The sequence below is a fragment of the Podarcis tiliguerta genome (assembly GCF_965153285.1).
Source record: "Podarcis tiliguerta genome assembly, chromosome: 10".
NCBI classification, from domain to species: Eukaryota; Metazoa; Chordata; class Lepidosauria; order Squamata; family Lacertidae; genus Podarcis; species Podarcis tiliguerta.
The window spans coordinates 10,362,515-10,506,693 of NC_139543.1; the positions used below are offsets into that span (position 1 = coordinate 10,362,515).

At 44.7% G+C, this 144,179-nt stretch overlaps 1 protein-coding gene across 8 annotated transcripts; it reads left to right on the forward strand.

Annotated features, from left to right (window-relative positions):
* Positions 1–2,987: 2,987 nt before the first annotated feature.
* On the forward strand, positions 2,988–114,462 carry GRAMD4 (GRAM domain containing 4). Of its 8 annotated transcripts, none has more exons than XM_083399748.1 (20): positions 2,988–3,045; positions 34,630–34,840; positions 45,374–45,494; positions 66,940–67,060; positions 78,526–78,587; positions 83,983–84,115; positions 85,528–85,553; positions 87,512–87,603; positions 88,958–89,049; positions 90,217–90,265; positions 91,083–91,154; positions 93,211–93,254; positions 93,356–93,465; positions 95,144–95,298; positions 98,028–98,045; positions 102,719–102,866; positions 104,133–104,226; positions 108,160–108,244; positions 109,218–109,286; positions 110,821–114,462. In XM_083399748.1, exons 1-20 carry the CDS (start codon positions 3,041–3,043, stop codon positions 110,920–110,922), a joined length of 1,809 nt encoding a protein of 602 aa, XP_083255874.1. In that variant the 5' UTR covers positions 2,988–3,040; the 3' UTR covers positions 110,923–114,462. The 8 variants fall into 8 exon arrangements, with proteins under 8 accessions (XP_083255874.1, XP_083255875.1, XP_083255870.1 ...); XM_083399744.1 differs by lacking the exon at positions 2,988–3,045 and adding an exon at positions 3,860–4,003; XM_083399750.1 differs by lacking the exon at positions 2,988–3,045 and adding an exon at positions 3,951–4,176.
* The last annotated feature ends 29,717 nt before the right edge of the window (positions 114,463–144,179 follow it).

Here is a 144,179-nt window from a genome sequence, read left to right on the forward strand (position 1 = left end):
TCCGTTCAAACCCTGAGAATGTATTAGCAAATAATATATCTGTCATTGAGAATATCAGAAGGACTCTTGATGCAAAGAACCAATGCAGTATTTTTATGGCTGTGGAAAGCAAAAATGAGGTTTATGCAAAAGCTGATCTCTCTATATTTCATGAAGTGCGCTGTGATAATGACATAGCATATCACAATTCATCACAGCAGGATCCTTCCTCCCAACCCCCGGTAACTACATAGGTTTTCCAGAAAGAAAAAGAAAAATATGGGATCAGTTTTCTGAGCACAATACTATATTATTATGGATCTTTATTAATATCTTTAATCTTGACTCAGCTAAGTGGTGAGACGAGTATCTTGAACAATGTAATATGGTCGGAGTCCTTCTGTGCTTGAGTAACAAATCCTGACCTTTAACCCTAGGGTAGCCCTGACACTCCAGGTGTTGCTGCGCTCCAGCCACAGCCAATGGTCAGAGACGATGGGAGTTGTACTCTGAGAACCTTTGGAGGTCTTCAGGTTCCTTCTCAGAGAAAATACCTTGTTTCAACCCCCCCAGATTTGGGATAAGAAAGGATTAATTCCTGGGGTTCCACCATTAGCTTTACTTCTGTATGGTAGAATCTTTCAATTGGTTGGCATACTCAACAAATTTGAGATATGCAAACAGATATGTGATATGCCTCTTCCAAAGATAGGGGATTTAAATAGCAACTTATCTAGTTGCTAATCGGCTAATGCAAAATATAGATCAATTTTTTTCAGATAAAGCACTTGCACAATACGCTAAATTCTAATAAGTCAGTTGGCTAAATCTGACATACTGCTAAAATTATGTAGTGATACTCTCTGTCACTTGGTCACGTCTCTATCTGGCTGGCCTGCTACAAAAACAAGAAGACTGTTTTCTGTGGCTTGATTGATGACAATTCTTAGAACGTGATAAGATCCAGAGAAATTCATTCAGTGTGTGAGTCAGCTCACACATACACCCTGCCCTCTCCCCACCCCCGTAAATGGGATGTGGTAAGTCCCATTTATAGTGCACCTCAGTCTTGTTGCTAAAGAACCATTTCTGTGCTGCTTTTTACTGTTTTTGTTCTATGTTAAGAGTTTGTGGGTGCCAGACCCCTCTAATTCCTGGATCCAGCAAGTGTTAAAAGCTCACCAAGCCAGGCTAACTTCCCGAAGCCCTGGATCCAGCAAGTGTTAACATATAAACCAAGCTAGCTTCCTGTTGAGATGATCACCTGGGTGATGGGCCATGAAAAGAACAAAGGGTGTGGGAATGTTATGGGAGGCAGGAGAGGATATATTGTTTAATGATATCCTTCCTAACTCGTGTTAGCAAGTTCTATGTCTTAGCAGAGTTTAAAGATTCCCCTTTAAACGCACAGTGGTTTGCTTGTTGCAGGTTTGTCTGAAGCTCTCTATTTAAGATTCCTGGCAAGATCCCTTCTTGTCCCTCTTAAAAAGAATATACACAACAATCTTATTAAAGTGAATATAAAAGTAGTTTACTCACATTCATTCAGTTCACAGCTAGATCCCTGAAGGCAGACTTATGTTACAAAAGTATATACACATGTGGAACTATCCCAGAAGGGAGTTAGTTCCTAAGTGACTGTGAACAAGCAGTCACTTCTCCTCACACTTAGAAAAACAAAATGGAGAAGAGCCGAAAGAGAGAGGTGTGTTCCCTGTCTTGCTCTTGTTCCCGGGCAGAGAGAGGGCCAGATTAGACCACATCCTCCTCTAGTCACATGCAGAGGAAGTTTGTCCCAGCTCAGGAGGAAACAGGAAGTTTCCTCCTGGCTAGTACGAAGCATCTCCTAGCATGTTCACTCTAGGAATGTTGTACTTGACTGCTATGTGTTCCACATCTCACAAAGGGAAGGGGAGGATCTGCCAGATGCGAAATGGGTGGGGCCCCTCCTTCAACTCTTTATTAGAAGGACAAAGTTTTAGGCCAGAGTTTGCTGTGGCACAACCTAGAAGCAAAGCAGCAAGCAGAAAGCAATGTTGAATTCCTGTTTGAACCCAAGGTTGCGGCTATGGGAAAAGCAATATCTTTTTGGGGTGTTGATGCTGTGAACCCCTCCATCGTAGGTTCAGGTTGTACGTGCATGTGTGCAAATAAACCATCTATCATAAAGACGCCACTGTCTCCACTGTGCCTCATTCAAAAAGGAAGCATGAACCCCAGGTGAGCACTTGGAACCCCAAAATAGCACGCTGCTCGGAGATTGTGGCAATGTGCAACAATACTTAGTATTGTATTTTATTATTTGACATTTCCGGGAGTCACGTGGACGGCTTATGCTGCTGGGCAGCCAGAAATGCAGAGTTAAATGAATGAATGAATAAGGAGGAAAGGAAGAAAGCTCTGTTATATAAAAAATAGATGTAATGCGCTGTTAGGCAAATAAGCTGTCATTTCTCTGCATGTCAGACCCTGGGAACAAAGGGAAAGGGTGTGGGAAATGCAGAAGGGACATTAGCAAGCTCTTTCTACAAGGTGGAAAGCTTCTGTGACATATGAGAAGCAAATCAGAGGGAGGAAAACAGCCGCTAAAACATTGGAGTGAAGATCCAGGCAGTCCAGATAAGCTGATTTGCCAGTTTAAGAAACGTGAGCTTTACTAACAGCAAATGGAGACCGAAGGAAAACATATTTGTAAGTGACAGGTGGTGTTCCCAACGTTCCCTTTCTGTGTTTGTTCTCCCCCAGTTGAGTAGCTCAGAGCCTGCTTGCTCTCACTCTCTTACTGCCGCTTAATTCATAACTGCCTTATGAAGTTACTACGCAAGGATTTTATGTGAGCAGAGGACACAATGTGTTATGAAAGCCACCAGCGTTCCCGAGGACGGGAACATTTTGAGTCAGCGTCACGGTGGAGGTGGGTGGGTGGGGACGGGAAATCCCGTGGGGACGGGAAATCCCCACTGCCACGAGAAAGCAGAAATATAAAGATGACAGGGCCACTTCCAGAAGGATACATCACTCCAGATAACAAGCAGGACCAGAGGCTAAATCTAACCCAATAATGAGGTATGGCTTATTGTTTACTCAAATTCAGGCTGCAATCAAAGTAAGCTGGGAGTCAGCCCCGCAGAACTCATTGCTTCTGAGTAGGCATGTGTGGGACTTAACTGTTAGCTAAACATTTTGCAGGTGAAAACGATGAAATATATTGCCTATGCCTAAGCAGCGTGTGCTAGAGAGGGGCCGGAGAAATGCAGCGTATTTTAACAAGCGGCAAACATTGCATGGCAAATGCGCGACCGGGATTTAGATTGAATTGAGCTTGTCTGTGTATGATCAGTCGAACACTGTGTCATCCAATGCAATATAGAACATCAAATAAATATGCAGTATAGAACGCAGGGCCCTGGATCCAGTTACAGTTAGTCTCATTAACAGGGCAAGCTTATGTCCACTCAGAAGTAAGTACAAGCTTGTAGATTTGTTCAGAAAGAGTCGGAGAAGACTAAACGACGACAAACTTGAGCTGGACTGGGGCATTTCTAGTTGGCAACTCATTTTTTTTGGGGGGGGGCATATACAGCATTTAAAAACAACATTTGGAACAGCTTTGGCTCCCCTGCCAACTCATTCTCATTTATTTATTTAGCATGTTTTATGCCGCTTTCCAGACAATTATTGTTCACATCTATTATAGATGCATTTATATACGATATAAATAAAAGAGAGAGAGAGAATAAGACTGAAAGAGACAAAAGCAGAAAGGGGTAGAAGGGAAAGGCAGACGGGGGGGAATTAGTTCTTTAAGCTGGTGTGAAGTCTTGATCTATATATATTGGCCTCTACTCCTGGGTGATCTCCCCTTTCTGGTGCCTTTTTCTCCTTTGGCTGGTGGGATGGGGCCAGATTATCTCTCTCCCTGCCTCCTGCTTCTGGCAGGGACAACTGACAGTTGGAGCCGAGTGTTCTTTCTGGCACGGGAAGCGAAGCCGTTGCTCCTCGCGTGGCCGATGGATGGGGCCAGGTTGGTCTTCCCCTTGCCGTGATGCTATTTCTGGGAGGTAGGAGGTGCCATCTCTGGCTGACCCTTGGTCCTCGGGTCAGTGGCAAAGGTCACAGTGTGCTTCCCTCCATCTCTGAAGATGTTGGGCAGTTCCCATAGGAGCCAAGATGCAAGCAAAGGGAGAACAGCAACAGGTGCGCTCTTCCCCCCAAAATTATCTATTTGACGGGCTCATTCCCTTCTGTTTGTGTCTTGACTTCAGGCACAAGAGGGGATTAATAAGAGGAGAATCTTGGCTGAGTAGCGGAGGCGGGAAATAGTTCTTTGGTGGTGGGGTGGGAGTTTCAGGAGCTATGTTGGGAGCCCAGTGGGAAGCCTTTTTGGGGGATGATGGTTTTATGCAGTTAGCTTTCCAGTTCTCCGTTGCTAGCGGGGACAGCACGTTCCCTCTCAGTGGGACCAGCAAGATGGTTAGATGTTGTTAGCACATACCTGTAGGCAACCCCAGAATAAAAGATAAAGGACAATGGGTTTTGAATTCACATAAAAGCACAGCGCAGCATATATATTTCATACGACTTCCTTTGTCATCTGAAAGCAAGGGCAGATAAGTTGCTTGAGGGAACAGAATTCATCCTAAGAGTTGATGGCTGCTTTGGGCGATATCTGGTTTTCATCATCATGCTATATCACCAGCTAAACATTGTGATATATCACGATGTCTGATATAAGGATGGAGCTACGTAGAGGCATCGGCTGGCTTCACGGTTTCTCCCGCAACGTGATTTTTGCCGGCGCCTGCTCTTGGAATGCTGGCTGGGGCTGATGGGAGTTGGGAACCAACAACTTCTGTCAGCCATAGGTTCCACACTCCTGCATTAGATAAAATAAACACATTTATCCTGGAGTCACTGTGACTAAGCAGGAATCGGGGCTAATCTAGATTGCTTGGGAAAGAGACATGGGAAAATAGGATAGCTAGCTTTCTCAAAGAACACATGCCCTCCCTATCCATAAATCATTTATTTTTCACATCCAGAAAATGCAAATGATGTATCATGTGGTTGTGCTGCTCTTTCATGACTAAGCAAAATAATCTGTATTTAGAGGTCACACACCTGGAAGACTTTATGCCTCTCCAGGGCAGAATAGGAAAACATAATCGCTGGTTTCTGCAAACCTCGACATGCCAGCACCCCCTGCCTGTTAATAATTTTCATTCTCCACACTTGGACTAATAAAATGATTTATCGTTTGCTTGCTGTTGCCCTTTTTCTGGTAAGCAGAACTTTTTGGTAGTTCACTTTCACATACCTGGACCTCTGAGATGGCTTTGAAAGAAAGCGATGGCTAGGATCTACAAATGGAGGTATTCTCCATCTTCCTCATTTCCCCCCCAGAAATAACACTCTCCATCAATCATGCTTAAGGACTATGGCTCTAGGGCAGCTGCAAGTCTAATAAGTGCATTAATGGCTAAAGCCCTTCTGCTGAATTTGGAAGATGCACTTCCCATTTAATCGGACAGCAAACCTTTGAAAAGCTCATGTACTTTGGGCACAAGTTCATGTGGTCCCCTGCAGAAAGATTTCTTCTAAGATGATACCTACTGCCACCCGAAACTGAAGGGCTGCCCCACCCACTTGAGATATGCACACCGATATACTCACAGTGCTTGGCATCCGTCTGTCTTGAGAGACAATGGAGTGCGCCTTCTGGGATGAAGTCAAACCAGAACTTGAGTGACCTTGTATGGAGCTCCTGGGCTGCCCAGACAACAAGACCCCTCTCTTGGCCTCACTAGTGTGGTCCGAAGAAAGCAGTACAGTGGTGCCTCGCAAGACGAAAAGAATCCGTTCCGCGAGTCTCTTCGTCTAGCAGTTTTTCGTCTTGCGAAGCAACCCTATTAGCGGATTAGCGCTATTAGCGGTTTAGCGGCTATTAAAGGCTTAAGGGATTAGCGGATTAGCTGCTAAAAGGCTATTAGCAGCTTAGTGCCTTAGAAAAAGGGGGTGGGGAGCGGAAAAAAATCGCAGGAACTCGCAAGACATTTTCGTCTTGCGAAGCAAGCCCATAGCAAATTCGTTTTACGAAGCACCTCCAAAACGGAAAACCCTTTCGTCTAGCGGCTTTTCCGTCTTGCGAGGCATTCGTCTTGCGGGGCACCACTGTACGTTTGGCGCCAGCTTGGCTGCAGGAGTTGCCAGAATAGGGCCCACAAGGCACCACGCAACTGCCTTAGGGACTCCACTCTGGATTTGTGTAAGGTTTCCTCCTTAACCTTTCCTTCTCCCGAAGTTATTTCGCAAGGCAGTAGGTTCAGAGTTTTCCTTCCTTCAGATGGGCTACCTTCCCAGGTTGACGAGCCCCATTTGCAGAGACGTCCCTCTTGACCGTTGGACGCACTATTGGTCTTGTCCGCTCAATCCACCAGAGCCCATCTTTGCAGCCAGTTAAAACCATTCCCGGGATTGTGGTTGCTGCCGCATGCTGACAGCTTCTAGCAGCTGGTCCCTTACTTTTCTCGCCCTGATCTGGCCACAGTGATCCCTGCGATGGTCACCTCCAGGCTTGATTATTGCAACTCGCTCTACGCGGGGCTGCCCTTGAAGCTGACCCAGAAACTCCAGAGGGCGCAGAATGCCGCGGCAAGGCTCCTTATGGGGTCCTTGCCGCAGGATCACATTCATCCAGTGCTTTACCAACTGCGCTGGCTCCCGGTGGAGTACAAGGTCAGGTTTAAGGTGCTGGTTTTGACCTTTAAAACCCTATGCAGCCTAGGACCCACGTATCTATGGGACCGCCTCTCCTGGTAGGCCCAGCGGAGGACCTTAAGGTCCACAAATGACAACATTTTGGAGGTCCCAAATCACAAGGTAGTTAGATTGGTCTCAACTAGGGCCAGGGCCTTTTTAGTGCTGGCCCCGACTTGGTGGAACGCTCTGTCACAAGAAACTAGGGCCCTGCGGGGCTTGACATCTTTCCGCAGGGCCTGCAAGACAGAGCTGTTCCACCTGGCCTTTGATTTGGATTCAGTCTGACCCTTATGTTTCCCTCCCCTTATGGTTGATCTATGGGCTACTTTTAAAATGAGGCTACATTTTAACCTGTATTTTAACCCCCCCCCCCTTTATGTTTTTACTGTAATTTTACTGGTGTTAGCCGCCCTGAGCCAGTCTCTGGCAGGGGAGGGCGGCGTATAAATAAAATAATAATAATAATAATAATAATAATAATAATAATGAACCACAGGTGAGAGCTGAGTGTGCAGGGACCAAAGGAGGACAAACTACTCCAGAAGGAGCATGACATGTCCTACCCAGAGACAGTACCTGTCCCATAACACCCCATAGTAGGCTAGTTTCTACATTCACATTCGTGTCTTCCATCCAGACAAGAAGAGGCATTATTGGCAGAACCACTTACGGGCATGGCCTGGAGAGGATTCCAAGGGCTACATACAAAGGCTGGGAGAGCCACATGACCCTGGGACTGAGGCTGCAGGGGGACAGTTGGCTTGCATTTTTTTTTCTCTTGATACACCATGAGTACTTTTAGTTGGGTCGATACGGCGGCAAAATTAAAAGTCCTGTGCTGGCCTGCATTTTGCTCCAGGGTGAGCCCATTAGCAGGACGTGTCCCCCACCACAGGTACTACCCATGGGTGTAGCCAGAATTTAGGGGGGGGGGCAGGACACACACCTGTCTTCAGCCCTTTGTCTGGGGACTCAGCTACATTAGTAAAGAAACAGCAATTTGAATGCGCTATAAGCAGGCAACACCAGATGGCGCCAGAGAGCAGGAAATTTTGCAACGCAATTTTCCATGGGGATTTTTTCTCTTTTGTTATAAAATCTAATAATGTCTGACTTATTACATTTCCCCCGTGTGTAGATCCAGCCTGGCTCTGCCTAGCTGATTTGGAACAAACTATCTCAACAACAGCTATTTCAGATTACTTTCTTTTGACCTCAAGAGCTCAGAAAAATCGGTGAAAACATTTCAAATACAGCATTACGGTTATTTCTACTTTTTTATTTAGTCACTTGATTTACTTACTTATTTATTCATTTTTGCTAATTATTTTGTATCGATTTTTACAAATTACTGCAGATCAGACAGAATCAGTTACTTGATTTAGGGTGGGGCCTTGCCCACACTACCAGGGGTGCCAATTTGAATACAATATAATAATAATAATAATAATAATAATAATTTATTTATTATTTGTACCCCACCCATCTGGCTGGGTTTCCCCAGCCACTCTGGGCAGCTTCCAACAAAACACTAAAATACAATAATCTATTAAACATTAAAAGCTTCCCTAAACAGGGCTGCCTTTAGATGTCTTCCAAAAGTTTGGTAGTTATTTTTCTCTTTGACAGCTGGTGGGAGGGCGTTCCACAGGGCAGGTGCCACTACCGAGAAGGCCCTCTGCCTTGGTTCCCTGTAACTTGCCTTTTCGCAGGGAGGGAACCACCAGGAGGCCCTTGGCGCTGGACCTCAGTGTCCGGGCAGAACCATGTGGGTGGAGACGCTCCTTCAGGTGTACTGGACCGAGACCGTTTAGGGCTTTAAAGGTCAGCACCAGCACTTTGAATTGTGCTCGGATATGGGGGGCGGTGTCCAGGTAAATCCCGCCCTGCACAATGGCTCACGCGCCGCATTGCATGGCAACGCCCATCAAGTTTGGGGGAGGCAGCCACCTCAAATATTTTATGGGGGGACCGAAGACCCCTAGCTCCTATGCGTGGTACTACCCGTCCCTTAACAGCCGTTTAATTAAAGGATCAAGAACTCATGCAACTAACTAACCCCCGCCGCTCCCTTCCCGCCAAAGCCAGAGGTCCCTTGGAGCGCGCGCGCGCGGGCGCGCATTGGGCGAGCTCCTCCTCCCGGCGGCGCGCAGCGGAGGCGCGCGGCCTCGCCAATCACCCGAGAGGAGGCGGAGCGGCGCGCGGGCCGGCCGGCCCCCTTTGCGCGCCGAGGATGCTGCCGCTGCGAGCGCTGGAAGGAAGGGGGCGAGCGGTGACGGCAGCGGCGGCTGCGCAGGGCGCACGGCACGGCCTTGGCACGGCGGCGGCGGCGGGCCTGGCGGCCGGAGCAGGAGGCGAGGCGGGCGGGCACCTGCTGCTGCTGTCCCCGCCGAGGGGTCCCGTGGCGCAGCGGGAGCCGGAGAAGCGGAGCCGGAGCCGAGAGCGCGGACCTGGCCGGAGCGGCAGCGTGAATGAAAGTTTGGTCCGAATTGCGCGCCGGGTAAGGAACAAAGCGCTCCTGTTCCCCACTTTCGCCCGCCGATCCCACCCACGTCTCTCTGGGTTGTGTTTTATTTTGCCTCCTCCTGATGTGGGAAGGACCCTGCAGCCCCTTCCCCATCCATCCCATAATATTTCCCGACCCCAAAGGAGCCCCCTTTTTTGGTACCCCCTTTTGTTCCCTAAGCGCCAATGCGCACCGTGGCAGTTTTGGAGAGGCCCACATTTTAATGCCCCCCAAAACCGAGCCTGCTGGTGTGAGACCCCCCCTCCTTCCCCCTCCGACTGACTCTTATCCCCACATCTGTCTTGGGATCGCCCCACTCGCTCTGTGGGTCTCCCGAAGTTCCTTAGGTCGGCTCAAGGAAGCAATCCCCACCCCCTGCTTTTACGCACGGCTCTCGGCTAAGCCTTTCTAATCCGCTGCTACGCTCCCTTTTTCTTCCATTTCCTCCATTATTAAGGTTGGGGAGGGGAGACCCCATTCCTAACCATCTAAAAAAAAAAAGCCTCGGTTTTTCCAGAGGATTGAATCTTCTTTCTTTCTTTCTGTCGGAAGCAAGGAGCTTCATCGGTTTCCTGGGAACCGCTTTTCTGTTTTCCTTCTCCTTTGACCTCTTCTCAGCCATATAGTCTTCCTTTCCCCTTGTTACTATTGTCGCTTATGCCTTGCCTATGGCTGAGTTTCCGCCTCCCCACCATCCTCTTTAGAAATAATTACATTCCTGAACCCCTGTAGGAATGATGGACAATATCTTGGCCAGAGAGATGATACAGTTTTCAGGAGGGAATGCCATTTCTTCTCCTTTTAGTGGAGGCGCTGGTTTTTATGTGCTGTAAGCTGCCCTGAGTGGCTGGGGAAACCCAACCAGATAGGTGGGGTATTAATAATAATAATAATATTGCCTTTTGTCCATATTTTGTGCCTCTCAGTTGTCCCCCCCCCCTCTTCTGTGATATTGTTTTTCCTTGCTTTGCCATGTGGTTAATAAGGTTGTGCTCTTCTGGAATAGGAAGGGTTAAGTGTGTGTGTGTGTGTGTGTGTGTGTGTGTGTGTAAAGGGCTGGTGGTAGATGTGGGGTTATTTTGAATTTTGCTCCAGGGAATAAGATGAGGGAGGACACTCTTGTGGGTTGCATGGGAATTGTTTACTTGTTAGAGAGATTCAATCTGTGTCAGGGAAGGCATGCTGTGGTCAGTGGCGCTTTGGTTTATTTCGATTTCGCTCCTGGTCGAAGGGGTCTGATCCCTGCCTGCCTTCTCCTCCGCTCCCCATGCAACACGAAAGGCTGGCGTGCCCTTTCATTAAAAGTTGCATTTTGCTTTGCTTCGTTTCCCCATGGGGTGTGACATCGTCCCTCTCCGCATTAGTATCAAGGGGACTTTTTTTGCCACAGCTTGTACGTGATGGCAGAATCTTGCCTATGAGCCAGTGACTTAAGAGAACAGTGTCCTGTGAGCTGGATATCAAAGTTGTAAATGCCTTTTGTAGATAAGTGATCCCTCCTATTCTCCCTTGTATCCCCTGATAGCTGGACGGATTCTGGATGCACTCATGAATGGAGGCTGCTCATTGGCCTTGGGCAGAACCACTGCTGGTTTGCCTTCCCTACTTCACAAGGTTGTTGTGATCTTTCAGCCTTATTGGAGGAGGAGTGGAATACTAACGTCACACATAATTAACAGTTATTAGCAAGCTTGAGCTGCTTGATCCCTCTTGCCAGATGTAGTCACATGATTACAGACTGAACAATTTATTTGTGTGTGTGTGTGTGTGTGTGTGTGTACGCACACTAATGGAGAGGATTTTGCTTGAACCTTTGGTGGATGACGTTCTTTGTAATGCCCTTTTGCGGTTATTGGTGTGTTTTTTTTAAATGTCTTCTTATACAGTAGAGCACTCTTAACAGATCTCCATTAAGTTCACACAGTGGATAGGTTTTCCATCACAAACACTGTCTGCACAAAGTTCTTCTAAAACACAGTTCCATACTCTGCCTTGATCTAAAGAAAAAGTTCTGAGTGGATTGCTGATAGAGTTCCTAGCAGACTTGTTGGGTTGAAACTGAGTTCCTACATTCTTCAGCCTCATAGTTGGCATGTCTTTGTTGTATGTTTTGTTCCCATAAGAGTGAACAGACCTTCTGTCTACCAGTTAAAAGACAGGATAGACTCCTTTGCATTCGCACGGTCAATTTTAAATAGAGACTCCTCTGCTCTTGCCTGGTGGTCAAGCAAAGAACCACAGCAAGTGAGACGCAGGCCCTAGCAGCTAGATTAATCTAGAAGCTTTAAATAATTGTCTTACTTGCCCGGAGTCTTTTGCTCAATTAAAGTTGGTGGGACACATTTATTTTCCTGGTCAACTCCCAGCATGATGAGCAGATACACTCCTTGCAGCACCATGGGCTTGCCTAATTCAGCCTTTCTCAAACTTGGCTCTTCAGAGATTTTTTGGGACTACAACTCCCATCATCCATGAGCACTGGCCCTGGTAGCTGGGGATGATGGGAGTAGTAGTCCAACAACACCTGGGTACCCAAGTTTGAGAAAGGCTACTTAATCCTGCCCAGCCTGCCAGGGTTTAGGGCTGAAATGGTGCTTTCTACACATTGGCGACAATTCTTGGACCTGTGGCACTGTAGCGAGGGGCCGGGATGAGGAAGTTGTGTTCAGACCTTGTAGGATCACAGCTCTTTAACTTCTCTGACCATTGACCTTGCTGGCTGGGACTGATGGGAATTGGAATAGGAACGCATACAGAGGACTTGCAGCAGGGGTCAGCAACCTTTTGCAGCAAGGGGCCGGTCCACTGTCCCTCAGACCTTGTGGGGGGCCGGACTATATTTTGAAGGGGGGAAAGTGAACGAATTCCTGTGCCCCACAAATAACCCAGAGATGTATTTTAAATAAAAGCACACATTCTACTCATGTAAAAACACGCTGATTCCTGGACTGCCCATGGGCCGGATTGAGAAGGCGATTGGGCCGGATCCGGGCCCCCGGGCCTTAGTTTGCCTACCCATGACTTGCAGGTTCTCTACCCATGGTTAGTACAGTGTTAGTTTCAAAATTGCAGTGCTGTACAGAAAGCTGGGGAAAAAGTGTCCCTGATGGGGGGAAGCCGGTTTGGAAAGCTGCGTATTAAATCTTGCTGGTCTTGTTTTCCCTAATCCTTCCTTTTACACGTTGCGATCATGTGAGTCCCCTGCCGCTGCTGGATTCCTTTGAGCTTTTTCTTTGGAGCCTGTGTTCTTTTCTGGAGTCAAGGGGAAATGGACACTTATGTAATAGCTTGTGGAGATAAAATGTTGACTTAGTTGAACCAGGAGATAACACAATGTGACCGGGTGCAGCGGAAGAAGATGTCAACTTGGAGAAGAAGCATTTTAACACGTTGCATTGTCTTTGGAGGGAGATTTGCGCCCCACTCTTATTTAAGTGTTCACACAACCCTGCTCTGCTAGACAACCACCCCATAGGTTCTTTCTCTGAAGGGCCAAAGTGTGTGTTGCACGCATGTGTGTGTATGAAGTGGCACGTAATGGAGAAGAATCTCTGCCTGAGATTCTGGAGAGCTGGTTTTAGTCAGAGTAGACAGTGCTGTTCTCGAGGGATGAGTATAAAAACTGTCTTATTTATACCAGGTCATACTGTGCTCCTGCACCTGCAAAATAAAAACACAACGCAAAATCCCCCAGTGAGAATAAGAGCACAGTTTTGTGGGGTTCTGTCTGTTTCTCACAAAGGCTGCTTTGGTGCAGGGTTCTTAATATCTGTCAAATGGAGCATTCCCAAGAAGAAAATGCCTTTGGCTTCCCCAGTGATGTTGGTTTTCTGGAAATGAGGGCAGTTTGCATAGGATGTTGTTATGGTGCCTCGGAGAGCTCTATGACGTAGTTCGTTACGTTTTACTTGTACCGAGTAAGCAAAGCTAAAAATCTTTGCGACCACCAAGCTTGTCTAATACTGTATTTGCAGTCGACATCTGTTTGTTACCGATGAACTTAAGCAATGGAAAAATGTTCACGGGAAAAACACAGTGCTGGAAAATTTGCCGCCCACCCCCCACCATCACTAGACAGTTCTTTTGTACTGCTTTAAGGGATGCGGGTGGCGCTGTGGGTTAAACCACAGAGCCTAGGACTTGCCGATCAGAAGGTCGACGGTTCGAATCCCCGCGACAGGGTGAGCTCCCGTTGCTTGGTCCCTGCTCCTGCCCACCTAGCAGTTCAAAAGCACGTCAAAGTGCAAGTAGATAAATAGGTACCACTCCAGTGGGAAGGTAAAACGGTGTTTCTGTGCGCTGCTCTGGTTCGCCAGAAGCGGCTTAGTCATGCTGGCCACATGACCTGGAAGCTGTATGCTGGCTCCCTCGGCCAATAAAGCGAGAAGAGTGCTGCAACCCCAGAGTCAGCCACGACTGGACCTAATGGTCAGGGGTCCCTTTAATGAACCTAATGAACTGGGATTGAGAGTTTACGGCTAGCACAGGGCCAGGCAGGTGGATGGGAGAGGGAGGGATCAGGCCCTTTGCTTTTCCTTGTCATGCCGTAAGATCTTCAAGAGAGAATTAGCAATTGCTAATGCACTATATTGTACCACCACACTTCCATCTTGACATAATCTGAGGGTGGTGGCACATTCCAAGAATCTTCTCTTGTTGCAAATAATCTTGTGCCCAAAGCCTATGTGCTTTGCGAAGGATCAAGCCAAATCCAGCCCGCCAGCCATGTTTCCATGCCTTCCAGGTTCTTGACAATCCCCTTAGGCGTGTGATGAGATCGAAGGTTTATTTACAGGGGCTGTATTCAGCTTGATAAGACTGTACATTTTGCAGGCCTATGAGATGTGCCACACATTCTGTTACAATGTGGGAGTCCTTCAACTCTTTGGTTGAATCTTTATAGTAGGCAACCTGAAGCCCTTCAGATGCATTGGACTACAACACCCATTGGTCCACGCCAGCATGGCCAGTGGGTCAAGAGATGATGGAATTCAGGAGGCACCAGGTTGTGTGTCCCATAGAATAAACACACTCCTTCACTTGTGCCCTTTTGTCTCCTGAAAGAAGTAGCGGCGTTCTGAAAATGGCTTGTTCCCTGCAGCCTTTTCACGACTGCTTGTTGATATGGAAGGTTCACATGCAGCTCCTTTACACCTGCATGTCACTATTACTCAGTGCTTGGTGACTGATGGCTGACTGCAAACAAGCTGGCAAGGGTTGTTTGAGGTGAGATTGGGTGTGGCCGAGAGCTCCTTCTCTGATACTAAATCTGTGGAAGATTGGCCACACCAATCATCACATGAAGTATAGTAATTAAATGGTGTGTGTGTGTATGTGTCTATCTATCATCTATATCTATCTATATCTATCTATCTATCTATCTATCTATCATCTATCTCTATCTCTATCATCTATCTATCTATCATCTATCTATCATCTATCTATCATCTATCTATCATCTATCATCTATCATCTATCTATCTTTCTATCATCTATATCTATCATCTATCTATCTATCTATCTATCTATTTATCTATCTATATCTATCTATCATCTATCCATCTGTCTGTCTGTCTGTCTATCCATCCATCCATCCACTCTAGAGCAGCAGAACCAATATTTAGTCATAATAAATTCAAGTCATTGTCAATGTCATTGCCAACAGCTGGGACACAAGTGTCATGAGAATACTTAGGAATGATACCACTCAGTCCACTGGTTCTCTTCCAGAATCAATAAGAACGTGGCGTTTTTGAAAGCGGAGAGCCGGGAAATAGGGTCAATACCTTTTGTGCCAGAAACGTTTCAGAAATGAATGAAGCCATAGAAGCTACTCTATAGCTTAGCCAGCAGATCTGGAAGAGAGCGGAAAAGATCTGGGACAGGGGTCAGCAAACTTTTTCAGCAGGGGGCTGACTGTCCCTCAGACCTTGTGGGGGGCCGGACTATATTTTTTGGGGGAAAAGAAAAAAGAACAAATTCCTATGCCCCACAAATAACCCAGAGATGCATTTTGAATAAAAGGACACAGTCTACTCATGTAAAAACACACTGATTCCCGGACTGTCGGTGGGCCAGAATTAGAATGCGATTGGGCCGGATCCAGCCCCCGGGCCTTAGTTTGCCTACCCACGATCTAGGAGGTCCATGACTACAGGGTCCACGGTAAAGGTAAAGGGATCCCTGACAGCTAAGTCCAGTCGCAAGCGGCTCTGGGGTTGCGGCGCTCATCTCGCATTACAGGCTGAGGGAGTCGGTGTTTGTCCACTTCCGCAGACAGTTTTTCCGGGTCACGGGGCCAGCATGACTAAACCGCTTCTGGCGAAACCAGAGCAGCGCACGGAAACGCCTGTTTACCTTCCCGCTGGAGTGGTACCTATTTATCTACTCGCACTTTGACGTGCTTTCGAACTGCTAGGTTGGCAGGAGCTGGGGCCGGGCAACGGGAGCTCACCCCGTCGCGGGGATTCGAACCGCCGACCTTCCGATCGGCAAGCCCTAGGCTCAGTGGTTTAGACCACAGCGCCACCCGCGTCCCCTTAAGGTCCACTGCAGAAAGCAAGAATTGGGTGCAACGTGACACTTTTAAGTCTGAGATACAGTATGATTGGGGGATTAGAAATGGCATGCCGATCAAAGATTCCCTGGAACCATTCACAACTCTGTAAAAATGGCTGTCCATCTTTTCTGAAACTGTTTGCGTGTGGGGGTTATGGGGTTCTTTTGTTTCTGTTCTTGCTTAGCGCTTTAATTTTGCATTTTTAGACTGTCACCCACCCTGAGATCTTTGGGTGAAGGCCCGTATGCAAATTCGTTCATTAAATAACTAAAATCGCAGCACGGAGCCGTCTCCTAGCAATGGCAGGCGCAAGGGCCCTTTGCTTCCAGTTGTGAAGTGGGGGGGATTTCCAGGGTCTCTTCTCTGCCCTCCAGTCCCATGGCTATTTCTTCTGCTTCAACCACTAGCTGTTGCATCTCCTGAACAGATGTGTCATGCCAGGGGCCCAGCTTGTTGCAACTGGGTGTCACAGTGAAACTGGGCGTCACAGCTGCATTTGCATAGCTGAGCTGCTCCCTATATCTTTCCCCCTTAGATAAGAAGGCCGCAAAGGGCTCATGAGGCAAGACTGAATGCAGTTGTGTTGTTCTCGAATGCTGTGTGCAAGGTGGCCTGCCAGATGAGTAGAGCTTTTGCTACTAAGCTTCTGCCGCCTCAAGCCTTTGCTCACGTCACACAGACACTGTTGTAGGTGACTCTAGCCTCTGGGTTGAGGGGTGGAGCAGACATGTCAGTTAAACAAGTCTTCTTCTTCTTCTTCTTCTTCTTCTTCCTCTTCTTCTTCTTCTTCCTCTTCTTCTTCTTCTTCCTGATTAAAAGAGGAGAACTTTGGAAATAACTTGAAAAGGTATACTTTGAAGGTCTTACGGCCTACACAGTCATACCTCATGTTATGTTTGCTTCAGGTTGCGCGTTTTCAGGTTGCATCCCGCAGCGACCCAGAAGTACAGGAAAGGGTTGTTTCCGGGTTTCGCCGCTCACGCATGCGCAGACGCGCAAAACGACGTCACGCGCAGGCGCAGAAGCGGCAAATCACGACCCTGGCGTGCGCAGATGTGGGTTGCGTTCTTTTCAGGTTGCGAATGGGCCTCCGGAACGGATCCCTTTTGCAACCAGAGGTACCACTGTATTTCCATGTTTTGTGACTTCAAACCACCACCGCTCTGGTTCTCTCACCAGAGTACTTGCCCCAGACTTGGATCTTGGCATCCAGGAAATTCACGTGTGTGTTTTAGTCTGGAACCAGCGGCTTCAAGTTTCAAGAAAAGAGATTCCGACTAAACATAACGGAAAAACTGTCTGACAGTAAGAGCTGTTCAGCAGTGGAATGGTCTCCCCTGGAAGGTGGTGGGCTCTGCTTTCTTGGAGGTTTTTAAGCAGAGGTTGGATGGCCATCTGTCGTCAATAATCTAGTTGAGATTCTTTCATTGCAGGAGTTTGGACTAGATTACCCTCAGGGTCCTTCCTATATATATATACACACATAATCATTTTAACACTTGTGCATACAAGTGTTCAGATTCGGGGGATTCGTACAGTGGTACCTTAGTTCTCAAACTTAATCCGTTCTGGAAGTCTGTTCCCAAACCAAAGCGTTCCAAAACCAAGGCGCACTTTCCCATGGAAAGTAATGCAAAATGGTTATTTCCATTCCAGACTTTTAAAAGCAACCCTAAAACAGCAATCTAACATGAATTTTGCTATCTAACGAGGCCTTTGATCCATAAAACGAATCACAATAACAAATTGACAGGAAAAGCCTCAAAAACATAAAACAAATAGCAAAAAAAGTGCACCAAACTTAATCCGTTCCGGAAGTCTGTTTGACTTCCGAAATGTTTGAAAACCAAGGAGCAGCCTTTGATTGGTACAGGTGCCCCGGAAACAATTGCCATCAGCCGCATCGGACGTTCGGCTTCCGAAAAACGTTTGAAAACCGGAACACTTACTTCCTGGTTTTTGGCGCTTGGGAACCAAGGCATTTGAGAACCAAGGCATTTGAGAACCAAGGTGTTTGAGAACCAAGGTACCACTGCATTTGGGGGACTATTAGGGGGATTCTGCAGAAGAGGCTTCAGCACCAAAGCCGTGGATCGAAAGAGTAGCATTGGTCTGACCTTGCTTAATGTGCAGCCGCTGTCTCCTTCCTATGTAAGCTCTTCGGTTGCTCACTTTCGTTTTTTGTAGCCACAAGGTCTGAAACTCTGTGTGTGGAAGAACACAAAGAGCAGCTCATATAACTGAGCTTCAGGTCCCATAGCCACAAGAGCATCCATTTAGCATTTTTGTTTTATTTTTTCCCCTGTTGACTAATGATGGAGATTTTTCAATAGTCTAAAAGCGTGCTTTTAGTGCTGTTATGTACTGCCTGCAAATGAATGCTGCTAGATAAAATTCCTTTGGAAACGGTTCTGAATGGCACCAGTGAAGAAAGCTACTTGCATTCCATTACCCTGTGTTAATGCTGTAAGTGAGAAAGCGCATGCCAGAATTATGCGCAGGCAATTTAGGGGCAGAGCAATACTTGTATTTATGGATTCCATCTCTCTCTCCCACTCGCCCCCTTTTCATGCAGATTCAGAATGAATGACAACATGCATTTAAATGCCTGCAATTAAAATCCAGTGGATCAGAACAGTGATAAATGCAAACTAAAATGATTTAGAAAGTGTAACATAGATGTGCAGTGCAGTCCCAAAGAGGTTTAGTTGGGAGTGAGACCCTTTGATTTCCCTGGCATTTTTTTCTTTCTATAGACCAGTGATCATAGTCGTGCATCATGGAATCTGCCAGAGTTTGTGTTCTGCTTTCTTTAATTTTGTCCCGTGCAAAATTGCTTTTGCATGACCAGTCTGGCCAGAATTATTTTGTTCCTCTTATTGTCCCACCCCATTGTTTATAAGAGCCTCTTTCTTTTCATTTTCTAAACGCTCTTTTCATAGTGGGTTTGCACCCTGTGCTTTTAATCCATTAATTTTTTACACTGCCTGGAATAAATAACTGCTGTTTTACTATTTTATAGCTTAGCTGCCTTATGATCCATGCCGGTGACGTACCTCTTCTTTTGAGATCTGGGGGGGGGGGGTGGCGGGGGGAGGAACGACTGCATTGAATTTATTGGTGCTATATGTTTGTCTCTTGGTATGTAGGATCATTTGAGTGTATCTAGTACAGTGATACCTTGGTTCTTAAATGCCTTGGTGCTCAAACAACTTGGAACCGAAACACTGTAAACCTGGCAGTAAGTGTTCCGGTTTTTGAACGTTTTTCAGAAGCTGAACGTCTGATGCGGCCGACGGCTATTGTTTCCGGGGCGCCTGCGCCAATTGCAAACTACCCCATCGCAGGTATTTGAACCGCTGACCTTCCGATCGGCAAGCCCAGGAGGCTCAGTGGTTTAGACCACAGCGCCACCCACGTCCCTATTAGCAAAGACTGTAGGGTGACCTTATAGGACCAGTTGGATCAATGGATGGATAGCTGGTTGAACGCCAGAATATCTGGCACCAGAGGGACAGTATTGCCTGAACTGGTGTCTGGAGCTGCGTAATGACCACCTGCTTGAAAATCTTCCCCAGAAAAGAGAAATAGATTGATAACTGACGGGGGAATTGGCATCGAGTTTTGAGTAGGTTCCAAATGACTGCAGATTAGCATCCATCTGGCGTCCTGCCTTCCCTGAGGGGACACATCGATTACCTCAACTGGCGAAGGGCCCAGCTGATAGAAGTCAGCCTTGACCAGGCAGGAGGAGAATGGCACTAACTTGATTCTGGTTCATTTGCATGCTCCAAGCAGAGCTTGTCTACCTTCCTACAGGCAAGAGTGGGTAGCTGTCTCATCTTGAAGCTAACAAGCACCAGAGATTTTCCCCGCCCCACATGTAGATGCTAAACTCCATTTTCTGATACATTTCATAATAATAATAATAATAATTTATTATTTGTACCCCACCCATCTGGCTGGGTTTCCCCAGCCACTCTGGGAGGCTTCCAACAAAGATGAAAAATACACTAAAATGTCACATATTAAAAACTTCCCTGAACAGGGCTGCCTTCAGATGTCTTCTGAATGTCAGGTAGTTGTTTATCGCTTTGACATCTGATGGGAGGGCGTTCCACAGGGCGGGCGCCACTACCGAGAAGGCCCTCTGCCTGGTTCCCTGTAACTTGGCCTCTCGCAGTGAGGGAATGGCCAGAAGGCCCTCAGAGCTGGACCTCAGTGTCCGGGCAGAACGATGGAGGTGGAGACGCTCCTTCAGATATACTGGACCGAGGCCGTTTAGGGCTTTAAAGGTCAGCACCAACACTTTGAATTGTGCTCGGAAACGTACTGGGAGCCAATGTATGGTCTCGGCGGCCGCTCCCAGTCACCAGTCTAGCTGCCGCATTCTGGATTAGTTGTAGTTTCCGGGTCACCTTCAAAGCTAGCCCCCACGTAGAGCGCATTGCAGTAGTCCAAGCGGGAGACAACCAGAGCATGTACCATGCTGGCGAGGCAGTCCGCAGGCAGATAGGGTCTCAGCCCTATCTTCAATAGAAGAAAAACCCGAAAGTAATGGAAAATAGGAAAAGAGAGAGTTACATATCACATATTCTATTACATTCAAAATTACAGTCATTAAGAAGAGAAAGTCCCTGCCAGAGAGGAATGGTAAACCAAGCTGTTGGACTGCGCCAAAATGGCAAAACTGACCCAAAAGCTCAGGGACCAAGAACACAAAAACTTCAAGAAAGAATGGGGGGAAAATTATAATTTATTTTGGAGACCACTGTAAGCAGATGAAAACATTAGCAGTATTTTAACGTCACTTGTAATATAACAAATACTGTGGATAATATGGACAGATGTAAAATATAGAGTACAGTGGTAAGCACTTAATTCGTTCCGGAGGTCCGTAGTTAACCTGAAACTGTTCTTAACCTGAAGCATCACTTTAGCTAATGGGGCCTCCTGCTGCTGCCGCGCCACCGGAGCACGATTTCTGTTCTCATCCTGAAGCAAAGTTCTTAACCTGAAGCACTATTTCTGGGTTAGCGGAATCTGTAACCTGAAGCGTATGTAACCTGAAGCATATGTAACCCGAGGTACCACTGTATGAAATAATATGCAGTTGAAAACATTCGCAATAGGACCCATGGAGGGGATGAGGAGAAGTCTTGCGATTCAGAGAAATCTCTCCATATGGATATGTACTTGGTTTTGTTGCAAATTTATATTTGTAAAATCAAATAAAAACAAAACAAAAATACAATCATTGAGGGGGTTCCCTTCCTTGCCTTCCTTGGTTCGTTTTATATTCCACTTCCTCTCGCCTCTTCTTAGTTTCCCCAATCTTTCTCTGCTCCCCCCGTTAAATCTAGTTCTAACTTACGCTGCTGAAAATACTAACAGATGCCAAACTTTCTAGGATGGGCAGTAGACAGCAGCCTGGATGAATTAAGCCACAATATATAGGGCACCTAGACAGCATCTTAAAAAGTAGAGACATCACCTTACCAACAAAGGTACGTATAGTAGAAGCTATGGTTTTCCCAGTAGTGATGTATGGAAGGGAGAGCTGGACCATAAAGAAGGCTGATCGCCGAAGAATTGACGCTTTTGAATTATGGTGCTGGAGGAGACTCTTGAGAATCCCATGGACTGCAAGAAGATCAAACCGATCCATTCTGAAGGAAATCAGCCCTGAGTGCTCACTGGAAGGACAGATCCTGAAGCTGAGGCTCCAATACTTTGGCTACCTCCTGAGAAGAGAAGACTCCCTGGAAAAGACCCTGATGTTGGGAAGGATGGAGGGCACAAGGAGAAGGGGACGACAGAGGACGAGATGGTTGGACAGTGTCCTCGAAGCTACCAGCATGAGTTTGACCAAACTGCGGGAGGCAGTGGAAGACAGGAGTGCCTGGAGTCACGAAGAATCGGACACGACTAAACAACAACATATGGGGCACTTATCTGCCTCGTGGCACTTTGCAGGCGTGTTGGTTGCAAGGAAGAAAAACAGCAACACCCTAATATGTTTATTTTAAGACTTTCTGTGTGCAGCAGAGTTGGGTGGCAGGTGTATTCTAGTAACTTGCGTTTCTCTTCCATTTATTTTCCATCTGCTGAGCATATTTGACAAGCGACGTGTGTGGGAAGGAGGCAAAAAATTCAAGTTTTGCCAACTCTGGGCTGAATGAGGAAGGACAGAATGCCAGTCCCACCCAGAGTCAACGATGCACTCTGTAATATTTCTTTATCTTGCATATTTTCAGCATCAACGTTTATGAAGCCCGACATAACAATGTGATCTCAATGCGGATAATCATAGTCATAGTGGGCCCATTGAAATCAGCAAACCTGAGTAACTGAAATTTCTTTCACTGATTCTACTCTGAGTATTTGCCCAATATTCACAGTATTTGCACTGGTTAAGGGAGGAAAAAGCATTTTGTTGAAACTTAGGCTGCGTACGCACCAGACCTTTAAAGCACATTCAAAGCACCCTCCCCCAAAAAGGAGAATTATGGGAGCTGTAGTTTACCTGTCACAGAACTACAAGTCTAAGCACCCTTAAACTACAGGTCCCACAATTCTTTGCAGGCGGGGGATGTGCTTTGAATGTGTTTTAAAGGTCCAGGGTGTTTGCAGCCCTAGTTATAAGCACTTAGTTAGCATCCAGCCTTCTCCTTTTACATGATTTGTCTTGGGGCCAAACTATGTGTAAGATCTATAATACGATACCATGATAGCTTTTCTTTGCCTGAAAGCAGCTGCGAGGGTTTGTATTGGTGCTGAGTGTACACACTAACACCCCTCCCAAAAGCTGCTATTCAGCTGCTATATGATGAACGCAAGTAAAATAAAACACGATGTGGGAATCCCTTGTCAAAGTGGATGCACGTTTTGAAAATAAGCTAGGCCTTCACACCTTCAGATTTCTCTATCTCACGAACTCTCTTGAGAGCCTTCTGGCTGTTTTCCTAATGTGGTTTGCTCATAAAATTTGTCCGGAGAAAGGCCTGCAAGAACGTTGGTGCTTCTAAGAAGGCAGAAGAAGTGAAACACATATTCCTTTACTAAGAAAATGAGCTATGGGGTTTTGTGGGTAAGGAAGTGGCTAGGTACTTCTGCTAAGAAGACAAAGCTTCTCAAATTCCATGTCTGCCCTCGCATCGGCCAAGAAGAAAGTCTAAATGTCGTCGGTTGTGGAAAGAGTGGCCTAATTAGAAGTTGGTATGTGCAAACCTTATGCATGTCTACTTGCAAGTAAGCCTTGCTGACTGCAGTAGGACTTGCTTACAGGTGAGTTGTAACCTAGAGATTGCATTTGAAGATGGTATACTCGGAGCAGGTCTGTTGAAAACAGCTGGCTTAAGTTACGGCTAACTTAAATCTTCTGAGTGTGACTTGGTTGGGCACCAGCTTTAAACTGTGAGTGGTTGACTGGCTCTTGCCTTTTAAAGCTGAATTTTCTCAAAACCAGCGTACATTTATTTGGCCGCTTTGTTATCAAAGCGAGCAATTCATACATGAAAAGGTAAAAGGACCCCTGACTGTTAGGTCCAGTCGTAGATGACTCAGGAGTTGCGGCGTTCATTTCGCTTTACTGGCATTTGTCCACAGACAGCTTCTGGGTCATGTCGCCAGCACGATAAGCCGCTTCCGGCGAACCAGAACAGCGCATGGAAACGCCGTTTACTTTCCCGATGGAGTGGTACCTATTTATCTACTTGCGCTTTGATGTGCTTTTGAACTGCTAGGTTGGCAGGAGCTGGGACCGAGCAACGGGAGCTCACCCCGTCGCGGGGATTTGAACCACCAATCTTCTGATCGGCAAGCCCAAGAGGCTCAGTGGTTTGGACCACAGCACCACCTGCATCCCTCATACATGAAAGCCCAACGATCCCTCATACATGAAAGCCCAGAACGATGGGGGTGGAGACGCTCCTTCAGGTATACTGGACCGAGGCCATTTAGGGCTTTCAAGGTCAGCACCAACACTTTGAATTGTGCTCGGAAACGTACTGGCAGCCAATGTAGGTCTTTCAAGACCGGTGTTATATGGTATCGGCGGCCGCCCCCAGTCACCAGTCTAGCTGCCGCATTCTGGATTAGTTGTAGTTTCCGAGTCACCTTCAAAGGTAGCCCCACGTAGAGCGCATTGCAGTAGTCCAAGCGGGAGATAACCCACATTTATGTTAAGGTCCTCTTAAAAGGAAGAACTTTGACAGGAACTTGACATTGGAAGGTCGTAACGTGAGTACCATATTGGCCCGAATATAAGCCACACTCCCCCCCCCCCCGAATTCCGATCGTGAAAAAGTAAAGTGCGGCTTATATTCACGACCTTACGCTGCTGGCAAAGTGGCGTGGCTCCCCGCCCCTGGAAGCAGCCCAGGAGTGCCGGGTAACAGTGCCAGTCCCGTCCGTGGCTCCCAAGCCTCCTCCAAGCTGCCGAATTTTAAAGTTGTGGCTTATTTGTGGGTGTGGCTTATATTCGGGCCAATACGGTACATCTATTGAAAAGCTCACTGTGTGACCCTCGGCCCCAGTGTTCAAAACTAGCCAGGTGCCAGGTGCATTTTGCACCTGTCAGCCACTTGCGATCAAGTGAAGATCCTGGGTTCCAGGATGACTCCTGGCGTCTCCACCATCTGGGGACCATTGGATCTGGACTGATTTCTTTTTTTTTTTTAAATAATATTTATTAGGTTTTCCACAAATGCAAAAACAAAGTTACAAGAACAACAAAACCAAATACAACAAGATAGAAAAAGGAAAGAGAGGAAAAAAGAGAAAAAGCAAAAACCCCAAAATACCTAAAAAAACACCCTCCCTCCACCCCACCAACGCAAAAAGAGAACAAAAAACAAGAACATTCAAAAAGAAAAAATTTCAATTTTTCAAATTCCCTCTTTCAATAACTTATTTCCTCGGCCTCCTCCCACCTCCCTTTTTGTATTCCAGTTATTAATCAGATCAGCAGATTCTTCCCATCTTTCACTGCTTACTCACTTATTTACCTTAATCCATTTAAACCTTATTCTCCCATCAACATCACAAGGTAAGTAAGCATCTAAAAAAAGAAAAAATTATCCAAACTCCAATTCACTAAATGAAGAAAAAAGAAAGAAGATGTGAGGGCGATCTGGCTGCGACATCTGTCACCCCATTGATCGCCAGGGTTGATTCGGCGGATCTGGACTGATTTCACACACTAATCCCACATCCTGTAGAATTCTATCAGTTATGTTTTGTCTGCACAATCAGACTAAATTTGTGGAAGCAAAATGCCTTTTCTGTGCACCTTGAGCCAGGAGTGGTCACCATTCGGAGAAAGAGGCTGGAGTTGGTCAATATATATTGACTGCCCCAGGTTCCAGTGACCTTTCTTCTTTTAAGTGGTCTCACCTAGTTCAGTGTTGTCATCTGAACTAGCCAGATGTTTAACTGAGACTCAGTCACAGTCATCGTTTGAAAAATAAGACTTTACATCGGTACCTCAGGTTACATACGCTTCAGGTTACAGACTCCGCTAACCCAGAAATAGTACCTCGGGTTAAGAACTTTGCTTCAGGATGAGAACAGAAATTGTGCTCCGGCGATGCGGCGGCAGCAGGAGGCCCCATTAGCTAAAGTGGTGCTTCAGGTTAAGAACAGTTTCAGGTTAAGAACGGACCTCCGGAATGAATTAAGTACATAACCAGAGGTACCACTGTATAGCCGTCTTGCCCCAAAATAGCAACTAGATATTCCATTTTGGTGACTGCAACCTTTGGTTAAAGGAGCTATTTGTCACCTAGCTTATATATTGTGAGTTTCTAACACTGCTGGGCCTGTCTTTGTCTCTTAGCCAATCTTGCTTGTTGTGTGGATAGTATTGTGTTGCCCATTGCCTGTGCGCGCGCACGGCCTCTGTGTATTTCTTGGTTGACACGTCTGAGAGTTTTGGCATGTCTCGGTGCTGCACAGCAGTGGCAAAGCAGTGCTCAGGCATGTGACTCGAAGACTCCACTGCGAGTCTCTGCTTCCCGCTGTTAACACAACAGAGTGTGCTGCTGTTGCCAGAATGCAAGTGATTTGCCTTGGCATGGCTCAGCCGACAATGGCTTTGGCAGCTGCTGCCGAAATCCAAGAGCTGACTAGCACTGGTGCCCTTCTCATCCTGCAGTGACAACCAAACCTAGACTTCTACAGGTTGTACCACCAGGACCTTACCTTGGGGGAGCGAAAATTCCTTCTGTCTTCAGTACAGTGGTACCTCGGGTTAAGTACTTAATTCGTTCCAGAGGTCCGTACTTAACCTGAAACTGTTTTTAACCTGATGCACCACTTTAGCTAATGGGGCCTCCTGCCGCCGCCGCGCCGCCGGAGCACGATTTCTGTTCTCATCCTGATGCAAAGTTCTTAACCTGAAGCACTATTTCTGGGTTAGCAGAGTCTGTAAACTGAAGCGTATGTAACCTGAACCGTATGTAACCCGAGGTACCACTGTATTTCTTCTGAATATGATCTATGTGCTTCAAAATACATGAAACACATGTATCATTTTGTATTCGTGACAATGGGTGGAACTGGGCCGTATACAGCGGTACCTTGGTTTTCGAACTTAATCCATTCCGAAAGTCCATTCGACTCCAGAAACTGTTCGAAAACCAAGACGCAGCTTCCGATTGGCTGCAGGAGCTTCCTGCACTCAAGCGGAAGCCGCGTCGGACGTTCGGCTTCCAAAAAACATTCACAAACCAGAACACTTGCTTCCGGGTGTTCGGCGTTCGGGAGCCGATTTGTTCGACTGCTAAGCCATTTGAGAACCAAGGTACCACTGTACTGGTTTTCAGTCTAAAATTCAGCTCAGTCGTTGTGTCTGTTAGAGATTTGTGCTGTATTGTGCTTCTGGCAGAAACAAAAATCGTTTTAGGATCAGAACAGCAACGTCCGTATATAAAAACCTAGCAGTCCATACCCAAAGTGTAGAAGTCCTGATTATTATTATTTTGCTGTTATGATATGTGGAAATTTGAACTTTTCCTCCCCGCCCCCATTTCCTTTTGAGGCTGGAAATGGCTGAATTTCATCACTTATCCGGCTTGTCACTTGGGTGCTATTAAAAGGATAAAAGAGCCAAAGATGGGTTATTTAAACCACATGTCATCACATGAGTTCCGTAGGACAGTTTTAATGTTAAAAGGTCAACCGCCTTTTTTTTTTCAAAAAAAAAGCTATTTCAGAAGGTAAAGGGGAAATAGAGGGAGCAAATACGCCACCACGTACAGTAATAAGAAGAGGATATATCATTTAAAAGAAAAAATTGCTTGTCTAGTACAACCAGTGATTCAGTTGCATGGACATTGGACCAACTCTGTTATAGACGAGATGAATGGTGTTCTCAGATATCTGAATGGCTTCCTATGAATGTTTTATATAAGCTAGGATGACTCTTAATAATCTGTATAGGGAAAAGTTCTAGATTTTGAACACCGAAATAGACTGTGTGTAGGATGTTTGTGGGAAGACTTGAGAGATTTTATTTTTTTAAAAAAAAGCACTGAGACGCCACTGTTGCTATTGCTCTCCTGCTGTGCTAAATCGAGTTGAGTCACATCCTTTTGCAGCTTCCCTGAAGGGCTTTCTCTTAATTGTTGGGATCCCTTTGCACCCTAAAAATAGATCAGGGAACACTTTTACAGGACTCCTGACCTTGACCCTATAAAGGCTCCTTTGCACAAGAGGGTTTCCTGTTTTATTCCATTAAATATTTCTACCTTGCCTCGTGGCCCAGATGGATCTCCAAAGCAGCTTACATAAAATAATTAAATTTGGGACTGTACTGATATGTGTTTATTAAATCAGTATTTGTTGTTAATGAACGGTGAGAGAAACTCAGGTATATAGTCTAGTTGCCACAGATAACTTTCCGGGTCATGTGGCCAGAATGACTAAACTGCTTCTGGCGCAACAGGACACCGTGACGGAAACTGGAGCGCACGGAAACAGCATTTACCTTCCCACCACAGAGGTACCTATTTATCTACTTGCACTGATGTGCTTTCAAACTGCTAGGTTGGCAGGAGCTGGGACAAAACAATGGGAGCTCACCCCGTCGCGGGGATTTGAACCGCCGACCTTCCTATCGGCAGGCCCAAGAGGCTCAGTGGTTTTAGACCACAGCGCCACCTGCGTCCCTAGTTTGCCTTTAGCATTTAGGTAGGCAGACCAAGCAACAGGTGGGGCGGGTTTCTGAGGCGCTGGGCACATGCTACTCAGGAACCATGTCGATTGCAAAGGAGATGGGACTTGTGATCTGCAGAAGGCTGCAAGAGATGGAAAAGGAGTTGTTTATCTGAAAGTGAGACTTCTCTTATTCTGGGCTATCACAGAGGGTGAGAGATAAAGGTAAAGGGACCCCTGACCATTAGGTCCAGTCGTGGCCAACTCTGGGCTTGCAGCGCTCATCTCGCTTTACTGGCCGAGGGAGCCGGTGTACAGCTTCTGGGTCATGTGGCCAGCATGACTAAGCCGCTTTTGGTGAACCAGAGCAGCGCACGGAAATGCCGTTTACTTTCCCGCCGGAGTGGTACCTATTTATCTACTTGCACTTTGACGTGCTTTTGAACTGCTAGGCGGGCAGGAGCTGGGACCGAGCAACGGGAGCTGGGATCATCTTAATAGATGGTCCTGGTTGCGGGCAGGCTCTCAACCTGGTCCCCCCCACCCTGGCGTGGGTGGAGCTATCGCACGCACGCCGGGGTGGCACCACAATTACCCAGGGCTATTGCCCAGTCATGTCAAAGGGTGATAGTGGGGGAAAGTATAAAGCACGACATGTCACAAGGCTTTGGCCTTGCTTTGGACTTTGGTTGGTTGCCGGGGGCCGGGTAGGAATGTTTCCATTTGGCAAATTGGCACGGGCCACTTGGTTTTTGCCTCCCTCTTAGCAATCGTCACAACTTTGTAAGGTTTGGCGGTTAGGCATTGGCTTATGGTTGAATGGGGGAGGGGAGGTCGGCCATCATCTGCTCCTCCAGTGTCAAGGGTATTCCGTTAAAGGAATCCAGGGCCTGGTTCCTGTCCGAAGTCCGCTTAAGGGGCTAGGGCCATGCCAGGCCTCTGGGAACACCAGGGGAAATGCAGGCGGGTTCCTCCGAACCAATTTCCCTTTGGGTGGTTTACCCTTACAGACTTCCTGCAAAGGGGGCAGGAGTCAGATATAGCCTAAGCCAATACCGCTCTCATTTCTGTAATCAATAAAGTTGTGGCCAAATTTTTGCCCAGAAACCTTAAACAAAATATCCGTGTCCGTGTGAATTTATTTATCTTAATGGGGGGTCGGCTTGAGGGTCTTGCCACGCAACAGCTGTCCAATGTTCCGGAAGCCTAGTTCACATGTCATGGGTATAAGTCTCAGTTAACACACATCCACCATAATGGGCGGTTTGGCTCCTCCTTGCTGGCGGAACAAATTGTGGTTTTTTGGGGAGCGAGAACAAGCTACAAGCATTGACTTGGAGATAACAGCAAGCCAGGAATTGTGGGTTTGTTTCCTCCCGACATGAATCCATATATGTGTGAGACAGTTGTGACTCACTTGTTCACAGGAAGTCACGATTTTTAGCTGACATGTAAATATGATGGGAGTCCGGATGCGTGAATGTGACGGTTGATTAAAAAGAAATAACGAGAGACGGTTTTTCAGGTGTTTTTGTTTTTTATTTGAGGAATAAACCAAACGTGCAGTTACCTGCCCACATTTCTTATGCTGTTTTGTTTCTTAATTTCACGTCGGATGACGTTAGTAACGCACCACACTTCTCAGAGCACAGCGAATGTCACCTTGCATCTTTGCTCAGGGCTGATTCATATGTGTGTGTATAGATAATCTCATTACTCGCTGCCATATCACTTGGTGAGTCTTGGCTCAATGTCTTCAAAAACCGTGGCTTGAGGTGAGATGGATGTTCAAAGCTCTCTCTGTGTACAGTGTCTTATTTGTGATATCTGTTGATATTATAGTCATTGGATGCTCTTTGCATCTCCCGGGAGATCCAAAGAGCTCTCTCACACTCCTGAGGTTCAGTTGGCCTTCACTGTGGAGCAAGCCTTTGGTGTGACAAGCGCTGCCCTGTGGAACTCCCTGCCACTAGGGTTTCGGCAGGAACCACCCTTCTGAAAACTGCATTGCTTAGATAGGCCTTCACAACATACCGTATTTTCCGCTCTATAAGACGCACCAGACCATAAGACGCACCTAGTTTTTGGAGGAGGAAAACAAGAAAAAAAATATTCTGAATCTCAGAAGCCAGAACAGCAAGAGGGATCGCTGCGCAGTGAAAGCAGCAATCCCTCTTCTGTTCTGGCTTCTGTGATAGCTGCGCAGCCTGCATTCGTTCCATAAGACGCACACACATTTCCCCTTACTTTTTAGGAGGGAAAAAGTGAGTCTTATAGAGCAAAAAATACGGTAATTTTCTCTGTTTAACCAAGCAGTGCCTACTGACGTTCATAATGGCATTTTGTGGATATTTGCGGACCGTTTTTCCTTACCTTTCAAATGTTGTAAGCTGCCTTGATACACTTTACGAAGGTGCGGGTTGTAAATACATGAAGCAGATAAGATTGTGGCATGGACCTGTGGATGGGGTGGGGTCCAAACTATTTTAAGTGCCAAAAGGGCCATTGTGGGTGAGGGTCATAGAATCGTAGAATTGTAGAGTTGGAAGGGATCCCAAAGGTCATCTAGTCCAACCCAGCCTGCACTGCAGGAATCTCACCTAAAGCATCCATGACAGATGGCCGTCCAACCTCTGCTTAAAAGCCTCCAAGGAAGCAGAGTCCACAACCTCCAGAGGGAGATGGTTCCACTGTCAAACAGCTCCTACCGTCAGAAAGTGCTTCCTGATGTGTAGTCGGAATCTCCTTTCTTGGAGCTTGAAGCCATTGGTTCGAGTCCTACCTTCCAGAGCAGGAGAAAACAAGCTTGTTCCCTCTTCCATGTGTCAGCACTTGAGATATCCGAAGATGGCTCTCATATCTCTTCCTCTCTCAGGCTAAACATAGCCAGCTTCTTCAACCGTTCCTCATAAGGTCTTAAAATGTGGGTGCCAGGCGTAGAGCAAGGCTTCTCTCCCCATGGCATAACTCCTAGGATGCTTCTCTCCTCAGCATTTGTTTGATAAGTGTAGGCAACTCCACTGGGAGAAAACACTTCCAGGCTGAGGCTATGGGGTGGTCAGTAGCAGATGCTTCTTCTTCTTTGACGATCTCTCGTAGCCGAGTAAGATTGTCTTCCATGAACACAGTCTTAACAGTGAGTCCGAAAGTGACTGTGGAGGCCAGTTCTGGATCCACACATCCTTCCACAGTGGGGACATAGGTTGGGAGTGGGAGTTGACCACGGTGAGGGTTTGCCAAGCGTGCCTTCTTCTTAGCACGTTTCTCCCTTGCGTCCTGAGTTTGAGCATCTTCAAAACCCATGACACCTTTGGTAAAGGCTGTTCTCCAATTGGTGTGCTTGCAGGCCAGTGTTTCCCAGTTGTCGGTGTTTATACTACATCGGTTTAGATTTGCCTTGAGAGAGTCTTTAAACCCCTTTTGTTGACCACCAGCATTACACTTTCCATTTTTAAGTTCGGAATAGAGTAGTTGCTTTGGAAGATGATCATCAGGCATCTGAACAACATGACCAGTCCAACGAAGTTGATGTTGAAGAATCATTGCTTTGACACCGGTAGCAGATGCAGCCCCATTTATCAATATGCCTCATTTAATAGTCTAAATCATGGGTAGGCAAACTAAGGCCCGGGGGCTGGATCTGGCCCAATTGCCTTCTAAATCTGGCCCGTGGACGGTCCGGGAATCAGCGTGTTTTTACATGAGTAGAATGTGTGCTTTTATTTGAAATGCATCTCTGGGTTATTTGTGGGGCATAGAAATTCATTCATATATATTTTTTCTTCAAAATATAGTCTGGCCCAAAACAAAGGTCTGAGGAACAGTGGACCGGCCCCCTTGCTGACCCCTGGTCTAAATATTGGACCCTGCCTTCCTTTATACATATTGTGGCAGACCTGGTTTTAAGCAGAAGTTAGTTGCCAGAACGTGTAGTTTTTGAGCCACAATTTTAACTTTTATTTTTATTCCATTTCCTCTCAAATCAATTTTATCAGCTGTGGCTGTGGTGTTTCATGTTAGTGTCCGTGTTGCCTTCCTCGGTGCTCATGCTGCGACCTTTGGAACTTTTATGTTAACCAGCTAAAGCAGCGGTTTTCAACCAGTGTGCCGTGGTACCCTGGGGCACCTGAAATGATGGTCAGGGATGCCGCGGGCAACTCTGGACTCTGTCCCTCTTTCTTTCCTTCCTTCCCTCCTCTGATGCCCTCTCATGTCTCAACTCCCAATGACTTGCATATCTGTTTGTGCAAGCTCTCCAGGCAAATGGTGCCTCTGGGGCTGGCCAGGGGGTGCTGGTTGCCAGGAACTGAGGCGGCCTTGGAGTAAGCAATCAAGCGGGTCCCTGTCCCAGGTCCCTGTGGGGCAGTGTGAGGAGGCACCTTTCTTTGGGGTGGGGTGCATCTCAAAAACTAGGAGCAGTGGCAGCGGCTGCCCAGAGGACTCCAAGGAGAGGGGATTGGAGAGGAGGCTGAAGGAAAACTCCACATGGGAGTGTGTTCAAAAAAGCGTGAGAGGCTGCCAGCTCTGCAGGCAAGGGGTGACATAACTGGGCTCCTGAACCCCACAGAATATAGTTGCTCAAGGGACCCGTGGACTCAGAAAGGTTGAAAACCTCTGAGCTACACTGTGCACAGATTTCCTTTACACCAAAAGTGTTGTAATCTTGGTGTGGTTTCCGCTTCCAGAAGGAGAAGCGCAAATTTAGCCTGACGGAATTGGCTTGTAAGCTTCTCTCTGGTTATGTTGCAAGGCAGACTTTGCCATCTGTTGACTTCTGCATTGTTTCTTCGAATCTCAAATCTTCCCCTTCCAAGAATCTGTTAACACAGTTGGCAGACAGGATGAAGTCACCGTTTGGGGCTGCAGAACTTCTCTGTATGGTGTGGCCTTTGTTTCCCATCCCACCTTTTGCGAAATGCCTCGCTTTTCTCCCCACTTTTCATGCTGCCCAACTTTCAGTGCTGTCAGTGTTTACCCATTTAGGGCCTTGACACCACCTTCTCCTTCGCTTCTTCTATTTCTCCTAACCCAGTGCTTCCCAAACTTGTTTTTGGACTACAACTCCCATCTTCCCTAGCTCGCAAGACCGGTGGTCAGGGATGATGGGAATTGTAGTCCAACAACAGCTGGAGAACCATGTTTGTCCTAACCCATCCGGATTGCTGAAACAAAACAAAAAAAACACATCTGGCAACAAATGCGCCCCTTTGGTTTCAGATAGTACACGGGTAGAGGAATCCAAAAAGCCCGGGACACAAATTTTCATGGCCCTCTAGAGTTTATGGTGGCTCATTTACCAGCAGTAATGTATTTAGCATTAAACTCTGGAAATGTAGACTCGATTCTGATCAAACTAGGCCTTCTAGAGCAAAATATACACCAGAAGGCTTAGTTTGGTCAGAATCGAGAATATACACTTCCGGAGTTAACGCTAAATACATTACTGCCGGCAAATGAGCCACCATACAGACTTGTCTCCATTTGGGAACATTTTCACCTATGAGAATGCTGTGGTAACAGGAGTTTGCATGTGTGTGTTTATGTAAGTTGGGGAGTGGGGGAATTGCTCCCCAACGTGGGCACAGCAAAAACATTTGCGCAGATCTGTAAATGTGCAAGAGCCACTCCTGATTTGCGTTAATTTCCTTTCTTAACAATTTTAATATAAGAGGTTTCAATGGGTACTGGTGGGGACGCTTCTCACTGTATTTCCAACACATTAACTAGTTTCAAGGGGATATTACCGATCGAGTGCATCGCTAATTGTTAACGTCTCACTCTAGGTCATACCGGCTTAGTAATTCAGTGATACCTCTGAAATCGAACAGAATCCATTCCAGAAGTTCATTTGACTTCCAAAACGTTTGGAAACCAAGGCATGGCTTCCAATTGGCTGCAGAAAGCACCTGCAACCAATCGGAAGCCGTGTTGGACGTTTGTGTTCCAAAGAATGTTCACCATTGGAACACTCACTTCCGGGTTTGTGGCATTCAGGAGCCAAAACGTTTGACTTGCAAGGCATTTGGAATCCACGGAACGACTGTATTAGGATTCAATATGTGTCAGGGTTATTGCTTCCTAAGCTTTCCGGCTTTCTTGATGCCATTTTTGGGGGCAATGCAGTTTAAAAACGATATCTAGCTTGTTCAAGTCATCAAATAACTCCACATACATTATCCCAGTAATCTTTACCAAGTAGCCTGTAAGGCTACTTACATCTCTGTATTCAAAGTCCCCTTATTGAGTTCATTGTTGTGTTGAAATTTGAACCTGGTGTTTCCCAGCTGATTTGCACAGCTCTGTTTCCTAAATAACAATTTATTCTGTCAACCTCTCTGAAACATTGAATTGATAAGAGTTTTGCTCCGCGAGCAAATGACACAAAACTTTGTGATGTTCTATTCCTCAGTGCTCTCATACTGTCCGTCTGGCGGAAATGATTGTTCCACAAAATGCTTTCTCTATTAATAGTCACTTTTTTATTTTACAAAGGATTTTGAAATGTAAGCTAGAGTGTTTTTTCTTTCTTTCGGAAACGGGATTACTATTTCCGCCGCAAGCGTTCAATGCGTGATTATAAGAGCACTCTGTATAATTATAATGTTTATCATGCATGTCCCCCCAAAATAATCTTCCCCTTGTCTCTCCCGCTCCCCTTTGTGTTTTGCAGGGACTCCAACCGTCATGTTAAGATAAAGCAGAAAGGAGCAGTGCTGAACATGCTAAAGAGGTTAGACAAAATAAGGTTCAGAGGTCACAAGAGAGATGAGTTCCTCGATTTAGCAGAGTCTCCTAATGCTTCCGACACTGAATGTGGAGATGAAATTCCTATGAAAATACCTCGTACGACAGGCAAAGACAGCGATGAATTGAGAGACCCTGTAAGTATCTGTGCTATTGACATACTGTATTTTTCGCTCTATAAGACGCACCAGACCATAAGACGCACCTAGTTTTTGGAGAAGGAAAATAAGAAAAGAAATATTCTGAATCCCAGAAGCCAGAACAGCAAGAGGGATCGCTGCGCCTCGAAAGCAGTGATCCCTCTTGCTGTTCTGGCTTCTGGGATAGCTGTGCAGCCTGCATTCGCTCCATAAGACGCACACACATTTCCCCTTACTTTTTAGGAGGGAAAAAGTGAGTCTTACAGAGAAAAAAATATGGTACGTGCCAAATCCCTGGGTGCCTGAGCACCCACAAAATTCCCCATCGAGGGGCTGGGTACCCACAAAATCCTGTGCCAGGGCCATGCACGCTGCATGGCACCCACGCTCCGGAGCCAAGATGGCACTCCTGGCTGAATGAATGAATGAATCTTTATTGCTAAAAGCTATAAGCTGTCACAATTGGTCACAATTCGTAGGATACAGACAGTTGATTTAAAACTGAACAACAAGAACAGCAAAGCAAGCATACAAAAATGCAAAAATCACACCTGCATATGTTAAGCACTCCACGTCTCAACTCCCCCTTATGATACTTGTCTTGGGGCCTAGCTCTCAACTTACTTGCAGCCAAGGCAAATTTTGCCACCCGTGCAGTAATAAATACATTATTTCCAGCCAGCAAAATAGAGATTTGCTCAAGGGGAGTTCGGATGGAAAGAGAGCAAAGGATGTAATCAAGGAAATTTTGTCTAGGGCTAATGATGTGTGTCTCTGTGTGGTCACTTTCTTATTTTGAAAAACATTTTAAGTGCTTGTAACACGAAAATTATGCTCCATTTGGTTTTTCTGACTAGTCCAATGCGCACTTAATGCTTTAACTATGGTTTGTTTTCTGGAAGGATCATATCTAAACATCTAATCAGGATGTGAAATGTTTCAAGAGCTTTTTTGAGTTTTGTCAACCATTGTTCAGTAATACTTCTGGACCAAAGTGGAGTTAAATCTGATCCATTGTTTTCATTATCGCCATCATTTTATCATTTGCTGCCTTTCAATGAGTTAAAACCATGCTCAGGACTGCTTACATAAAAATATCTACAGTGGTACCTTGGTTTAAGAACAGCTTAGTTTATGAACAACTTGGACTAAGAGCGCTGCAAACCCGGAAGTAGGTGTTTTGGTTTGTGAACTTTGTCTTGGAAGCAGAACATGTTTCGTTTCCTGTTGAATGTGTTCCATTTGTAAATTGAGTCCCCTTCTGCTGTGGGAAAGCACACCTTGGTTTAAGAACGCTTTGGTTTAAGAATGGACTTCTGGAATGGATTAAGTTCAGGAACCAAGGTACCACTGTACATAATTACAAGCATAACAAAAGTACAGTGGTACCTCGGGTTACATACACTTCGGGTTACATACGCTTCAGGTTACAGACTCTGCTAACCAAGAAGTAGTACCTCGGGTTAAGAACTTTGCTTCAGGATGAGAACGGAAATCGTGCTCTGGCAGCGTGGCGGCAGCAGGAGGCCCCATTAGCTAAAGTGGTGCTTCAGGTTAAGAACAGTTTCAGGTTAAGAACGGACCTCCGGAACGAATTAAGTACTTAACCCAAGGTACCACTGTAGTTGCTTTTAAGTAGTAATGAAAACTTTGGAAAATCCAGCCAGGGATTGCCTAGGTCAGTGATGGCCAACAGGCAGATTGTGAGCTACTGGTAGATCAAGGGTTGCCTGTGGTAGATCGTTGGACCCCTCCCACTTTGGTCAATCCAGTGGGTAGATGATCACCACCAGTTTTTTTATGGTGGGAGTAGATGGCAGTCTCTTGGAAGTTGGGCAAGCCTGGCCAAGGTCTTTCTTATCTACTTCATTCCTCAGTGGGGAAAATGTGCTCTGCGGCCAATCAGGGTTATTTTTAATATACTCTTGGTATATTCCAGGGCTGTCCTGGTTCCCTGTGGCTTCTTCTGCATTGAACATTATTATTATTATTATTATTATTATTATTATTATTATTATTATTATTATTTCCTGTGAAGCATCTCAAAGCAATTTCATAATGCAACAGAAACGTATATAAAATAAAACAATTGCATCTTTAAAACCACTTAAAAGCAATTTCGAATCCATTACAGATACTTGAGTAGGATAAGAATCTCCATGGAGATGGCTTGTTGAAAGAGGAAAGTATTTTGACAGGCGCCGAAAGGACAGGGAAGATGGCGCCTGCTTGATCTGTAACACGAGACCAGTGTTCCATAGGATGGGTGCGGACACACTAATGGTCCGTCATGTGGAGCAGAACTCCAGGCAAGATGGCGCCTGAATGAAGCCCTCTCCTGCAGAGCAAAGTGTTTGGTTGGGGATATAAAGGAAGGAGACGAGCTTTCATTTATGCTGGTGCCGAGCTGAAGAGGGCTTTGTACATGAATCAATCCGTGTTGGGAAAGGGAACCTTGTCAGATCTTGGTGAGCTGTAGCAAGCAGGGTGGATTTGATTTAAGTCAAATCAATTTAAATCATGATTTAAATCACTAGTCAGTAAGATATGATTTAAATAATTTTTCCCTCCCAGGAAGACTCATTCTTGATGGTAGCCTCTTAATATTTGCAACCAGATGAAGGTTTCGTTTTTGGAATAATAAATTTTCAGAGCAGTTTTTACAGTTAGATCAAATATTACTGATTTTGTTATACTATTAGAAATACATAGACCGATAATTATGAAATGATGGTGAGGTCCAGTAAGTTAACTGTTGATATTTGGACAACTTTCCTGCTGTACTTTATTGGAAGGAGGAAAGTGATCATTTCCTTAATAACAATTTAATCAATTTATTTAACTAAAACAATAACATTATAGCTTATATATCCATATTTGTTAACTGATGTGGTTAAACATAAAAAAACAACAACAAACCAGGCTGAGTTTTAGCACACATGAAAAACTTAAACAAATCCTTATTTCCTGATGGACTATAATGTAACTTAAATAGAAAACTATCTTTAGAAAGATTTTTCCTCCAAAAGCATTTTATTTTAAAAATCCAATTTAAATTTTAAAAAGATTATTAAAATTATTACAATATGAATTTTTATTTTTTAAAAAATCCATTGATTTTTATCCAGCCCTGGTAGCGAGTCGGAGTAGGCAGCACACACCTAGGCCAACCAAAAAAGCTAGGCTTTTCCTCTCCCCCATCTTTCCGTCATTCTTTCCCCCTCTCTTTTCCCTCCTCCTCCAGAAGAGGATTACACAGCACCACTAGGATAAGCCACCTCAAATAAGGTCATGACACACTTGCCGTTGTCAAAATCTTGAAGGCTAAAGGCAACTAGGTTGGGCTCTGATCAACAGCACCCAAATTGATAGCCATTCATTCCCAATCTGTCGTCCTGCCGACACTGTCAGTCGCTGCCCAAATTAAAATGCCAACCTGCCCGTCTTAAAATACTGGGTTAGTTACAGGGTAGTCACATGGGTAGTCACATGGGTAGCAGGCTGTTTGCATAAGCTGAACACACAACACCCCAGCCCAAGGGATTAGATACCGGCAGGAGCATCTAAAACAAAAGCTGGTGCTGCGGAAGAAGCCAGAAGACCATCTTGGCTGCAAGACCTGCTCCCTGCCTTGCTCGGACTGACTCCAGCTACTCCAGTTTTTTGAATGGTATCAGAGCACATATGCACCGGGAGGGGGCAGATTTAACCCTCCTCCTTGCACCATTTTTCTGACATAAATCTCCCCTTAAAGTCTGCATGTTTTCTGTCTTGGAGGTCAGTACCTGGGGCTGGAGAGGCACTAGAGCTCAGGTTTGCCCTATGCCTACCTTTCCTATGATCAAACGGGAAGGTTTCTAGGGCAGCTTTCATGTCAAAAATGTTAGGCGATCCGGTTCTGGGTCTTTCACGTCTCCATTGTTTTGGCCACAGGTTAATACAGAGAGGCTCCACGCAGCCGAGTTTAGACCTCAAACTTCTGCGACTGGAAGCTTCTATAAATTCAGCTCTGTAGAAGGACAGATCTCAACAAACAGATGTAGTAAAGTGAAGGACAATGCATGGTAGATTAAAAGGGACCTTGTGTTGAAGGTGGGTCTTAAGTCTGGAATTGCTGGAGGCCGTTGAAGTTCACGAACGCAATCAAGTCAGCGACTTGCAACGTGGTGAAAGCAATGAGAAGATATTGGTGGCTGCTGATGGCCCCTTCTCAAGTGTTGTAGACTTGCTTGTTCCAGCCCTTGAGTTAAAAATAACCTGCTCTGTGCCATGCCACAAAAAAAAGAGTGGATTCTAGAGCTGTTATATTGACTCTGCTGCGTGACCTTGACGTGTGAATTAAAACGCAGCTCAAGGCAGCTGAGTCGCAACCATTTCAGTTCACCTGTAGTGCAAAGGAGCTCCTGAGGGGTTCAAACCAAGTTTGCTTTCCAAATATCGATTGCCCGTCCACTTATAAACTTATAGTCCTAGAGGTTTGATAATCTTATTTTTTCTCCCTGATCATTTAGTATAACCTACTTCATAGGCTCCCATTCCATAATTTTGATTTTACGATTGCTTCTGAGAAGGCCACCATGCCTAAGAGCTGCCAATTGACCTGTTTTTTAAGATGGTTTTTCTAATCCTTCTTAACAAGGCACGTTTCCTCCTCCTACCTTACTTACTGGTTATGTCCACAACTTTTTTTTACCTTTTTCATAATTTTTTTTATTCCGTTTTACGGATAATATCTACATTGATGAAATATCAATCATAATCTTAAACAAAATCCTTAGACTTTCCTCCCCCCCTTCATGGGTTCCATTATTAATCTTTTTCATTTGCATCTTATAACTTCTTCCATTTTTCCTTAAAACACTACTTTTACCATAGTTCTTGTTAAATTGCAAGTGTTAAAACAATCCTGCCAATGTTTTCAGTTGTTTGCAGTGTTCTCCAAGATAACTTATAGATTCCCCCCATTCCTTATTAAAGTTCTTATCTTCCTGGTTTCTGATCCTCCCGGTCATTTTTGTCATTTTGGAGTAGTCCATCATCTTCATTAACCCTTCATTTTTATTGGGAACTTTTCTTCTTTCCATCTCTGGCCTAGAAGGCTCCACGCCACTGTCATGAATAGTCTTTTCTGCTCCATTGGTATTTCTGCACCTATAAGACCTAATAAAAACACTTCTTCTTTTTTTTACGAACGTTATTCGAAACATTTTTTTTGTTTCATACCGTACTTTTCTGTGTATAAGACGATGTATTTTTCTTAAAGAATTACATTGAAAATTGGGGGTTGTCTTACACACGGGTAGCGCATTGAGGGGACATGGGATTGGCTGCTGCTGCAAGCTGGAGATTGTCAGCGACTATTGGGCGTGTTATTGGCGGCAAAGACTGTTCTTGATTGGTTGTTGCTGCGTCAATTGGGCGGGCGGTTGTTGGCTTCCGCCGACTTGGGCGTGTTATTGGCGGCAAAGACTGTTCTTGATTGGTTGTTGCTGCGTCAATTGGGCGGGCGGTTGTTGGCTTCCGCCGGCTTGGGGACAGACGATAGAGCCACTCTGCCATTTGGAGGAGGTGAAGTTGCGGGCTTCATGGCCCCAGCCCCCGCGCAATTGGGGGGGATTCCTGGCCGCGTCAACTCCTGGCCAGCTAACTGGCTGGCTCTGGGGGTGTGGCCTGCCTTATTTAAACCAGGACACGGCCGGGGATCTCCCTCTTTGCCGCCTGCCAGCTGTTCCTGCTTTTCCCACCCTCGCGCCCTATAAGGTTTCCGTTCCTTGACCTTGCTATGGACCTTGGTTGGTCGCCGTTGAGGGGCCTGGTAGGAATTTTCCCACTTGGCAAATTGGCACCAGCCACTTGGTTTTCGCCTACCTCACAGCAAATTGTCACAACTTTCTTGGTATTGGTGGTTAGGCATTGGTATTGCTCTGTAGATGGAAGAGGGGAGGTAGCGCCATCACCTGCCTTGCATATTGAAGGGTAGTCCGATAAAGGATTCCAGGGGGCGTGGCCCTGTTCGAAGCCTATGGAGGTGAAGGCCTAGGGCACGCCCCCTAGCGGTGACCCCGGGGGAGTTCCTAGTTGATGTGCATCAGCAGGACTCCCCCTACTGGTGGTTAACCCTTCCCGGACTTCAAGCAGACGGGCTGAAGTTGGATATAGTTGGTTAGGACCAATGCCTAAGCCAATACCGCTCATCACCTGTAACCAATAAAGTTGTGGCCTTATTTAGCCCATTAACCTTAATAATTGTGTCATGTGTCATTATTTCCCCTGGGGGGGGGGCGGGAAGTTGCCACGCAAGTGGCTTTTCCAACACGTGTGAGTGGCGAGCGAGCGATGTTCAGCAGTCCCCCTAAAAAAAGCTCAAGAACTATGGACATTCTCCCCCCATTTTCTTAATTTGGAGTCCCCAAAAATAGGGGGCATGTTATACACGGAAAAATATGGTATATCATTTCCCAAAACGCTTTTACTGCCTTGCACGTCCACCACATATGATAAAAGGTGCCTTCCTTCCCTTTACATTTCCAACATATATTTGTCGCAATTCTATACATTGTCCACAACTTTCACCGGTGTGGATGCTTATCATATGACATCCTGTGCCTACTTAAAGGTAAAGGGACCCCTGACCATTAGGTCCAGTCGTGGCCAACTCTGGGGTTGCGGCGCTCATCTCGCTTTATTGGCCGAGGGAGCCGGCGTACAGCTTCCGGGTCATGTGGCCAGCATGACTAAGCCGCTTCTGGCAAACCAGAGCAGCGGACGGAAACACCGTTTACCGTTCCGCTGGAACAGTACCTATTTATCTACTTGCACTTTGACGTGCTTTTGAACTGTTAGGTGGGCAGGATCAGGGACCGAGCAATGGGAGCTTACCCCGTCGTGGGGATTCGAACCGCCAACCTTCTGATCTGCAAGTCCTAGGCTCTGTGGTTTAACCCACAGTGCCACCTGCATCCCATGTGCCTACTTACCTGGGAGTAAATCCCATTGAACCCAAGGGGGCTGGCTTTTGTGTAGACACGTACAGGAACACACTGTTGGTGCGTCCCCCCCCCCCAAATTGTTGGGATCGTTTATAATTCAAAACAATTTTTGTTTCATCTGTTGCTGCATCTAGAAAACACGATACAAAGGGCCATGTTGTTGTTTGCATTACGTATGGAATGAAATGTTATTTCAGGTGCATAACTATGTACATTAGGTAAAGGTAAAGGTACCCCTGCCCGTACGGGCCAGTCTTGACAGACTCTAGGGTTGTGCGCTCATCTCACTCAAGAGGCCGAGGGCCAGCGCTGTCCGGAGACACTTCCGGGTCACGTGGCCAGCGTGACATCGCTGCTCTGGCGAGCCAGAGCCGCACACGGAAACGCCGTTTACCTTCCCGCTAGTAAGCAGTCCCTATTTATCTACTTGCACCCAGGAGTGCTTTCGAATTGCTAGGTTGGCAGGTGCTGGGACCGAACAACGGGAGCGCACCCCGCCGCGGGGATTCGAACCGCCAACCTTTCGATCGGCATGCCCTAGGCGCTGAGGCTTTTACCCACAGCACCACCAGTGTCCCTAACTATGTACATTACATGGATAGAAATAAAGGCCCAAATACCAGATGCAAGTTGTTCTCATCGTAGTTAATACATGTTGGAACCTGAGCAGGCTACCTGCATTGTATCCAGTTTCATGAGATTATATCTCATTATGCAGTTCTTTCTAGATTACTGTGTAGAGCACACAGTTTTCTAAAGGTGACTCTTCGACCCTTGCTGCTTTAAACACAGATTCCAGCAAAATAGGAATTTGCGGTTCCGGTTTTTCGGCCAAGTCTGTAGTTACAGCACCATCTTACACGGCCTTGTAAAGAAACTATTAGCCGACCTTGTCTGCTCACTGTTTCGTGTCAACCTTGTAAGACATTAGCATTATTCGCCACAGGTGAGCAGATGAACAGCTGCTTTTAGAAAACTGCTATAATTGGAAAGAGAAGAAAAGAAAAGAAAACTACTGTAGTTTATAGTTACTATATGCTTAGGTGATCCAGTTGAAAAGGCAATGAATATGTGAGCATGCTCAATGTTGCTTGTCGATGGAAAATATTGTAATCGCATTGGGTGTTACAAATTCCTATTCTAATACAGTGGTACCTCAGGTACTTAATTCGTTCCGGAGGTCTGTACTTAACCTGAAACTGTTCTTAACCTGAAGCACCACTTTAGCTAATGGGGCCTCCTGCTGCTGCCGCGCTGCCGGAGCACGATTTCTGTTCTCATCCTGAAGCAAAGTTCTTAACCTGAAGCACTATTTCTGGGTTAGCGGAGTGTGTAAACTGAAGCGTATGTAACCTGAAGCGTATGTAACCTGAGGTACCACTGTATTGGAAAATCGAGTACAATTTTTGTGAAGATTAAATGCCAAAGATAGGCACAACCAGTTTAGTGTGCACTGACAAAATGTGTCGCGATTAATGGAAAACCTTCTGTGGCTGAAGCCTTGCCACTTAGCTCTGGGTTCAGCTTGGCTATATTTAATTGCCATGTGACTTCCCCAGAGGAGCGTGCACATTTTAAGGGAGGTTTACAATATTTTGCAACACAGCTGGTGTTTAGCAATAAAAAGCCTGCCTTTTGTGCCCTGTGTAAATATTAGAAAGGAAAAAGTACGCAGGGAAATTCTGGTGACGTTGTCGGGATTTTTGCTTTTTTGGAAACTTTGCGATGGAACCCAAACATGGATGTGCTTTGAGACGTTGGAGCCAAGAATTTTAAGAGATAAAAGTTTGCATTCTTCTCCTTTCCCCCCTGATTTTTCATGAAAACTCTGATGGATGCGGATGAAACTTTTTCAGGGACTGTGTCATGGCAGAAAACCCTTTTAAAATTGTGGAACAAGCTCTTGAGGAGTGGCTCAGAAAGAAGCTATTGTAGTAATACCTGACGGAGAGCATTTTAGTCATGCCTGCCATGCTATTTAACTACATTTGGTTTAGCGTACGTTGGCATCGTTCCACAAGTAATACTGTTTGTCTTGTTCTGGGTTATTAAAGATTGCTGCTCAGATTTGCTCCATGCCCAGTGTATACCTTCCATTCTACTTGCCAGCAGCAGGGATTTTATAATTTTTGACACCTGCATTGTCTTGCAGTGCATAATTTACATCTGTAAATTTTGCATGTGACTCTGCCAAAGTTTTCAGAATCTATTATCGAGTGAAGGTGGCGAGCCGATCGTAGCTGCTATCGCACAAACTTGTGTTGGAAAGACAGATTAGAAATTGGCCTGGAGGAGAGCTATGTAGTTGACTGGCGACAAAATTGGCCAGTGAGCCATTTTAAAATTCCATTGATATCTCACCTTCCTCTCTTTCATGGAACTCAATGGGCAAAGCAATGGGTTTTCTGTCCCCTGACATGCTTAATTTCAGCATGTTGTTGCATCGCGTGTCTTCTGGCCGTGCCAAGTTAATTGGCCACTCTTTTTTTTAAAAATATTTTATTCTCACCTTGTTTACTTCCAAGCAATATGTGTTGACTGTGCGCATCCAGAAATGTCATTTGTTGCAGGGCAAACGATAACCAATATAAAAGCAGTCCTTAGTGGTACTCTTCATCCTGACATAGTTTGATAATTTTGACCCAGCGATGTGTTTATTAGCTCCCTGCGGACTCATTTCATGCGGTTTAGCAATCCACTTTGTCAAAGATATCTGCACACATACCTCTGGTTTTTGTGTGTATATATATTTTCCTTTGTTTACGCTTTATGTAGCTTCTCAGTTCCTTGAAATTAGCTCTCTTTTCTAGGGAGTTAATGCTGTCTGCCTCCTGAACTTTGCACTGCTGCATCTTTCCCCCTGTTTATTTTTGCACAGAAGGAATCTGTTTATGTCCAATGCGTGCTAGGTATTTAAACTTCCAAGGTTTTTCTCATATGCTCCGAACATGGGTGCTCCCCTCTTTTGTCTGCCTTGCACGAGGACTGCAGTCCCTTCTTTGTTACAGCTCGCTCCATCATATATTAGCATATACATGAGATGGGATTTATGCAGCGTCAGCCAGTGTTCAGCAAATGCTTTAATTTACATGGCTGATAATTGCTTAAATACTTCCTTTGAAGGAGGGGGGGGGGAACCCAGGTCTATTGACTTGGAATGCCCATAATTTGAAAAGTGCTTTCCACCCAATAGAAAAGAGTTCTGATGGTGATGATTTTTGCTGCAGAACTCAAATGCTTTCCCTTATGGCTCTCAGAGAGCCTGAGCATGCGCAGTGTCTGAAGACGGCTGACTGAAGGGGCACGGTTTCTTTCTTTAGCTCCCATTGATTTGTTTCAGAGAGCTAATGCTGAATAAGAGGTTTGTCGATCTGCTCTGCACTTTCCTTTTTTAAAAAAATAATGATACAATAATCCGCACCCACGTTTTATGAATCGCTTTGAGTTTTTTTCCCTTTTGGAGTGTGCAGACGACCCCCTTGAGAGAGGCTGCTTTCTTACCAACCAACGATTTTTCTCTCTCTGCCTTTCCCCTGTGTAGGCTGGTCCTGGGACCATCAACATGGCTTCGGGAGTCCAGGATTACAACAGAACGGAGTCGGATAGATTAAATGAGATCAAAGGCCATCTGGAAATTGCCTTACTGGAAAAACACTTTCTACGTAAGTACAGAGGAATGTTTTTATGGCATGATAGTGGCCCATGTAGCAATGATCTGGTGCATGGCCAGGAAGGGGGGGTGGGGGCGAAGGACTGTAGGAAACGTGGATTTTAAAATGTTGGCTAATCTTATGACAAGCTGTTAATGTAAAAGAACCACCCGGCGTGAATTCACTCGTTTCGATAGCTGCAAACTCTTTCAAAGTTCAGATTTATAAATGTGGAGCGATGAGGTGTTTAGGAACCGGCTAATTGTGGAGAGGGAGTGATGAAATGTCTTATCTAGGCAAAGGATGATGGCAAACAGTAAGCTTATTTTCAGCAAGTCAGGCGCCGTGCGGCTCGGAAGCTTCTAACTATTGATGGTGAGATGGAGGTGCGCTTTGCAGGGAGGGAAAAGAACGATTTCCTTTTCAGATGGAATCCTCAGTGTGGTTCTTTTCGGGATAGCAAGGTTTTTCTATCAAGTCCTATAAACACAGCAGCTGCCTGCTTTCAAATTCTATTGTGTGTGTTCATGTGCACATACTGAATTTCTACTCTGTCCCCTTTCCTTTCCTGCTACCTTCATCTACTCCAACGAGTCAGGGGACCTTCCCAGTGCAGATTTGGGTGACATGCGATCTTGCAGGAGGGGCGGGGAAGAATAGAAACTCCTTTGTGTGAATGGAAGACGGCAGTGTTAGGACACAGCCCTCTCCTTTGAGTATGTAAGCTGGATAACTATAATGCAAAACTGTTTATAAAGTGGTCAAACTGCTTCAGTTATATTACAATAACTAAAACCAAAGTATTTTGGTTTCAATCTGAAGTCACATTTGTATATGTGTTCAGAATAAGCAGCCTGTAGAACTGTGTCACATGTGAACAGATGTTTCTGTTGTTGTTGTTATTCTGCTGGGAGCAGCCCAGAGTGGCTGGGGAAACCCAGCCAGATGGGTGGGCTATTATTAATAATAATAATAATCTGTTCTCCCCAGTGTTAAAGACAGATGGGTATTGTGGGTGCTACTGTAGGTTTGAATTAATCAAGTAACATCTAAAAAATAGTTGCTCACCATTAGTTGTCTGATTGTGGAAACTGAAAACGGATACAGCTTTACACGCATGAGCAGAAAGGAGCTGCTATGACCCAGAATTTAGTTTGACTTTCCTAAAATGTTAGCTTGATGTCATTGGATCATAGCTTAAAAACAAACTGGCCATTTTCAAAAGAAGGAAACGTCAACCACGGTTTCTGAAGGCTGTTTTTTTTTAACCAACCAGAGTTCGTTTTAAAACATGATCCATGGCCCAGGTAGAAGGTAAAACTAAACTCCAGCAGAGTCCTCCTCCTTGCCAAAGAGTGCGGGGGAGAAGGGAAAATGCATGAGCCGTAAGACTACTTCCTGATGGTGCTTGTAACACTAAACCATGGTTTGGCTTTACACGTCTACGTAGCCATTGTTCAGCTCATTCTGAGCAAGGCACAATTAAGGTGAAAAGCAGCGACTATACATAAAAATAGATCCTCTGAGGGCTTGTTTACATGGCTAGGAGTACTAGGCAAGTTTTCTTTTTTTAACTGCCTCGGTTCAAGCCAAAGAAACAACCCACGGGCTCAGCATATCAAGGCAAATGCGAGGAAGCATCTCCAATTTCTGGCGGCAGAAAGCTAGCGCCTTCTTACATCAGCCTGTTCTGAATAGGGGAGACAAATTTCGATACTGAGCGATTAGAAGGAGAGCTTCCTTTCTGCTTGCCAGTCAATCAGGAAATGTTGGTTGGGGTGGGGCCTCTTCCCTGGAAGCATGGAGTGCTGTTTGTTGCAAGGCAAGATGATGATGATGATTCTCGAGGCTTGTGGCACTCTCTTCTCTGCTTAATAAACACAATCCTGGCACATGGCTAGGGCGGCGAGAGTCGCCTGTCAGGTGTGGGAACATGCCAGGGGGGTGAAAAGGTGCTTCCCCCGCCCTCTTGTGCACACATTGGGTGGCAACAGTTTGCACAGTGACTAAGCACGAGGTGAGGAGCAATTTGAAGAGGGTGTTTCTGATTTAACCCTGCTCGCTTTTGCTCCATGGTGCAGGATGAGCTTTTATGTTTCTGTGAATAATGCTGCTTTGTTTCCTTTGGTTTCTGTTTTAAGTGTGTGTGTGTGTGTGTGTGTGTGTGTGTGTGTTTTACAATTGCAGGCTGCTTGGAGGCATGCTACGCAGCAAGCAACTAATAAAACTACAGCAGCAGCAACAACAACAATAATAAAAAAAACCCTCTGGCTTGTCCCTTCTGGTCCTAAGACCTAAGGCAGTTATGATCTGGCTCCAATCCAGCAGAGGGTATGGCGTTTAGCAGGAGTGGCACACATACGGCTCTTCGTAGAATGACAAAATCCCACCGATTGTTGACTTGGCAAGGGGAGAGGAGCAGGGAAATTGAATCTGACCCCCATTTTAGGATTCGTAAGATTCCAGCTCTTTAAGTGCTAGAGAACCACAGAAAGCTTCCTTATACAGAGTCATACCATTGTTCCACCCAGTTTAGGATTGAGTTTCCCAAACTTGGGTCTCCAGCTGTTTTTTTGGACTACAACGCCCATCATCCCTTGCTAGCAGGACCAGTAGTCAGGGATGATGGGAACTGTAGTCCAAAAACAACTGGAGAGCCAAGTTTTGGAAACTCTGCTCTACACTGGTTGGCAGCGACCCCCTTAACTTTGAGACAGGGTTGCTGGTCGCTGCCAGGAGATTTCGGGGTTTGGACATGCGGCCATCTGCATGTATATGAGATCCTCTCCCACTGAGTTTCAGCCCTTTACCGACCTGGGGATTTGCATGTTCCAGTCTGCCAGCTGAACCATGCAAATTTTGCACACATGCTTCCTAATCCAACTGAGGATTTTGCATGCTGCCTCTAGCCAGGCTGGAAAGTTTGTACCTGTATCACATGGGCTTAGTTCAAACAAGTCTTTGTATTGTGCCTTCTGTCTGCTGCTGCCCTAGTGGCCTTGAGCTCAAGGCCTGCTTTTTCTTCCTTTTCAGCGGATAAACAAGCCAAAGCGTAGCTTGACAGTGTTGGTTTAGACTTGTGTGTGCTTTGAATTTTGTCACCTCGCTCGAAGTGATTCGCTTGGCCTTGAATTACAGCTCTTGTAATTGTAATACAGTGGTACCTCGGGTTACAGATGCTTCAGGTTACAGACGCTTCAGGTTACAGACTCCGCTAACCCAGAAATAGTACCTCGGGTTAAGAACTTTGCTTCAGGATGAAAGCAGAAATGGTGCAGAGGCGGCGCGGCAGCAGTGGGAGGCCCCATTAGCTAAAGTGGTACCTCAGGTTAAGAACGGTTTCAGGTTAAGAACGGACCTCCAGAACGAATTATGTTCTTAACTCGAGGTACCACTGTACTTTGCAAGGAGGAGAGTTTTTCACACCTCGTAAGCAGAGGCGTTTCTCGACAGCTGCTGGCCTGTGGATTTGTAGAGGCCTGTGGTGCCGAAGGAAAATCTAACCTCTGTGTTTCCTCAACCAGAGTTTGAAATTAGCCAAGCGCCAGGTGCGTTTCCCACCAAGTAAAGATGTCTGGGTGCCAAGCTGGTGCTTGTCATCACCACCTGGAAGCGCATGCCTGGGGATCATTGGATATGGACTGTTTCCACACATTAATACCCCAAACTGTAGAATTCCATCAGTGGTATTTTATCTGCACAATTGGATTGAATTTATGGAACCAAATTGCTTTTCCTGTGCAGCCTGAGCAGGAACAGACACCCTTCAGAAAAACAGGTTGGAATAAACCAATATAGTATGTGAACTGTCCCTGGATCAAAGTGACCTTTCTTCTTTAAGTTCTCGACGTTCTTCGCCTGAGGCGCAGGTCAATTCTGTGTCCAGGGCAGCTGTCTACCAGCTCCATCTGGTATGCAGGCTGAGACCTTACCTGCCTGTTGACTGAATCGCCAGAGTGGTGCATGCTCTGGTTGTCTCCTGCTTGGACTACTGCAATGCGCTCTACGTTGGGCTACCTTTGAAGGTGACTCAGAAACTACAACTAATCCAGAATGTGGCAGCTAGACTGGTGACTGGGAGCGGCCGCCGAGACCACATAACACCAGTCCTGAAGGACCTACATTGGCTCCCGGTACATTTCCAAGCACAATTCAAAGTGTTGGTGCTGACCTTCAAAGCCCTAAACGGCCTCGGCCCAATAAACATTGAAGGAGCATCTCCACCCCCATTGTTCAGCCTGGACACTGAGGTCCATCTCCAAGGGCCTTCTGGAGGTTCCCTTACTGCAAGATATGAGGTTACAGGGTACCAAGCAGAGGGCCTTCTCGGTGGTGGCGCCCGCCATGTGGAACGCCCTCCCATCAGATGTCAAGGAAATAAACAACTATCTGACTTTTAGAAGACGTCTGAAGGCAGCCCTGTTTAGGGAAGTTTTTAATGTTTGAAGTTTTATTCTGTTTTTAGTGTTCCGTTGGGAGCCGCCCAGAGTGGCTGGGAAAACCCAGCCAGATGGGCGTTGTATAAATAACAAAATTCTTACTAATATTACTAACTGAGAATCAAATCACAATCAGTCCATTGTTTGAAAAATAAGACTTTAGAGCCCCCCCCAAATAGCAACTGGACGTTTCGTTTCAGTGACTGTGACCTTGATTTAAGGAACCTAGCCTATATTTCTGAGTTTCTAGCCCTGGTTAGGCTACGACGTGATTCAGAAGCCTATAAATGATGTGCTTTAGGTCTGCCCCATTCCTTTCTGAGCCAGTAAATAGTGTGTATCTGCAGTTGTCTGCCTCTTGCTCTTCTCTGGACCTTTGGTGCTAGGCTAATGCTGTAACAAATGCCTGACAGATACCATCAGAGCACCTACGGGTCTAGATACCTGATCCATGCATGACCTAGTAATATATACAGTTGTTGAAGACAGCTTGACACAGCACTTTATCCGCCGCCGCCGTGTTAAAATAGCATTCTCGAAAAATCGTAGGCACCCTGCCTAAAGCCTTCTTAACAGAGAGGAGTAAAAGAGAGGCGATTCGCCTGCCTTGGGTATATTTGTTTTCCTTTTTCTCCCGCTTCAGTTGCCCGCTCACACTCACCCTTCTGCTTCCGGGTTGTCACTTTTCACTAGCAACCGTCACTTATCATCTGCCTGAGTTCTGAGATTTGGCAACCTGTAGCCGTTCAAATCCATTACTTCAGTTGTGGAACCGAAAGGGAAGCGAGCTAGAAAACAGAAGTAATTAGGATGCTAACAAAACACGATGCTTGAGACTGCAGCAAGGAGGGAAATTTCCCCCTGTTTCATGGTATAGTACTTACTTTATAATTTTATTTATAAGAGTGTTTCAAAACTGCTGCCTCGTGTTTTTTTTAAAAATGCCTATATTAAGGAACGTAAGGGATTATCTTCGACAGAAAAATGCTTTGTAGGATAATATAATGCAGCAAATTGGAAGTTTTTGTTTTGCATGTGTTTAAAGCTGTTGAGAAGTCTTGGAAATGTTTAGTCGAAAAGAATGTGTGAAGTGCTGTGTTGAGGGAGTCATGTGTGCTAATATTTCTCAGCCAGCATTAAAAACGAAAACAAAGAAAGCCTGTTAGTGCATTATTGGGGGGTGCAGGATTTGGTTGGTCTGGTTTTTGAGTATTTTCATGATAAAGAGGAAGTAAACAGCAAGGTCGTAAGACATGACTTCAGTGTGTTACTTTGAAGAGTTATGAGCCTCTTTTCAAAATTGGAATTTTTAGGTGTATTGCCACCTAAAAATGAGGTTGCATTTTGGGGGGAAATGCAACTAAATGTGGAACATGGAAAATGCATTTGTATCTCTGCAAATTCACCCTTAGGGCTTTTTTCTCTGAATATTTTTTCAGTCTTCTTCTTCTTCTTCATCATCATCATCATCATCCTACGTTTTCCCCAGGTGGCTTATAGATAAAATACACAGATAAAATAGAAAACACTACACCCTATGCAATCCTCTTTTGCATCGCTTTGCCATTTTGGCTGCACAAGAATTCACTCTTGAGAATGAGTTTGCGGGGTATGATTTTGCCTCTGGTGCTAATAGAAAACTGGAAGCCTTTAATGTTCAGAGAGAAAGACTGAGAGCTTTGTAGATCAAAGGACATACCAGCAGTCCTGGAACGGGCCAAATTTAGTCACATTCAGAAACATTTCTTGCATTAGAGCTGGGCTGGGGAATCTTTTTCTGTCTGAAGGCCATGTTCCTCTCTGTGCAATCTTTCAAGGGCCGCATGCCAGCGGTGGGTGGGGCCAGAGACAAAACTGGGTGGAGCAATGGATGTAAACACTACCTTTGCAGAATCGTAGCGTTGGAAGGGGCCACGAGGGTCATCCAGTCCAGCCCCCGTCATTCAGGGATCTTTCGCCTACCGTGGGTCTCGAACCCACGGCCCTGCAATTAAGAATCTCATGCTGTACCAACTGAGCTGTTTCTCACCTTTGTACAGTAAGGCTGGTTTCTGCAGACGCTCACACTGTCTCGCCTCCCTCCAGACAAGCGAGAGGGACCACTGAAGCCCAAGGACACATTGCAGTCAGGGGCAGGAAACGGGGCTGGTGAGGAGCGTGGTCTGGGGAGAGTTTTGGGGGCCAGATTTGCGGGGTCTGAAGGGCCGCATTGGGCCCTGGGCCTGAGGCTCCCCACCTATGTATTAAAATGAGGGTCAGGACCATTCATTTCCCACTGGTTCCCAGAATTAAATCAGCATCATTTTCATTCTGCATGTGTTCTTTCTTTGAGCTGCGCAGCCCATTAAGGATCCGAAACAGACATGCATTCTTCTTCTATTATTCCCCTTCAGTCCATCTAGTAGGGTTGCGAATGTGATCCGTGTGCAGAGTGCGATTTAGCACTTCTGCGCATGCGCGATCGCCGAAACCCGGAAGTAACCCGTTCCAGTACTTCCGGGTTTTGGCGGTCTGCAACCCGAAAAAATGCAACCTGAAGCGGCTGTAACCCGAGGTATGACTGTACTGAATGGGGCTGGGCGATAGCTGGTTTTCACCATCATGATATATCATGATGTCTGAAATGAGGATGGATCGTTGTAGAGGCATCCACTGGCTTCACAGTTTCCCCCACATCGTGATTTTTGCCGGCGCCTGCTCTCGTGATTCGCTGCCCCCGTGGGGGGGCGGGAGAACTGAGACGGCGAAGTTAACCAGGGCTGCAGGAATCAAGAGAGAAGCATTGGCTGGCTTCACATTGTGATTTTTGCCTAGCACGCACCCGCTCACACCATGATTCACAATCTGTTGCCTGGTCAAAAATGGTCAAACCGACCGGCTCTAACATATAGAATAAGAGAGGAAGAGAACAAGAAGAACATTCGTTTAAGGAAGATTGGGAAAATGTTTATTGATTATATGAGGGAAGATTGTGTACCTTTGAAAACGTTGGCAGCATTAAGGTAAATTCAACAGTGTAAATAAGTTTTGATGGAAGTGACAATGGAATACTGAATGGTTAGTTTACAGTCATACCTCATGTTGCGTTAGGTTCACGTTGCGTCTTTTTGGCTTGTGAACGCTGCAAACCTGGAAGTGTATACTTCTGGGTTTCGCCGCTTGCGCAGAAGTGTTCTCTGTGCTTTGTGTATGCGCAGAAGCACTCTATTGCACTCCGTGCTTGCGCAGAAGCGCTGCTCTAGTTGCGGACTTTTCGGGGTGCGAATGGCACCCCGGAACAGATCGTGTCCGCAACTAGAGGTACCACTGTGTATAAAATATGCTGGGATTTATGCTATGCAAAATGAACCATGGAAAGCGAAGAAGTCATTGATATTTTAAGGTTGTATTCTAAATTGTAAGACAATTTTTTTTATAAAAGTTAGAGAGAGAGAGAGAGAGAGAGAGAGAGGGAGGGAGGGAGAGAGAGTGTCAAACCGATATCACCATATATGGACTTCAAACTGGTTTTGGATGATATATTGCTATATTGCCCAGACCTAGTACTGAAGATGCTGTGTTAGTCGTTGCAAAATTAGCACCATAAGGGGAAATGTGGAGGGTTGTTCTGATATCCTCTTCCTTTTACACCTTTCCCACCTTGAGTCAGAGTGGGCTGAGTGTTCTGCCCGCCTGCTTCAGCCGCAACAGCAGACTGAAAGCTTTGCCATCAGCTCCACCCGGGTGCCAGAAACCTGCAAGCCAAAACCTCTGTTGGGGGCTGCCTTGCAGAAATCCATTTGGTGGTTCTGCAGAAAGCATGCGCTTAGAACGGAAGCTCCATAAAACGTGGGTCTCTTCTGATGCTGTTGTTTTAGGAGAAGCTAGCTGTACGCCTCCAACTAAGTCATTGTGAAGCAGAAAAAGCTCTCCTGATTCTGCCCTTAATAAACCATTTTTAAAAACCCAGGAATCTTGAAAGGAGACGTTTCACTGGGATAAACAATTGCAACTGTCAAGTGGTGTTGTTAGCAATGGTAAAATGTGAGATAGGGCGCTCTGCACCCTTTCAAACAGTTCTCTGTTAAAATAAACAAAATCTCCTGTTGCATTGAGAAGAACAATGCAATTAGCTGCTTGTTGAAACATCCAGCGCAAAACACTCCCATGTGGATTTCTGAGCATCACAGGCAGAACAGCCTGCCTTTATTTATCAAGACAGAAAGGATGCAATGCTAACAAGGCTTTGCTGTTGAGTTCACCTGCCACTTTTCCCAGTTACAGTGAGCTTTTCTGATGACTGAGCTATAAAAACTGGTCCCAGCCCCCTTGCAGAAGTCATTTCTCGCGTACTCAAGCCTAGATTGACAAATTTTTCACTCCTCTTTGGGAACAGCACGTCTTGGTTTTCTCAGAGGTTAGCCAGTCACCGCGAACTCTGTTAAACCCTTAACAGATGAGGGATTTGTGCGACATCTCTAGTGTATAAAAGATGCCAGACTTGCTGAAGTTCCGGGATAGATCTGTCATCATTCCTGTAATAGCCCATGAGTAAAATAGTATCAGTGAAACACCTTGTGAGGAAAATAAAAAAAATAAAAGTAATGCTTGGTGGTTTGTAAGCACGGGAATTTGAATAGCTTCTTATCAGCTACACCCGAATTCTATCACGACAGCTTATTTGTGGCATGACCAGTTTGGTTTTTATGACTGTGATCAGGATGGGTCCGGTAATCCCGTATAATTTTGCAAATTAATGGCAAAAGCCAGTAAGCCTTCCTTAACATTTCTCAGTACTGGAGAGAATAAGGCAGCGCTTGCCTGTGTGTAGCTACTTCATATAAATGCGTGCAGTTTGGGAATGTGGCCTGTAAATCGCTGCATCATTCACCAAGGGAACAGTGCTAAATTTGGGGAGCCAGCGTAATTTAAGGGCAGATGGGGCTTGTCAGCCTGGGAAGGTAGCCCATCGAGCTGAAGAAAAGCTCTGCTCCTAAACCTCTCCTGCCTTGCAGGGCATCTTCAGGAGAAGAAGAGGCTAAGGAGGACACCAGGCATCCCCAACCTGCGGCCCTCCAGATGTTTTGGCCTACAACTCCCATGATCCCTAGCTAACAGGACCAGTGGGCAGGGATGATGGGAACTGTAGTCCAAAACATCTGGAGGGCCGAAGGTTGGGGATGCCTGGAGTAAACCCTACACAAATCCAGAGTGGAGTCCCTAAGTGTGAGGAGCAGTTGCGTAACAGCTCTCAGCAACTCAGCATTTTGGCTAGTCTACTTTATTTACATATAAACACACACAGAGCACTGCAACGTGGCTCCCTCTCTCTCTAGCATCAGGCAGCAAAGAGAAAAAAGAACAAAGGACAATCGTCCCACTTCACGGAACACAGTAACACAAACATCCTGTCTCTGTCACATCCCACTTTGTGGAGTCAAAACATACACTGACATGTGATAGACAACAATCCCATGACTGCAGCCATGGAGCAGGAATTCTAACACTAAGATGGTTGGATGGCGCCCTGTATGGCTGCGTCGGCAACTCCTGCAAATAAGCTGGTGCCAAACATATCACGCTGCTTTCCTTTGGACCCCATGAATAAGCTCAGTTTGTGTGCTTTATTTTACTGTTTGGCATTTCTTCTAAACTAGAGAGCTTGTTTCCATTGGCAGGCGAAAGATTGCTAAACCGCCCCAGAGAACCTGTCAATCGTAAGTATCTCGCAGGCAGGAGGGGGCCAAATATCCACATATCTCTAGATATTAGATATTATCTAATATCTCATGACATCCCCAGAGACAATAAAAATGTATCCCTCTATGCAACAGCAGCAGCCAGGATATTGATTGCAAGGAATTGGAAGGGGGAGAAAATCCCATCAGTATTAGAATGGCAAAATAAACCCTGTGAGTTTGTAGAAATGGCAAAATTGACGGCAATTATTAGAGGCCACTCAATCAGAGAATAATTAAAGAGTGGAATGGAGTGAAGGAATACATAAAAAATATGGTTCCGGAATCAAAATATGAATAAATAATGTGAAAAACATGCAGGGCTAAGTAAGAAAATAACAACAGAATTAATTGAACGATTATCAAACTATAACAACACAAGATGGAAGAAGTAAAAAATTGAGATCACACATGGGTGAAGGCGAGTGGAGGGTATATTGGAATTTATAATATCACTTATAATATACATTTTCTAATCGTGTTATATTTATATACAGCAAAGGGAAGTTTAGAGTAATTAGGTATATTTTAATTCAGGTAATTTATGTAATAGGTTTATGTTAGAAAACGAATATGGATTCTGAATTGATTGTTTGTAATTCTCTTTGGTTTAGGAATAATAAAGAAATTTGGAAAAAAATAATAATCCACATATCTCAGCACCTTCCATTTTCTTAAGTGTTTGAGCCTTCCCATGAAAGAGGGAAATTGGCAATTTGTCTTGCCCTTTGTCCCTGCCCCCAAAGTCCACGTGATAAATGCAAGATTGCCACCCAGGCATCCCTCCCGTAGCTACAAAACCCAGTTCAAACTCCATTTCAGGCCTTGGCTTTCGGGAGACTGTGGTTAACGTTGGCACTGATGAGTTGGCAACTGCGGTCGAGGGAGGAGAATGGCAGGGAGTCTGCCCATGTAAACATTTTAGTGCTTCTCCGCCTGTCCATTTGCAGGTGAGCAGAATGACATGGGGAAGGCTCTGTGTCGAGAGCCTTGGATCGTTTTCGTTTGCCGTGACACTTTTGCTGCTGCTGTTTTTTGCGCGTGGTGGTCGTAATCTGTGTTATTCCTGGAGTGTGAAGAGGCAGCCTGCCAAAAAAAGCCACCGCTTTAAGTGGGATTGCCATTTGCGTATGTTATAAGAGCAGCAGCTGAGACAGGTTGCTGAAGAAATTTGTACTCTGACCTTGTAGGACAAGGGACATGGGATATGGGAGATATCCACATATCTTTCTGTGTCATTTAGGAGAGTCTGATCTGTTAGGGGGTCTTCAGTTGGCTCCGATTTGATCTTCTTGGGGAAATTCCCCAGTGCTGAAAGTGCAGTTCTCGTCGCCATCTTTCTAGAGGACATTCTCAGTGGCTCCACTGTCATTGAGTTTCCTGCCTAAGAAGGCCTGCTAAGCAATCTCTAGCATTAGTGGGGTTTTTTAGATCTCAACTAAAATGTAAATATTTCAATAATAATATTACCAAAATGTTGCCTTTTTATTACTAAAAAACCCCAGCATACTGGCTGTTCTGCTTTGGTGACTCTCAATTTAAGCTTATGGGTTCAACTCTCAATTAGTTTGTGGACAGCTAATTAACTGCCTCACCCACTTCCACTGCCTCACCCAGCCATGTTAATATTAGTAAAACACTTTTCCTTTATGCATTTATGCTGATTTTTACTGTAGGTCACTGTAGGTTTACACACACACACACACACACACACACACACACGCACAGTGGTACCTCGGGTTACATACACTTCAGGTTACAGACTCTGCTAACCCAGAAATATTACCTCGGGTTAAGAATTTTGCTTCAGGATGAGAACAGAAATTGTGCTCCGGCGGCGTGGCAGCAGTGGGAGGCCCCATTAGCTAAAGTGGTGCTTCAGGTTAAGAACAGTTTCAGGTTAAGAACAGACCTCCGGAACGAATTAAGTACTTAACCCGAGGTACCACTGTGTTGTGTGTTTGTGGTAAAGGACTCCTGGCAGTTAAGTCCAGTCGCGAACGACTCTGGGGTTGCGGCGCTCACCTCGCTTTACTGGCCGAGGGAGCCAGCGTTTGTCCGCAGACATTTTTTCCGGGTCATGTGGCCAGCATGACTAAGCCGCTTCTGGCGAAACCAGTGCAGCACATGGAAATGCCTGTTTACCTTCCCGCCGGAGCGGTACCTATTTATCTACTTGCACTTTGACGTGCTTTCGAACTGCTAGGTCGGCACGAGCTGGGACCGAACAATGGGAGCTCACCCCATCGCGGGGATCCAAACTGCTGACCTTCCGATCGGCAAGCCCTAGGCTCTCTGGTTTAACTCACAGCGCCACCTGCGTCACACACACACACACACACACACACACACAGAGTGGTACCTCGGGTTACAAACACTTCGGGTTACAGACTCCACTAACCCGGAAGTAGTACCTTGGGTTAAGAACTTTACCTCAGGATGGGAACAGAAATCGCGCAATGGCGGCAGCGGGAGTCCCCATTAGCGAAAGTGCGCTTCAGGTTAAGAACGGTTTCAGGTTAAGATACACACACACACACACACACACACACACACACACACACTATGTGAACTGCCACAACGTCTCCTTTTAAGCCAAAAGGAGGGGGTGTATCATCCTACAAACGAATAAATAACATAACCTTCTTTAATTTCCACCCTCCTTCATCATACAAATCTGATCTCCCCACAGCAACCCCCCAACCCTTGGTAAGCACGTTTTTTTCAGTCCTGTCCAATTACATTTTATTTGTTCAAAGTTCCCTTTGTTTCAGCTGACTCCTGGATGGCTTTGCTAACATCTACTGTGCTGCTCTCCAATGGATTGGTTAAACAGGCTAAGTGTCTCGAAGAGACCAATCATAATGATACAGGCTGTGCTGACCTACATTAACTTTTTTGGCTCTCTAATGCTTGGCACTTTGCCATACGGAGTCCTGTTAAACTCCCAGAGGATGCCTTGCTCTTTGCTTCATGGGAATTTTCACTTGAGGGCCGTAGAAAAGTTGGTGGTTCCTTTGATACCATTGTATTCCTCGGACCTAATGCAAAATTCAACCCAATAATGCATCACGACACATCCTGAAATAGGAGCAGAAATACTAAATAGGGAAGTTTTAGCATATTTAGGGAAGTTTTTAATGTTTGATTGTGTTTTTAATGTTCTGTTGGAAGCTGCCCAGAGTGGCTGGGGAGGCCCGGCCAGATGGGTGGGGTATAAGTAATAAATTATCATTATTATAATTATTATAAATAAAACTCTTCCCTGTACAGTGGTTGGCATAGTGGATTTTTCTCTGGGTATGCCCCAGTTCATCTCGAAGCATCACAGTAGCAGCAACTTTGTGCCCCATCCATTCTAAGCTTCTCCATTTCCATGGTGGCTGTCTTGCCTGTCCATTCACACCCTTCTCATTGCAAGGGTAATTTTTTGATATAGATATAAATTTTATTTTTGCGTTTCTATTTTACATAAACAAAGGAATTAAAAACAGAAACATATACAGTCGTACCTTAGATCTCAAACGCCTTGGCTCCCGAACAAATTGGCTCCCGAATGATCGAAAGCCGGAAGTGAGTGTTCCGGTTTTCGAATTATTTTTGGAAGCCGAATGTCCAGCGTGCTGGAAACTCCTGCAGCCAATCAGAAGCTGTGCTTTGGTTTCCGAACGTTTTGGGTCGAATGGATTTCCAGAATGGATTCTGTTCGACTTTCAAGGTACGACTATAACCCTTTCTGACACCCCTCCCAACTTCTCGTTGTAAGGCTAAGAACCTACATGATGGAAGGTCAAGATAATGGACTTTGCAGAAATGGCAAAATTAACGGCAAAGCTCAGAGACTATGATAATGAGAAATTTTAAAAAGAGTGGGAATCGTTTATTGTTTATGTGCAAAAATACTGTAAACTGTAATACTGTAAACACCTTGATACATTGGCAGGCTTTTAGGTATATGCTTGCAACTAGTAGAAAATTAGATAAAATTAAGGGAAATAATGGAAAAAGCTTAAGAATGGATATGTGGAAGAAATTGGTTAATATAAGGTTCCAGAAGAGGGTGTGGAGGGAAGTACAGAGATTTAAAGAAACTCAAAGAGAAGGTTTGTGAAAAGGTATTTGTTTTTATTTGTAAAGATGTAACTGTGAAAAACTAATAAAAATTTATTAACAAAAAAAGAAAAAGAAAAAAAAAGAACTGACACGGAACTGGAAATTAATTGCTCGTCACTACGAACAGGTTGACTATATTCACAGTTCCCTACCGTTGCAGTAAATCAGAGTTTAGCATTATGAGAATCTTAACCGTTGCTAGTGAAAACAAGCAAGCTTAATTAACTATGGTTTGTATATTGAGTCTTTTCATACACAAACCATAGTTTGTCTGCTGTTAATCTAAAAAGGAAGCAAGTCCTTGTGGGAATTACAGGGACAGAACTACCCAAACTCTATAGAAATTTATTCACGTATGCGACTACAGCGGCAAGAATGCTACTTGCCCAAAAATGGAAAGAAGAAGTAGACCCAGCAAAAGAAGAATGGATGCAAAAACTTATGGAATATGCAGAAATGGCAAAACTTACCAGAAAAATAAGAAATCAAGATAACAATTTTTTTTATATATGAAAGAATGGAAATGGTTTATTGAATATTTTCAAGTAAACTGTAAACAGATATTGGCAGGATTATTGTAATAACCTGCAGTTTTATAAGAGTATATATTTAAAGTGGGGTGGCACTGTGGTCTAAACCACAGAGCCTTGGGCTTGCTGATCGGAAAGTCGGCAGTTCGAATCCCCGTGAGCTCCCATTACTTGGTCCCTGCTCCTGCCAACCTAGCAGTTTGAAAGCACGTCAAAGTGCAAGTAGATAAACGGTCAGGGGTACCTTTACCCTTACCTATATTTAAAGTAGATGGATAACTCAGCAAACTATGTTAATTTGGATATGCAGAGATATTAAAAATAAATTTAAGGAACCACAGAAAGAGGGGGAAGGGGGCCAAGTTTTGAAATGTTAAAATGATTGTAAAATTATTGAATTGTATAAAATTGAGAATCATAAATAAAATTGTTTTTTAAGTGCTTCTGAGCTCCTTTTCATTGTCGTGCCAGATGAGGGGGGAAGGATAGGTTCATTTTTTTTGGTCATCTTATGTCCATTTGCTAGTTCTGAATGTAAATGGCATAACCAAAAGCAGCAAATGCCTCTTTGATTACAGGTGAAGGCTCTGCCCATGAGTCGGACAGTGTGTGAGGTTTGATCAGTCAGCTCAGTACCAATTATACAATACCCTTGATGCAAAATACTATTTTGGAAAGAGCCTCTAAAGAGATTTGCCATAATTAACACGGGCTTAGTAAAGCTATTTCTGCCTTGTGTTTACACAGGGAAATAGTAGCATTGATCCGCGCAGCCAGCTGACGGCATTAAACTTGCCAGTGGCCTCATTATTTAACTTGGCCTCTGCAAGCGTAGCATACCGGCAGTTCTGCTTTGGTGACTCTCAATTTAAGCTTATGGGTTTGACTCTCAATTAGTTTGTGGACAGCTAATTATCCTGTCATCTTTCATTCTGGTCAGAACATTGCACAGGTATGAAGTGCCTGCTCCAGCCTGTGAAGGACGCAATGTACAGCTGTTTCATTTGTTGTTGTTCAGTCGTTTAGTTGTGCCCGACTCTTCTTGACCCCATGGACCAGAGCACTCCAGGCACTCCTGTCTTCCACTGCCTCCCGCAGTTTGGTCAAACTCATGCTGGTAACTTCGAGAACACTATCCAACCATCTCTTCCTCTGTCGTTCCCTTCTCCTTGTGCCCTCCATCTTTCCCAGCATCAGGGTCTTTTCCAGGGAGTCTTCTCTTCTCATGAGGTGGCCAAAGTATTGGAGCCTCAGCTTCAGGATCTGTCCTTCCAGTGAGCACCCAGGGCTGATTTCCTTAAGAATGGATAGGTTTGAATGGATAAGCTCTGCTACATCAGGCCAATTGCCCAACGGTCCATCATTCTGTTCCCGGTGAAGGGCAACGAGATGCCTACTGTCAGCTCATAAGCAAAGCATGGTGATAATGGTCCTGTTTGTCTCCAATGTCTGGTCTTCCAGGGAGGCCTCCCACAACCAACTTGGTCAGGAATAAAGGAAGCCGTAGTCGAACAACATCTGGAAGGCATCTGGTTCGAGAAAGTTGATTTGCACAGTTCTGTGTTGATGTTGCTTGGGGGGAAAACAGATCATGCAAAGTGCTTCTGGTTGTCTTCCCTATCTGAAATGTAATACACTTCAGTACAGTGGTACCTCGGTTCTCAAATGCCTTGGTATTTGAACAACTTGGAACCCAAACAGTACAAACCTGGAAGTAAGTGTTCTGGTTTGTGAACTATTTTCGGAAGCGAAATGTGCTTCGTTTTGAGTGCTATGCTTCCAATTTGCGTGTTACTCTGAGGTCTGTCTGTTTTTGCTATTTATTTTGCGTTTTTGCAGCTTTTTGAGTGACTGTGGAACCCAGTTCAGCTACTGATTGATTGATTCATTCATTGTGTGACTTCAGTACATTGTTTATTGCTTCCATTTTATGGATCAGTGGTCTCGTTACATAGTACAATTCATGTTTTATGCTGTTATCAAAAGCCTGGAGCGGATTAATCCATTTTGCATTACTTTCTGTGGGAAAGCGTGCCTTGGTTTTGGAACGCTTTGGTTTTGGAACGGACTTCTGGAACGGATTAAGTTTGAGAACCAAGGTACCATTGTACTAGTTTAAAAAGGTCAGAAAATTAAAGGAATAAAGGGGCTTTTTACTGTTTCCTAAACACCTCTTACCTCACAGATTGCAAGAAGGGGAAGGCACATGTTTGGAGGAGTTGAAACACTGAGTTTTACTCATCACAGATACATTAAGAGCAAGAGACAAGTGTTTCCTCTCTTCCCATCATGTGGTTGCCTCTTTCTGAAATGTTGCCTTAAGTGTTTCAGAAAGAGCTCTGTATGTGTGCAACTGCTGTGCCCCTGCTAAGGTTTAAGGAAGAGCGAGCATGTGAAATTCTGTGGGCAACCAAAGGGGTTGCTGTTATTTTCAGTTTCAAGTATAACTCCAGATCCATTGGGGCAGAAAGTGGTGACCCGTTTGGGAGAGAAGAGATTGTGGACACCCCTTGACATTCAGATTAAATCTTATCGTCTGGAATACAGTACCGTATTTTTCGCCCTATAGGACACACTTTTCCCCATCCAAAAATGAAGGGGAAATGTGTGTGCGTCCTATGGGGCAAATGCAGGCTTCGCGCACCTCTCCGCAAGCAGCGGGAGCCCAGCGCTGGGATCCCGCTGCTTGCGGAGAGTTGCTTGCATGCTGAAGCCTGCCTGCGCTGAGCTCAGCGCGTCCAGGCTTCGCGGACCTCTCCGCAAGCAGCGGGAGCCAGCGCTGGGCTCCCATGGCTTGCAGAGAGCTGCCTGTTTGGGGGCTGGGGTCGGGGGAAGCTTGGGCTTCCCCCGCCCCAGCCCCGCGCCTGGGGGAAAAATAATTCCCCCCCTTTGTTCCCCCCCAAAAAAACTAGGTGCGCCTTATGGGACGGTGCGTCCTATAGGCTGAAAAATACGGTAGTTTTGACTGGGCATGAGCTGAAACCAGCCTCACACCTTGGACCATATGACTGCTGGATATTCTCTCTGTGTGTTTGAGAATCATTTGTTCCAGAAACAGAGAAGAACTGAGAAGAGGTCTCCAGAAGCAGCAGAAGGCTGAGATTGTGTTGTCTATGCAAGGACGTTTTCTGTGGGTACTGTTCTTTGGACATGCGCAGTGTGGCAGGACGTACAGTGGTACCTCAGGTTATGTACTTAATTCGTTCCGGAGGTCCGTTCTTAACCTGAAATTGTTCTTAACCTGAAGCACCACTTTAGCTAATGGGGCCTCCTGCTGCCGCCGCGCCACCGGAGCACGATTTCTGTTCTCACCCTGAAGCAAAGTTCTTAACCTGAAGCACTATTTCTGGGTTAGCAGAGTCTGTAACCTGAAGCGTATGTAACCTGAGGTACCACTGTATATAAGGCTATTATATTTAAGTACTGTATCGCAAATCTGCACATTGTTGTTGTTTAGTCGTTTAGTTGTGTCCGACGCTTCGTGACCCCATGGACCAGAGCACGCCACTCCTGTCTTCCACTGCTTCCCACAGTTTGGTCAAACTCATGTTGGTAGCTTCGAGAACACTGTCCAACCATCTCGTCCTCTGTCGTCCCCTTCTCCTTGTGCCCTCCATCCTTCCCAACATCAGGGTCTTTTCCAGGGAGTCTTCTCTTCTCATGAGGTGGCCAAAGTATTGGAGCCTCAGCTTCAGGATCTGTCCTTCCAGTGAGCGCTCAGGGCTGATTTCCTTAAGAATGGATAGGTTTTTTCTTCTTGCAGTCCGTGGGACTCTCAAGAGTCTCCTCCAGCACCATAATTCAAAAGCATCAATTCTTCAGCAATCAGCCTTCTTTATGGTCCAGCTCTCACTTCCATATATCACTACTGGGAAAACCATAGCTTTAACTATATCGACCTTTGTTGGCAAGGTGATGTCTCCAACACCTTGCTGTCACGCAAACCTAGCTTCGATGTATGATCTTCTGAAATTCAGGAGCAACAATGCAACATTTAAAGTAAAATACAGTACCAATGCAAGAAGAACCGGGGTGAAAACCATATTTGTAGGATATGTTCCAGTGTTATAAAGTATCTGGAACTAGAATGGTGGAGGAAAAGCTATCAAAGGTGTGGAAAATCTCCAGTTATCAGAAACCCAACAAGAATCCTATCCTGATGTGAAGCTTGAAGAAGTTCAAGTATTCAGTAGAATATCTCCTTTCCAGATCTCGCTGAAGAATTGAGATATAATCACCTGAGACCTTTCTTCAGGTGTTTCCTCCATGAACAGCCTGGAGGGCAGCAACAAGAGAGCGGGCCTTTTCTGCGATGCCTTCTAGAACTTTCTCCCCAAGGAGACTCACCTGGCACCTTCATTACATATCTTTAGGCACCAGGCACAAATATTCCTCTTCTCCCAGTCCTTTGGTTAATTAAACAATCTTTCAAACTGGGTGTGTGTATTGTTTTGGTTTCTTACTACGTTACACATTTTTGTGTTTTTATATTGTAAACCACCCTGTGGTTCTCAGATGAAGGGCAGTCTAGAAATTTAAAAAATAAAGTAGTTATAATAAACAAATTAGGTACACAGTATATGGTAGCATAAAAATCACCTGATGTTGCATCTTTCCTCTGGTGTTTTTTGTGGGTTTTTTTTTAAGAGCTTCCTCCATAGAACAATGAGGAAAGCTTTTGAGGCCAGCATGGTATCAGAATAATTACCTTAAAAACCAGAGTGTACAAACCCTTGGATGACTCAAAGTTATCCTCCATCCCCCCCCTGCCCGCTTTTTCATTTCCCACCCACCTGCATTAGTTTGAGTGACTGTGCAAACAATTCTTAAAAGGTCATTAAAAATAAAATGAAGGCAAATGGACAAAAGAAGCCTTTCATAAAGCTAGCATGAGCACTGCGCTATGTTAATCCGGTGGGCTAGACCTTTAAAAGCAATAATAGCTTGCATTATTAGTAAGCCAGTATTGTCAGAACCATTTTCCTTCCTAGAAAAAAGCAAAAAACAAAAAGAAATATCCTGTGAGTACGGCTTTAGAATGGCAAAAGCATTTACTGTAGAGTGAGCTTTGCATTACCAATCGTATTCTTCGCTGGGTGCATGCAAGCTATCTATGAGATGTGAAGGAATATTCACTTTGCAAGTATGACCCATATAATACTACAGCTGTACCTTGGTTCTCAAACGTTTTTTGATATAATTTTTATTATTTTCATTAATAAAACATATAACAACATTACAATAATCAATCAAATGCATTTGCTCCGCTGAGCTCATGACTTTCCTCCCTTCAACTGGTTTTCTGTTTCCTCAGAAGTTATGCATGCCTTTCTAATGTCAGTTTCTGTCCTTTAATACAAATCGAGCCCTTCTGTTGTTAATGGTCAGATACTAATTATTACCCTACGTTGCAGGATTTATGTCAGTCCTGCTAGTGTCTTCAGGTTTTTAGAATAATCTCTTAAATAATAATTTTACTCCACTCTCTCTGGAATTTCTGATCGCCTTGGTTCCGAATCCTCATAGTCATTTTGGCCAATTCTGCTTATTTCATCATCTTCATCTGCCACTTCACAATCATTGGTAATTCTTGTAATTTCCATCTTTGGGCCAAACCTTGTGTCTCAAATTTAATCCGTTTCGGAAGTCTGAATTTTACTATCTAACGAGACCATTGATCCATGTAATGAAAGCAATAATCAACGTACTGCACTATAAAATAAATAGGACAGTATTGTAGATGATAAAAATTTAAATTATTATTATTTCTTACCTGCACTGGTGATCCGTCATTGTTTGGATGGGAGGCTTTTCTCCATTTCCGCAGTCACACAATCAATCAGTAGCTGAACTGGGTTCCACACAGCCACAAAAACAAATGAACCGAAAAAGCCTCAAAAACAAAAACGCAGAATAAAGAGCAAAAACAAAAGCACCAAACTTAATCCGTTCCGGAAGTCCGTTTGACTTCTGAAATGTTCAAAAACCAGGGCACTGCTTCTGATTGGTTCAGGCACCCCAGAAACAATAGCCAACAGTCGCATCGGATGTTCGGCTTCCAAAAAACATTCGAAAACCGGAACACTTACTTCCGGGTTTTCGGCCTTTGGGAACCAAGGCATTTGAGAACCAAGGTACCACTGTATTTGCATACCCCGTCCAAGCCTATTCCTCTTCCTGAGTACAGCCCTGGGGAACATGAACAACCCATTCAGCCTTTTAAGTTCCTAGGTTTGGTGCTTGATTTTAGTCTGGCTGTCAAGGACGCGGGTGGCACTGTGGGTTAAACCACAGAACCTAGGGCTTGCTGATCAGAAGGTTGGTGGTTCGAATCCCCGCGATGGGGTGAGCTCCCGTTGCTCGGTCCCTGCTCCTGCCAACCTAGCAGTTCGAAAGCACGTCAAAGTGCAAGTAGATAAATAGGTACCACTCTGGCGGGAAGGTAAACGGCGCTTCCATGCGCTGCTCTGGTTCGCCAGAAGCGGCTTAGTCATGCTGGCCACATGACCCGGAAGCTGTACGCCGGCTCCCTCGGCCTATAGAGCGAGATGAGCACCACAATCCCAGAGTCGGTCACGACTGGACCTAATGGTCCTTTACCGTTACCTTTTTATCAAAGACAACCCCCTTATTTTATCTTTCCTCCCTTTTTTAACAGAGGAGGAGCTCAGGAAGCTGCGAGAAGAAACGAATGCTGAAACACTGAAACAAGAGCTGGAAAAAGAACGTCTACGGAGGATAGAACTGGAGCAAAAAGTCAATGAAATACTTAAAACCAGGTAGGGTTTTTTACTGCAAGGTGCAGTACAGCTGTGTGTGTGTTGTGGGTTTTGTATTTTTTTTTTTAAGAGACCAGGCTGTTCTCTAGGTGATTTCGCCCTGGGAATGATGACCAATAAAACCTAAAATTTCTTCCTTTTGGTACTCGGTGATTTTGAAGCAGTGACATTTCTAGAATCCATACAAGGCTGTATAGAAATCTGATTTCTTTCGTTTTAAAAAAATATTTTCATGGTCATACTCAGCAGCTGAGATGCATTGTGTCATTTATTTCCTGGTTGGGTTTCAAAGTGCTGTCCTCCTCTCCCATCTAAGTGGCATTTTTGCCCTTGTTACCAACATTTGGGTGACTTCGGACATCGTAGTGTCAGAAGCCGGAAAAACAGTTAACCAGACTGAATCCATCCTCATTGAAAGCCTGCTAACCGTTAATTAAGCAGTGACAATTGGCCTCAAATCTATTATTTGGTGGGAAGATCCTCTCTTCACAGAGAGGTGAAATCTATGGTGTTTTTGGGTGGTTTCATGTCTCCTCTGTAGGAAAAGCAGAGACTAATGAATTGGTCTGCCTGTGAGACAACTTATATATTAAGTATTTCTGAATCATATATTATGTGACAAGGAGAACAGATTGCCCCAGTGGAAAGTAATTCATTTCTTTGTGTTTTTCAAGAGCTCCTATCACGCCCATGTAAAGAAGACATACTAAACAAGCCCAGTGGCATCAGTTTCATAGATTTATCTATAAGGATGCTCAGGGATTGTCTAGCGCTGGGTGTAGCATCTGCTGCAAGAGGCACGTTGCCAACGAAACAAATGTCTAAATGATTTGAAATGGTCTGATCAGCCATTTGTCTGATGCAAATTGCATTCTGTCACTTCTGCGTTTTACAAGTTGTGAGCTAGTTTTATCGCATAACAGAACTGTAATTACTGCTAGCAGTATGTGTTCCTTTCAAACGGGAGCTACCGTACTTTTCCGTCTATAAGACGACTCCGTGTATAGGACGACCCCTGTTTCTGGGGACTCAGATTTAAGAAAATGGGGGGAGATGGCACAGAGTTGGAAAGGATTACCGAGAGTTGTTGAGTTTTTTGGGGGGGATTGCCAAAAATCGCTCACCTGGTAAAGGTAAAGGGAGCCCTGACCATTAGGTCCAGTCGTGACCGACTCTGGGGTTGCGGCACTCATCTCGCTTTATTGGCCGAGGGAGCCGGCGTACAGCTTCCAGCTCATGTGGCCAGCATGACTAAGCCGCTTCTGGCGAACCAGAGCAGCGCACGGAAACACCGTTTACCTTCCCGCCGGAGCGGTACCTATTTATCTACTTGCACTTTGACGTGCTTTCGAACTGCTAGGTTGGCAGGAGCAGGGACTGAGCAACGGGAGCTCACCCCGTCGCGGGGATTTGAACCGCCGACCTTCTGATCGGCAAGTCCTAGGCTCTGTGGTTTAGATCCGACTCCTGTCTGTCCCATTGCCGGCAGAAGCTGCAGATCGCCCGCCCAACTGCCGGAGCACCAGCCAATCAACACCAGCCATTGAAGCAGCAACCAATAGCATGCACAATAGCTGCTGACAGCTTCGGCAGCAACCAATCAGACGTCCACCCTATGCACTACCCATGTATAAGATGACCCCAACTCTTTAGCATGATTTTTACAGAAGAAAGCATAGTCTTATACACAGAAAAGTACTGCATTTCCGCTGTAGCAGGCAAGGGGAATCTTTGGCCCTACGGATGTTGCTGAATTTCAACACCCTCCAGGCCCAGCAAGCATGGCCAATGGTTAGGGAGGATGGAACTTGTAGTTCAGCCATATCTGGGGGTGGGGGAGGTCCCCCAGAACTGCTCTATAGCCTCTGTTTTTTTGCTGCCATGTATAAGCTCTCTCCTTTGCTTTTATTTAAGATGGTTTGCAACCTTTTATGCATTTCTGTATTACCTGCACTTCACCGCAGAGCAGTTTTGGAGTGGGTTACAATTAAAACTTTTTAGTAATGGTCTTATTATTTTGAAAAACAAGGCAGGCAAGTTGCAATACCAAGCAACTAAAAACGTCAGTACTGGCATTGGATTCCACTCAAAGTCTGGGTGAATAACCAGGTCTTCTGCTGGCTTCTAAAACTTACTTCAAAGGGTAGGCGCCAGCTATATGACGGAAGGAAGTTCCAAATTGGGGGTGCCACCACTGAGAAGGCTGTCACTAACATGCCTCTGCTGAAGATAGTACAGTGGTACCTCGGGATAAGAATTTAATTCGTTCTGGAGGTCCGTTCTTAACCTGAAACTGTTCTTAAGCTGAGGTACCACTTTAGCTAATGGGGCCTCCCGCTGCAGCCGCATGATTTCTGTTCTCATCCTGAAGCAAAGTTCTTAACCCGAGGTACGATTTCTGGGTTAGCGGAGTCTGTAACCTGAAGCGTCTATAACCTGAGGTACCACTGTACTTTTATTTTTGGCCAAAGCTGTTGAGCCTTTTTTTTTTTTGGCAAAATCACAAACAAATTAGAGGCTTTTGCAGAAAATACTGCTTCCGACTGCAGTATTCCAGCATGTTCGGGAAATTCTGGACATAAGGCAACCCTACTGAAGAGCCAACCTCAAGTGACTTGCTTTGGAAAAGCAACGTAGACATTTTACAAATGAGCTAGTGGTTGCTTTCCAGTTCCTTTCCCTTATATATCATGATATAATCCGGAGGAGTTCTGTTGGTTGCCCCTTGTGTTACAATGGTACCTTGGGTTACAAACAACTTGGGTTACAAACACTTCAAGTTACAGACTCCGCTAACCCGGAAGCAGCACCTCGGGATAAGAACTTTACCTCAGGATGAGAACAGAAATCCCACAGCGGCGGCAGCGGGAGGCCCCATTAGCTAAAGTGGTACCTCAGGTTAAGAATGGTTTCAGGTTAAGAACGGAATGAATTAAGTTCGTAACCAGAGGTACCACTGTATAGGGACCCAACCAGCTTCGGCTGGAAAGTAGGCATTTAGTGTCACCAAAACTGTGCCCGTGTAACCCTGTTCCAACAGAGATTCAGCAGGAATCCTGAGGGGTTTTTTTTGCTTTCAGTTGTCTCTTGAAGTCCATGCCAACAAGCCTTTGCAGCTGTTTAATTAGCCAGTCACTTTTAATTATTATTTGCATAGTTTTTAGGGCTTTGTGTTTTATTGTTGTAGACCAGCCTGATGTTTTATGATGTGGCAGTCTAGAAATGTGTGTGTGTGAGAAAGAGAGAGAATATCAAGGCAGGGTCAGGTTTGTATGTGATTCTGCCACAGACTGCTTGCCCTGCACCTTCCAAGTCCGAGTGAGAAAGCACTCGCCTCCCATAATAATAATAATAATATTATAATAATTTATTATTTATACCCTGCCCATCTGGCTGGGTTTCCCCAGCCACACTGGGTGGCTCCCAACAGATTAAAAACAGAAGAAAACATCAAACTTTAAAAACTTCCCTAAACAGGGCTGCCTTCTAATGTCTTCTAAAAGTCAGATAGTAATTTATTTCCTTGACATCTGATGGGAGGGCATTCCACAAGGCGGGTACCACTACCGAGAAGACCCACTGCCTGGTTCCCTGTAACCTCACTTCTTGCAATGAGGGAACCGGCAGAAGGCCCTCGGAGCTGGACCTCAGTATGCGAGCTGAACGATGGGGGTGGAGACGCTCCATCAGGTATACTGGGCCGAGGCCGTTGAGGGCTTTAAAAGTCAGCACCAGCACTTTGAATTGTGCCCGGAAACGTATTGGGAGCCAACGTATGTCTTTCGGGGCTGGTGTTATGTGGTCTCGGCGGCCACTCCCAGTCACCAGTCTAGCTGCCGCATTCTGGATTAGTTGTAGTTTCTGGGTCTCCTTCAAAGGTAGCCCCACGGAGAGCGCATTGTAGTAGTCCAAGTGGGAGATAACTAGAGCATGCACCACTCTGGCGAGACAGTCTGTGGGCAGATAGGGTCTTAGCCTGTGTACCAGATGGAACTGCTAGACAGCTGCCCTGGACACAGAATTGACCTGCTCCTCCATGGACAGCTGTGAGTCCAAAATGACTCCCAGGCTGCGCACCTGGTTCTTCGGTTGCACAGTTACCCCATTCAGGACCAGGGAGTCCTCCACACCTGCCTGCCCCCTGGTTGTACTTGACTGCTCCAGTGGATTACAGTTTTTGCATCCTGTCTGCCTCTCTTCCTGCCTGATGCCCCTCACTGACAGCTGCAGATTACTCTGGTCCAGCCCAGCTGGACTTGCAGCCACCCACAGCTGTCCATTCATCCAAGGCCTTCCCCGTAGACGTGCCTCCGCTCGAGCCTCGGCCAAATTCGGCACACAGCCCTGTTTTTATAGTGCTGTTTTACTGGCTATGCGTTGTACTTTCGCTTTAAAGATGTTTGCTGTTTTTATGCTGTGCGCTGAGCAGATATTTTTTAAAATATTAAGTGGCCCGGGCATCCTTTTAGAGAGATCAATAAAATATCTCCCCGATGTTAATATGCTTTCCAGTTGCCTGACCATTGCTAAGTGTTCTTCTATACTGCAGCTGAAAAACCTGGTTTCTGAAATGCAGTAGTTAAAGGAGGGGTTGGGTTGATGGCAGCCGCCAGTGCAGAGCTGTGGTTAGCATTTGCAGTTGAGACGCAGGTGGTGCTGTGGTCTAAATCACTGAGCCTAGGACTTGCCGATCGGAAGGTTGGCAGTTCGAATCCCTGTGACGGGGTGAGCTCCCCTTGCTCGATCCCAGCTCCTGCCAACCTAGCAGTTCGAAAGCATGTCAAAGTGCAAGTAGATAAATAGGTAGCGCTCCGGCGGGAAGGTAAACGGTGTTTCCGTGCGCTGCTCTGGTTCGCCAGAAGCGGTTAGTCATGCTGGCCACATGACCAGGAAAAACTGTCTGTGGGCAAACATCAGCTCCCTCGGCCAGTAAAGCGAGATGAGTGCCGCAACCCCAGACTCGTTCGCGACTGGACTTAACTGTCAGGGGTCCTTTACCTTTCCATTTTGTATTTGCAATATATATTCTTGTTTTGGTTCTTGTGAGTTTAGGAACAGTGCCATTTACTGGCTAACGGGATAAGCACATGAAGCATCCATTTTTATTTTTATCTCACTTTTTCGGCGAATTACTTTCTTGCTTTTATGTTGTCTTTTGACCATATGCAAGTTTAGCTGAACAGGAGAATTTTAATTCAACCTCTTTTTTTTAAAAAAAGCAATTTGCAGCACTAATCAGCAGGACCTTTGGCTGGCTGATTTTCTCTCTCTCATTTATTTATAGCCTGGCAGGCCATTAAACACTGATGTTGCACGTAGAACGGCTACTGTTGAGAATTAATTCATCCTGAGAATTAATTTGTCCTGTAATGAGATATTTTTAACATCCCATTAGCTTCCTAACCTACATGGGCATGTAGATTAGGGGAAGATAAGGCACTAAATTTGCGTGCTTTTTTTGGGGGGGGATAATAGGTCTTTTTTGTGTAATCCCCATATTTCCTAGGCAAGTTATTAATTTGTAAACAAATGCTGGTTCAGTTATTTTTGCGGGCTGTTTACATAATACCTAGTGCAAGGTAATCTGCACGGCTAAAAATATGAGAATAGGTTCTCATATGGGGGTCTGCAGCCCAATTATGCCCATGAACTCCTTTTTAGGTTGTCTGCCAAAAGATTAGCAGAGAGTTTTGAACTCCCCCCCCCAAAAAAAAACCCTCCCATAAAATTCTGATGTTTTCACCAGAGCTGGGTTCTCAAACTGGCTAACAAGGCCATGACCTAAGGCTGGACGATACCTGGTTTTCAACACTGTGATATATTGCCAACTAAACATCACAATATACTGATATATCACAATTTCTGAAATAAGGATGAAGCTGTGGAGAGACATTGGCTGGCTTTACGGTTTCCCCCACATCGTGATATTTGCATAGCGTACACATACCCACACACCGTGATTCGCAATATATTGCCAGTTCAAAAATTATGAATCTGATATCACGATATGGACTTCAAACCTGTTTTGGACGATATATGAATATATCGCCCAGCCCTAACTAAAAACCATGCTTTTCATAATGCAACACTGGTGCAGCCTGCTATTTCCACTCTAAAAGTTTACCGGTTAAAGGTCCTTTTGCAGAACCTAGCAGATGCTAAAGCTGACAAGCATTTGACCCAACTTCAGAGCTTTGCTTTCAAAATCCAGGCAAAATAGCACACTCCTCTATAGCTCCTCTATAGCACACAAATGTGTTTAGCACAAAACGTTTGGGAGTGGTTTCTCTGATTACTCATGTCTGTCAGAGTTTACTTCTGCACCTATTTAAATGCTGAAATATCCTTGAAACCAGGGCTGTTTTTCTAGAAAATGAGGTGCCGGAACTCCCTTGTTCTGTTATAAAGGCAATGGCAAAGTTCGCAGTCTATGAAGGGCTTGCTCACAAATTTATTGACAGCTGCACGAATTATTACAGCTAGGAAGTGGAAGGGGCAAGCAGAATATAAAATGGAAGAATGATATAAAGAGGTGTGGGATATAGCTATTAATGATAAATTAACATGTCCCATTAAGATAAGATGGGGAATATGCAGGAGAAGTGATTTTGAGGAGATAGGAGGGTGTTTGTAGAATTTGTAATGTTAAAACGGAAAGGGATCAAACCATCGCAGGAGGTGTTGAAATTTTGGGAGGTTGGATAGTTACAATGGTGGTGGGGTGCACATTTTTATTCTTATTTATTAAGGATTATTAATTTATTATGGCGCCGACCTGAGAGGTGCCGGACACTGAGTTCAGGTGAGTTCTGGTTGAAAAGAAAGCCCTGCTTGAAACTGTAAGTGCCCTCAAATACACAAACTTAAAAAGATAAAGTGGTATAGAAATGAAATTGATAATAATAATATTAGTAATAATAAAACACTTGGATATAAGGTGACCGCTCCCTTTTCTGTGCAGAAATAGTGAACTCAAACCCACCAGTAGCTTATTGGCAGAATTTGCTGTCACTTATGGTAGAGATTTTACATTTTGCATGTCATTGCTAGCTGCATTTTAGTTAACTTCATCTGATGAATCTAGGTCAGCCTTCCTTAGCTCCCCAGATGTCGTTGGGACTGCACATCCCATAATCTCTGACCCAGAGACCCATGCTGCCTGGGTCTGATGGGAGTCAGAGTCCATCGGCATCCGAAGGATGTCAGGATGTGAAAGGCTAGTCTAGGGTTTTGAAAAGGTAGAGAGGTTAGAAAGGACATTCTTAACAGAGCAGATTGCCGTTCAGCCCCTGTTTGGGACCCTTGTTTGTGGTGCTCTTTGAAGGCTGCCTGCCCGCGTAAATAACAAGTGCATCTTGGGTCAAGTTTCCTCTTCAGCTAGTGCGTCAGGGGCGCCAGCTGTAAAAATAAGAAAGCTTGCTAATTCCTTGGCACTGATTCTCGGGTGTTTCTGTGGGCTGGAGTTGAATGGGAGTCTGCAAACCTGCACTTTGCTGCTGCGTGAAATTACATGCCATTAGCCGCTCACGGCCGGCTCTGAGCGACGTTTCACGCCACTCTTAATTGCCGTGCGACTAAATACAAATGGGCTTGAGCCGGCGCTACCAGCGCACTTGATAGAAACATCGTTTTATCAATTAAGAAAATTAAGACGTTAAGCAGATGCGACGTCATGGGTTGGAGTCTCCCTGGTTTTAAAATGCAGGTCAAGTAGGGGAGCTATGGAAGATTTGGTTGGGTTCAGTGTTGCCCTTAAGCCGTCTTGGCACCAGCTCTTATATTCCTGCAGTAGGTCCCAGTTGAAACCATTACCTCCCTGAAGCTCAGCACTGGCACCCCACAGAGATATGTGTACCTGTACTCGCTGTATACATATGACTGTTTTTCATCTGATCCATCCACTGTAATTATTAAGTCTGCAGATGATACTACCATAATGGATCTAATTACAGGTGGAGATGAATCAGCGTACAGGGAAGAGGTTCAAAAAGTATCTACATGGTGCTTAGAGAATAACTTTCACCTAAATATTAGCAAGACAAAGGAGATGGTGTTGGACTTTCGGAGGAAGAGAGGAGAACTAGCCCCGTTGTATAGCGTGGTGTGTGTGTGTGGAGAGAGTCTCTTCCTTTAAATTCCTGGGAGTTTACCTTAGTGAAGACCTCACTTGGAAAAACATTATAACTCAGGTGGTTAGGAAGGCCCAGCAGAGACTCCATTTCCTCAGGGTCTTGCGAAAGAACAATGTTAAACAGCCATTGATGACCTCTTTCTACCGGTCCACAATAGAAAGTGCCCTCTCATGTTGTATCACAGTGTGGTACGTTGGCTTGACAGCCACGGACAGAAAGTCTTTACAGAGGGTGGTGAACACAGCACATGATATCATGGGCTGTCCCCTGAGCCCACTAGATGACATCGCAAGGGACCGTTGCCTTAGGAGAGCGAGAAAAATTCTCAGGGATGATTCGCACCCCGGCCAGCACCTCTTTAATCTTCTACCCTCGGGCAGGAGATACAGAAGTATAATCAGGGGTACCAACAGGCTAAAAAACAGTTTCTATCCGGGAGCTGTTAGGCTGCTGAATGGAAAATAATACAGTGGTGCCTCGCAAGACGAAAAGAATCCGTTCCGCGAGTCTCTTCGTCTAGCGGTTTTTTCGTCTTGCAAAGCAAGCCCATTAGCGGATTAGCGCTATTAGCGGTTTAGCGGCTATTAGCGGCTATTAAAGGCTTAAGGGATTAGCGGATTAGCTGCTAAAAGGCTATTAGCAGCTTAGTGCCTTAGAAAAAGGGGGTGGGGAGCGAAAAAAAATCGCAGGAACTCGCAAGACATTTTCGTCTTGCGAAGCAAGCCCATAGCAAATTTGTTTTGCGAAGCACCTTCAAAATGGAAAACCCTTTCGTCTAGCGGGTTTTCCATCTTGCGAGGCATTCGTCTTGCGGGGCACCACTGTATAGTGCAACTGACTTTTGAGGTTGGTGTGCTGTGCAACAAGCACACAAAGTGCAATGAGATTGAGTGTTTGGGGGGGGAGGCTCTCTTAATTTCATTGTATACAGGTTGTACATTGACAATAAAAGTATATTATTATTATTATTATTATTATTATTATTATTATTATTATTCTGCCCTGTACCCGCAGATCTCAGGGCAGTTATAACATAAAATCACAATATAAAAACGCAAAATGCATAATGAAAACAAAAGTAACCCAATAACCCCCTCCCCAACACATTCTAAAAGGGCACTGGATGTCTAATCAGCCAAAGGCCTGGTTAAAGAGGAATGCTTTTGCCTGGTGCCTAACAGTGTACAGTAGTGCCCCGCAAGACGAATGCCTCGCAAGACGGAAAACCCGCTAGACGAAAGGGTTTTCCGTTTTGGAGGTGCTTCGCAGGACAAATTTGCTATGGGCTTGCTTCGCAAGACGAAAATGCCTTGCGATTCCTGGGTTTTTTCCCCCTCCCCCCCTTTTCCCCAAGCCCCTAAGCCGCTTAACAGCTGTTCGCTAAGCCGCTTAACAGCTGATCTAAGCCGCTAATAGCCTTTTAGCAGCTAATCCGCTAATCCCTTAAGCCTTTAATAGCCGCTAATAGCCACTAAACCGCTAATAGCGCTAATCCGCTAATGGGCTTGCTTCGCAAGACGAAGAGACTCGCGGAACGGATTCTTTTCAGCTTGCAAGGCACCACTGTATAATGAAGGCTTCAGGCTAACAATTGGGCTCTCCGGGAAGAATTGGGGAGTGGGGTGCAGAACTACCCACTGCCTCCCCCTCTTTCAGACTTTCTTCATGGTTTAGCCCCACCACTTTGCTCCAGTGTGCCTGCCTTTTTCTCCTTTTCCCAGCTGCCTATTAACCTGGGAACTGCAGCTGCCGCCTGTAACTCCACTCCCCCCCCCCTCCTATTGCAGCCCCCGCCGTCTCTGTTTCCATGCTTTATTTTCTTTCAGTGGTGCTGGGGAAGCAATAGAGATTGCCCATAGCATGATGTTGCTCTTCCCAGGTATCCAGGTCTGAGCACCTGTCTGCCTTCACAGAACATAACAACCGCCCTTCATGGGTTTTTTTGAGCGACAGGATCTTGTTTCAGCACTGCGGAGCCAAACCAGGGACTTTGTGAAAGTTTTCACCATAGAACATTAAGAATACGTGAATATTCAGTCTGATTCTTGCCAAAAAGCTGCTGTTATCTCATGTCTACAGCGCTGAAAATCGGTGGGGGAGAAATACAGCGTGGAATGCAATTTCCCCCGCTTACCTTGGATATCGGATATACTTTTCAAATGCTTGCATGCTATTTTATATGGTGTGCTCCATATCTGTCTAATTTTTTTGATGAGGGATACTTAGAAGGGTACATGTTCTAGTCATCCTCAGCCCAGTATACCTGAAGGAGCATTTCTTCATCATTCAGCTTGGACACTGAGGTCCTCTTCTGAGGGCCTTCTGGCGGTTCCCTCACTGTGAGAAGTGAGGTTACAGGGAACCAGGCAGAGGGCCTTCTCGGTGGTGGCACCCGCCCTGTGGAACACCCTCACAGCAGATGTCAAGGAAATAAACAACTATCTGACTTTTAGAAGGCATCTGAAGGCAGCCCTGTTTAGGGAAGTTTTTAATGTTTGGTGTTTTATTGTATTTCTACCCAGAGTATTTGCCGCCCAGAGTGGTTGGGGAAACCCAGCCAGATGGGTGGGGTATAAATATCTTCTTCTTCTTCTTCTTCTTCTTCTTCTTCTTCTTCTTCTTCTTCTTGCCATAGCTGCAAAGGAAGATTCTTCTTTGAGTTCAAGCTGAGATGCAAAGGAAGAACCTTATTGCCTTTTACTGCAAAAGAGCAGGTCGCGTTTTTCTCTTTTGTAATCTTAGTGCTGTGGCGCTTTTCGCACTAAGATAAGCGCCTGCCTGCTCTTAGACCGCAAGTGACAGCAGGCAGAGGTTTATCTCAAATCTCAGTGCTAAGCACCACAGCGCTAAGATCAGGGACAAGAGAGCCTTTATCTCCGACCTTAGCACTTAGATGGGACATGACCGCTCTCTGAGGTTCCCTACAGCTGCTATGTTTTCAAAATAAGACAACCTGTGATCTGATTGGTAAAATCCTGACAGGGCTGCTGCTGTGTCTCTTATCTTTTATCTGAATGTTTTGAATCGGCCCTTGATTCAACTGAGACCCATAAGAGGAGACTTCAAAGTTCAGGCAGTCAATGCACAATACTTTAGTTTGGGGTCATGCAATGTTTTAAGTCATGTAATTGAATTTATTATTATTATTATTATTATTATTATTATTATCATTATCATCATCATCATCTTTCCTCTTCTAGCATGCCAATAAAGATACACCCACACACATATGAAATACATATGAAATACATACGAAATACATACTCATTTTGTTTTTGTGAATTGGAGATGCTATGCTAACCTTACTGCTTTTGTTTGTTTGGCTTGTTGCAGAACAGAAGAATCACCACCACCTCCGCAACCCCCAAAAGCACAGACACAAGCCAACGGAACAGGTACCTTTTGACTCATTACTAGCTCTCGAGGGACAATGTTGGAAACTCAGATATAATCTAATTGCCAATGCCTCCTTAAAACTAGGTTCCGGTCGCCACGATGGAATGTCTGGGCACTGGGTTGTTGTTTGCAATGGGATATCATCATCATCATTTATATACGGCTTTATATTTTAAAGGGGGGGGGTTGGTGGGAGAATCTCAAAATGGTTTTAAAAAGGTAAAGGGACCCCTGACAGTTAAGTCCAGTTGCGAGCGACTCTGGGGTTGCAGCGCTCATCTCGCTTTACTGGCCGAGAGAGCTGCCGTTTGTCCGCAAACAGTTTTTCCGGGTCATGTGGCCAGCATGACTAAGCCGCTTCTGGTGAAACCAGAGCAGCGCACGGAAACGCCATTTACCTTCCCGCCGGAGTGGTACCTACCGTATTTTTCGTCCCATAGGACGCTCCGTCCCATAGGACGCATCTACTTTTTTGGGGGGGAAATAAAGGAAAAAAATTTTTCCCTTTATTTCCCCCCCAAAACCAGGTCGGGGAACAGTGGGATGGCGGCGCTGCGCCTCCCCGCTGTCCCCCGACCTTGTGGGGCTGGCCGATGTCTGCCTGGCACCAGGGCGCTCTGCTGCAGGGCGCCCCATGCGCCGGGCGGCAGCTGCCGCCCGCAAGCCTTGCGCGCCGGGGGGGGGGAGTTCTCCCCCGGTGCGCGAGGCTTGCTGGCACTTGCGCGAAGAACGGGGCGTCCTCCGAAGGGCGCCCCGTGTTCCGCGCTGCAGGCTGCCGCCGCAAGCCTTGCGCGCCGGGGGGGGAGTTCTCCCCCGGTGCGGAAGGCTTGCGGACACTTGCGCGAAGCACTGGGCGTCCTCCGAAGGGCGCCCCGTGTTCCGCGCTGCAGGCTGCCGCCCGCAAGCCTTGCGCGCCGGGGGGGAGTTCTCCCCCAGTGCGCGAGGCTTGCTGGCACTTGCGCGAAGCACGGGGCGTCCTCCGAAGGGCGCCCCGTGTTCCGCGCTGCAGGCTGCCGCCCGCAAGCCTTGCGCGCCGGGGGGGGAGTTCTCCTCCGGTGCGGAAGGCTTGCGGACACTTGCGCGAAGCACGGGGCGTCCTCCGAAGGGCGCCCCGTGCTCCGCGCTGCAGGCTGCCGCCCGCAAGCCTTGCGCGCCGGGGGGGAGTTCTCCCCCAGTGCGGAAGGCTTGCGGACACTTGCGCGAAGCACGGGGCGTCCTCCGAAGGGCGCCCCGTGCTCCGCGCTGCAGGCTGCCGCCCGCAAGCCTTGCGCGCCGGGGGGGAGTTCTCCCCCGGTGCGCAAGGCTTGCGGACACTTGCGCGAAGCACGGGGCGTCCTCCGAAGGGCGCCCCGTGCTCCGCGCTGCAGGCTGCCGCCCGCAAGCCTTGCGCGCCGGGGGGAGTTCTCCCCCGGTGCGGAAGGCTTGCGGACACTTGCGCGAAGCACGGGGCGTCCTCCGAAGGGCGCCCCGTGTTCCGCGCTGCAGGCTGCCGCCTGCAAGCCTTGCGCGCCGGGGGGGAGTTCTCCCCCGGTGCGCGAGGCTTGCCGACACTTGCGCGAAGCACGGGGCGTCCTCCGAAGCGCGCCCCGTGTTCCGCGCTGCAGGCTGCCGCCCGCAAGCCTTGCGCGCCCAGGGGAACTCCCCCCAGGTGCGCAAGGCTTGCGGATAGCTTCCTGGAGCCTGGAGAGCAAGAGGTGTCGGTGCGCACCGACGCCTCTCACTCTCCAGGCTTCCGCGAAAGCCTGCATTCGCCCCATAGGACGCACACACATTTCCCCTTCATTTTTGGAGGGGAAAAAGTGCGTCTTATAGGGCGAAAAATACGGTATTTATCTGCTTGCACTGGCGTGCTTTCAAACTGCTGGGTTGGCAGGAGCTGGGATCGAGTAACGGGAGCTCACCCCATCGTGGGGATTGAAACCACCGACCTTCCGATTGGCAAGCCCAAGAGGCTCAGTGGTTTAGACCACAGTGGCACCCGTGCTGGTTTACATCAATTGAAACAATCCAGAATGAGACAAATTCAATCTTCAATGAAAATAGTTCAGATCCTTCTCCAAGTGAAATTTTGCTTTCCCCAGTCACCAAACTGGCATCCAGAGATCTCCATGTGGTTTCATGACTGGCACCTGGCTAATTTCTAACAAAACACACAGGCACCTGGCTTAGGGATTTTGGTCAGGTTTTCACCCGAACCAGAGGAACGTGGGAGAGAGAAAGGGTTAGAGAGATTGGCCAGAGGAAGTGTGTGTGTGTGTGTGTGTGTGTGTAACCTTCGAGAAGATATTTTTAGTGCAGGAATGGGTAACTTTTTTCACCCAGTGAGCCAGTTCTGTGTCTCCCCACTCCATAGGCCAACTTTGACAGGTGGGCGGGAGCACTCACCTTGTCAGTCACCTGCAAAACGGTGACGGCAGGTGACTGTCTACCTGCCAAAGTTGACCCCACTTGGTGGGGAGAGGACTCTGCTTTGCCAGCATGTTCCCTGCAGGCAACTCTGCGCCAGGCAGGATTGAAACCCGCCACGCCCGGCGCATCAGCTGATGTTGCCCGGTGACACCAGCTGATCACCAGACGGGTGTGATGTGGGAGCAATGGCCTTGTGGGCCAAAACTTCACCCTGTAGTGCGCCAGAGTTGGTCTGTGGGCTAGAGGTTCCCAACCTCTGATGTGGCAGAAAATGTAATTCTCTCTGCAGATACTGTTCTGTGAGTTACATGCTACTACTTTGTTGGCTGGCGATAGGTTCCACAAATGATCTTTGGAAAATGGGAAGATCCATTATCCTTGCAAAGTACATCAGAGTACCTCCCACATCCCAAATTCCTGAGATTTATTGTGTACTGCTGTGCGGATTGATGGATGAGTTATTGCTTCAAGTTCCCCCCTCTTAATTAGCTGTAGTGCAAAGCTGTTTAAATTCCTATCTTGTGCTCTTTCCTGTGATTCTCTTTTTACAGCTGCTCCCTTTTTTTGTTTTTCCTATCTTTTAATGTGTTATTCTCTCTAGAACTTGCTTTCTCTGTAAACACTAGTTATGCAAGCCTTAAGAAATATGTTCCCACTGCTTTTTGGAACGAAACCCTTTTCCCTGCCTACTGTGCTCTCTAAAATCAAATTTGAAAGTATAGGAAAAAATAGATTGCGTCTGAAACTTTTAAGAGGTGGCTTGCTTTGGTGTGATGAAGGTGAAAACATTCTTTGCAACTTCAATTTTCCGGCTTAAATTTGATATGCATTAAAATAAAAGCGAAAACAAGATATTTCATACCATGGAATCATGTTTGTTTTGACTGCTTCGTTGTGCGTGTTCAGTTCAGACATCACACCAAACCATGGTTAAGGAAATCAAATCATGGTTTCTCATGATGTTTACATTGATAAATTCTGAGTCAGAACAACGTTTTGCGAGCTGCAGTTTATGGTAACAGTTGAGAAGTTGTTTTCATAGTCGTAACTCGGACTTCGGAAACTGCTGTGCTGTGGAGATGGGAGTGAAACCTACGAAGCTCTGTGCTGAAAAGACACACCACCCTAAACCATTTGGGTTTCGGTTCTAAAAGCTATCACAAACCATGGTGTCTCCTGAAATCTGTATCGACCCTGCTAGGCATGCCTGCAAACCAGGATGCTCTCTCCCAGTTTACCAATGTGCTTTCATATAATACGCTGCCTTGTGGCCTCTTTTCATTGGTGCTGTAAATGGAACCATATTAGAGAAATCCCCATGGCATCGTAATCTGCAGTTGTGCCTCTTTTTCACTCTGGGGAACCTAACTCATCGATAGGTTTAGGGGCATATTTTTAGGCCTGCCTTCAGGATCACAGAAGGGTCAAGTCTCGAAACTGTGGCAAGATGCCAGGATCCGAGGCTGGTAGGGCACAATATGGCCAACTATTTGGCTACTGCTGTAGGCTATGGGACAGGTTCCTCATTGAAAACTGCCCCCAGGCTATTGCTACTGATGAGTCTCTAGGGTTAAGGTGGATAGATAAATATACTGTAGGTTTTTTAAATTTGGTTTTCAAAACGAAAAAGAAAAGAAAAAAGAGAATAAATTTACATCAAAATGTCATACACATTCACATATCGAGATTGCTCTGACTTTCCCAAATCCCATCCATTTCATCTGCACAACAGTACTTCTCCAAAGTTTTCATCATCAAAATTATCTGTAGTTTCTATTACAGTGGTGCCTCGCAAGATGAAATTAATTCGTTCTGCGAGTTTTTTCGTTATGCGAGTTTTTTCATCTTGCGAAGCACCAATGTGTATTGATGGTTTCCCATAGGAATGCATTGGCAGTTTTTTAAAAAAGGCTCAAGACGTTTCGTCTTGCAAAGCAAGCCCATAGGGAAATCCATCTTGCGAAGCAACTCAGAAAACGAAAAACTCTTTCGTCTTGCGAGTTTTTTGTCTTCCGAGGCATTCGTCTTGCGAGGTACCACTGTACATTACAACTGTATTTAGAATCCTGCTAATGTTTTAAACTGTTTACAGTGATTCTGTGTATACTATATTTTTCCGCGTATAAAATGACCCCTATTTTTTTTTACCCCAAATTAAGAAATTAAGTTGTTTAGCCCTTTTTGGGGGGCCAATTGTCTGCCCACTTGCTGCCACCAACAGCCCACCCGCCCACTTGCCACAACTGCCAATCACCTGCCTGCCTCGCCACAGCTGCCAATTGCCTGCCCAGTTGCCGCAGCCAATCAATCAATAGCTGCCAATTGCCTGCCTTGCCGCAGCCACCAATCACCTGCCCAATCGCCGCGGCCAATCTCCTACTTGCTGCTGCCATTAATCACACGGGACCCTGTGCATTCACTATCCATGTACAGGACGACACCCATTTTTTGCGTAATTTTTTTAAACAAAAAGCACCGTCTTCTACATGGAAAAATACGGCATATTATAAGCATTTCCCATTCTTTTTTAATTTCTCGTCTTCTTGGTTCCTGAGCTTCCCAGTTAATTTTGCCATTTCGGCATAGTCCATCAACTTGATCTGCCAATCTTCTTTGGACTCTGTGTGTATGTGAATGCATTCAGCCATGGGTGGGACCAGTTTCTCATGAGAGATCATGTGACCAGACCCTCCATCGATGGAAGAGTTCAATCCCTAGAGCAGGGATGGGGAATCTGTAGGGCCCATATCTTATTGGACTACAACCCCCTTTATCCATGACCATTGGCCATGCAGGTTGGGGCTGATGGGAGTTGGGACTGATGGGAATTGTAGTCTAGCAACACCTTGAGTGCACCTCATTGGCTACCCCATTGGCTCTAGGGCATCGTATCACGGTGAAGACCTGTTAATACAGTCGCTTAAGCTTGCATATGTTGTACTCAGCTGACCTCTTAGAATTAAACATTGGTTTTTTTATCGGCAGATAAACGCAGCAACATGATGTGTTCACGGGTTCAAAAGTGGGTCTATGACAAATTTGGGGAATATATTGAAGACTTCAGGTTTCAGCCTGAAGAAAACACAGTTGAAACAGAAGAACCACTTAGTGCTAGAAGGTAAGTCACACAGGAATATCAGTTTTTTTATTAAAAAAAATAATATTTGAATGATACCATCTGCTAAAAAAACACATTAACAGGGACAATTGCTAAAGGGTTAGAGGTTGCTTATACTCTGGGAATTAACTGTGGAGTAGCTGTGATTCGTTCACTCACCCTTTATGGGCATCTGCACAAAATTGAGAAGAAAGTAATGCCCTCTAATGTTTTCCATTTTCTGCTGTTTTTAAGAGCTCGGGAAATCCAACTTTGGGGTGGGAGTGGGGAACACTCAGTAGCATAGCTGTGAAACTTACCTAGGTAACTTATTTCAATGCTTTTCTAGCGTGTATAAATTTCTCTAGCCATTTTTTTTAAAAAAAAATATTTATTAAACTTATATTCTGCCCTTCACCTGAGGATCGCAGGGTGCTTTACAGTAAAAAAAGGTCACAAAAATCATAATAACAAGCAAACAAAAAATAAAAGCCACACAGTTTAAAAGTCCATAGATTGCTTAAGTGGTCTGGGAGAAGAGGAATGTTTTTGCGTGGCACCTAAAGATATGTAACAAAGGCACCAGGTGAGCCTCATTCAACAAGCGGGGAGCTACCGCAGAATAGGTCTGTCTTTGTGTTATTGCTATTTATTAAATGTGTATACTGCCCTATACCAATAGTTTTCAGGGTGGGTCGCAACCCTCCAGACTTCTTGCGAAGGAGGCGCACGCAAAAGGACCTCAGGTGGTGATTGCAGGGTCTGAGCTGCTTCATATGGGGAGAGGCTGGTCCTTAAGGTATTGTAGTCCTGATCCGTTTTATAGGTTAAAACCAGCACTTTGCATTGGGCCCATAAACTAATTGGTGGCCAGTGCAGTCGGACCAGGTTCGGTGTAATATGCTGTATTGTTTTTAACACTCGATTGGGAGCCGCCCAGAGCGGATGGGGAAAGTCAGCCAGATGGGCGGGGTATAAATAATAAATTATTATTATTATTATTATTATTATTATTAGAACAAGCCTTTTCTGTGGTGGCTCCTTGCTTGTGGAATTCTCTCCCCAGGGAGACTTGCCTGGCACATTCATTGCATGTCTTTAGGCACCAGGCCAAAACATTTCTTTTTAACCAGCCCTTTGACTGATTAGCATTCTATGTCCTTTTTTAATGTGTTTGTGGGAGGAGTGTTTTTGGTTTTTGCTTTCATTCTTTTTCAATGTATTTTGTGTTCTCATTTTGTAGTTTTATGTTGTGAACTGCTCTGTGATTTTCAGGCGAAGGGCAGCATTGAAATTGGATAAAAATATACATGCCGAAGTTCTGACACAACACACACAATTTTTGAATAATCTGTGTTGAATATGAGGTAGTAACAGAAATATGTTTGTCCTTCAAAGATAACATATCATATGATCTACTATTCATTTTCCAGGCTCACAGAAAATATGAGACGATTAAGTAAGTATCTAAGGTTGCTCTTATGTGTATAAATATGTTATTTGTATATAAAATGCAAACAGTGTTGAGAAATATTTAAGTGGATCTTGTAGCAATAAAATCCATATAATTTTGTTAACCTCAGTGTCACATATAACATGGAATTAGATAAAGTATATTATTAATATTCAAAGTTACAGAAATCTAAAATGTAACAAGCATGATGTGACAACTGTGAATATTCATTTTTTGCAGTGTATCTATTCACAGGATTAATTAATTGTCCAATTTAAAATAGCTCTCCAGCTAATCCCTAGAACTTAACGTTTTCCCAATAGTAGCTTATTGTTGTGCTCTGTTGAACAGAAATAGAAGCATGAACTCTCTTGAATATATTTATCTGACAACTAGAGTGATAATTGGACTCATAGGCCCAGTTCAGACGTCAAGCTTTTGGGTCAGTGAACCATGGTTTGTCCTAGCTTGTAAGGAGCTATTAAACCACAGTTTCATGGTGTGGCTGCCATGGAAAACTGAGTTAAGAAGTGAGGATAGGCACACCAAACCTAGTCATGCAACAAGAGCCGAGGGGCCTGGTGAAGAGGGAGCAGCGATCTTGTTCTGATTTATTCTGCCCAATGAGTCTTAACTATGGAACAAAGTTTAATTAATCAAGTGTTCCATCGTTAAATAATTCTGTTACTGTTTGCCAAGCCATTAAGACTCACTGTGCAGAATCAGTTTATTTTTCGATTCCAAAATGATCACGCTGAGTTGATTTCTGTGCTGGCTTCAGTCTAGTTTTATAAAGCTCCTTATCATGCAAATGGAGCTGGACCAGTTCTGCAAGTCGAATGTTTGTGGGTTTTGTTTTGTTTTTAAGTATATGAGAATTAGAGTTGCTTAAGATTAATCTGAAATTCTGCAGGCCTCACACAGAGGCATCTCACGCCACAAGAATGGCCAGAATGCAGCCTTTGCCCTTGTTTGTAACCTCCCCTTTTAATACAGGCATGGAGATGAAATTGGACTGACCAGGATGTGTGGTTGCAGCCCTGCCCATATTTTGAGCTGCCTTTGACCTCTTGCAAAACAATATTTTGCTACTGTGCCATTCCTTTCCTAAATTAGGGTGCAGTCTGAAGGCACGTGGGTGGCCCTGTGGGTTAAACCACAGAGCCTAGGACTTGCCAATCTGAAGGTCGGCGGTTCAAATCCCTGCGACGGGGTGAGCTCCTGTTGCTCAGTCTCTGATCCTGCCAACCTAGCAGTTCGAAAGCACGTCAAAATGCAAGTAGATAAATAGGTATCACTCCGGCGGGAAGGTAAACGGCGTTTCCGTGTGCTGCTCTGGTTCGCCAGAAGCGGCTTAGTCATGCTGGCCACATGACCCGGAAGCTGTACGCTGTCTCCCTCAGCCAGTAAGGCGAGATGAGCGCCGCAACCCCAGAGTAGGTCACGACTGGACCTAATGGTCAGGGCTCCCTTTACCTTTACCTTACCTGAAAGCAGCTTCATACGGGCAGATTCATCTCTGGAGAACACAAAGGTGTGATTTGCATGTAGGAAACGGATAAAAAACCCCACACGGCCTTATTTCACCTCGAGTGTGATCCTTCCCAGGGAGGCTGCTTGCGTATACAGCAGCTGCTCACAGAGCGATAACTCGAGTGATGCTGATTCGTGTGTTGATCAGCTCTTAGCTTCCTGAATTCCTAGAAACCGCAAGATGCCGTGCCTAAATAAGGACTATGGGAGAGTGTGTTTAATAACAAGATACACCACTTATCTGCGGAAACATTCTAAGTCAATGACACACATCGCTTCTGCTTGTAATCCCAAGGGAAAGGGATGTTGAAAAGTTCAGGCAACTATTGGGCCCGTGTGGGTGGTCCCCTCTCCCCTTTCCAATTCAAAGTATTATGTTTTTGGAAGCATTGCTGTCTGCTTAGAGTATGTTTATTTTCTCTTCTGCCTAGAGAGAGGTGCCAAACCCGTCACAAATTTTGTGAAGAATCTTTCTGCCTTATCAGACTGGTATTCTATCTATACTTCTGCTATTGCCTTTATTGTAAGTTGCCCTTTCTCGTTCAGGTGAACTTACAGACATGAACTTGGCTCAGTTTATTGGGGGGGGGGGGAGCAACTCTACCCAATTCTAAATGTTTAAGCTGGCTTGATAAATATGAATCCTGGAAGTCAACAACACTCAGAATGACATACACAAATCAGCATTACAGTGTCGTGTGTTGTGACACCAAGCATGCCTCTTGGAGTGTCGGTTGTGTAGAGTTGCAAAAGTTTCGCTGTTTGTCAGTGCTTGCCCATTTTTCAAAGATACACTGATTTTACCTGGTTCATTCGTAGCGTCTAGTTTTCCAGATTACTGTAACAACATCTCTTAACATCCGTTAAAGGAACACGATGGGGCTGATAATATAGAGAGAGCAGATTGTCTTCCACTTTAACAAAGAGCTTTTATGGAGCATAGCACCTGGGCTGGTTTACCCTGTTTCAAATGTACTTTAAATGTGGGTTTAAGAATATGGTTTGGCATGGTGTTAAGAGTTTGCAGGGTCTTATAGGGTCTCCTGCCAGGTTGTGCCTCTTGATAGAATAATGTGTCTCTCCCCTCAAAATAAAACAAAAATACTATCCTGCTTCTAACACATCTGGGTGAGTATTTCAAGGGTAGCTGTCTCTTATACATACCAGTTTTATGCAACTAGTTTTAATCTGCAATTCTCACTTGCACTCCATTGTTCAAGCAAAGCCGAATTGCACGATTTTTGTGCAGAAGCATTTCAGTAACCACAGACTTCAGAATACACTGAGAATATTAGTTCAGCGAAGCAATGGAGATTTTGAGATGATAAATTGTTGCATAGGGAATGGCATTTCATGATAATGAGCAGCCGTTCTGGGCCCGCTTGTGAGGAGAGCTTGTTGCCGTGGAAGCTGAAAGAATGTCAGAAAACCTGCATTTTCTTCAAGGGGAATTAATTACAGAATGGGGAAAAGCAGGAATGTCGCTTTGTAGGGTCAGTATAATACCCATGGGAGGGTGTGGCTTCCAAGTGAAAATGTTTGGCCGTCCGCATGATTTCAGAGCGTTGATGCCAGTTCAAAAGTATAAATTGATTTGATGGAAACCTGTAGCCTTTCAGACTCCAGCTGAACCCCAACCAGGGATAAATGGAATTAGGGCTCTGCAGATTCTCCTATACATGTTTACCTGGGAGTAAACCCCATTGAACATAGCTGGACTCATTTCCAGGTAAATATGCATAGAATTGCAATGTAAGAGAGTCAGATTCACCTCAAATCAATACAGATGTCCTGGGAGATTGTTTTCAGCATGGGTATTGCATGAAAGCATCGTTGTTATTTCCTTTGTAATTCTTTATTTCTTCTTCTGATTATAGATCTACATGAATGCTGTATGGCATGGCTGGGCCATTCCTATGTTCTTATTTTTAGCAATTTTGAGGTTATCCCTAAATTACCTCATAGCCAGGTAATCGCTCATCTTTCTTCTGTATTGAAGTTTCAGTTTGTCACTTGTTTTGGGACTACGATTCCCATCATCCCTGACCACTGGTCCTTCTGATGATGGGAGTTGTAGTCCAAAAACAGCTGGAGACCCAAGTTTGGGAAACACTGGATTAGATGGTCCTTGTGGTCCCTTCCAAAGCAATTTTCCACAACTGAGGCTCCTCTACAGGTTGTAGCAGAGGGAAGGGAACTCTGCAGAACATTGATTTTGGAGACAAGTCAATAACCCCACCCAGAACATTATTCTTAAAGCAGGAAAAGTGACGATGCAAATCTACTCATTTCAAAGTTCTGTTACCCATGGTAACTGAACATGATAGTTTCTGCCTGTGTGCCATCAGATTCTTACATCAACAAAGGTCTAATAAACTTGTGCTGGAACTGAAATTGCTTCAGCTCCAGCAAGCACATTTCATCGTGTTCACTGAGTCCCTGAAGTCCTCTTCACACATTTGTTGTGCTTAGGGAACCTCCATTTTTGCATGTCTTCTCCACTTCTGGAGAAGGTGGATGTCTGCAGAAAGGAACCTCTTGCAGGGTTCCCAGTTCCATGTGGACGTTCAGGACCCAGCATTGTGCTCCTGATGAACTTTGTACCGATGAAACCCCCCTCCTGTGAAGTGGGCTAGTTTTATTTGCATGCAAGAAGGCTAAAATGCCAAGTATCATATTTTTTTTTGTTAACAACCATCAGAATGCTAATCCCTAATTAAAAAGCCAAATGCAGTAATCTACACAGAATGGATATTATTTGTGTAGGAACGTTCTTGCAATGCCATAATTACTGCCGATTGTCAAAGGATTGATGAGTGTGGGTTGGTTTTTTTAATGTTAATTATGGCTTTGTGTAGTTGATAGGGTGTTTGGTTGGTTAAGAACAAACATAAGCATTATTTACATACTTGTAATCTATGGCAGTCTTTTGAATATTCAAGACCATATGATTCTGTGAGGCTGCATGACACAAACTGGGTGGTTGCATTTGGGGGAAATAATTAAAATAGATCTGAAAAGATGTTGTCTGCTACCCACACGAGTTGCTTTTTTTAAGCATTACTTTTACTCTGTTAACTGAGCCTTATGGAAAAGCTAGTCTGTTTAATTAAAGTATTTTTATTTTTATTTTTAGAGGGTGGAGAATACAGTGGAGTATTGTGCCTGAAGTTTCTGAGCCCATTGTAAGTCCAAATAATTCTAGATACGTTTTATCTATTTTGCTCATTGTAATAATTGACTCTACCAGCTTTTTATGTTTAGTATTCAGGGATGTTGCGCCACAAACTTCCTTTTATGCTTTTCATTGAAAACTCAAATATTGCACTTAGCAACACACCATTGAAGGCATCGATCCATGCGGAATGCACGTTTGCAACCTGCAGCGGCGCATCTGCACATGCGTGGGTTGCGATTCGGCGCATGCGCAAAGCACGATTTAGCGCTTCTGCGCATGCGTGACCGCCACAACCCGGAAGTAACCCGTTCCGGTACTTCCGGGTTTCGGCGGTCCGCAACCCGGAAAAATGCAACCTGAAGTGTCTGTAACCTGAGGTATGACTGTAAATAGTTTTCCAGAGCTGCTTTATTCTGAAAGTCTATAACTGGGGAGGTTAATTCCCCTGAGGCAGTTCTGAGCCCGTGCTGCTCTCATCATCCCTGGTCATTGGCCATGCCAACTGGGGTTCATGAAAGTTGTAGTCCAATCACATTTGAAGGGCCACAGGTTCCCAGTCCCGAGTATAGACTATAGGCTTGTGGTCCATGTAATGGAATGCACTTCCATTTAAAAAATAGATATATTTCCGTAGAAAACTGGACATCTGGTTCTTTATGGGGAGAGAATGCTTGCATGGTTGAAAATTCAGTCACACGACCCCCAAGTACAGGCATATCATAGTCATTGTATTGCCACGAATCTGCTGCCCTAAGCTGATTTTCGCTTAAAAGGTGAAGGGCATGTAAAAAAATCTTGTTGCCTCATTTCTGGTCTTCTTTCAGGAACCTCCAAAGGAAGATCTAACAGTGTCAGAAAAATTCCAGCTTGTTCTGGACGTGGCACAAAAAGCACAGGTAATGTAACCCCTGGCGCCTCCCATGGAAAGGATTTGTGGGTAAGATCTCAGGGCAGTTCATAACACAAGTTTTCTTGTCAGCTCCCAGATCTGTTCTTTGTGGTCCATATTTGCCTGTGCCAACCTAGGTGCAACCCACAAAACACCTCTGAGGAACATCTTTCTCACCAGGCTTCTTAGTCAGACGCCTGGCTTTTGCTATCGGCTGTACTTTTCCGTCTATAAGATGCCCCCATGTATAAGGTAAAGGTAAAGGGACCCCTGACCATTTGGTCCAGTCGTGGCCAACTCTGGGGTTGCGGCGCTCATCTCGCTTTATTGGCCGAGGGAGCCGGCGTACAGCTTCCGGGTCATGTGGCCAGCATGATGAAGCCGCTTCTGGCGAACCAGAGCAGCGCATGGAAGTGCCGTTTACCTTCCCGCCAGAGTGGTACCTATTTATCTACTCGCACTTTGACGTGCTTTCGAACTGCTAGGTTGGCAGGAGCAGGGACCGAGCAACGGGAGCTCACCCCATCGCGGGGATTCGAACCGCCGACCTTCTGATCAGCAAGTCCTAGGCTCTGTGGTTTAACCCGCAGCGCCACCCGCGTCCCTGTGTATAAGACGCCCCCTATTTTGGGGGACTCAAATTTTAGAAAATATGGGGGGAGATGGCTCAGGCTTTTGGGGGGGTTGCCAAAAATCGCCCACTTGCCACAGGAACAGCCAATCGCAAACAGACCCTTCCCCAGCTAAAAAATATCTTACTCGACTGAGAAAAGCTGTCCGCTGGCGATCGCGTGCTTCCCAGAACAGCAGCCACCAATGGCGGCAGCGGCAGCCAATCCACAGCAGCGTTTGCTGCAGAAGCCAATCACCAACCCAATTAGAGAAGCAACAGCCAATCCAAAGCAGCTCTTCTAGCAGCCAACAATCATCGCTGACAAGCTCCTACTCGCAGCCTCAGCCAATCACCTGTCCACCCCATTCACTATCCATATTAAGACGAGGCACAGTTTTGAACATAATTTTAGAGTAAAAAAAAAACCCTCGTCTTATACACGGAAAAGTACGGTATATGTATTTCTTAGGTACTGAGGGCTGCCGCCCAGTAAATTCATTTCTGAACTGAGAATTAAACCCAAATCTTTTGGTGACTCTGACCTGTGCACTCTCATTGAAGAGAGTTAGCTTGGCCCACGTGAAAAATCAGTTTCAGAAGACCCTTTTCTTCTTGACTTCATGCCGCAATATTGCCTCTTGCAATGCGTAGACCGTACAGCGTTTGAAATGTTAATGGCCGATGAAATGGATGGAATATGCAGAAGTGGCTAAACTTAACTTGTAGAATAAGAGGCCATGAAGAAAGTTTTTTTTTTTTAAAGGAAGATTGGGAAAAGGTTTGTAGGATACTTGTATAATTATTGTAAACTAATTAAAGACGTTAGCAGGGTTAGAGTAAATTCAGCAGCAGGAAGAAAACTGATATAAAATGGAAATAATACGGCTTAATTGGAATATGCAGCAGAAATGGGTAACTAAAATGAACCATGGAAGGTGGGGGTGGGGAGGAGGTTGATGCCAAATGTATGATTGATATTTTGGTAAATGTGCAAACTTTAAAAACAAAAACAAAACACAGACACAAAAACCAACAACCACTAAATAAAAGGGGGGGGGGGGGAGTTCAACATTAGTGTAAATGCGGTCATTTTCCCTGCAGTCATTTCCAGTGTTCAAGGAATGTTTTCTACGTTCTCAAAACAGCAATCTTTTTACACAGGATTCGCAATTCTGCCCATTGGGCAATCTGTAGTTTATGGTTCCTAAAATACAAGGCACCGGGGGGGGGGTGCGGAGGGGAAGCAAGCAGCAATTTCTGGAATGTGAAGATTTTATGAGCGTCGTACTTGTGACTGGAATAAAGATTTTCTTCCACCTTTGCAATGAGATGGAACTGATTTTTTATATATATATATAAAACAGTGGCTTTCCACCCAGAATAGAACTTTAGCTTAAGTTGCACTGCAGTTATATTCTGAGCTGACATTCCCTTCCTCTTTCGATTGCAGAATTTGTTTGGCAAAATGTCAGACATACTGGAAAAAATCAAAAAGTGAGTTTTAAATGTATTTATTTTCAGCATATTTGAACGGGGAGAGAGAACAAAGTGCCGCAATGTCTCACTTATTTCTCTGTTCCTTTTCCCTTTCACAGCTTGTTTATGTGGGTTCAGCCTGAAGTTACGCAAAAGCTGTACATTGCTCTGTGGGCGGCGTTTATAGCATCCTGCTGTATTCCGTACAGGATCATCGGCCTTTCGATGGGTAACACTTTTCAGATTTCTTGCCGCTCTCTGTGGCCTTAGAAGCTCACATCTATCTTAACCAGGAACCAAGTTTCCATTATGAGCCATTAATTGGGCATGCTTCATAAAATACTTGCATGGTGCCAGACTTGCCTGGAGATGGATGTAAGGTAAAGGACCCCTGGATGGTTACGTCCAGTCAAAGGCGACTATGGGGTTGCAGCGCTCATCTCACTTTCAGGCTGAGGGAGCCTGCGTTTGTCCATAGACAGCTTTCGGGGTCATGTGGCCAGCATGACTAAACCGCTTCTGGTGCAACGTGAGGGAAACCAGAGCGCACGGAAACGCCGTTTACTTTCCCGCTGCAACAGTACCTATTTATCTACTTGCGCTGGTGTGCTTTCGAACTGCTAGGTTGGCAGGAGCTGGGGCAGAGCAATGGGAGCTCACCCCATCGCAGGGATTCGAACTGCTGACCTTCCGATCGGCAAGCCCAAGAGGCTCAGTGGTTTAGACCACAGCGCCACCCGCATCCCATAGATGGATGTAATCCCTTCTGAGAATAATTTCTTTTAAATGCTTCTAGGACCATCCTCTCAATATGGCTTACAAATAAAATTAAAGCATAAAATCATTAAGCTGGCTATATAAACAACTATACAGGACAGAAAATGCTAGCATACAGTACACAGCAATGTCCAGACCTGAAGTGTTAGAGGGCAGCTGGTAATTTCATTTTATGTTTTGAGTTTTTTGTCTACCCAAGGTGGCTAGGCAAGTTGTAAGGAATACAATTTAAAACCACCCACCCCAAACAGGCCTTCATTAATTAACTCTTTCCAGATAGGTCATGGAAACCTTATTTTTCAGCTGTCAGAGGCCGAGATAAAGATGTCCATAGCTGCACCTCTGCTGCTGCTTTGCTGTAAATCAACCTTACCTTCTGCTTTTGCAGTTGTGTGGCCACTTGAATTTCTAAGGCTCACATCTCTTGCAGACCCTATAGTTTCTGGCCTTTTGTTCAAGGGTTGAAGTACAGCGTACCTCTGGTTGCGAATGGGATCCGTTCCGGAGGCCCATTTGCAATGTGAAAAGCCCGCAACTGCGCAGGTGCGTGGTGCAATTTGGTGCTTGTGCGCATGAATGAAGCGCAATTTAGCGCACCGCGCATGCACGAGTGGCGGAACCCAGAAGTAACCCTTTCCAGTACTTCTGGGTCGCCGTGGGTCGCCGCAACCTGAAAAAACGTAACATGAAGGAAACATAACATGAGGTATGACTGTACAGTGGTGCCTCGCAAGACGAAATTAATTCGTTATGCGAGTTTTTTCGTCTTGTGAATTTCTCGTCTTGCGAAGCACGGTTTTCCATAGGAAATGCATTGACGGTTTCCCATAGGAATGCATTGAAAAAAGCGCAAGACGTTTTCGTCTTGCGAAGCAAGCCCATAGGGAAATTCGTCTTGCGAAGCAACTCAAAAAACAAAAAACTCTTTCGTCTTGCGAGGCATTCGTCTTGCGAGGCATTCATCTTGCGAGGTACCACTGTATCTTCGTTTTGATTGCACGGTGACTATATCGGTAGCACAATTCCGGTTAAGCTGATATTTCACTGATAACCTTTCTTTCTTTCTTTCTTTCTTTCTTTCTTTCTTTCTTTCTTTCTTTCTTTCTTTCTTGGTCTTTCCAATTACATAGGACTTTATGCAGGAATCAAATTTTTCCTTATCGACTTTGTCTTCAAGCGGTGCCCGAGGCTACGAGCAAAGTACGATACCCCTTATATCATATGGTTAAACTTGCCCACAGATCCCCAGCTCAAAGAAAGAGCTAATGCTACAGTATCAAGACGGGTAAATAGAGCTTGATGTTTTGTTTTGTTTTGTTTTTTGTTTTCACGTAACCAAACGATATCCATTTGACTTCAGTGACTAGAGCACATAGAGGGGCTGGCTGGCTGGCTTTTAAGACTGTGGACCCAATATGCAAATACCGGTTGGATTTGATAGTTGACAACTCTCCCACTTAAAAAGCAGAAGGCCCTGTGAATGTAGATATTGGGTGCTCTAAAACAAATGGGTGACGTTCTAAACCCCAAGGATCATCTAGACCAACCCCCTTCAATGCAGTCACAGCATAGGATAGTAGTCGCGATCCCAGTCTCACTCAGTCATGACAATATAACACAGCAAATATAATCCCCATCAAGTCCTTAGTGATTGTACACATCCTCAGTAATTCTGATCTTGCCCACAGCCATTGCCATACTAACGGTTAATGGCAGACTATTATTATTATTATTATTATTATTATTATTATTATTATTATTATAATACAGGTAGCCATGTCAGAACTCCAATGGGAAACCCAGCCAGATGGGTGGGGTATAATTAATATATTTTATTATTATTATTATTATTATTATTATTATTATTATTATTATACAAATAGCCATGTCAGAACTCCAATGGGAAACCCAGCCAGATGGGCGGGGTATAATTAATATATTATTATTATTATTATTATTATTATTATTATTATTATTATTATACTATGACCATGGTAAAGGAACAGGGACAGGTCAACTGTTTTTGACTTCCACCCTAAGGCCATAGCCCAGTTTCTAGCCGTCTGTATTCCTTCATTGAGATTTACAGCTTGCCCTTCATTCAAAGATGCCAGGGAGGATTAAGTACAATTTTGAAACCCAGATTAAGGCAATTACATGATTTAAAACGTCGCCTGACCCCAGTTAAAAGTATTATGCATTGACTGTCTGAACTTTGAAGACTTCTCTTATGAGACTCAGTTGAATCAAGGGCCGATTCAAAACATTCGGATAAAAAATAAGAGATATAGGAGCAGCCTTGTCAGAATTTTACCCATCAGATTACAGGTTTTCTTGTTTTGAAAACATACCAGCTGTGAGGAACCTCAGAGAGCGGTCATGTCCCATCTAAGTGCTAAGATCTGAGATAAAGGCTCTCTTGTCCCTGATCTTAGCGCTGTGGTGCTTAGCACTGAGATTTGAGATAAACCTCTGCCTGCTGTCACTTGCGGTCTAAGAGCAGGCAGGCGCTTATCTTCAATCTTAGTGCGAAAAGCGCCACAGCGCTAAGATTACAAAAGAGAAAAACGCGATCTGCTCTTTTGCAGTTAAAGGCAACAGGGTTCTTCCTTTGCATCTCAATTTGAATTCAAAAAAGAATATTCCCTTGTAGCTGTGACGACAACAACAACAACAACAACATTGTTTCCCCAGCCAGTCTGGGTGGCTCCCCACAAAATTAAAAGCACAATAAAACATCAAACATTAAAAACTTCCCTAAACAGGGTTGCCTTCAGATGTCTTCTAAAAGTCAGATAGTTGTTTATTTCCTTGACATCTGATGGGAGGGCGTTTCACAGGGTGGGTGCCACCACCGAGAAGGCCCTCTGCTTGGATCCCTGTAACTTTGCTTCTCTCAGTTAGGAAACCTCCAGAAGGCCCTTGGCGCTGGACCTCAGTGTCCGGGCAGAACAATGGGGATAGAGACGCTCCTTCAGGTATACTAAGCTGAGGCCGTTTAGGGCTTTAAAGGTCAGCACCAACACTTTGAATTGTGCTCGGAAACGTCCTGGGAGCCAATGTAGGTCTTTCAAGACTGGTGTTATAGGTCTTGGCGGCCGCTCCCAGTCACCAGTCTAGCTGCTGCATTCCGGATTTGTTGCAGTTTCCAGGTCACCTTCAAAGGTAGCCCCACGTAGAGCGCATTGCAGTAGTCCGAGCGGGAGATAACTAGACCATGCACCTCTCTGGCAAGACAGTCTGCGGGCAGGTAGGGTCTCAGCCTGAGTACCAGATGGAGCAGGTAGACAGCTGCCCTGTCTTGGAATCACCTGACGTCACATGTAAAAATGGCCCATGGAATCTGGCTGGATCCAGTTCTCCATCCCTACCCTAAAGAATTCAGCATTTTCTTGCATCTGGAGTGCCCAGTACTTCATTCCGAGACTTCCTGAATTTCTCAAAGGTGCACATGTTCTACATTCCAGTGACACTTTTGATCTGACAGAGCCTTGAACTGCTTTTTCCCACCCATAATTTTACGTGGTCCAGTCACAAGGGGGCCGTATTGTACTCTTTTTCTGAACATTCAGCTTTTCTTCAGTTGAGCTGCCTTGCCCATATTCTTTTGTTTGGTCTATCAAAGGAATCTATGGAGAACTCATTATCTACATTACACCGAATTAACCTTCTGCCATACTTTCTCAGCTAATACCAAATTATAAACAAAATAAAGTGAAAAGGTACACCCACTGTTAAACAGATTAAGAGCCAGGAATGGGAAATCTAGTTAAGGGCTAATTTGATTTTAATGGATTGAAAATATATGCTCTAACCACTGATACATTGGAGTGATTTTGTTTTCCTTTTTCCTTTAATATTGCAATCATTGTGTGTAGTCTTTTGGAATGTACAACCTTGCAACGTCACTCAGTTCATGTTTTTTATTCTGTATATTATACAGTTAAATAGATTTCGCTTTTTTCTTTTGTCACTGTCACATTTGTGTTTGTTTGTTTTTTCCTTTCCTGCTAGCTGTCAGGGCATGAAAAGGTACGGATCTTAGCGTGCAACACTTTCTTTCAATTGGATCATTTGTGTTCATAATGAGCTGATGCCTTTTGTGTGTGTGTGCGTGTGTAAGCTTGTGTATTTAGTTAACAGTCTCTTTGTATGTTTGTGTGTGTTGCATATATTTAATGGCTTGGTTTTAATTTGTAGTTTCTTGGAAATGCATAGTAAGTGTGGCTCCTGCTAGCTGAATGATCTTGAATTAATTGTGTGCAATAATATTTCCAGATCTGGTCGAAGGAGTTATTTTGATGTGCTTGTTAAATGCCGCCTAGCGAAAGGATCCTGTTCTGATGTTCAGAGTCAGACAGAATTATGTGAGGGAGATTCGGGACAGATATGCTATCTCCAGCTATGGCAGTGGTGGCCAAACTTGGCCCTCCAGCTGTTTTGGGACTACAACTCCCATCATTCCTAACCACTGGTCCTGTTAGCTAGGGATGATGGGAGTTGTAGTCCAAAAAAACAGCTGGAGGTACAAGTTTAGCCACCACTGAGCTATGGGGAGTTGGAAGTGACACTCTTCAGTGACACCCGAAGGCTCTCGCTATTATTATTATTATTATAATATAAATTTCTATGCCACCTTTCATACGATATCAAAACACAAAAATACAGTATATTTCGTTTTATAAGACACATTTTCCCCCTCCTAAAAAGTAAGCGGAAATGTGTGTGTGTCTTATGGAGCGAATGGAAAAGCCCCCAAGAGCCGTGTTCCCTTTAAAGAGCGTGCAGCTCTTGCGGGAGGTGGGGGGAGGGACAGAGCACACGGCTCTGTCCTTTCCCCCATCTCCCGCCAAAGCCCCCAAGAGCCGCGCTCCCTTTCACGAGCCACGCGGAGTGTGTGTGTGGCTCTTGGGGGCCTGCAAGTGCCACACACATGCTCCACGCGGCTCGTGAAAGGGAGCGCTGATCAGAGCCTGGGATGCATACAGGCTTTGCTCAGCGCTCCCTTTAAAGAATATTTTTTTCCTTGCATTCCCCCCCCCCCAAAAAAAAACCACTAGGTGCGTCTTATGATCAGGTGCGTCTTATGGAGCGAAAAATACGGTGCATAGAATCTTAGAGTTGGAAGGGACCCCAAGGATGCAATGCAGCAATCTCAGCTAAAGCATCCATGACAGGTGACCTCCAAGGAAGGAGAGTCCACACCTTCCTGAGGGAGACCGTTCCACTGAGGATCAGCTCTTACTGTCAGAAAGTTCTTCCTGGAGTTTACTCAGAATCTCCTTTCTAGCAACTTGAAGCCATTGGCTCGAGTCCTGCCCTTCGGATCCGGAGAAGACAAGCTCGAGACGACCCTTGAGATATTTGAAGATGGCTCTCATTGTCTCTTCTCAGACTCTTCCTTTCCAGGCCAAACATACCCAGACCCTTCAACTGTTCCTCACAAGGCTTTGTTCCCAGGCCCTAGATCAGGGTTTCCCAAATGTGCGCCTCCAGCTGTTTTCCAACTACAGCTCCCATCCTCCCTGACCGCTGGTCCTGCTAGCTAGGGATCATGGGACTTGTAGTCCAACAGTAGCTGGAGACCCAAGTTTGAGGAACCCTGTCCTAGATCACCTTGGTTGCCCTTCTCTACACACATAGCATAGTCACAAACAAAAACAGTACTCCCCACCCAGTTTAAAAGACCATAGTTTAATTAACCAAAGGCCCAGGAGAAGAGGAACCACTTTGGACTTCTTGTGGAGGAGGCATATGAAAAAGGGCCTCAGAAGATGATCGCATGGTCTAGGTTGGTTCATATGGTGGTCCTTGAGGTACAGGATTTGGAACCGTGAAACATCAGCATTCTGAATTGCACCAATTATAGGTTTTTGCTTTGGAGCTAGCCCTCCAATTTTGGGAGGACAAATCATGCTATTGAGCAAGCAGGGGATCCAAGCGAGAGAATCCAACACAGGAGAATTAAGGGGCACATGCTTGTTCACACCCTCTCCACCTCTGGCTGGCATCCAAGGGACAGGGCTTTTTTTCAGGCGGAACTTGCCGGAACTCAGTTCCGCCCTCTCAGGTGGGCGCCATTGCCGTTCTGAGAGAACAAGGGGAGGCAGCATTCGTGTTGAGTTCCGGCACCCCTTTTTCTAGAAAAATATTGCTGCCAGGAAGTCCGGAGCTCCAGTTGTCCGGCGGTTGCATGTGTGCAGCGCCCATAATGAGAGTGCTTGAAAGGATTCAGAACCTTCTGGAAAATGCTTTAAGACGATGTGGAAGGAGCCAAACACACTTGTTTACTCCCGACATTTGGCATCATGAGAAGTGCGTTTTGAGGACCCACCTTATTTCCGTGATGGTGGCCTGGTTTAGGCTGCTCTTGAGATGGTGTTTTAATCGTTTTAACTTGCCCTAGGACCTTAGGGCAAAGGGCAGTCAATCAATCAATCAATCAATCAATAGCAACAACAACATTGTAGTAGACTAATGGTACGCCCAGTTGTCCCCAATATGGCTGTTGGAGAATGTGTTTGGGTCATTCCATGCCAAATCACCTGATTTTAATACTCGACTGTGCTCTCACAACCCAGATTTTATTCAATTTTTTTTTTATGTGATAACCTATGAGATAACAGCAAATTAATTAAAAAATTTTTTTGTTTTTGTCTAAAGTTGGGCACAGGAGAAATTTTTAAAAATTTGAATTTTTGCGTGAAATAAGCCAATGCAATTTCTGTGTCAATTTAGAAAAAAAACTGTTTCGCTTATTTTTGAACCAATTGCGCTTATCTAGGTATCAATATAAAGCTAATTTAGTTCTCTTTCAAAATAATGTACAAAAATTGTATTAAGTGCTACGGAAAAGGGTCACTGACTGTTCAAAGTGAATTTTAGTAATTTTGTACCTTGGTAGGTTCGATAAGCCATAGCACGCAAACCGCAACTAACACATGTATCATGCTTTTTTGTTTTTAAAATGGGCTACCATGTTTTAAAAATAAGAAGGGTGTTTTTTGTGGTTTTTGATTTGGCGTGGAATGACCCGTTCACCATATTCTCATTTCTCAGTTGCAATTCTACTGGCGCTTTTTAAAAAAAGCTTTGCGTTAAAGATTGCAGGTCCGGACAAGTTGAGATGGTCATATGATTTTGGTGAATTGAATGTCTACCCCCCACCTCTCTCTCTCAGAGGAGCCCTGTGCAGCAAAAGAAATCAGCAGGGTTTAAAGTGCATAATTGAAACATTCAAGCAGAATTTACTTAATTAGGAGTTATTGCGCCAGCTTTTAAGATGCCAAATGGTTAAACAAAACTTTGACATTCCATAGAGTTTGAGGGCGTAATATGCGAGGGAACATCGATATAGCGGCCTGAGGGTCCATTACACATTTTATTTTATTAAAAGCTGAGCAGATCTCTTTCCTCGCCAGGGCCGGGACAGCAGACCACATGGGAACGTCTTTTTATCATTTATTGCGATGACACCCTGCGGTTCGGCCCCGTTTTATCGGGGTAGCTTACAATAGAAGCACGCCTGAACAGCCCCTTGCTTGCATGTGCCGCTTAGGATCGCAGCCAGCCTTTACAAAATACAATAGAGCCCACCTGAAATGGCGCCGTTTCTGACTGAACGTGCGGCGCTGCATGTTCTCACTCTTCTCTCATCGTAAGACCTTTCTGCATTTAGGAAAAAAAAGTTTCTGCAAGATAGGGCTGCACTGGAGCTTCTCTTCCCAATGCAGTAGATCTCTCAAGAGTTGTGACATGAGGACATGCTCCACACAGACAGTGCAGGAGCTTTCTAATACAGTGGTAGCTCGGTTTTCGATCGCAGAAAACCCGGAAGTCAATGCTTCCGCTTTCAAACGCGCCTCGGAAGTAGAATAGCTCCCGCTGAGGTTTTTTTTTTCCAGTTTTCTCTATTGAATTTGCAGGCCGCCCTTTGCGCCTCAGTTTTCAAACATTTCAAAAATCCGGAATGCATTATGTTCAAAAATTGAGGTACCACTGTATGCAGTTCACATGTCTGCAGTAAGAAGTGGTATAGTCCAGTTTTATTGTAAAAGGTAAAGGTAAAGGGACCCCTGACCATTAGGTCCAGACGTGACTGACTCTGGGGTTCTGGCGCTCATCTCGCTTTATTGGCCGAGGGAGCCGGCGTACAGCTTCCGGGTCATGTGGCCAGCATGACTAAGCCGCTTCTGGCAAACCAGAGCAGTGCACGGAAACGCCGTTTACCTTCCCGCCGGAGTAATACCTATTTATCTACTTGCACTTTGACGTGCTTTCGAACTGCTAGGTTGGCAGGAGCAGGGACCGAACAACGGGAGCTCACCCCGTCACAGGGATTTGAACCGCCGACCTTCTGATCAGCAAGTCCTAGGCTCTGTGGTTTAACCCACAGCGCCAACCGCGTCCCAAAGTTTTATTGTACCACCTGATAATTCTGAATGGATAGATTGGATCTAATTCTGGCTCACGTGGAAACTCCACTCCCGACCTTTTACAACACTGGTTTACGTGGGCAAGACATGCAGTTGTGTTGGGTATCAAGCCTTGGTGTCCCCCCCCCCCCCCGCCATAAATGCACATACCGAAGAATAAAGGCAGGGTGTTGTTGTTTTTCTGAGGATTGCATAAAATCGCAAAGCCGCCCCTGTGCGCTTTATACATTTGCCGTGCATTAACGGTAATCTGATTTTATTTCCTTGCAGCTTCAAACAGCAACGTCGCGAAGTTGTGTGGGCTCAAGCGCCCCGACGGGAGTAAGCAGAGACGAAGACAGCAGCCGATTTCACACCACCAAGAGAGGCAACTTCTATGAAGTATTTAATCTGTCGGAAAACGAACGTCCTTTGTCAGGTAGCGGCACATACGTAATACACGGGCGTTGGCCGTAAATAGAAGCGCATTTAAAAAAAAGGAATTGCGCGCAGTGCGGCGGTACTGAGAAAATGAACTGCCCTGTAATGTTATCTGCTGTTAGGTCCTGTGAGCAAGAGGCCAAATTAATTTTTTATCTGACATCCATAAGATTCTTTGAGCGAACCTGATGCCTGCTGCTTGGTTTGCCTTTTGTGGTAGCACGAATTTGAGAGGGCAGGAAAGGTTCATAATCCTGCAAGAGAAGTAACTTAACCCAGTGCTTGAAACAAATACTTCAGGGTTTAGAAAAAGTTTTGGTACTGTCAGAGCTGGCTCCGGGTCCCAGCTCACCAAGGACCAACGCTAGCCGGTAGTACAGTATCAAAGTCTTTATTGAAGAATAGTCTCCATTTACAAATCTCAGCGTCCCAGCTCTACGTCTGAGCTTTAGACCGGCGAAGCTCTATCTGGATCTCCGCCCCCTGTGCACCAGCTTAAAACTCTAATCTTACTCCACCTCCTCCTTCTCTCTCTCTTCCTCTGGGTCTTACTACCCCCCGGGGTCTCTTCCCTCCTGGACTCTTCTGACGCAGAGCTGGACCCCTCTGACTCCTCCCCCTCTCTTCGGCGTGCTTTAGGACGTGGCTCCCTACCCGGGCTGCCCACCTTGCCGCCCTCCTGTACATTTGAACTTGGCGCGCGCGCGCGTTTAACTTTCCTGATGACCGTTTCCTCGCTCCCTGACGAGGGTGTGGCCACTCCTGCTTCACGCTCTCCCTCTGCCTGCGCGCTCCCTGATCCCGATGCCTTGGACTCCTCCCCCCTACTGCACTCTGGGGGGGAAGCTGGTCCGGATTTCCAGCTGTTACTCTCTGAGTCCCCTCTGGCCCCTTCTTCCCGAGGTGTCCCCCTTGCCCTGACCATGGGGGCCCCTTTCTGTGAATCCTCCGAGTCACTGGAGAGACTCAGAGACCTCGGACTACTGTCGCCGCTGACATTTCCTTCCGACTCCTCCCCCTCGCTCTCCGTTTCTTCCCTCTCCTGTGACTCTGCTCCTGAACCCCTGACAGGTACGCATTCTGGAATTCTGGTACATGGCCTTGTTGCTTTTAAAGAAAGATTTGTCCCCATAATGGAACAAAACATGTCCGTGTTCTATTTTCTTTTTTGGGGGGAAAATGTTTTTTTCCTGGGCTGACACTGTGAAGGTTCGGCCCCTCGATTTCTTGCATGAAGTATAATGTGTTTATTTTCTTTTGACAGTGTGTGAGAATGGCTGGCGCTGCTGCTTAATTAACAGAGACAGGAAGATGCCCACAGACTACATTAGAAATGGAGTGCTTTACGTCACAGAAAAGTAAGTCTTTACACAATTTATAACAGAGTTTTCAGCCTGGGTAACTGGGAGCACTAGCACTTTTGTAAATTTCAAAGGGAAAAACAGTGCAACTCCTTTTGCAAGTGCCATTAAACCAAAGGAGAAGGTTAAAGGTATTTCACATGTGTCACTGTAAATAAATGTAAGAAAAATATACAGGGCGTGCAAACTAGCCCTCAGTGGATTTTCCCCCTCATGAGAATACCAGAACTTGTTGCAACAGGATTCATTGACCTTTCACATGAGGTAGAACCAACTCATGAAATAGTAGGCGTCTCCTTGAGAAATAATAAGAGAATTGGATTTAATGGGTCAGAAAAGAGTCACCGAAGTGTAGCTGTAATATCCTGGGTGTAGTGTTCTTTTTCAAAAGGTAAACAGTGTTTCTTTTTTTTTTTAAAAAAAATATTTTTTATTAACAGGCCAATCATATCACATTAATTCCAAATCACATTAATTCCAAATTATACAGCCAATTTTTTTTAAAAAAAATTGGGGGTGCCCATACTTCGCGCTCCAAACATCACTCTTGCTGCTGCTTTAATTTCACAGTTCTGTCCAGTTCTGTCCAGATAGTCTCTTTATTATTTTCCTCATCTTCTTGTTGTTATATATATGTATATTCCTTTCTTTGTGATCTCTGATAATCTTCACAAAACAAACATATCCTGTGTGGATTTTACACTCTCCAAGAGCCATATCACATAAAGGACAGACGCCATTTCCACACCTCCGTAGAGAACATTTCCACAGTCTGTCCGTTGATTTCCACAGGCCTTCCAATCTGTATCTCAGGGGGCCTTGCCAGATCAAATTCACATTCCGATAACCATACATTCGCATTCCGATGACCATGGTTCTCCTCCCCCTCGTCCTCCTGTGGACAGGCCTGTCTTGACAAATCTCCATTTGTAACTGCGTCATAAAGCTTTCTTTCCATTCCCGATGTTTCCAGTCCTCTCTTTGATCAGTAATTCATTTCCACACAGTTCTTAATCTCCTGCTTGTGATTAGTAATTTGCAATGATTCTTTCTCTCGGGGGTGAGGGTTATTAGGTACTCACATAAGACAAAAAAAGAAAAGTTTTTTCCTTTCCGTCTCACTCCGACATACCGAACTTTTAATGATGAGTCTTCACTTGATTTATTATCCAGCCTGTTGCTCCGCATCACAGAGAACCCATTAATTAGCAGTCTTTACTCCCGATCTTCGCTTGAAGTATGTGCATTTGCTTCTTTTTCCAATTATATATTTCGAGCTGATGCAGACCAGTGCGCGAGATTAGAGACAGCGTCCGGGAGAGCCAACTTCACCCGAGGGCTTCGTGCCTAGTGCCCTCACCCCCTTCTTTCGAATCCGGGGTGAATTATGGGCACAAGGCAAGGCAGTGCCCCCCATTCCCTTGGGGGGCAAGGGAGGCTGCATACTCCCATATCAGCCTCTTAATTACCTCGTGTGAGTCTGAGAGATGTTATTGTCGGCCATCTTCCAATGCGCCCCCTGGTGCCCCCCCCCCAGGTAAACTGTTTTTTGTGTGCTCTGGCTTCTGTCATGGTGTTCCGTTGCACCAGAAGCAGGTTAAAATAATAATAATATTTGTTTGCTTTTTCAAATTAAAGTTTTACAATCAGATCTCCAACATACATAATAAAAACAAGATTCCAAGGAATCTCTTGGACTTCCCTCCTCCCCTTTGTGGGTCCTATTGTTAATCATTTCCTCCTGCATCTTTTATAATAATCCAAATCTTTTACATCTCCATTATATCCAAAAAATCACCATTAAATGGCAAGTGTTATTCCAATCCTACTCGCAATTTTAACTGTTTACAATGGTCTTTAAGATAAATTAAAAATTTTCCCCATTCCTTACTAAAATTTTGGTCTTTCTGATTTCTGATTCTTCCGGTCATTTTTGCCATTTGAGAATAATCCATCAACTTAATCTGCCATTCTTCTCTGGTCGGGACTTTATCTTCTTTCCATCTCTGGGCCAGTAACATCCGCGCAGCCGTGGTCGACCGCGCCAGAAGCGGTATAGTCCTGCTGGCCACATGACCTGGAAAGCTGTCTGTGGACAAATGCCGGCTCCCTCGGCCTGAAGGCAAGATGAGCGCTGCAACCCCATAGTCACCTTTGACTGGACTTCACTGTCCAAGGGTAATTTACCTTTTTGGTGGCTGTGGGTGGCGCTGTGGTCTAAACCACTGAGCCTCTTGGGCTTGCTGATCAGAAGGTCGGCGGTTTGAATCCCCACGACGGGGTGAGCTCCCGTTGCTCTGTCCCAGATCCTGTCAACCTAGCTGTTTGAAAGCACGCCAGTGCAAGTAGATAAATAGGTACTGCTCTGGTGGGAAGGTAAACGGCGTTTCTGTGCACTCTGGTTTCCGTCACGGTCCTCTGTGTGCCAGCAGCGGTTTAGTCATGCTGGCCACCTGACCTGGAAAGCTGTCTGAGGACAAACGCCGGCTGCCTTGGCCTGAAAGTGGAGATGAGTGCCGCACCCCATAGTCACCTTTGACTGGTCTTAACCGTCCAGGGGTCCTTTAGCTTTTCCTTACCTTTCTCAAAAGTAGACAGGTCAAAGTGAAATGACCTGTAGTGGCTGGATTTCTGCAGTATGAGGAGCAGTGCTTCAGACTTCGAACTCGGTGAACCTGATATGTTTCTAGAATACGTTTTCTTGGCGCCTTGCCATGCACATGTTAGGCAGATCTCGGAGTTCTACACATTCATATACTTCAGAATCAAAATTGCTGAGCCAAATGAACTTTTAAGAAAAGTTCCAGAAGCCTTTCTTTGTTACACCTGTGCGCTGGTGTTAGGCTACGTGACCAGGTCACTCAAGACAGACAAAGCTCTCCAGGAAGTGTTGCCGCCATTCTAAAGTATTATTAAAGTGACATGTTATATGTCTGGCTCGATCCCAAGGGCTCTGTGCAAATTGCACCCATGGAAGAGTTGGGAATCTTAAACCTATCTCCTCCCCTGGGATTTTTTCCTCTGCTGGCTGATGCCAGGGCAAGCGAGTTGTGCTGCTGGCTGCCCCTCTCGAGACATGCATATGATAGATTAATGTACACACCACAGAGCCCCAATATTCTCACCCCATAAACTTGTTGAAACCCCCTCACCGGCTCCTCACAAAGCCACCACATGAGCCTCGTTGACCCTGAACCAGGCCTCTTCTAATTTGGAACAGAAACGGTTTATTTTTGCTCTCAGTGGAGTCGACCCTTAGCCAGAACTTATTTACGGTGTCACTCTTGCTAGGAAAAAGAGCATTTCAAAGCAAAAAAGCAGCACCCAAACTGTAGTCAGTTGAGCCTTAATTTGTGCTGGGTAGTTATTTGCCTTCACAGGGGTGGGAATATCCCCTTATTGCAAAAGGGGGATGTTCTTTTACCTCATCTGTAATCTTCAATATTCCACGAAACAGACAGAGCTTTAAGCTTTGGGTGATACCAAACATCGTCGCACCCAGGGGAGGCCAATTGATTTCTGTGGGTATGTCAATCCTTTTTTAAAAAAATGGACTAAAAGCACCTAGTGGTGAGAAAGAGGATATTCCTGAGACTTGAATCTTTCCTGATGAATGGAAGCGATATATCTGTGGAATTCCTTATGGAAGGGTATTGAAGATGTGCTGCTTCTAGCATTGTGTATGGACATGTTTTTGTTGTAATGTCAGTGTATGACAGTCTAAAACTATATAGAGCTTAGTTGTTCGATTTGGTGTAACTGCTCTTTCATTATTTTTTTTCCATTTGTCTGACAATTTAATTATTCCTCGTTGATTTGCAAAGCTGTTTGTATTTAAATTAAAAACTGAAGTTAGTTGGCAAGGCTTTGAATCATTTTTGTCCTCAAAGATCTATATAATATGTAACGTTTTCCTTTCCTTTTGTCCAGTTATTTGTGCTTTGAAAGTTCCAAATCTGGTTCATCTAAAAGAAATAAAGTTATAAAGTTGACAGATATTACAGATATTCAAAAGGTAGGTCCATGGTGTCTGTTTAACACGCTGTTTTTAAATAATAGCTGCACTGTGTCCCTGAACTCTTTAATAGTGCTTCTTACTTGTCTGGATGGAGGGATGTGTGAATGTGAAGAAACTACCATACAAAGAGATACCTTTCATATGCCTAGTTCCACCTACTGCTCTGGTAACTTCAAGGTTAGATTGCTGCAAGGTGTTATATGTAGGGCTGCCTTCGAAGACTGTTCGGAAACTTCAGCTGGTGCAGAATTCAGTGGCCAGGTTGCTCACTGGAGCAAGACGGTTTGAGCATATTACACTGATCCTGGTCTAACTGCACTGGCTACCAATTAGCTTCTGGGCCCAATTCAAAGTACTGGTTTTGACCTATGAAGCCTTAAACGGCTCAGGACTTCAATACCTCAAGGACCGCCTCTTTCCATATGAACCTACCTGGACCCTGAGATCATCTTCTGAGGCCTTCTCCTCAAGAGGTTCGGAGGGTGGCAACATGAGAACAGGGCCTTTTCTGCAGTGGCTCCCCATCTGTGGAATGCTCTCCCCAAGGAAGTTCACCTGGCGCCTTCATTAGACACCTTTCGGCACCAGGCAAAAACTTTCCTTTTTAACCAGGCCTTTTGTTGACCTGATTGACATCCTATACCATTTTAAAATGTGGCTCTTTTTTTGGGGGGGGGGTGTTATTGGGTTATTGCTTTTGGTTTGATTTTATATGTTGTGGTCTTGCTTTGAACCTCCCTGAGACCTCCAGGTATAGGGTATAGAGAGGCTGTCCAGGATTAACAGTGGGCCTCAAGCCTGCAGAGGGGTTGTCCACCACTCTCCTAGTATTACGATGTTGTTGTTTTAATGCCCTCCTTTTTGTGCTATGGACCTGAGAGATCTCCAGCCCTGGCCAGATTGGAGCCTTTCCCATGTTGCCTCCACCGGTTCAGTATTTAAATATTTCCTTTCTCTTTCTTCTTTTCAGTACAAAGTGCTTTCCGTCCTTCCCGGATCTGGAATGGGGATTGCGGTATCAACACCGTCTACGCAAAAAGTGAGCAAGCAAATAAAAGGATCTTAACGTGTATTGCACCATCAATTCTGCCGGCTGAAATATTAATGCTCTGATGACCTTGTCTGTTTTTGGAGCACTTAACTTGAGCCACACGGATTCCTTTACTAACCCTTTTTCTGTTTTTTAAAGTTGTTGCAAGCATCTGTGCTGCAATTTGCAACGAAAGGGAATTTAGTCATTATCTTCAGGGAAAGCGAAAATGTTTTGGGTCCTTTTTTTACCTTGCATATGCATGGGCCGTCTTAACAAAAATCCACCACAGCTAATGTTTTAGAGCAGAAAGGGAATAGTGAGTCACGTTCTTTGTCAGTAGTAATGGAAAGAGTATAGTGATTTGGGGAAGTTAATGATGAGAAACTTATTTACTGAAGGCGTTTGGTAAGAATGACTTGAACTGCTTCGTTCATCCACGTAACCTGAGAATAAGTCCCATTGAATTCAGTGAGACTTCTTCTTTATCCTCAATTATATTTTCTTAAATTAAAAAAAATAAAAAATGCACAAATACACTCCAATGCATACTATTATTTTTTTTGTTGACTTCCCACCCTGATTTTCATTGTATTTTTTTTTTAATTTCTCCCCCTTGCTGCACCCTATTATTTCTCTCTTATAGCATAATAACAATACAGTTGTACCTTGGAAGTCATACCTTGGTAGCTTAGTTCCCAAACGATTTGACTCCTGAATGTCGCAAACCCAGAAGTGAGTGTTCTGGTTTGCAAACTAATTTTGGAAGCCCAACGTCCGACGGGGCTTCCACGGCTTCCGATTGGCTGCAGGAGCCAGTCGGATTAGTCTGTTCCAGACTTTTTAAAACAACCACTAAAACAGCAATTTAACATGAATTTTACTATCTAACAAGATCATTGATCCATAAAATGTAAGCAATAATCAATATACTGTGCTATAAAATAAATAGGGCAGTATTGTAGATGATAAAAATTAAAATTATTTTTTTTCTTATCTGCACAGATGATAGTCATTGTTTAGATGTTTGTTTTTTTAATCCATTTCCGAAGTCACACAATCAATCAATCAGTAGCTGAACTGGGATCCTCACAGTCACAAAAACAAATTAACTGAAAAAGCCTCAAAACAAAAAATGCAAAATAAATAACAAATAAACAGCAAAAACAAAAGCAGCAAACATCAGCTCCAAATATCACCTTAGAACACTGCAATCAGACACGGGAGGCTTGAATTACAATGGGAGAGGGATACAAATTAGCAGCGCAACAGGAAACACAGGGGGACGCAAATTAGCAGCGCAACAGGAAACACTGGGTGATGCAGAACGGAGCACGTTCGCCTTCCCAAAACCATTTGAAACACCTATTTTCGGTTTTGCAGCGTTCGGGTTCCAAGTTGTTCGTGAACTAAGCTGTTCAAAAACCGAGGTATCACTGTATAGGATCGCGCAGTTAATTCTTACCGATTGCACCAGGGATCTCCGTATTTCAGTCATTATTGTTACTGACTCTTCTGCTTTTCTCTTCCTCCCCCCTTCAAGCCTTTGGTGTTTGGTGCCATGGTACACAGAGACGAAGCTTTCGAGACAATTTTCAACCAGTATATCAAGATAACTTCTGCAGCATCCACCAGCGAAAGCTAGTAGATCACCGTGGGTTCTCCTGGGGAGACTTCTATTAATTTTACTCACTCGGTAGTGAATAAAAAGGTGGAACATCCTTCATCGGTTCTGCAATAATTTTCTTTGATGCATATGTCTTACGTTACACACAAGTGTATTTTATATACGCCTTCCATGTCTTTGTTTTTTTAAAAAAAGCTTTTGTAAAAAACAGAAAAATAAAAAACACGGCGAAAGTGCTATCATCACTATTAGCCTTGCACATCAAGCACTTTTAATGTTTATTTTACGGACATTAAAAAGCTTAGGAAGATCCTTGGCAAAGCTAGTTCGAGGGGCAGGCCATAGAAGCTGGCTTGCGCTACCCTGAAATCCCAGGGCGCGTGATGGTACAATCTCTGCAACGGGTTCTGCGCACAGTCCAATTATTGTCGATTTCAGGAATGCCACGTAACTGGGTGCAGAATGGCAGCCTGACTTTGCAAAACGTATTAACTGCGTGTTTTTGGGAGCCCTGATAAACGAATTCTGGAGAGCTATTGATAAATATAAATAAGATTATTCGAGTATATGGAATACCTGTGATTATGTGTCTGAGCAAACTTTCTTGCTAAGACCCCTGTACCTTATCAAAGAATTCCCATCTTTTGGAGTCCGTTGTGCTGAAAAATAATAATAATGTCCCACAGTGGTCCTTCATCCCCTTATAAGATAAACCAGAGGAAGCCACTTTTCAATAGAAAGCACCTTTTAGTAAAACTTGTCATTTTTGTGACGAATCTCCATTTTAAGGAACTTCATTTCCCTCGCCCCACCAAGAATAAATTGGCATTGTGCTGCCTTTACAGTTTTACTGATTTTCTACTTTCTTCTTTTAAAACGTTTGTTCTAATGAGGCGGCTTTTCTAAGTTGTGAAAATTGGTTTCCTGTAGTACAGGCTCACTCTATGAGTGCAGGTTTGCTCATCAAATTCACACAGCAGAATGTTTGGTCTCCCCTCTCCTCAATTTAGTAGTATATTTGGGAGTGTGGGGGTGGTGTTTTTCCCCTTATGCACAAACATGCTGATTGTTCTTGCCTCTTGCAGGCCTCCTCTCTGCTTTTTAATTCAATAACACTTCGTACGCAGAAGGCTTTAATCGAGAAGAACTAGGAATGGACTCCCGATTCTTCAAGCGCTAACGCCATGTTATGTGCAAATGCATATATCTAATGGGTTACCAGTGGACCAATTTTGTTACTTTTAAACGAGCAGCTTCAGGGGATTGGAGATTGTGAGCAGAGAAGTAATTTGGGATCTTTAACCCTTTCTGCACTCTCATTTTCCATCTCATGATCATTTTCTTGGCTGCTTACCCTGTGAGCTCCCAAGTCCTTCATCGGCAAAGGGCAAAAACGCAACTGGAACCCCAGTGGGAGGGAGAGGGTGAAGCCGTTCCGTTGGGGAAAGGATTAAGCACATACACCTCGGTTTGCTCCATCCTAAAACTTGTATTCATTTTTCTTTTTAAAAAGGCAATAGGGGCTCTGGTTATTAAACAGTACACTTGGGGCAGGAAAATGAGCTTTTGTGGACTTCAGTCTTTGTTAGGGTAGAAAACTGCTTTCTCCACATTGTTTTAGAAGGAATAAATTTGCAAGGAAAATAGCAGTGGCAGGATTTTGCAAAACACACTTTTCTTCAACTGCAAAACTCCTCAAAGGGACTTAAGCAGACTTGGAAGTTTAGTTCGGTCCTGAATCCGAAATGTTAATGCAAGATTCACAGTATTCCAGTTTCACCAAGAGCAATGTTGTAAGTTTCTCGGCCCAACATGACTTCATTTTTTTAAAAAAAGGCAATTGGCAATTCATATACTTTTTTTTTGAGCAAGTAGGTTGTATACCCTTTGAAACCAGTTGAAGGAACATGGGCATAACAGCAGTTGGGCTTTTATGGGAGGGTTTTGTCAAGCATCAGCTCAGCAGGTAAACAAGTTGATAAAAAGATGGGTAAAATAAGCATTAAATCAGAATCGTAGAATATTGAGTTGTCTTTTCAACAAAAGCAGATCCCTTAGGTGTTCATGAAGTTCTCGTTTTTTGAAAAACAGATTATATTTTATACAGAGTGAGCTGTTTTTCTTATTTTTGTATCATTTTCAAATGTAATTTTTACCTTCACTCTGATCATGAAAGTACTGGTTCTGGTGAACCCCTCCCACTTGTGGCCGACTGAAGTATTGTTCTAGAATGTGGTTTCTTGAAGTCCTGTCCGGCTGTGATGTACTGATAATGCCACAATCAGTCCCTTACGTTTTCAGAATAGAACAATGAAAATAAAATGCCAGTATGTCGTAGTTTTTAAATTTTAGTTTCCCCTCTCTGCTGTGATACTACTAATACAGGTTTGTTCGAAACAGTCTGCACTTTTAACAATGCAAACTTTTTTAAAAAATAAAATGCTATGGTAGTAATGTCTTTTGCAAACTTCAATGCAAAGAGGGTTCATTCCATTATCAAGCAAATGAACTGGATATTTACAGATCAAATCTGTGATAAAGGTGGGCAGACATGCATATACTTTTGCAAAATCCAACTTGGCATTACACAGAACTACTGCAAATTTAACTGCTATTTCGTGTGATAGGCCATTAGTTACAATAACCTAAAAATTACTTCGGCAGACTTGAATACCTTAACTGCTTTTTATTTCCTATGTCCTGAAATGTTGAGCATTTGCCAGGCTATTCTGTATTGATGTAACCACTCTTAGGTTTGGTCTGAATTCATCTCCTTCCATGGGATTTGCGGTATAGTCCAGCTGAATTTAGGTTCAGTGGGGCGACTGAATGTGAAGTATTATTTTTCAGCAACATTTTTTTAAAACCACTCTTCATAAATTTGCTGTATCAATATGTGTTGTTCTGACTCTATCTGTGGCTTATTGGTGAATGTTTGTATTTAATTAGGTAACTTTTTCTCTATTTTTTTTGGAAGTGATCAAGTTTGAGAACCTTTTTCAAGATAAAGGCGGATGAAAGCTGATCACATTTTATCTTCCCTTTCTAAAATTGCCAGAAACGGAAGTTTTATTACACGTGTTAGTTTTGCGAGGCGAGATTCTACTTCGGACGAATTATGTAGCAACGTCGCACAAAAATCCAGCAAAAACCAATTCACGATGAGTTCTGCAGACCGAGTGAGGAAGCGCTGGAGAGATAGGAACATTTACAAACCCTTAAATCAAACCAACTTGGTAGTTTATAATGAACGATGTACATTTTTGGCAGATATTTTTTTATTTCTGCTACTAATCATTAAATAGAATGGATGTGAAATAATTTTTATGTCTGAGGTTTGAGTCTATATTTTGAAGTTGTAAATATTTCATTAGCAGTGTAACTTTTGTTCAAGAGGAGACTTGTACTGTATGAGAAATTGAACTTAAAAAAATAAATTGCCCTGTACATTTTTTAAAGACACTTGTTTAAAGAAAAAAAAAAGAAGGGGAGGGGGGTCTTGGTATAAATTATAATTTTTATTTAAATAAAATAAACCCTAAAAATGCTTTGATGCTACCAAATGTGCCTGTTTTCCTTCAGACTACACAGACAGTTCTTTCTTTCTCTGCTTGTGTTGGAGTTGATGTTTCTCAGCCTTTTCAAGACATTGGGAGGTGAGACGGGGGGCTTCTGGAAGTACTCAGTCTTGTGGTTCCCCTGAAATACATTATCAGCCATTTTTGTCACAGACAGATGCCCTGAGGTTCTCTGAACTTGGCTTCAGGGCCTGGTCTAACCATTCAGCCATCTTGCTGAAGCTAAGCAGGTTGGGATCTGCTTAGTGCATGGCTGGGAGATAGCCTGGAAACTCAATGTATGAGTTCCATGATGGAAGAAAAGGGATATTTGTAATGAGCAAACAAAATATGTTTATGAATGCATTTCTACTGTGTGTGTGTGTGTGTGTCTGTGTATGTATCTCATCTGTGGGTACTAAAAAGGTAAAGGACCCCGGGACGGTTAATTTCAGTCAAAGGTGACGATGGAGTTGCGATGCTCATCTCGCTTTCAGGCCGAGGGAGCCGGCGTTGGTCCACAGACCGCTTTCTGGGTCATGTGGCCAGCAGGACTAAACCACTTCTGGTGCAACGGGACATCGTGACGGAAAGCAGTTCGCACAGAAACACCGTTTACCTTCTTGCTGCAGTGGTACCTATTTATCTACTTGCACTGGTGTGCTTTTGAACTGCTAGGTTGGCAGCAGCCGCGACAGAGCAATGGGAGCTCACCCCATTGCGGGGATTCTAACCGCCGACCTTCCGATCAGCAAGCCTAAGAGGCTCAGTAGTTTAGAGCACTGTCTGTCTGTCTATGTTTTAGTTACAGGTAGGTAGCCGTGTTGGTCTGTCGTAGTTGAAACAACACACTTCTTCAGATACACTGAAACAGAAGTCACCAGACCCTTATATATAGTGAGAGGGTGGGGAGGGGTATTACTCAGAAGAGTGGTGGGAATGGGTGATTGGCTGACAGGAGTGGTAAGCCTGTTGAGGACTGTTAACGACTGCAATTGGTCTTATTACATGAGCACTGTTCCACGGCATTTGATATTTTCATTTACATACATTCATTCGAAATAAGATGGGTTTATGAAGCAATTCTATATCCTCCCACCACGCTGAAGAAGAATTGTACAAAACAGTAGTCAATATCCAGAATCACTGTTCAGTGTTGGACATCATATTTGCTGAATGCACAAAGCTTCACAGCTTGTCTTTCATCGTACAAAGTCTGGTACCTCGCTTCATTTAAAGATTTTCAGAGACTTTGAGACTAAGGATTTCATTTTGTACTTGCTATGGTTTGAAGGAATTCTATAAAGATTGTCTATTGCGTATGTACATGGTCATTGTGTTGCCTAGACATTGCTGATGGACTGGTTGCATGGCAACATGTGCAAATGGCTTGAGATACCTATTAGGTCCATAAATTACCATATAACATATATTCAACACAAAAAAAACAGTGACAATTTGTTGTTGACAAAGGACAAGCAGAGAGCAGGTGAGGTTCACCTGTCTCATCCAACCCAGATACTGCCATCAGCAGATACAGTCCCAGAAGGCAGCAGAGCTGAGGAGCTGTATGGGAAATCCAACTGGAAGCCCAATTGTATATCAAGGAGGTAGTGATTCTAACATGGTTACCCCTCCTGCCTCTGTTCCTTCATTGGCTCCCAGTACATTTCTGAGCACAATTCAAAGTGTTGGTGCTGACCTTTAAAGCCCTAAATGGCCTCAGATCAGAATACCTGAAGGAGAGTCTCCACCCCCATCATCCAGCCCAGATACTGAGGTCCAGCACCAAGGGCCTTCTGGTGGTTCCCTCGCTGCAAGAAGTGAGGTTACAGGGAACCAGGCAGAGGGCCTTCTTGGTAGTGACGCCTGCCCTGTGGAACGCCCTCCCACCAGATGTCAAGGAGATAAACAACTACAGTGGTACCTCGGGTTAAGTACTTAATTTGTTCTGGAGGTCCGTTCTTAACCTGAAACTGTTCTTAACTTGAAGCACCACTTTAGCTAATGGGGCCTCCTGCTGCCGCTGCACTGCCGGAGCACAATTTCTGTTCTCATCCTGAAGCATAGTTCTTAACCCGCGGTACTATTTCTGGGTTAGCGGAGTCTGTAACCTGAAGCGTCTGTAACCTGAAGCGTCTGTAACCCGAGGTACCACTGTATTTTACTTTTAAAAGACAACTGAAGGCGGCCCTGTTTAGCGAAGTTTTTAATGTCTGACACTGTATTGCTTTTAATATTCAGTTAGTATAAATAATATCATCATCATCATCATCATTATTATTATTGTTACAGTGGTGCCTCGCAAGACGAAATTAATTCGTTCTGCAAGTTTTTTCGTCTTGTTAAATTTTCGTCTTGCGAAGCACTGTTTCCCATAGGAATGCATTGACGGTTTTAAGAAAAAGGCGCAAGACGTTTTCGTCTTGCGAAGCCAGCCCATAGGGAAATTCGTCTTGTGAAGCAACTCAAAAAACAAAAAACTCTTTCGTCTTGCGAGGCATTCGTCTTGCGAGGTACCACTGTATTATTATTATTTAATTAATTATGGCTGCTTCCCTGATGCAGGCCCAAGTACAACTCACAAGAGGTTGTGCAGGAGCATGGCTTGTTGCCCTGTTACAACCTGCAAGCCATGTTTCCTTTAATCTCATCACATTGCTCACGAATCGCTCTGTTGCCCTGGGAAGGAGCTATAGACTCTGTATTATCTCTGTATCATCTCAAATACGTGCATTGCCTCTTTTTCCAAGTTGTGTTTTCAACAGATCAGTTACCCAGTGTGGGTCTCAAACTCTTGACCCTGATATTAGGAGTCTTATGCTCTACCAACTGAGCTATCCATTACCTCCCAGGCTCTGTATTATGAGTTGAAATGACTTGTAGGTGCATGAGTCATCCGTCAGAGTTTAGACACCTGCAAATCCTTGGTGGTTTTTGGTGATTTAGAAAGCAGTTTAACCTGCTTTAATTCAACCAAGCAAGAGTTCTGTCTGGGCTCCAGTTTCCCCTATTTCTCTGAACAGTATCTGAATCCATTTTTGGCACATGCAGTCTAAGCCAGTGGTACCTTGGTTCCCAAACGCCGAAACCCCAGAAGTAAGTGTTCTGGTTTTTGAATGTTTTTCGGAAGCCAAACATCCAATGCGGCTGTTGGCTATTATTTCCAGGGTGCCTGCACCAGTCAGAAGCTGCGCCTTGGTTTTTGAACATTTTGGAAGTCAAACGGACTTCTGGAACAGATTAAGTTTGGCACTTTTGTTTTTGCTCTTTATTTTGCGTTTTTGTTTTTGAGGCTTTTCCTGTTAATTTGTTTTTGTGATTCATTTTACAGATCAAAGGCCTCGTTCAAGAACCAAGGTACCACTGTATTTGCCACTTTTGTTTTTTCTATTTATTTTGCGTTTTTGTTTTTGAGGCTTCTTCGGTTCATTTGTTTTTGTGACTGTGTGGAACCCAGTTCAGCTACTGATTGATTGATAGCGTGACTGTGGAAATGGATAAAAGCGCCCCCATCCAAACAATGACTATCATCAGTGCACGTAAGAAAAAAAATAATTTTAATTTTTATAAACTACAACACTGTCTTAATTATATAGTACAGTACATTGATTATTGCTTACATTTTATGAATCAGTGGTCTCGCTAGATAGTAAAATTCATGTTAAATTGCTGTTTTAGGGGTTGTTTTTAAAAGTCTGGAACGGATTAATCCGTTTTGTATTACTTTCTATGGGAAAGCACGCCTTGTTTTTGGAATGCTTTGGTTTTGGAACGGGCTTCTGGAACGGATTAAGTTTGAGAACCACGGTACGTGCATTTATCTTGAGTAGTCTTACTGAAATATAGTGGGATTATTCGATTGTCCAGTGGAGGAGGGCACTTAACAAGCCAAAATATAAACTCACACAGGAGCTTTTTCTATCACAAGGCTTGTTGAGCTGCATGAAAGGGTAACAATGCGCTTGTACAGTTCCCATTCATTCCCAGAGATCTTGTACAGAAAAAATGTCCTGCTAGATTACGCTCCACGTGTATTTTGCTGCAACAATTTTCCTGCTCTGGGGCTAAATAGAAAAACACTGTCCATTTGGACACTTTTTATTTAAAGTCCAATGAAATAAGCTTTTGGCTTTACAGCGTCGGCCAGAGCTGTTGGGTAGCTGTCATTTGCTTCTATACATTTTAATTAAAGCAAAGATGCTTTTATTCCAAGGCTTGTCAGCAGCTGCAATCACTGTCAGACACAGAGCCAGCTGCTTGGCTGCAAATATACAACCCTACACCTTGCAGGGAATATTACATGTTTCGTTTTACAAGGCACAGCAGATGACGGGAGGCAGCCATCTAAAGCCTTCTGGATGTACCATTTCTGAGGCAATGCAGGAAATAACAAAACAGCACTAAAAACATGCCGCCTCATCCTCAAATCCATAAATTGTTAAAACCTATTCATTCCTAATACTTTTATAAAAAGGAAGTAATAGCCTAAAATACAGTGGAACCTTGGTTTTTTAGTGTCTCGGAAGCCAAACAATTTGGAACCCAAATGCCAAAAAACCCAGAAGTGAATGCTTCCATTTTTGAACATGCCTTGGAAGTTGAATGGTCTTCTGGAATGGATTACGATCGACAACCGAGGTTCCACTGTATAGCCTACCAAAAAGGCTCCCTTCCCTGGATCCCGCTAAACCTATTTCTGGGGATGTTGAGGGACACAGGAGCTCTTCCAAAGTTCTCAGTAGGCAGGCAGATTTGGACAGGAGAAGGTGGTGCTTAAAATATCCCAGATCCAAACCATTCAGACATAATAATAATAATAATAATAATAATAATAATAATAATAATAATAAATAATTTATTATTTATATCCCATCCTTATGGCTGGGCTTCCCCAGCCACTCTGGGCGGCTTCCAACAAAATATTAAAATACAGTAATGCATCAAATATTAAAAGTTTTCCTAAGCAGGGCTGACTTCAGATGTCTTCTAAAAGTCTGGTAGTTGTTCTCTTTGACATCTAGTGGGAGGGCGTTCCACAGGGAGGGTGCCACCACCGAGAAGGCCCTCTGCCTGGTTTCCTGTAACTTGGCTTCCCGCAGTGAGGGAACTGCAGTGAGGGAACCGCCAGAAGGCCCTTGGCGCTGGACCTCATTGTCTGGGTAGAACGATGGGGGTGGAGACGCTCCTTCAAAGGCCATCTTGAATTGCCCAGAAGTGCAGAACCAGGGCACCTGTTTTCAAGGAATCCTGGATTGGCCCAAAAGCAGCTTCATGAAATCTGGGCTCAGCAGAACACAATCCTTTTTCCTTATACAGTTGTATAGTTGGATCTCGAATGCTTTGGCTCCTGAAAAAAAATCGGCTCCCGAACGATTGAAATCCGGAACTGAGTGTTCTGGTTTTTGAACGTTCTTTTGGAACCCGAATGTCCAATGGGGCTTCTGTGGCTTCTGATTGGCTGCAGGAGCTTTCTGCAGCCAATCAGATGCTGCATCTTGGTTTTCAAATGCTTTGGAAGTCGAATGGACTTCCGGAATGGATTCCATTTGACTTCCAAGGTAAGTCTGTACTCTAACCATTGAAGTTGTCAAAGGGCGCATAGAAAGGCTCATGATGTGCTCTTTGGCCGTGGTGAGAACAGTTGTGGCTTATTTGTGTTCAGGGCCAGCCCTCCCATTAGGCAAAGTGAGATCAGGTGACAGATAATATGAGGTGAGGAGCAGACCAAGCTGCGTGTGCCACACAATCTGTCCTGCACCTCCTAGGCTAACCTGCTGCCCTCTAGTGTACTGGAGGGTGCTGTTCCATTGTCAGTTCTGAAGTAAGATTCAAGTGCCTCTCCGCTTGGCTTCTGCACGTGAAATGGGGAGGTTGGAGCAGGCAGCAAAATGTACAAGCCCAATTTCTGTGGGTCAGGATTGGGTGGTGTCATTTTCAGAATGCAATGCTGTCGTCTTAGCTCCAGAAATGGATAGAAATGATCCAGGGACTGCAGCCAAAGAGATTCTTAAACTGTTCCCTCACTGCGAGAGGCGAGGTTACAGGGAACCAGGCAGAGGGCCTTCTCGGTGGTGGTGCATGCCATGTGGAATGCCCTCCTATCAGATGTCAAGGAAATAAACAACTATCTGATTTTTAGAAGACACCTGAAGGCAGCTCTCTTTAGGGAAGCTTTTACTGTTTGATGTTTTATTTTGTTTTTAATATTCTGTTGGGAGCTGCTCAGAGTGGTTGGGGAAGCCCAGCCAGATGGGCGGGGTATAAATAAAATTATTGTTATTATGGAATAAAGGTAAAGGTACCCCTGCCCGTACGGGCCAGTCTTGACAGACTCTAGGGTTGTGCGCCCATCTCACTTAAGAGGCCGGGGGCCAGCGCTGTCCGGAGACACTTCCGGGTCACGTGGCCAGCGTGACATTGCTGCTCTGGCGAGCCAGAGCCGCACACGGAAACGCCGTTTACCTTCCCGCTAGTAAGCGGTCCCTATTTATCTACTTGCACCCGGGAGTGCTTTCGAACTGCTAGGTTGGCAGGCGCTGGGACCGAACAATGGGAGCGCACCCCGCCGTGGGGATTCGAACTGCCGACCTTTCGATCGGCAAGCCCTAGGCGCTGAGGCTTTTACCCACAGCGCCACCCGCGTGCCATTATTATGGAATAGGCCATTGCTATTTTCATTGGAGAAATGTTGGAGGATTATTATTATTTTAGTCCCAATGAAGGCATTGGCTTAGAAGTGTGTTGAAGTCGAGAAGGTAATGGAAGCGAGAATGTCTAGCTGGAACCATGGCACAAGTGCAGATATGTAGAATATCAGGCAGTGGGAGAAAATGCAAAATACTGTTCCTTTGAAAAGGGCAAAGACTGGATTTTAACAAGCCTCATATCCACTGGGAAAGGATTGAAATTGGAGGTGATTTTCGTTCTTTGGACAAAGGCAGTAGATGAAAAAGTACTGTGTCTAAAGCAGAGGGCTTGGTGAATTATCTCTAGTTTGACGGAGTGAGTCAGTGAATAGTGATGGTTCTCTGCACTCAACCATAGGGAGGTTATACTTTAGTGTGCATGAATGAAAGCTCGTGAGAGCTTTGAGCTAGACTCACCACCTCCGAAACACGCCCATTCTCCTGGCATAATGAGCTTATCTACCTAAAATAACAAAATATGGCAATGCAAAACTGACTTAAGTTTTTGTTTCTGTTTTTTGTTTTGTTTTTTACTGCTACCTATTAATAAATTTCCAGTAGTGATGTATGGAAGTGAGAGCTGGACCATAAAGAAGGCTTATCGCCAAAGAATTGACACTTTTGAATTATGGTGTTGGAGACTGTTGAGAGTCCCATGGACTGCAAGAAGATCAAACCTATCCATTCTGAAGGAAATCAGCCCGGAGTGCTCACTGGAAGGACAGATCCTGAAGCTGAAGCTCCAATACTTTGGCCACCTCATAAGAAGAGAAGACTCCCTGGAAAAGACCCTGATGTTGGGAAAGATGGAGGGCACAAGGAGAAGGGGACGACAGAGGACGAGATGGTTGGACAGTGTTCTCGAAGCTACCAGCATGAGTTTGACCAAACTGTGGGAGACAGTGGAAGACAGGAGTGCCTGGCATGCTCTGGTCCATGGGGGTCACAAAGAGTCGGACACGACTAAACAACTAAACAACAATAACATTAATAATTTTATTGTTTATTTAACATAATTGTTACAAAATATAGGCAAATATTGCAAATACATACATATATATTTCAAATAAGCACATATACATGAAAAGAGGAACAAAAGAGAGAGAAAGAAGAAAAGAAAAAAGAAGAAAAAATGAAGAGAAAAAAATAAGAAGAAAAGTTGGAAGAATTTCTCCCAAGTTTATTCTACAAATATCTCAATATGAAAATAATAATAAAATTTCATTGATTGACTTCCATCACTTACACTGCACTTCCTATATACATTTTAAGCAAGATTGTATCTGTTATTTTCCCCATACAAACTCACACAATATTCTAATCAATAAGTTTTCTAAATCTCTCATAAATCTATTCTTAACACAACCAATACCTTACATTTAATCCTTGTCTACATAAATACTCATTTAAGCATTTCCATTGTTTCTGGATTATATTTTTTGGTTTTTGTCTTATCAGTCAACTTTGCCAGTTCCAAGTATTTGCATAATTTATTCAGCCATTCTTCTTTGATTGGAATATAATTTCCTTTCCAGTTATTGGCTATCAACATTCTTGCTGCTGTTGTCGCGTATAAGAAAATATTAATTTTGTCATTTGGGATGTCTCCATTCAAAATTTTTGTTTCTAGAATCCTCCCATCCAAACAACGTAGTGTCCCCCTTTTTATATATAGTTCAGGAGGGACGAGCTACTTTTTGTTTTGTTTTTAAGAAGGAAAATAAAAATCTAAGAACAGATCGGATCACTTTGTTATACGCCACATTGGGAACAATTCTTACCTCACTTCTGGGTGGCGGTTAATAATTTTCTCTGATGTCTCATTGGGGGAGATCGGCACCCGAAAAACTGAACAAGCTCCTTCCTGCATTTATCTGAGCAAGCCTGGGAGGCTGAAAGCATTTGTTTTTGCTACCCCTCCGCTAGTAATGAAAAAATGTAGAAGTAAATTTCACAGAGAGCTCCAGAAATGATCACCGGCGCACACAGCTGCTTAATTGGCTAGCTATTAATGTGAAATATTGGTCTAATAGCTCTTCTTGTGATAGAGAATCTTGACATAAGCTGAAATGAACCCTTTTAAAATGAGCAAGAGTTGCTTGGAAATAGCTCCTCTAAATGGAATGGATAAATAAGCCAGTACAGTGGTACCTTGGTTCTCAAACGCTTTGGTTCCCAAACGCCGAAAACCAGGAAGTAAGTGTTCTGGTTTTTGAACATTTTTCGGAAGCCGAACATCCGATGTGGTTGTCAGCTATTGTTTCCAGGGCGCCTGCACCAATCAGAAGCCACGCCTTGGTTTTTGAACATTTCGGAAGTCAAACAGACTTCCAGAACAGATTAAGTTTGGTGCTTTTGTCTGCTTCTGGAGAGGGGTTTGGGTAGCTGGCCTTCAGGTCAACCTCTAGATCTGTGATGTTACAGGGCCAGTAATTATCTGACTATAGGTCACCTTAACATCTTAACACTATTGTGATAGTGATGGTAAGTATTGTTACCATAAACATTTAAGATTGATGTGCGTGTGTGCGTTGGAATCTGCAAATATTACCTGAGTTATTTATTTTCTCTGGAAGAGAGACAGTAACACTTGCCAGCTTTTTAGGTAAAGGTAAAGGGACTCCTGACCATTAGGTCCAGTCGTGACCGACTCTGGCGCTGCGGCGCTCATCTCGCTTTATTGGCCGAGGGAGCCGGCCTACAGCTTCTGGGTCATGTGGCCAGCATGACTAAGCCACTTCTGGCGAACCAGAGCAGCGCACGGAAACGCCGTTTACCTTCCCGCCGGAGCGGTACCTATTTATCTACTTGCACTTTGACGTGCTTTCGAAATGCTAGGTTGGCAGAAGCAGGGACCGAGCAACAGGAGCTCACCCGTCGCAGGGATTCGAACCGCCGACCTTCTGATCAGCAAGTCCCAGGCTCTGTGGTTTAACCCACAGCGCCACCTGTTCGATGACAATTCAGCCTTTCTTTGTATTTGTGAAGCCAAGAAGTTTACATTTTCAAAAAAGGCCACTACTAAAAATTACTCAAACCACACATCTTTAAAACGGGATTTGATGCTGTACTGTATGTTTTTATGTGAGATTTAATTTATTTTAATGTCACAATGTCCGCTGGAGGCTTGGTATTGATTTGCTACTGCTGGAAGACAACTGGGAGAGTCTCTGAGTGGGAATTCTACACTGTTTTAATCCTATTCTTTGGTTTAATGCCTATGGCAATTGGGTGGGGTTTGTTGCTGAGCAAGAGACTTGAGGGTTCATTGGTGCCAATATGTGATTGTCACAGCTTGCAGCTTGTCAAATGCCCATCGAATCTTAATGTTTTTATGTTTTTAAGCTTTGGTAGGAACAAGATCCAAGTGGCAAGCAACCAGTCTGCTAGATACATGAACTGCTCAGCTATCCTGTAAAACCAGCAGTGCAACGGGATAAAATATTCTATGTGATGTTCAAGCGCTTTACGTCTCTCAAGAAAGCAATGATACAATTCTCCACTCAGTGCTTCTAACAAACGTTTCCACTGCAATATTGAGCAACGTATAATCAGCTGGTCTTATGCCCCGTGCTTCCAGCTACCCCACTGATGATAAGATACACAAATCCTCTTCCTGCATTATCTTGCAGTCGGGTGAAATTGTGTACTCTATTTTTTTCTCACTCACATTTCTGAAAGGGTTCCCCTCCACGGCAGCCATCTAGCGCAAAAGTGCTCCTGTAGCCTTTAGAACAAAGGGTAGAAAAAAGGCAACAAGTGTGCCAATGTTCTTGTAATAATAATAATAATAATAATAATAATAATAATAATAATAATAATTTATTTATAGCCCACCCATCTGGCTGGGTTTCCCCAGCTACTCTGGGCTCCTCCTAACAGAATTAAAAGCACAATAAAACATCAAACATTAAAAACTGCCCTAAACACGGCTGCCTATCCACGTAGCAATTTCATTTATTGTCGTTTCTCTTCTTAAGTTTAGATGCCTGCGTGTGGTTTATTTTTTGGTTCCAAGCTCCACCTCTCCAGACCTGTGGGAAACACATCTCAGTGAAAACCAGGGGCAGCCAATATGGTTCTGTTCAGATATCATTTGACTGAATGTCCCACCATTTCTCCCCCCCTCCATAATTTTTATTAAATTTTCTGTTTTACATTTTAGAATATTAATTTAAACAACCTTAAAATATCAACGACTTCCTGTCTTCTCTTTCCATGGTTCATTTTGCATAACCTAAATCCCTGCATATTTTATACAAAACCATTCACTATTGCATCATTACATCCATCAGAACTTGTTTATACAATGGTACCTCGGGTTAAGTACTTAATTCGTTCTGGAGGTCCATTCTTAACCTGAAACTGTTCTTAACCTGAAGCACCACTTTAGCTAATGGGGCCTCCCACTGCTGCCACGCCGCCGGAGCACGATTTCTGTTCTCATCCTGAAGCAAAGTTTTTAACCTGAAGCACTATTTCTGGGTTAGCGGAGCCTGTAACCTGAAGCGTATGTAACCTGAAGCGTATGTAACCCGAGGTAGCACTGTACTGTTGAATTTATCTTAATGCTGCCCACTTTTTTCAAATATACGCAATTTCCCTCCATATATTCAAGAAACATTTTCCAATCCTCTTTAAACATATGTTCTTCTTGTTCTTTTATTCTATATGTTAGGTCCGCAAGCTGAACTTATTCCATCAGTTTAAATTGCCATTTCTTCTTTAGCTGGGACTTTGCTCATTTTCCATTTGGGGGCTAACAAAACACAAGCCACAGTAGTGGCATACATAAATAACCTTTTTTGGCACTGGCAAATTTCCGTCTGAGTTATTCCCATCATTCCTGGCTATTGGCTATGTTGACTGGGACTGATGGGAGTTGGAGTTCAACGTCATCTTGACCTATCTCTGAATTTCCCTTCTTCAGCAATGCTGCCCATGGCAACCAGAGTAAGATCAGGAAATACATGAGTGATATGTAACAGAAAGCAGTTCCATAGTCTGGATGAGTTTCAGTCTGGAAAAGCCTCTGGCCTCTGCAATATTGCAGCCAGGCACTTGATGGCAGTAAATGCACGAAAAAACCAGCTTCGATTCTAAAATCTAAATGGACAAAGCAGAAATGGAAGAATAACAGAAATTTCACCAGGGTTAGTAGAACCAGTAATATTAGGAATTAGAAGCAGCTGTAGTTTCCCATTATTCATTAGGATTTTTCTTTTCTTTTTAAAGAAACCGCGAAGAAGCAGAACACAAACATACCTACTTAGCAGGCACAACAAAGAAGTTATCCATCGCTGTTGTTCCAAGAGATGCTGAACTATCAGAAAGAAGCAAAAGCCCTTTGTTTGGAAGAAAATTGCGAGGGCCCGAACTGTAAATCTGTTTCCTTTGAAAACCTCGGCAATTTAATCAATTTCTTTTCAAATGAACTTGATGCTGTTTTGTACCATTGATTGCTTCTAATTTATATGCAGGCAAATAATCGTTTCGGCAGAGAAGGCTCCCCCCCCCCAATTTATTTCTTTCAGAACTTTTTGACACAGAGAGAAAATCCGAAGTTTTGTAATTGAGTTGCCTAAACAGAAAACTCTTGCCGTCCTGGAAAAAAATAAAAATGAACTGGACTCCAGTGCTGAGAGAGGTTTCTCTGAGGTCATGTTGACACAGTGACTTCAATTTAACAAGCCATTAAAATGCTTTCATGTGTTCTGAGACCGGTGTTAAAAGCCTGGTTCTGACTGAAGTGGAAAACCTTTGTCTGGGATGTAGCACTTTGTCTGGGAATGTTTTTCATCCAAAGATTCTCTCTATGTAGAAAACTAGATATCCGAGAGAAACGTTCTAGTAGAATACAATTCTTTTCTCCAGTATCTAGTGGTATTTTTTGGTGGAGGGGAAAGATTTGTGTGGAGAAGATTTTCATTCTATGCTCTCATTTTATGCTCTGCTCTCAACCTGAAGTTCTTGTGAAAGGGTATTGGGAATTGTAGCTCAGTGTGTGTGAACCACAGTTCTCAGGATTTAAAATTTTTTTTTTTTTTGGTGGGGGGAGATAAGCTCTTTAAAGATCCTTAATGAATGATGTGACTTTGGGCCAAAAGTGAGATGGGAACTGTAAAGGATCTTTCTGGAATTTGAGCTGCAAGAGCTTCTCTGTTCACGGGTGTAGCCAGGAGGGGCAGCTGCCCCCCCCAACAAGTAAACAAATAAAAATGCTTAACTAAAAGTAGAAATAAGCAGAATATTTAAAATGGAAATGTCCAAAGCTGAACTATGACACATCATGTGGAAGGAGAAGAAACTCCTGGCTGAACATAGAAGACTTAGTAAAAGAGGTGGGAATCTGTTACCCTACCAAAAAAGATGACCTTGTACCATAGACCTGCCATTCAGTACCTTGTGGGGAGTAAAGACCTGGCTGAGGTCCACAATGAGAGGGGAGCATTTCAATGGGATATGCTTACTGAGGTAGAATCAACACGCACACAAAAAAACGCTTTTTAAACAAACGTTTTGAAAAATACATTGAATTTGGCATAGCTCACTCTCGCCACCTAGTGTCACACTTGTACGTTGCACATTGAAAATGTTTCATTTGCAGCTGTTGCAGCTGTGTCCTGAGTGTGCACAGGAAAGCTGCATTGGGGGGGAAAGGAGGAATTTGAGAAGGAAGTGCCGAAAAGGTTTTCAGCAAATCAAAGAAAACTTGTTTCAGTTTTGATTTTTTAAAAATAAGATAAAAACGGTGTGTTATTTGGAATTTTGCAAGAGTTAACTGCATGAAAGGTACTCCCTGATGTTAATTTTTCATTTGACTTCCTAGTTTTCAAATGACTGAAGATTTTGACGGATTTTTCTGAGCACCTGGGGGCGGAAAAAAGTAATTTAAAACAACTGTGGTTGAGATATTTCATTCCAAATCTGCTAGACAGAACCAGGCAGAGGATGATGACAGGTCTTGCCACCCCCAACATAAATCCTGGCTATGCCTATGTCTCTATTAATTCCATAGAGAGGAAGACCAGACCTTCCAAGTGTCCCTGTTTTCTAGGGACAGTCCTGGATTTACAGAAGCTGACCCAGTTTTTAATTTGATTCTGGAATGTCCTGCTTTCCCATAGGTCATTCCTATTTCCAACGGAGAAATGTTGGAGGGCATGGAATTATCCAACCCCCGAGCCATCTGAAGGCAGTTCTGTATAGGGAAGTTTTTAAATGTTTTGTTATGTTTTTATATATGTTGGAAGCTGCCCAGAGTGGCTGGAGCAACCCAGTCATATGGGCGGGATATAAATAGTGAAATTGTTATTATGGAATAGGACATCCCTATTTTCCTTGGCCATGATCTTCGTTTTTTTGATGTTGAGCTTCAAACCATATTTTGCGCTCTCCTCTTTCACCCTCATTAAGATCATGGCCACTGGCCCATCACCTCCTGGCAAATAGAAGGGGAAGAAATGGAGGCAGTGAGAGATTTTACTTTCTTGGGCTCCATGATCACTGCAGATGGTGACAACAGCCACGAAATTAAAAGACGCCTGCTTCTTGGGAGAAAAGCAATGACAAACCTAGACAGCATCTTAAAAAGCAGAGACATCACCTTGCCAATAAAGGCCCGTATAGTTAAAGCTATGGTTTTCCCAGTAGTGATGTATGGAAGTGAGAGCTGGACCATAAAGAAGGCTCATCGCCAAATAATTGATGCTTTTGAATTATGGTGTTGGAGGGGACTCCTGAGAGTCCCATGGACTACAAGAAGATCAAACCTAACCATTCTGAAGGAAATCAGCCCTGACTGCTCACTGGAAGGACAGATCGTGAAGCTGAGGCTCCAATACTTTGGCCACCTCATGAGAAGAGAAGACTCCCTGGAAAAGACCCTGATGTTGGGAAAGATGGAGGGCACAAGGAGGAGGGGACGACAGAGGACAAGATGGTTGGATAGTGTTCTGGAAGCTACCAGCATGAGTTTGACTAAACTGTGGGAGGCAGTGGAAGACAGGAGTGTCTGGCCTGCTCTGGTCCATGGGGTCACGAAGAGTCAGACATGACTAAACAACAACAATTGTCAGAGAAATGTTGGAGGGTGTGGAATAGCTTTGGTTTTTTTTAATCTTCATGGACAACTGTCTGTTCTGTGGAAGGGAATGTACACACCTATCTATGCAGGAGTTATGTGTGCACATAGACAAACACATGATTATTAGTCAAAATAATGGGCTTCCTTTGCCAAAATGGATGCCTTGCTTTCTCTTTTGTATTAGTAGTAGCATAAAGAAGAGTAAATATATGCCAGTAAACAGCTTGTGGCGAATGAAGGTGGACACCTTCATTGTTTTCCAAATGTCTCGTTCAGTCTGTCAGATCTGATGACTGTTGACTGGACACTTCCAAGCCGTTTTGCTATGTTATTTATTTTTATTTGTTCCCCCGAGAGATCCTCAAACATTCTAAATTTGATTTAAGGAAGTTTTCAGGAGCAAATTGAACATGCTGCAGAGAGCAGTTTGGTTTCATGGTCAATACGCAGACAATAAAGTACAATAAAGGTAAAGTAATTCCATTTTGTGACACTATCCTTGTGTGTTTACGTTTCAGATGGATTTTAATACTCCTGTCACCACTTCAAAAGGGTTTTAGGTGCCCTTTTTTATGGCGGAGTCCATAAAATTGTTTGTTGCATCTAACTCTTTTCTCCAAAATGGGAATGTAAAATAGGCACACCTAAAATTTGACCCAGACGTGAGTCTGCTGCATAATGGTGAGGTTGCCTTCTTGCATTCTGGAACCTATGACTTCAGATGTTTAAACCCGGTGCAATTTTTCTAGAAAAAGAGGTGTCAGAAATCCCCATGAACTCCTCCAGTTTCCTTATAATGACAATGGCACCCATCTGAGAGGTGCCAGAGCTGAGTTCTGGCTGGAAAAACCCCCTGGTTAAACCCAAATGTTGGAGAGAGGAGCAGCAAGTTTAGTTCTGAGTGCTCTGGAGCACAGCACGAAACTTCCTCAACGGTGACATCGCAAAACAAAGCCTAACCAAAGCACACTGGCCAAGATGCAAAGCCCAGCTAGTTCCTCTAAGCACCTCTTCTAAGAAAAGAGGAGTTTCCTCTCTCCTCTAGGTAGGCTTCTGGAATGAGGTGAGGGATTCTACATGGACAGAGTGGTCCCTTGGTTCTCAAACTTAATCCGTTCCAGAAGTCCGTTCCAAAACCAAAGCGTTCCAAAACCAAGGCATGCTTTCCCATAGGAAGTAATGCAAAATGGATTAATCCGTTCCAGACTTTTAAAAAGAACCCTTAAAGCAGCAGTTTAACATGAATTTTACTCTCTAAAAAGACAATTGATCCATAAAATGAAAGCGATAATCAATGCAGTGGTACCTCTGGTTACGTACTTAATTCGTTCTGGAGGTCCGTTCTTAACCTGAAACTGTTCTTAACCTGAAGCACCACTTTAGCTAATGGGGTCTCCTGCTGCTGCTGCGCTGCCGCGCGATTTCTGTTCTCATCCTGAAGCAAAGTTCTTAACCCGAGGTACTATTTCTGGGTTAGTGGAGTGTAACCTGAAGCGTATTTAACCTGAGGTACCACTGTACCGTACTATAAAATAAATAAGGCAGTATTGTAGATGATAAAAATTAAAATTAATTTTTTTCCTTACCTGCACTGATGATAGTCATTGTTTGGATTGGGGGGCTTTTATCCATTTCCACAGTCACACAATCAGTCAGTAGCTGAACTGGGTTCCATACAGTCACAAAAACAAATGAACCGAAAATGCCTCAAAAACAAAAATGCAAAATAAATAGGAAAAACAGAAGCAGCAAATGCAGTGGTGCCTTGGTTCTTGAACTTAAGTCCGTTTGACTTCCAAAATGTTCGAAAACCAAGGTACGGCTTCTGATTGGTACAGGTGCCCTGGAAACTAGCCGACAACCGCATCAGACGTTCAGCTTCCGAAGAACTTTCGAAAACCGGAACACTTACTTCTGGGTTTTCGGCGTTTGGGAACCAAGGCATTTGGGAACCAAGGTACCACTGTAATTGCAATTCATTTCTTCTCAATTTCTCCCTTTCCTTTAAATCAAAGATGACCCACTGTACAGGGCGACCAAAGCAGTTTCTGTGCCAAAATCAGCCCAAACCCTCATTGAAATGTATCCCAGCTTGTATAGTACACTCTTTCAGAGTGTTGGAGCAACATTCCTTTGAGGATCCTGTTAAGAAGGTCTGCACTTCTATTTGAAACTGAATTCTGTCTTGTTTAACAGTATGAAATGTGCGTGGCTCTACAGAAATCCCTGCTCAGTTCAACATTTGCAGTATACGGATTAGAAAAGGAAGGAAAATGGGGGGGGGGATTATTCCTTTTGTGCAAAGAGCTGGTCTAGATTCTCAAATAGCTGCGAGATGCACACCGCTGCTGTGCTAGTTATTCCACGCCGAACACTCGGTGAAAGGTGTGCTAATCAAATGGAGCTCGAGAGCATCTCAACCCTCTGCAGATTTGAAGATGGAGGCAGATAAGTACAGAGTCTGAGGCTGCAGGATGTGTCAGAAATAAAGATCTGCAGGAATGGGTTGCTGGGAGATGGGAAATCCTATGTACATCCCGAGATTCCTGGACATTTCTGGGTAATGATCAGCCGCACGGCAAACACTCCTTGAGCCCAAATGCTTGCAAAGCAATAAATGAGATTTGCTCAACAATCCCCTTGCCCACACATCGCTGTGGAAGTGGACAAATGGGCTGTAATTCGAACAGCTTTGCCAATCTTTACCTTTCCTGTTGGACGTGAACATAAAGCTTTCTCTAACTAGGTCTGCGTTGGAAATCAACAGCTCTTCGGTTCCTCTTTTCCAGGGCGCAAGCAGTGAAATCGATGACGTCCACAAAGAGAGACCCCTTATTCCCTTAGGAAGTGCCATAGCTCAGTGGCGGATCAGTGTAAACAGTACCGAACAAGAGGGTCCAATGGTCTGTCTCAGTACAAGGCAGCACCCTGGGATTCAGCTATACAGCTGCAAATATAATGTTTTCAGTGCATTAAACAAATGTGACACTAGATGGCAATGGTGAGCTAATGGCAAATTCAGTATGGAATTGAGAGCTGGACCAAAAAGAAGGCTGATCGCCGAAGAATTACGGTGCTGGAGGAGACTCTTGAGAGTCCCATGGACTGCAAGAAGATCAAACCTATCCATTCTGAATACCCACAAGACACACTCCCTTCTTGTCCCTACATCAGGCACAAGTTGGCTCCACTCCCCTACCCCTTTTGAACCTAAGTCCAAAAGTTTGTATGGGGGGGGGGGAGAAATGGGAGGAAGGTTTTTGAATGACCTTCATAAACACATTGTCTGTCTCCACAACCTTGGAGCTGCCTTCGGGAAATGAGTATGGCCTCCTTTCCATCCTTCTGCCAGCCAGCAGTCCTCCCCCCCCCCCACCACTTTTTGACAGATGTCAAACATGATACAAGAGATCAAGAGAAACAAATCAGCATGAAGCTGGCCTAACTAAGACTCTGTTCCTACTTGTCTCCTAATTGCATATGTAAATCAGTCTCTCTCCTCTCCTCGCTGAAATCAATAGCCAAACTCCCATTGGTTTCAAAGATCAGGAGCTCTGTGAAAAGAGGCTCATTCAGCCTGCAAAACAATGCAGCGGCGGAAATTATGATCTCCCTTTGTTGTGTCTTTCTCCGGCAACCAGATATTTCAGTCAAAGTGACCTTTGTTTTCTATTGACTCCAAAAAAGCCGAGCAACAAAGCAAACACGCATTGCCAGAAATAGGAGCCATAACCTAGCGCAAATGCAAGCTGCAGGAAAGAAAAGGCCCAGATGTTTCTGTAGCTGTGCTTTCTGATCTCGAGCAGGTGGCAATCGGCGGGTCTTCATTGATCCCACAGCGGAAAAGGCCAACAGGAGGAGGCAGCTGGTAACCGGGTTGCAAGGCTGCGCTCGATACGCTTCTTCACAAGAGCAAAAATGTACAGCAGATGAGAGACTGTTCTGTGCCTTGTTCTTATCTCTGGAACGTCCATGCAGGCACCTCTGGGAAATCAATGGACAGATGCGGGGGACAGGTCAGGTGGTTGTTGTCACATGACTCTTTGGCATTCAGAACCACACAAAACTTGCTGCCTCCACAGCCAAGGTTCTACAGACGTTTAGTTTTCTAGGCACCATCTTGAGAGGTCTCCTCCATACTCATGCAAGTGACTTACCCCGCAGATATTTCTTTATATTCTGCCAAAAGGTATTTCCACCTGGCCTTATATGACCAACTCAGTTGCGGCATCTCTCAGTTGGGTGCCATTATAAGGGAACAAGAGAGTTCTGGCACCTATTTTTCTAGAAAAATAGCACTGGATCATCTTCTCCAGGATCAGTACCCATGTTTCAATTCAGTCTCCATTATTGGCATAAACAATCCATGAGACACGGGTGGCGCTGTGGTCTAAATCACTGAGCCCCTTGGGCTTGCTGATCAGAAGGTCGGCAGTTTGATTCCCCACGATGGAGCCAGTGCAAGTAGACAAATAGGTAAGGAGGAAGGTAAACGCCATTTCCGTGCACTCTGGTTTCCATCACAGAAGTGAGTGTTCTGGTTTTTGAACAATTTTCAGAAGCCGAACTGAAAGTTTTGCAAGTTGAATGGACTTCCAGAATGGATTCCGTTCGACTTCCAAGGTACGACTGTACTGGTCAACTGGTGATCGGAAGGTCAGTAGTTCGAATCCTTACGACAGGGTGAGCTCCCTTTGCTCTGTCCCAGCTCCTGCTAACCTAGCAGTTCGAAAGCACACCAGAGCGAGTAGATAAATAGGTACCACTGTGGCGGAAAGGCAAACAGCGTTTGCGTGCGCTCTGGTTTCTGTCACGGTGTTCCGTTGCGCCAGAAGCAGTTTAGTCCTGCTGGCCACATGTCCTGGAAAGCTGTCTGTGGACAAACACCAGTTACCGCAGCATGAAAAGCGAGACGAGCCCATAGTCGCCTTTGACTGGACTTAACTGACCAGGGGTCCTTTACCTACCCCCCATTCAATCTCCATTATTGGCATAAACAATCCAGTGCCCATGTAAGGATTTACATTGGTTATAGTTCTTTCTTTTGATATACCGGAATGTTGCTGAACTCAGGGAAGGCAGAGAGAAACATGTTAACTGTAATTCGTGGATTAAGGCTCCCGGAAGACATGGGAAAGTCTAATTCAGTCACGAGATAGTGAGCGCATAGCTTGGTGGGGAGTTGCCAATTAAATTTTTATTGAGTTTCATAACTTTTAACAAATCAGTATTGAATTGTTTCACGTTTAATGCGAATTTATAAAGCTGGCTCCCCACCCTTCTTCCAAGGTGTTTTCAATATTTCCCTATGATACTGCGTCATATTATAGATTTTAATCTAATCTACACTTCAATCGCCGAAGAATTGACGCTTTTGAATTATGGTGCTGGAGGAGACTCTTGAGAGTCCCATGGACTGCAAGAAGATCAAACGCATCCATTCTTAAGGAAATCAGTCCTGAGTGCTCACTGGAAGGACAGATCGTGAAGCTGAGGCTCCAATACTTTGGCCATCTCATGAGAAGAGAAGACTCACTGGAAAAGACCCTGATGTTGGGAAAGATGGAAGGCACAAGGAGAAGGGGATGACAGAGGATGAGATGGTTAGACAGTGTTCTTGAAGCTACAAACATGAACCTGACCAAACTGCGGGTGGCAGTGGAAGACAGGAGTGCCTGGCGTGCTCTGGTCCATGGGGTCACGAAGAGTCGGACACGACTGAACGACTAAACAACAACAACACTTCAATCCTTTAAAATAATGTAATGATTTAATATTTCATCTTAAATCATCTAACCTTTCTCAATTTACTTCGGCTGCCCATAAAACAATTCCTGCTTGTATATTTATAAACTGGGTGGGGTTTTGGGTTCAAATCCAACATATTTTCTATGAAAGCTGTAAGAAGATGGTGGGTTGTATACAACTCAGGTATGCTCAAAGCTGACCTATTAATGGACCTACATTAGCCATGCCCATTCATTTCAATGGGTGTGCTCTGAGTGAGACTACCACAGACTGCTCCACTGCTGCTACCAGCATGAGTAATACTGTTACTTAGACTCCCGCCCCTAGTACTAGAGCTACTTTTATACTTTTCAGTCTGAATTTCCCGGTTCCTCATCCTTGATGGTTTCCAGTAAAGGGCCGGTGGTGGGTGAGAAGCATTGATCTCCGTTTCAGATCAATAGGGAGTAAGCTTGCATCTTGTGAAATGTTTCAGCTATGCCACTGCGATCAGAGCTCAGAACGGAAGCTTTCAAACAGCTGCAGTCCTAATTACTTCTGAAGGCAGAGTTCGACATCTGATACATGCGCTTTCGGATGTATGAAGAGATGAAATCTTTTAAAAATCAAACCATGTGATTGGACACTGACTTGAAATGAAGTTTAAGTTTTATGTCTCCGCAGATCAAGGTGTTATTACTGGCGAAAGTCCCCCCCTCCCCCTAATTTAGACTTGTGTATGGATTGAATTTCAATGACTCCATTGTGCTATGCATTTCAATCTCCATATCAGCGGAAAACTGATGAACTTCCTGAGCGCACACAGGTAGCGAAAAGGAGGAGGTGAGATGGAACAGTCGAGGGGGAGAGCAAAAACCTATTTGCTCCAATCCAGTGGGAAATGGCAGCCAGCTATCTTTTGCCAGTCAAAAGATTGTTTTAATACCCTCTCGGTCAGAGTAATAACCTTAAACAAATAGATCACTTGTATTTACTTTGTAATATCTGTGCTTTTACAAGATTGACTACCTGGTGGGACTGCCTGTACAAATTTCACAGTGGTCTCAGGGCGACTCGGGGAAGAGGACCTTTTTCGCTCTGAACGGCGATGGAAGGTTCCGTCGCTGACACGCTATGAATTAATCATAGCCCTAAAGGGATGGGTGAGGATAATCATAGGGAAAAAAACCCCACGAATTCTGCCGTAGTGACTAGGAGAGTGCCAATAAGCTGTCACAGCACCAGGTCACTTTTGTACAATGAGGAACAGCGAGAGCAAATATAGGCTGCTGCCTGAGGGAGAAAAGATGCTCTCAAAGAAGAGTCAACCAGGGCACCCAGAGCTGGGAAAAAATCCTCATACTTGCATTCTCACAGACAGACATCAGGGAATGACAAGCACGCACACAGATTAATCTCTTACTACAGTGGTACCTTGGTTCTCAAACTTGATCCGTTCCGGAAGCCCGTTCCAAAACCAAAGCGTTCCAAAACCAAGGCGCGCTTTCCCATAGAAAGTAATGCAAAACAGATCAATCGGTTCCAGACTTTTAAAAACAACCCTTAAAACAGCAATTTAACACAAATTTTGCTATCTAACCAGACCATTGATCTATAAAATGAAAGCAACAATCAATGTACTGTACTATAAAATAAAAAAGACAGTATTGCAGATGATAAAAATGGGGGAAAAAATACTTTTTCTTACCTGCACTGGTGATAGTCATTGTTTGGATGGGGGGCTTTTATCCATTTCTGCAGTCACAGAATCAATCAATCAATCAATCAATCAGAAGCTGAACTGGGCTCCACACAATCACAAAAACAAATTAACCGAAAGAGCCTCAAAAACAAAAACGCAAAATAAAGAGCAAAAACAAAAGCGCCAAACTTAATCTGTTATGGAAGTCTGTTTGACTTCTGAAATGTTCGAAAACCAAGGCGCAGCTTCTGATTAGTGCACGTGCCCTGGAAACAATAGCCTATGGCTGCATTGGATGTTCGGCTTCCGAAAAATGTTCAAAAACCAGAACACATACTTCCGGGTTTTCGGCATTTTGGAACCAAGGCGTTTGAGTACCAAGGCGTTTGAGAACCAAGGTACCACTGTTCTTGCTACTCTTCCTCTCTTAGAATGCTTTCCTGATTAGACATTTTACTTCACATCATCAAAAGACATTTTGCTTTTTTCTTGCGATCCTAGAGATCTCACCCCTGTTGCTGCTTTGTGAATCTCAGTTCTAGGCTCCTTGCAATCGTGACTGTGTGGGATAGCTCAGCCGGTAGACCATGAGACTCTTGCTCTCAGAGTTGCAAGTTTGAGTCTCACGTTGGGCAAAAGATTCCTGCATCGCAGGGGGTTGGACTAGATGATTGTTACTCCCAGCTCTACTATTCTGTGATTTCATCAAGCCAAGCTTTCTTAAACCGCTTAACCAACATTTGTTGTTGTTGTTTAGTCGTTTAGTCGTGTCCGACTCTTCGTGACCCCATGGACCAGAGCATGCCAGGCATTCCTGTCTTCCACTGCCTCCCGTAGTTTGGTCAAACTCATGCTGGTAGCTTCAGGAACACTGTCCAACCATCTCGTCCTCTGTCGTCCCCTTCTCCTTGTGCCCTCCATCTTTCCCAACATCAGGGTCTTTTCCAGGGAGTATTGGAGTCTCAGCTTCATGATCTGTCCTTCCAGTGAGCACTCAGGGCTGATTTCCTTCAGAATGGAGAGGTTTGATCTTCTTGCAGTCCATGGGACTCTCAAGAGTCTCCTCCAGCACCATAATTCAAAAGCATCCATTCTTCGGCGATCAGCCTTCTTTATGGTCCAGCTCTCACTTCCATACATCACTACTGGGAAAACCATAGGCAGTGTGAATTCCTAAGGACAGCTGTGTTTTGGATCACATATTGGTTCAAGAAGTGCAAATTGGGTGGCTTTTTACTAATCCCCCCCCCCATTCTTAAAGACCAATAAAGAAAGGAACCTCCCATCCCTGAATCTGGCCATTGCTCAAGGGCAGTAACACATCTTTCTGCATTCTGGGTGGATGAGGGTGGGGCAGATCTATTAATTTGAGCCCTCTGTCTATGCGCTTTGTTTTTGTTTTATCAGCCTCTGCTGTGCTTTTATGCTCTCTGGCCTATTTATGCTTCTGACTGCCTTATACTGTTGCTTAAATTGGACGGCAGAAAGCTATTATAATCGGAAGAGCTGCTGCCGATCAAGATTTTGCAGGTAAAAAGGACACTTAGATCCTTTAAACTTATTCACAATTCTCCACTGTGACAAGTATTCATCACCTCCATTAATAAAACACTCAACGGAAATACCTTTACAAAAAGCAGAATAACTGGGACTGAAAACTGATCAGAAAATCACAGCTGGCGCGACATCTAAAAAGATGTAACTCTTTGAACTTCAAAAGCTGGCTGGTATTAATCATGTACCTTCCCTTCCCCACACCTTTGGTGCTGTACGCAGGTCCACTAGATTCCTGTTTCAGCCGAGAAACCAGAGAACAGACACAGAAATGGGTGCAAACTGGCAGGGACCACAAGTCTGATTCCTCTACAGGTGATGGGGCATTCAAGGCTAGCCCCAGAAATGTCTGTTGTGCCAACATCCCTCTAATTTACAGGACTCCATTGGAGACCTGCTGAGAATAAAGGCTCCTCTGCTCTCTCTTTAACATAATGTTAATTAATTTCCAAATTAATTTTCCACCTAGACGACAGACATCTGGACTGCTGTCAATAGACTTGTGATTTAACAACAACAACAACAACAATTTATTATTTATACCCCACCCATTTGGCTGGGTTTCCCCAGCCACTCTGAGCGGCTTCCAACGAAATATTAAAATACAATAGTTTGTCAAACAATAAACACTTCCCTAAACAGAGCTGCCTTCAGATGTCTTCTAAAAGTCTGGTAGTTGTTGTTCTCTTTGACATCTGGTGGGAGGGCATTCCACAGGCCGGTGCCACTACCGAGAAGGCCCTCTGCTTGGTTTCCTGTAACTTGGCTTCTTGCAGCGAGGGAACCGCCAGAAGGCCCTCAGAACTGGACCTCAGTGTCCGGGCAGAACAATGGGTATAATGGACTGAGACCAACTGTTTTGTTCAACCTGGTTGCCAATACTGATGTTGATACTTTAACATTCTAAGTTTTGGAAGCCTATTCTTTTATAGGAGACAACTTCTGCTGGAGCTTTTCCAGGGCTAGCAATTATAATAATTTTTGTTTCCTTCCAACAGCCTGGAACGCTTCTTTGCTTCTACCTGAATTCCTCATTTCTGTTAAGGACGGTGAAAGTTTTGCCAATTATTTATATCTGTGTGATATATAAATCTCAGAGGTGAATCCATCCGTAGTGGGGAACTTTATTATTTTTAAAAAATCATTTTATCCCTTTCCTTCCTTCTTCCTGTGTATTGATTGTTCTGTGGGGAAAATGTTGCAACTGATTGTTCATTGTCTGGTCTTTCACATTTATAGCCAATATCTGAGAGTGCTTCCTAAGGGCAGCTTTCTCTGTAGCTGGTTTTGTGCTAAACAAGAAAGGAGGAGGCAGAGGGTACCATAAAGGAACAGTGATAACTGAAATATTTGTGCATGTTTTGGACTATGTGAGTGAGGGATGCATATCCTCCAATTCTCCGATGAAAATAGGCATGACTTATTCAATAATAATAATAATAATAATAATAATAATAATAATAATAATAATAATATTTATACTCCGCCCATCAGACTGGGTTGCCCAGCCACTTCAACATATATAAAACATAATAAGGCATTAAATGTTTAAAAACATCCCTATACAGGGCTGGCCTTCAGGTGTCTTCTAAAGGTTGTATAGTTACATATCTTCTTGGATTAGGGGTTGCATGACTCCATTTCAATAATAATAATAATTTATTTATACCCCACCCATCTGACTGGGTTTCCCCAGCCACTCTGGGTGGCTCCCAAAAGAATATTAATATAAAGTGACAAAACATAAAACATTAAATGCTTCTCTAAACAGGGCTGCCTTCAGATGTGTTCTAAAAGTCAGATAGTTGTTTATTTCCTTGGCATCTGAAGGGAGGGCGTTCCACAGGGCGGGCACCACTACTGGGAAGGCCCTCTGCCTGGTTCCCTGTAACCTCCCTTCTCGCAGTGAGGGAACCGCCAGAAGGCACTCGGAGCTGGACCTCAGTGTCCGGGCTGAACGATGGGAGTGGAGACGCTCCTTCAGGTATACTGGGCCGAGGCTGATCTAAAAAAAAATGTAGTATAAACACCGACAACTGGGAAACACTGGCCTGCAAGCGCTCCAGTTGGAGAACAGCCTTTACCAAAGATGTTATGGACTTTGAAGACACTCGAACTCAGAACGCAAGGGAGAAGCATGCTAAGAGGAAGGCACGCTTGGCAAATCCACACTGTGATCACCTCCCGCCCGGGAACCAATGTCCCCACTGTGAAAGGACATGTGGATTCAGAATTGGCCTCCACAGTCACTTATGGACTGATTGTTAAAACCGTGTTTATGGAAGACAATCTTGCTCGGCTATGAGTGATCGCCAAAGAAGAAGTAAAGCTCAGCACTAACATGTTGAATTGTGCCCGGAAACATACTGGGAGCCAACGTATGTCTTTCAGGACTGGTGTTATGTGTTCTCGGTGGCTACTCCCAGTCACCAGTCTAGCTGCCACATTCTGGATTAGTTGTAGTTTCCAGGTCACCTTCAAAGGTAGCCCCACATAGAGCGCATTGCAGTAGTCCAAGCGGGAGATAAGGAAAAGCCAGACATTCTGGCATCAAATCAGAAACTGAGATGGCTTCTGTAAATCTTGGACTTGGGGGGCCACTTAGAGGGTCTGAGATTAAGGCTAGAACTCGGAGGTATGCCTGGAAAACTGTACAGATGCCCCCGGGGTTCATGGGAAGATAATTTATCTCCTGTAGGGGACCTTGTGATCTGGGTTGTTTACCTCCTAAATGTGGAAGCTTTCATACCGTGAACCCAACAGACTTTCCCCTCTGTTATCAAGGACAATGGGTAGATCTGCAATTTTGACTGGGCTGTTGCCGCCAGCACATCTGATTGCTGCCTTCCTCTTTGTATTTTTCTACTGCTTTTTCTACCTCGATTTAAGTATTTTTCTTTTCCGGCTCCGTTCCCTCGGTGCTCCGCCGCACATCATGGCAAAAGTGTTTGTAAACTGTCACATAAGAGCCTTCCCTGATCTATCGGAGGGATGAATGTGTGTGGGGAGAGAATCTTCTACAAAAGTGCAAAATGGAAAAAAATGAAGCTCTCTTTCCTTTTAGTCCAGGGTATTTCGCTCAGCGTATTCACAAATCGTTTCCTTGAGAGGATATTGTTCTGTTAAGGAACCGAGCGCAGGCAGGAATCTGAGGTAGATGACATGAGACATGTGCACTTTAAATCAAATAAGCTTAGACTGCTGCTGGATTTCTTTTTAGAAGTCTCAACGGATAAGGAACTGTTGGGGGCTGCAAGAAGCAATATTTGAACAAATGGAAGGGAGATGTATTTGCCAGTAACTGCATTTGGCTAGGTAAGTTGGTGTGGGAACAGAGAGGAGGGCGGGATACATTTAATTCCTCGATGGTTTATGCAAGAAAGGTAGAAAAGAGAATAAACATTGGCAAACGGCAGCTATCCAGGGCGCCTGCAGTTTTACACAGAGTTGCGCGTGTAGGTCCCCAGGCCACCCCTCAAATAACTTCACACATAACACGTAATTTAGTTTTGGTTTTTGGGCACTATTTTGGCCACAACTTTATTAAAATACAAAATCAGTGAGTGGTTGTTTAGACATTGGTTATGACTATCTGTCCCCCCGCCTGGGACAGAACTGGCATCCCGAGGTCCGATCGGTAGCCAGTAGAAGAGAAAGTCAAACTGGGGGGTCACCTGAGCTAAGCGTCGGACCCACGCCGCTCTCCCCAGCAGCTCCCCGAAAGCTTGCCTGCCCGGTCCTATAACAAGGATTCCCATAACAGGGATTGAGCGGCCCTGGTCCCATAACAGGGATTCCCATAACAGGGATTGGGCGGCCCTGGTCCCATAACAGGGATTCCCATAACAGGGATTGGGCGGCCCTGGTCCCATAACAGGGATTGGACGAAATCATGGCAAGCCCCAGGATTCCTTTAACAGAATTCCCTTCATCGCAATAGGAGGGGCAGGCACCGCCTGTTCAGCCCCCTCCAACACCAGCATATTATAACCAATGCCTAACCGCAACCTTACAAGTTGTGACGAATTGCAGAGTAGTAGGCAAAAACCAAATGGCACAGCCAATCACCAAATGGCAAAATTCCTACTAGGCCCCTGCGCCAAGGCAGACGACCCCCATGACAGGCAAAGCAAGGTCAACCGGAAAAGAGGGCGGGTGGGCGGGTGATCCGATGCACTCTGCAAAGAGAAAGAGAAACCAGAGTGCACCAATATTTAAAGACTATGGTCCCACCCACTCAATTTGCAACATACAATTTGCCCCAGCAACCCGGTTATCCAATCACAGATGCCAGGCAATAACTATTAACCAGCCTGGCAACAAGAGGCCTGGCCCGGTGGCCCACACCGCAACACGTGCTCTCATTTATTGGAGAACACGCTTTGCGCGTGTAGGTCCCCAGGCCACCCCTCAAATAACTTCACACATAACACGTAATTTAGTTTTGGTTTTTGGGCACTATTTTGGCCACAACTTTATTAAAATACAAAATCAGTGAGTGGTTGTTTAGACATTGGTTATGACTATCTGTCCCCCCGCCTGGGACAGAACTGGCATCCCGAGGTCCGATCGGTAGCCAGTAGAAGAGAAAGTCAAACTGGGGGGTCACCTGAGCTAAGCGTCGGACCCACGCCGCTCTCCCCAGCAGCTCCCCGAAAGCTTGCCTGCCCGGTCCTATAACAAGGATTCCCATAACAGGGATTGAGCGGCCCTGGTCCCATAACAGGGATTCCCATAACAGGGATTGGGCGGCCCTGGTCCCATAACAGGGATTCCCATAACAGGGATTGGGCGGCCCTGGTCCCATAACAGGGATTGGACGAAATCATGGCAAGCCCCAGGATTCCTTTAACAGAATTCCCTTCATCGCAATAGGAGGGGCAGGCACCGCCTGTTCAGCCCCCTCCAACACCAGCATATTATAACCAATGCCTAACCGCCACAAGAGCTCTAACGCTCGCCGCCAACCACTCACAAACCCAACCAGGAACCCAATTTAGTAGCCACCACATCCAGCCAAACATCATTCCCCAAATCGGAGAGGTGCACTATATCTGCCCGGTAAAGGGCCTCAGCCTTAAAATTAATGTCTGGGTGCGAAATCACCAAACCACCCAGCTCCAATACCTTCACGCAAACAGCAGAGTTAATGCGCTTCCTGGCCCTTTCAGCGGCCTCCGGGCGGGAACACCGCGCCAGGTTTGCCTCTGCAACCAGTGAGACCAAATTATTCTCACTGAAGGTAATAAGGCTGCCAATGCCTCCAAATCCCTTTTGGATTGAGGTGCGCAAAGCAAGGCAATCAATAGTTGCCACATCATTTTTTCCCAGCTGCACCACTATGGCCATAGGGTGGGGAGGTCTGAGAGCAGCCGGTGACCAATCAGCGGCATAAACTCTCCCCATGACATTCAGCGTCTGGAAAACCATGACACTTGCACGTGCTGTGGGAGGCCGAGACACGCTCCCCTTGCAGACTGCCTCGCTCTGCTGCCAGCCCAATGAACGATGCTGTGTCCCACTATCCAGACGTGGACCAGCGTGGGATCTACAAGGGTTGAAACAACAAGCATTAGTACCAAACTCAGCATTTTGTTTCACACATAACCCTTGAAATCATACGATTTCCATCTCCCCAAATCCTTGATACTGGTGGCTGAGAAGCCCCAATGGGCTGCCATAGTCGCTGCACCTATGCGAAAGGAATGAGGAGCGAAACCAGAGGCCGAGATCCCACAAGCAGAGATGGCCTTACGTATGACTTATGTGAACTGGTGTCGCGCCAAAGGGTGACCATTTTATTGCATGAGTAGGGGGCTGTCCCCAGGAGGTCTCAAGGCCAAGTACTTCCTTACATCCTTGACCGGGAACGGGCCCACCTCCCCAGTCACTGGGAGGCGGACAACCTCCCCCCGACCCAGCTGGTCAGTTTGTGGAGTTGCGCACTACAAGTCTCAACT

What these genes read in the sequence shown, in the direction of transcription:
- GRAMD4 (XM_083399744.1), top strand. Translation starts at nt 3,876, where the DNA reads ATGGGGCCAGATTATCTCTCTCCCTGCCTCCTGCTTCTGGCAGGGACA. An exon ending in TGGCCGATGGATGGGGCCAG is followed by an intron (nt 4,004 to 34,629) that starts GTTGGTCTTCCC and finishes TGTGTTTTGCAG; the next exon opens with GGACTCCAACCGTCATGTTA. An exon ending in GACACAAGCCAACGGAACAG is followed by an intron (nt 78,588 to 83,982) that starts GTACCTTTTGAC and finishes TTTTATCGGCAG; the next exon opens with ATAAACGCAGCAACATGATG.